This window comes from Giraffa tippelskirchi, chromosome 8, assembly GCF_054371585.1.
Source record: "Giraffa tippelskirchi isolate mGirTip1 chromosome 8, T2T-mGirTip1v1.2.pri, whole genome shotgun sequence".
Taxonomy (NCBI): Eukaryota; Metazoa; Chordata; class Mammalia; order Artiodactyla; family Giraffidae; genus Giraffa; species Giraffa tippelskirchi.
The window spans coordinates 32,880,859-33,025,037 of NC_137282.1; the positions used below are offsets into that span (position 1 = coordinate 32,880,859).

Here is a 144,179-nt window from a genome sequence, read left to right on the forward strand (position 1 = left end):
ATGAAGGTTAAATAAAAGTCACTCACTTGTGTCCGACTGTTTGTGACCCCATGGACTATACACTTCATGGAATTCTCCAGGCCAGAATCCTGGAGTTAGTAGCTTTTTCCTTTCCAGGGTACCTTCCCAACCCAGGGATTGAACCAGGATGTCCCACATTGCAGGGGGATTCTTTACCAGCTGAGCCACAAGGGAACCCCAAGAATACTGGAGGAGTGGGTAGCCTATCTCTTCTCCAGCCTATCTTCCTGACCCAGGAATTGAACTGGGGTCTGATGCATTGCAGGCAGATTCTTTATCAACTGAGCCCTCAGGGAAGCCCCACTAAGGATACTGTGAATTGTTTAGTTTTTAAATGGACTAGTGATTAAATAAAGAAATAGTCATATCAAATCATGTGTATAAAACAAAAACAAAACCTTTTATTGCATTGTGCCAAGACCTGTCAGAAAGATAAGAAGGCAATGAAAGTAAATATTCATTCCTGTACTAGGTTCTTTTACTCAAGAAGAAAGTGTGTCTCAAGGGAGCATGCATTGAGGAGGTTATTGGACCATTTCAGAAGGGTTCCTGAGAAACCATGCACAATTATCCCTTGTTCCTTTACCCCAAGTACGGTACCCTACTACCTCTATGTGAATGTTTTGGTAGCATGAAATTTTGTTCCTGAGAAATCTGAAAATAATTAGATTTAATAAGTTTCCCTTGGTGATTTTCTCTGGCATTAATTCTCAGACCCTAATTACACACAGCTGAATTCAATTTAAAACTAATTTTTTATAAAAAGAATATTCTATATACCAATGGGTGCCAATATCTCATTTAAAAATGCTCATTCATAAAAATAGAGTATTTTGACCTTTGAAACTAAGTCTTGACATTCAAACTTACTTTATAGGAAGAGACAGGGTTGTTCCTGAAGGAGAACATGTCCTGAGTGTCCTGTCACTTACTGTTAGCATTCTCAATAGTGCCTTGAGATCCTGTGTAGATCTCTCCCCTGAGTGCTTCCATGGGATTCTCCAGGCAAGAATACTGGAGATCCTTTCTCCATGGGATCTTCCCGACCCAGGGATTGAACCCAGGTCTGATGCATTGCAGGCAGATTCTTTACGGTCTGAACCAGCAGGGAAGCCCTAAATTGGGCAATGGTTTATTAATCCAGTTCTCAAAGTCTCTGAAATGTGGAATGGGATCACATCCACCCAAGTACAGGTATGCCTAGGTGGCTGAAGTGGTAAAAAATATCTGCCTGCCAATGCAGGAAAGGCAGGCAGGAGACATGGGTTCTATCTCTGGATTGGGAAGATCCCATGGAGAAGAGAATGGTAACCCACTCCAGTATTCTTGCCTGGGAAATCCCATGGACAGAGGAGTCTAGTGGACTATAGTCCATGGGGTCTCAAAGAGTTGGACACGACTTAGGGACTGAGCACAGCACACAGCATCCAGGTACAGGTGAGAGTAAGCCCAGGAGTTCACAAAAAACATCAGAGTCACACTCTTTCACAAGTTCTTTCCTCTATTCTGTATCCTTGGTACTTTGTGGCTCCCGGGGATCCCGCTAAGAGCCAGAAAACTGGAGCTTTAATTATCTCACTCTTCAATACATGCTACATCAACACCTGTGTCTGGAGTCAAGCAGGGGAGAACAGGAAGAAAACAAAAAAAAAAAAAAATGGGAGTTGGCTCCATCCCCTTGGGTCCACAACTTTACTAAATAGAAAAGTGTTCCCCTCCCTCAGTATTTTGGCTTCTGAAGGCTTCCAATGCCACTACTGCCTCCAAGAACACAGGATTGCTTTGTGTCTGGGTCAGGAGAGAATGGAGAACAAAAAGCAAAGAGCATATAGGAAGTGGGGTACTCTGTACTGTCTCAGAGCATGGAGAGTACCTTTTCCATTCCCTGAGCCAGAGCTGGAGGACTACTGAAGCTCTCCCCACACCACTGCAGTAACTTAATGGTGTTCTTTGATTTCAGTGCAGTGTTTGCCAGGAGAAACAGCAACAATAAACTCATTACTGGTTGAGGGAATCTTTGAACTCTCCCTGTCTCTCCCTATTTCATGTACTCTTTTCAGGCTTCACAGCTGCAAACAATGGAAGAGGCAGGGTGAGGTGTGTTTATATCAGCTCACCCAGAACCAGAATTGTCATTTCTAATGTTTCTTTATAATTTCATTGAACCTGTAAACTTTCTGGGACTGATATAAGCAAGTCATAACTTCAGTAGGCTGATATCGAAGGGAGGAAGACTGTTCCAGAGTTTTGAACCAAAGATTTATCTTGGACTAAATATCTGTCTGTAGGTAAACCAAAAGCACAGTTTTACTAGCATTGCCAGTCAATCGGAGCAACAGGGCAGGAGCAAGGCTCAATCCTCAAGCACAGGAAGTTGGAAATGATACCAGAAATCCAAAGATAGAGGAGGTAAGTCAGTTTCAAATGGTCTCTCTTTTGTCTTGGTCATATTGGCAGAGAACATAATCTAGGAAGCATCAATGTGTTTGTTTAATTATACATAGATTTCAGGAAGGAAATTTTATTTTGCCCTAATTTTCAAGGATAACATTTCTTCAGAAATAAGATTCCTTTTTGGATGATGATATGACACATGATTTCAAAGGTTCTGCCCACCTGAGAATGAATATCTTAGAAAATAAGTAAGATATATGATACAGACTTTGGAAAAGCTGGACTAGATTACAGTCTACAAGACTCTTAAGGATACTTTACCAGCTGAGCCACCAGGGAAGCCCAAGGATACTATAGAAAAATACATTCCAGTCCAGAGAGAAAAACTGACTTGTGGCTCAAACATATCACAAGAATGGGTGAATTAGAGACTGAGAGAGGCCCAGGAGTAAGAGATATATGTTATCTGTGTGTGAATCTATGAAAGAGACTGGAATGATAGTTTCTAACTAGTAACTAGGAAGCACAAAAACTGTCAAGGGAGCTGGTAAAGGGAAATTTCAAATTTTAATATTTTTACAATTGAATCTTTTCAATGAAAACATATTTATGTTTCATTGTAAAGTTATAAAAAGAAAACACAATTGAAAATCAGCTTCATTTTAATTGGATTTCTTTACAGGTATTCTTTTAATCTTACTCCATGCATACATTATCACAAAACATATTAATTTCAGATTTATTTTACAGTATTTCTTTTCCCACATAAAATGCCTTACTCTGCAACTGTATCTCAATGATATCTCTCCATATTGGTAGACATAGATATAATTCATTCAGAAGGTAGTCCCAAAATTTCTTAATTCATTCCGTATTTAATAAATGTCAATCATGTCTTATTTGTTAAATTTTTTTATCCATCTTTGATTTGTCACAGAAGAGATTTAATAAGTAAAATACATAAAAAGATATTTGGTGCTTAAAACTATTTAAAATTATGGGTTTTCCTGGTGACTCAGTGGTAAGGAATCTGCCTGCCAATGCAGCAGAAATAGATTTGATCCCAAATCCAGGAATATCCTACATGCTGAGGAGCAAATAGGCCTGTGTGCCACAACTATTGAATCTGTGCTCTAGAGTCCATGAGCTGCAACAGGAGAAGCCACTGCACTGAGAAGCTGGTGCACTGCAACTAGGGAGTAGCCCCTGCTCACTGCAACTAGAGAAAAGTCTACAATAATGAAGACTCAGCACAACCAAAAATAAATTTTAAAAAAAATTTTAAAAATTATTAAAATTAGAATAATAAATGCATTTAAGATGTCTTTATTTCATACATTATCACCTATATTATTATTATTCAGTTTCTTATTTTTTCTCATATTTTCTAGGTACAGGAATTGATCTTTACTTGAAATGATATCAACTATATTAGGCTGTCTGTAAGTTTAATAATATTCTGGAAATAGAATATTGGCAGTTGAAAATTAGAAAGGGGAAAGTCTAGCTTTAGAAACGTCTTTCCTCACAAATTAGCCAGAATATTATCTTCAGTTACACAGTATTTAGAAAATTATCTCTTTAGATGATAAGAAAGAGCAAATTGACTTACAAAAAATTCAAAAATAAGTAATTCTGTTGAAGTTTTTTCTGTCTTTTCTTAAGTTTCTTAAATTAATAACAGCCATCTTGGCAATCTAAATGCTTTATTTTCACATATTTTGGTGAGAAACATGTAAAACTATGAAGAAACTAGGAACCCATGTTAGAGTGGTCAGAGGAAGCTACCTAGACTTAGATTTAACATCACCTGACCTGACTGTTGCTCCAGCTTTGTAATGGTCTCTGATAAGCCAGTCCTTATCCCAAGTAATACTGAACCTCTGATCCTTTAACTGTTTTTTATCCCCACTTGAAATAATTTATCCAGCAGTCTTCGGAATTTCCGTTCTAAAGAGATGTTATGTTTTCTACTATATATACTGTATCTTTATAAAAATCTATCATAGTAAAAAATCTATTGTTCCAGACTTAGTTTAACATTCATTTTCTTATCTCTGAAGTAGAGAAAATCTAACTTACAAGCTTACTGTCAAAATGAGATGATTATGAAATAAATACAGTAAAGTGACATATCTTAATAAGATATTCAAGTTTAAGATAAATAATACATTTTTCTATGCCAGAAGTTCAGTTTTAAAGTTGAAGTTAAAATTCGCAAAACAGAAAGAAAAATTGGAAAATTGTGTGTATGGTCAAATATATGATTGATGTATATAAGGAAAAACCTGAGTTATTTCAAGTGTCCAGAGAAAATGCAGTAGTAAAGATTTCACAGCTTTTTAGCTGTAGAGAAATATAAACAAGAAGTCAAAATTTGAAGCTCTTTTGCACTTCATAAACTCAACAAAATGTTCAAAGGGATTTATAGAAAATATGTGAAGAAACATTATATTGAAAAAAGAAGCCAGTTTATGTCACTGAATATACTGTTTTTTGCAATGTCCTTCAAACTGTCTTTAGAAATAAAGCTTAAAGTATATCCCAGAGATTTTTTTTTTGCAATAAAATTTAAAATCTTCTTTAAAATAACAGTTCATTATCCTATAACTTATAGGAAGTTATCACTCCGTTTTGTGAACATAAGTAATGAACATAAAATTATCTTGAAATGCTTCTAAAAAGAAATACAGATTAAAATGAAGCAATGTATATAGCAAATGTTGTAGTCATATTTAATATAAGGCTCACGTATTGACACAAATAGAAGATTAAAGACAATCATAGCGTATCATTTCCATAAAAATTGCTGAGGCTTAGAGCAAGCCACCTCAATATTCACCACAATGTTATACTGATCATTTTGAATTAAAGATATTTGAGAAACAGCGGGCGAAAAAACATATTAAAAGAATCACTCTTACTATCATCTTTCCTCCTGAAAGAAGGAAATAAGTTTCTCATGTAAAAGTCTGCTCCCAGTAACAGGAGGATAGAAAGCATATTGTGAGTTAGGGAATCCAAAGTTAAAAGAAACAACAAAACTGCCTTTGCTACTTGCTCATTAGTTTGCTATCCCAAGTACAAGTGCTTTAATTTGTAAAATTTTTACAAACAATTGTTTCTTTGTCTAAAAATGATGTGTAAACAGCCTGCTTTGTTCACTTTGGGGGTCCCATTTCTGTGAGACCACTATGCATATGAATTAATTGATTTTTCTCCTGTTAATCTGTCTTATGTCCACTGAATTATTAGATCAGATAAAAGAAAAATACAATTCACTTAAAGTCAACACAAACTATTTCTGTCTTGATAGAAAGAGAATAAATTAAAACTTTACAATTATGACAGATTTTCCCTTTTCCTATTATAATACAACTGAATCTCTATCCTATTTCACTTAAAATACATTTAATAATAAAAAATGCTGAGTGCCAAAGAATTGATGCCTTCAAACTATGATGCTGCAGAGGACTCCTGAGAGTCTTTTGGATAGAAGGAGATCCAACCAGTCAGTCCTAAAGGAAATCAACCCTGAATATTCACTGGAAGGACTGATGCTGAAACTGAAGCTCCAGTAATTTGGCCACCTGATGCGAAGTGCTGACTCATTGGAAAAGACCCTGATGCTGGGAAAGATGGAAGGCGGGAGGAGAAAGGGATGGCAGAGGATGAGATGGTTGGGTGCCATCACTGATTCAATGGACATGAGTTTGAGCAAGCTCTGGGAGACAGTGATGGACAGGGAAGCCTGGTGTGCTTCAACCCATGGGATCACAAAGAGTCAGACACGACTAAGCAACTGAACAACGACAAAGTTATCACAACCTATCAAATATATAATTTTCTGTATCAGAGTGTCAGGAGTCTCCAGGCCGAATCTCAATTTTGTCAATTAGCTAGGAGGACCCACAAGATTTAGCATATAGTTCTACCCATGGCTATGATTTCTGGTAGCAAAAGAAATCAAAGCAAAGTCAACAAAGTGAACAGGTATATGGGGCAAAGTTCAGAGGAAACCAAGAGCAAGGTTCCTCTCCGCCTGGAGCTATATAGACAAGCTTAACTCCTTCAACAACAAAGTGTGACAACGCACATGAGATGTTGTCTGTGAGGGAAGCTCATGAGAGACTCAGTGCCCAAGGTTTTTCAGCCAGGGCTGTTATATGGGCACCCTCTGGGTAGCACTGTTCAAAGCTCCATACTTCCAGGAAGAAAATATATGTGCCTCATAAACCATCTTGTAGGAACAACTGAGCACATTGTGGCACTGTTACCCAGTTAGGGTGATGGAAACACTTTCAAAACCAAGTTTCTAAAAGCCATCCAAGAGCCAAACATGCAAGAGAGCCTTTCTAAGGATGATAGTCCCAGGGCTACCCTAATAACTCTTTTTTTGCATGATATGAGTTAGTAATTCAATTTACTGGGAATTAAGCTGGGAATATAATAACTCAAAATTGTGAAATTTTAATATTCTTGTTACTTTCATAATAATAGAATAATATTACCAAATAACTTGTCTCTAGACAGATTGAAGATGAACTTTCTCATTGGGAATGAATAGAGTTAAATGATAATATAAATAGAGTGTTAACATAAAAAAAGACATTTAAATTTTAGTATAAATAATTATATTTTATTATATTAGGCCACTTTACCCAATATATATTTTTTTTTTTTTTTTTTTTTTTTTTTTTACCCAATATATATTTAAGGCAGTGCACCAAGAGGTTAATAATTCTTTACTCAGTTTGAGAAATGTCAATATAGACAGTGACATTACATATTTTATTCATCTTATTTTTGCATAAATTATTTGGAAAAATGTGAGAAAAAGTATGAGATGTCTCATGTGTTTCAAAGTTTTGTGCATTTATTAAAAACCATCCACAATTTAAAAATTTACTGAGCATTTAATGGAGGATAATTGAAAGTCATTATCCATCTGGCTGTAGCTCATGTACTGTATCAAGTTGTTTGTGGCGTAAGTCTACTTTTGTAGTCTCTTCTAATTCCCAGTGAGGGTGGCTTATTCATTATTTCTCTGGTGTTATTGGATTATGAGTCATACTTGGTTCATGATATTATTTGAAACTCTGGGTGTTGGCTGGAAAGATGCTTCCCTGCAGAAAGTTATTGACTGATAGTCTCAGAGCCTAAAGGCTTCAGACATGGAACCACAACCCTCTCATTCCAAGTCTTCAGTTTTGCATGAGAGGCCCAGTTTCGGAGTGTCTCTTAGTAATCTGGAAAAAGTACAGTATCCCGGAAGCAATATTGATATTTATTTGTTCCTGTCTACAAATCCTGCACTTTATGTGTTTTCCCTACTCATCACTCAGTTTCAAGCTCATACTTCTCTCTATAGTTCTCTTAACTTATAGTATTTTCTGTTACCACATGCAGGAGTTAGCTATCAGGAAGGGAAACTCCCTTGGAGGTTTAATCCACAATATTGGTGGAAACAAAAGTCCTAAAAGGCCACTTTGATACTCTAATATTCAGTGAACTGTGCTTAATATTGTATCATGGAATTATAATGCAGAGAAAATTACTATGGAAAAATAACATTAATTTATCATTCTTTCATTCAGTAAATTCTACAAATTCAATAAGCATTTATAGTGTTTACTGAAATCCAAACATTATAGTCAGTACTGAGGCTTCAGAGGGGAAAAAATAATCCTTACTCTTGAACTACAATGCCTAGTGAAGACATTGGCCAACTTGTAAATTAATACATTATATAACACAGTGTGATATATAGACGATTAGGGGATGAAAGGATACATGAGACAGATACAATATTATGTATTCATCAAATTTGCCTCAAAATGCTTTTCCTTGAGTATTCCGAGGACTATCCTTCCCTGCCCAAGCAGTTATCCTAGGCTATATGACTAAGAACCTGGTCAATTAAATGAGAGCCAAACAGAAGTGTAGCATTCTGAGGTTAAAGCTACTGAGGAAATTTATAGTAAGATAAAAACTAACAGGAAAATTGCAGTTTTGAAGGAAAGTAATGGTTATTTTTTTCTCCATTAAAAAAAGCATTGCACATCATCACTCAAGTATATCTCACTATATGAAGTAGATTGAGCTTAATTTACCTTCTTCCACTCCTGATTTCACAGCTCTTTTCTCAAAAGTCTCAAATCCATTAATTATCTTTCCCGTAAATTTTAAGTTTTCTGAATTTTACTAAAATTTCTTATCCTAAAGCAGCATATGAGCTCTCTATAAAACCAAAAATAAAGCTTATTTTACTAACATAATTATATATTTATTGTTTATATGTCAGAATCAGGTAAATCTTATTAAGAATACAAATTTATTATATAATGATATTTAGCTTGTATTGTGATTTCCTCTCCATTTTATATTTTTGCATAATCAGTAATTTTCACATTATTTGTGAAAGATTTCTTCAAAAAATGATCATATCCCCCTCATTGAAATGCATCATACCATTTTAAAGTGTTTTAAAATTTAAATGGGAGCATTTGTTTTGTTTCAAGTGATGTAAAAGCAATTGATGTTTTCCAATTAATTTTACATTTGACTTGAATGCAAATTACAGAAAAACCTTATTACTTCCTTCTTCTTTATGAGAAGGTGTTATTTTAACTCTATGAAGCACAGAGAAGTTAAGTAGTTTCTCCAAAGAAAACAGTTAATAAATGGATTGCAATACAAGTATAATGTGTATGTGTGTGTGTGTGTGTGTGTTCATTGCTTGTCATGTCTGACTCTTCCAAACCCCATGGACTATAGCCTGCCTGGCTACTCTGGCCATGGAATTCTCCAGGCAAGAGTAGTGGAATGGGTTGCCATTCCCTTATCCAGAGGATCTATCCAACCCAGAGATCCACCCAGGTCACTGCATTGCAGGCAGATTCTTTACTATCTGAGCCATCAAGGAAGCCCAATAGTATAGTATAGCCATCCAATAGTGGTTTTCACTTTTAGCTAGACACCCCTGGGGGCTCAGTGGTAAAGAATTTGCCTGCAAATGCCTGAGACAGTGGTTTGATTCCTGGGTCAGGAAGATATCCTGGAGAAGGAAACAGCAACCCACTCCAGTATTCTTGCCAGGGAAATCCTATTGACAGAGAGAGGAGCCTGGCGGTCCACAGTCCATGGGACCCACAAGAGTCTGACATGACTTAGAGACTAAGTAACAACAAAATTCTACCATTAGTATTTATAAAATATTTTAATCTATTGCTTCCATTAGTCTCAGTACATATGCAATTATATGTTACTCTTACAAAATGACCTTGTTTTGTTTGGGGAGAACCATATACAAATAAACAATCTGACTATACATATAACAAGAGAACCTCATCTATAGTATGTAAAAGAAAGTATCATTTGAATAATTTATGTGTATGTTTATGCCTTTTTATCACTTGGCATTTATACCATCCAATTTATTTTACTTTTATCTTCAAAATACAGTGAAACAAGAAAATGTCTTTAACATTTTCATGATTTTATCTATAATCTTACAAGACTTTAATTTGATATGATGAAAGGGTAATAAACAGAACTAATTAAGATAACTATGTGATATCAGGAATAATAAAATTATTCATCTTAAGAGTTTAAATAGCTCTCTCCTGTCCACAAACATATGCAGCGTAAATAATACAGTATAGGCACAGATGTGACTATTTCATAAATAAAACCAGAAATCTAAAGACGTGTCTTGAAATGCTATACCTAGAAAACAAGAGTTACACTTGAGTAAGGAAACAACTCTTACAGCATATTATAAACCATGACTTAACAGGCAGTGTACACATGAGCAAATCAAGTAGAACTCTTCAGAGAGAGGGTTGGACTGGACCATAAATCACAACATACTGACTACTCTCCTTAAATAGAACCAGGATTAGAAAACTGAAAATGAAATTGAGAGAGAATAACTCACCCAAAGCAGGTTTTGGTATATGTGTGAAGGTGAAAATGGAAAAAAAAAAGTCCAGTATTGCTCATAGAAAGAAGATAACACAGATTTAACACATTGAAGTAGCTAAGTGGTTACAAATGACTTATTTTGACAATTATGTATGAAAATCGGTTCCTATTTCCTACATGCATAATGAGAACAGTGTTGTTATATTTGAAAAATTTAGCAAAAATTATTGAGAGGAAAACAGAGATCAAAAGTATAATTTTCTCTCAAGGTCATACAAAATGCCACTACTTTGGTATTGTCCATATTTATTTCATAAAAATATTTTATAGGCAAGAACAATCTCTAATTGTGTCATAGGAGTCTCTAAAACAGATGGGATTCATTTCCCATTGAAGATAGTTTCATTTTAATTTAAATGTTGGAATTCTCTTCATGGAATTTTGACTTGTAGACTTGGAAATTAAATATCCATCCAGTCTCATTGAAAGAAATGACACCTATTGTTCACCTTTGTGTGGTGTTGAAGAAGACTTTTGAGAGTCCCTGGACTGCAAGGAGATCAACCAGTCAATCCTAAAGAAATCAGTCCTAAATATTCATTGGAAGGACTGAAGCTGAACCTGAAGCTTCTAAGCTCCAATACTTAGGCCACTTCATGTGAAGAACCAATTCATTCAAAAATACCCTGATTCTGGGAAAGATTGAAGGCAGGAGGAGAAGGGGATGACAGAGGATGAGATGGTTGGATGCCATCACTGACTCAATGGACATGAGTTTGAGCAAGCTCCAGGAGATGGTGAAAGACAGGGAAGCCCAGCATGCTGCAGTCCATGGGGTCACAGAGAGTCAGACACGACTGAGTGACTGAACAACAGCAACTATGGCAACAAACAAAACCAAATTTATCCCACTCCTCAACATCTGAATCTATTTCTCATATAATGTCACATGTTTGAAATCTTTTGTCCACTAACTTGATTCACATTTAAAGGATTCAAATAGAAATGACAAAGCAGTAACTGAGTTTACTGATAATTTATTGCAGTGTGTCCATTTTTATTTGTGACACATGGATAAATGTATGTGCCCAGGTGCCAAAATGGACAGATTAAAAGAACTGAAAAAGAATGAGATGAGAACTTGGTACACTCTTCTCTTATTTCATGGGGTTTCCTATGCTAACCTGTACGAGATCACTAAACATCCATACTTTATAGATGTATATTACATTGTGAATATTAAGAAATACTTGTATATATTTTAATAGGTTTACAAAAGGAACAAGATCAGAATTATGGAAGATGGAAGCATGGATTATAGTGTAGAAGGAGCCACCATGTTCTTTAAGCATTTAATTCTGTAGTATTATTTCTGGATTTTCACTTGTGAAATTTTGGCATTGCACTAGATAGTGTTCATTGACTTGTGAAATTATATAGTGACGTAGGACAAAAAATGAGGTTGCACTAGATGATATTTTAAATCATTGATAAATTCACAATCTATGTATTGTCTTGTTTTACACACACATACACACAAACACACACACACAGCTTAATATACAGTCAGAAAAAACTCACTGACTGATAGGAAGATTCAGTAATGCCCCATAGGTAGAAAATATTATTAGTCTTTTCTCTTATACATATTACATATTTTATAAAATAGGTTACTCTGCAATAAGGTTGCTTTTTTAAAATTATGAGCAAGAGCAAGGGCTTTGGTAATGAAGTTTTCACTTGCTCTCCAACATCTATTGAATTATTTGTAGAGAATGAATACCAATTCTGATTCATCAGGAATGTCACACTTAATGACCAGTGGGGAATTTCATTTTATATAAACATGAGCATATTAAGATATTTGACTTTATGACTTAAAGTTTTAGATTTATATTTAATCATATTTCAAATGAGAATCTTCTTAGAAGATTTTGCAGAATTTCATACCTGTTACTTAGTGATATTTTAGGATTCTGAACTGAGCTGTACTAATTAGTGAGTGTGCTAATTGTGAAATAAATTTCTATATTTGTTAGGGTAAACCATTCATTACCTGTGGTAGCTGGTGTAAAAAAGATAACTAAAGTCTTTCCTGTAAGTCCCTACTCTCTGATATGTTAATTGTAGTATGATCCTTTGGCCTTAGCACAGAAAAATTTAAAAAGTAGAATGAAACTCAAGCATGTAGACACACACAGGCAAGCACACAGCCATATACCCCAAAAGACACCAATTTAGGAGTTGTCTTAATTCATTATATCTGAAAAGATTTTGCTTCTCTATGATATATATTTTGCTACTATTTGGATGATTACCAATAGGAAAATAACCAATTACAATCTGTGGTCAGCAGAATTCTAAGATGGCCCCTAAGATTTCTGCCCACTACCCACGCAATCTTCACAATCCCTGGAGAATGAATATGATTTACTTTATTCCCGTGATTAGGTTATGGTATATTGCAGAGTAGCAGTAGTAGTGTTAGTCGCTCAGTTGAGTCTGACTCTGCTATCCCATGGACTGTAGCCTGCCAGGCTCCTCTGCCCATGGGATTCTCCAGGCAAGAATACTGGAGTGGAATGCCTATCCTATCTCCAGAGGATTCTTCCTGACCCAGGGATCAAACCTGGATCTCCTGCATTTCAGGCAGATTCTTTACCATTTGAGCTACAGGGAAGACCTATTGCAGAGTAGACTTTAAGAAAAGGAGATATTCTAGAGCATTTCTAATCTAATCAGATGAGCCCTTTATGAGCAGAGAATTTTCTCTAGTTGGTCACTGAAGAAGAAGTTAGGGATTAAAAGCATGAGGAGGCTTTGCCAGAAGGAGAGTTTCCATTTTTGGCTTTGAAGATACAGGAGGCCATATGGCAAGGACTTGAAAGCATCCTCTAGTTACTGAGAATGACCTCAGCTAACAGCTAACAAAGAAACAGCTACCCCAGTCCTACAATCACCAGGAAATGAAGTCTGCCAATAACCTGAATAATCCTATAGGTAATTCTTTGCCATAGCCTCCAGAGAAACAGGAATGTGGTCCCCTGACACCTTCGGGTGTCACCGTTGAGGAGACCCTGAGCGGAGGATGCAGTTAACCTGTGCTAGACTTCTGAAACTCAGAACAATGAGCTCATAAATGGCTCTTGTTTTAAGCTTCTATTTTTGTGTTATGCAGCAAGAGGAAAATAATCAAAAAGAGAAAAACTTTGAACTACAAACTTTTGAAAATGTTATAAAATACTTGTATACTGCCAGATGATATGGTATATCAAGTTGGCCAATCTGAAAATGATCAATAAATTAAAACAATGATTTGTTGGAAAATCGTGAATCCCACTTAATGTATTTTTCTCAGGGCTGTTTTTGTACATTGCCAGTTTGTTTTGTGGTCTATCAACCTTTTCAGGGAATTATATGTCTTTTTTCCAAAACTTTAAATTTAATTTTTTGTATAACTATTTTAGGATATTTTCACTGTCCCAATTTTGGTTGGGAATCTGGGGACTTGATAAAACTATAAAGGAAATTAGGAACTGAATATTTAAGGATTGCTAATTCTGATTTTGACTCATCTGTTGCTGTGTTACTGATATTCTAACAGTATAATATTCAACTGGAATTTATTAGGTTCAGTAAAAGAAAAGAACTCTTACCACCTTTTAAATTTTAACACTGAATCAAAACTTATTAATTCTGTTTAATGAAATAACTCTCTGAACATTTTCTGACTTTGTGCAGTGATCTAATTTTCTCACGTCAATGGACTATGGTCATGGCTAATTTTATCCCATTTTCCCCATAAATATATAAATTTACTGTAAAATAAGGGGGAAAAAGAATTATACCTACATTTTTCCACAGGGTCAACCAAGAACAAGCCCTTGCTTCAACTAAAATCATTAGATGTTAATAAATAGTGAGCAAATGAAAGATTGGCATATGATATCAGTGGATGTTAAAATAATAAAGGAATTAAGAGACATTAGCCAATGATTTTTTTCGAGCCTTCTCCTATTATTCTCTATATTTTATTAGTTGCTTTTACCATTTATCAGTGGAATACTAGGGTCAATATGTAAAATCTTTATTGAACCAAAAGTACTTTGAAAGCTTTTCTATTGTTCAGTGCCTATTAACATGAAAGAATTAAAATAGATCTTGAAAAATCAAGTATATAAATAGGGCATAGCATATCTATTAAGTAGAAATTATCTTAGTTTAAGAGAAGTTTTAATCAAGGATATTTATTTCACTTAACATGAAATATGTTTAGATTAAAACAACAAAATGTACAAACTCTAAAAGCATTATAATTTAAACTAGATGTTATTTTGAAATATTTTTCTAGCTTTTTAAATATTTATTAATTAATAGAACATTTACTATAACATCTCAAGTGTTGACTAAGTCCATGAATACTGGAATGGGTAGCCATTCCCTTCTCCAGGGAATCTTCCTGGGTCAGGAATTAAACCAGGGTCTCCTGCATTGCAGGCAGATTCTTTATCAGCTGAGCTACCAGGGAAGCCCAGTCAGTACTCAAACAGTAGACCAAATTGAGTATTTAAGTACTGCCACACCTAGGTGCTATAAGTTTTGTTTGGTTTTTTTTTTAATGCAGCAAAAATTGAGTAAAACAAAGTGCCAAATTTTTATCTCCTTAGTTAGATAATAACAATAGGTTAACAACACAGTCTTTACTAAAATACACTTAAACAGTTCTAGGTTAGAGATTTAAATTCCATGAACATCTTAGCTTACTTATTCAGGGGCAAAGACTCATGCATTATTTTGTATGTCTGTAATATTTAATTTTCTATACCTTATTTGAGCTAAGTTACTATTCTAAAGCAAAATTTTAAAAATTAGCACTGGGATGCATTGAAAGTACTCTCTGACAAATGTGATTTGGCCCTGGCCATATTTAGGGCATTATCACTAGTGTTTTGCTGTAGTTTTATTTTAACTTTTTAATTTAAACTTTGTTATGACCTTGGGCACAGATAAAACTATTAAAAACTAAATTGCTTGTTATAGCCTGGCATCATTTTCTTCTTTGATCAGAAAGCACAATATGTACCTTGAGTGGATTTACCTATAAAATATTCTAGCAATGAGAAAAAAAAGTGAAGTTTAATATGCTTAACAATGAAACAAAAGCTACAGAAATGCCACCAGGTGGGTAGTAAGAAACGTTTTATAGTGAAAATAGAGTGCATATTTGTGATATTAAAATTTGGTCTTCTCTTTCATTAAGTTTGCCTTGGAAATGAACAGAGATCATTCTGTTGTTTTTGAGATTGCACCCAAGTACTATATTTCAGAATCTTTTGTTGACTATGAGGGCTACTCCATTTCTTCTAAGGGATTCTTGCCCACAGTAGTAGATATAATGGTCATCTGATTAAGTTCACCCATTCTGGTCCATTTTAGTTCCCTGATTCCTAAAATGTCAATGTTCACTATTGCTATCTCCTGTTTGACCACTTCCAATTTACCTTGATTCATGGACCTAACATTCCAGGTTCCTATGCAATATTGTTCTTTACTGCATTAGAGTTTACTTCCATCACCAGTCACATACTCAACTGGGTGCTGTTTTTGCTTTAGGTTAGCCTCTTCATTCTTTCTGGAGCTATTTCTCCACTCTTCTCCAGTAGCATATTGGGCACCTACCAACCTGGGGAGTTCATCTTTCAGTGCCATATCTTTGCCTTTTCATACTGTTCATGGGGCTCTCAGGGTAAGAATACTGAAGTGATTTGCCATTCCCTTCTCCAGTGGAACATGTTTTGTTGGAGTTTTGTAACACTGTATAGGAGGCAGTGATCAAAACCATCCTCAAGAGAAAGAAATGCAAAAAGGCAAAATGGTTGTCAGAAGAGACCTAGCAAATAACTGAGAAAAGAAGAAAAATGAAAGGCAAAGGAGAAAAGGAAAGATATGTCCATCTGAACGCAGAGTCCCAAAGAATAGCAAGGACAGATAAGAAAGCATTTCTAAGTGATCAATGCAAAGAAGTAGGAAAACAATAGAATGGGAAAGACTTGAGATCTCTTCAAGAAAATTAGAGATACCAAGGGAACACTCATGGACACGATAAAGGACAGAAATTGTATGGACCTAACAGAAGCAGAAGATATTAAGAAAAAGTAGCAAGAATACACAGAAGAACTGTACAAAGAGATCTTAATGACCCAGATAACCACCATGGGGTGATTATTCACCTAGATCCAGATATTCTGGAGTGAGAAGTCAAGTGGGCCTTAGGAAGCATCATAATGAACAAAGCTATTGGAGGTGACAGAATTCTAGCTGAGCTATTTCAAATCCTAAAAGATGATGCTATGAAAGTGTTGCATGCAATATGCCAGCAAATTTGGAAAACTCAGCAGTGGCCACAGGACTGGAAAAAGTCAGTTTTATTCCAATCCCAGAGAAGAGCAATGCCAAAGAATGTTCAATCTACTGCACAATTGCACTCATCTCACAGACTAGCAATGTACTGCTCAAAATTCTCCAAGCCAGGCTTCAACATTACTTTAACTGAGAACTCCAGATGTTCAAGTTGGATTTAGGAAAGGCAAAGAAACCAGACATCAAATTGCCAACATCCAGTGAATCATCAAAAAAGGAACAGAGTTCCAGAAAAACATCTACTTATGCTTCCTTGTCTATGCTAAATCCTCTGTGTGGATCACAACAAACTGTGGAAAACTCTTTAAGAGATGGGAATACAGACCACCTTACCTGCCCACTGCAAAACCTGTATACAGGTCAAGAAGCAATAATTAGAATTAGACATGGAACAATAGGGAAACTCAGCAGTGGCCACAGGACTGGAAAAGGTCAGTTTTTATACCAATTCCAAAGAAAGGCAATGCCAAACAATGCTCAAACTACTGCACAATTGCACTCATCTCAGACGCTAGTAAAGTAATGCTTAAAATTCTCCAAGCCAGGCTTCAGCAATATGTGAACTGTGAACTTTCAAATGTTCAAGCTGGTTTTAGAAAAGGCAGAGGAACCAGAGATCAAATTGCCAACATCCGATTGATCATCGAAAAAGCAAGAGAGTACAAGGAAAATATCTATTTCTGCTTTATTGACTACGCCAAAGCCTTTGACTGTGTGGATCACAATAAACTGTGGAAAATTCTGAAAGAGATGGGCATACCAGATCACCTGATCTGTCTCTTGAGAAACCTGCATGCAGGTCAGGGAGCAACAGTTAGAACTGGACATGGAACAACAGACTGGTTCCAAATAGGAAAAGGAGTATGTCAAGGCTGTATATTGTCACCCTACTTATTGAACTTATATGCAGAGTACATCATGAGAAACACTGGGCTGGAGGAAGCACAAGCTGGAATCAAGATTGCTGGGAGAAATATCAATAACCTCAGATATGCAGATGACACCAGCCTTATGGCAGAAAGTGAAGAAGAACTAAAGAGCCTCTTGATGAAAGCGGAAGAGGAGAGTGAAAAAGTTGGCTTAAAGCTCAACATTCAGAAAACTAAGATCATGGCATCCAGTCCCATCACTTCATGGCAAATAGATGGGGAAACAGTGGAAACAGTGGCTGACTTTATTTTTATGGGCTCCAAAATCACTGCAGATGGTGACTGCAGCCATGAAATTAAAAGATGCTTACTCCTTGGAAGGAAAGTTATGACCAACCTAGACAGCATATTAAAAAGCAGAGACATTACTTTGCCAACAAAGGTCCATCTAGTCAAGGCTATGGTTTTTCCAGTGGTCATGTATGGATGTGAGAGTTGGACTATAAAGAAAGCTGAGCGCCGCATAATTGATGCTTTTGAACTGTGGTATTGGAGAAGACTCTTGAGAGTCCCTTGAACTGCAAGGAGATCCAACCAGTCTATCCTAAAGGAGATCAGTCCTGGGTGTTCATTGGAAGAACTGATGTTGAAGCTGAAATTCCAACCCTTTGGCCACCTGATGTGAAGAGCTGACTCATTTGAAAAGACCCTGATGCTGGGGAAGATTGAGGGCAGGAGGAGAAGGGGACAACAGAGGATGAGATGGCTGGATAGCATCACCGACTCGATGGACATGGGTTTGGGTGGACTCAGGGAGTTGGTGATGGACAAGGAGGCCTGGCATGCTGCAATTCATGGGGTCACAAAGATTCAGACACGACTAAGTGACTGAACTGAACGGACTGGTTCCGAATTGGGAACAGAGTATTTCAAGGCTGTATATTGTCACCTTGCATATTTAACTTATATGCAGAGCACATCAGGTGAAATGCTGAGCTGGATGAAGCACAAGCTGGAATCAAGATTGCAGGCAGAAATATCAATAAATTCAGATATGCAAATGACACCATCCTTATGGCAGAAAGCGAAGAAGAACTTAACAGCCTCTTAAAGAAAGTGAAAGAGGAGAGTGAAAAGCTAGCTTAAAACTCAGCATTCAAAAATCCTAAGATCATGGCATCCAGTCTCATCACTACATGGCAAATAGATGGGTAAACAATGGAAACAGTGACAGACTTTATTTTCTTGGGTTCCAAAATCACTGCAGATGGTGAGTGCAGCCATGAACTTAAAAGACACCTGCTCCTTGGAAGAAAAGCTATGACCAAGCTAGACAGCATATTAAAAAGCAGAGACATTATTTTGCCAACAATTGTCTGTCTAGTCAAAGCTGTTGTTTTTCCAGTAGTTGTGTATGGATGTGAGAGTTGGACTATAAAGAAAGCTGAGTGTCAAAGAATTGATGCTTTTGAACTGTGGTGCTGGAGAAGACTCTTGAGAGTAACTGCAAGGAGATCCAACCAGTCCATCATAAAGGAAATCAGTCCTGAATATTCATTGGAAGGACTAATGCTGAAGCTGAAGCTCCAATACTTTGGCCATCTGATGCAAATAACTGACTCATAGGAAAAGACCCTGATGCTGGGAAAGATTGAAGGCAGGAGGATAAGGGGACGACAGAAGATGAGATGTTTGGATGGCATCACCGACTCTATGGACATTGATGGCATCACCACCTCCCGGAGTTTGAGCAAACTCCGGGAGGTGGTGATGGACAGGTAAGCCTGACATGCTGCAGTCCATGGGGTCACAAAGAGTCAGATATAACTGAGAAACTGAACTGAAGTGAGGAGGAGAAGGGGACGAATGAGGATGAAATGGTTGGATGGCATCACTGACTCAATGGACATGAGTTTGAGCAAGCTTTAGGAGTTCATGATGAACAGGGAAGTCTGGTGTGCTACAATCCATGGGGTCACAGATTTGCACATGACTTATCTACTGAACTGAACTGATCTCATTAAGTGAGCCTGTCTTAACAACTTGAAAATCTAGTTGTCGATTTCAGTTCTACAAGACTGTGTTCTGCCACTATACATATTTTATTGATAACATCAGTGTAAAATCCCCTCCTCCCCTCCTGAAACAGGGAAGGAATATGAGCAGCCCTTGAATAATTCCACTGAAAAGAAACAATTTAAATGGTTTAGTATTAAAATAGCTTCTAAATTAGGTCTCTCAATATACTGAAAGCTTTCTTCTTTTTTAAATTCTGAGACTGTGATGTCACAGTTTTGATTGTACTGTAATAATTTAGGTTGGTGTTGTTCTGTTCCTAGTGTTGGGATATAATTTATAGTTTTCCACCTTTCAATCATATGGGAAGAGTAATAAATTAAAAGCTAAATGGTTTATATCAAAGGTTTATAGAAATTACACATGAACCAAAATATTCTGAGGACCTTTGTTTGCCCTGAAATGCTCTCATAATTCACAGTATATAAACTCATTTGCATTTGAAATGTAAAGGCTCTGTACTTGGGTTCCATTATACAGATGACTATGTGAAGACTCAGCAATAAAACGTATTATGTTTATGTTGCTATCCTTGGACATAACTGTATCAAGATGGAGAAAAAGAAAATCTTTAAAGTTATTTATTTTTAGGTTTTGAAGTAAAACATATTCTAATAGTAATAGAAAATTTAATATCATTTAAATGAAAAAATTCCAATACTATTGAATTTAAATTGTCACAAAATTCTTGGCATCACCAATAACTACCATTAATCTTTCAACATTAAGTTGAAGCCAATCAAACAAGGAAGAGGTCCAAGATCAGGGTCTATCCTATACTCAGGAGTTCCACAGACAATAAAATAAATGTAAGCTATTGTAGAGCAATGATGCTTAACTCAAATTCTGGAGACAAAATCCACTTATATTATTGAAGATTAAATTAATTTTGATTTGTTACTGATTTATTACCTATATATTGTATCCTTTTAGGATCATAGCAGTTTTGTTCTAGTTAGTATGTATGTATAGTCCCGAGAAATGCTAACTAGAGTTATTTCTTTGCACTAAAATTTAGGTTTATTTTTACTTCTAGGTAATCATATTACCTGCTGTGCATAATTAAAAAAAATATTTACTATTATTTTTATTATGTGCAATAAGGAATTTGAAATTCTTATCAATTTTCATATGTTAGACAACTTTCTAAGTAGGGCTGCAGATGGAGACATTGGATCTATCTACACATAGGGTATCCATGATAATTAGTTTTTCATGCTGACATAGAGTTGCTACATTTTGGCATACTTATCTCTTCTCATATTGCAGTTTATTTGGCTATTACAACTTTTCACTTTTATAATTAATAGTGTTATATTTATAGTCTTACTTTATAGCTTTACCTATGCCTGTATTAGAGTTTCTTAGATGGCACAGTGGTAAAGAATCCATCTGTCACTGCAAGAGATGGAAGAGACGTGGGTTTGATCCCTACATAGGGAAGATCCCCTGGAGAAAGAAATGTCAACAATACTCCAGTATTCTTGCCTGGAAAATCCTATGGACAGAGAACCTGGAGGGCTACCATCCATGGACTTGTAAAGATGTGGACACAATGTGCATGCATGCACATGCCTATTTTGTTTCACTAGTAAATTAGCAATCATTACATCTGATCATCTAGAAGTACATATAGTTCTTTAACGTTCGTGTGTGTGTGTGCAAGCGTGTGTGCGCTCAGTTGCTCAGTCATATCCAACTGTTTGCGACCCCATGGACTGTAACATGCTGGTAAATTGATTTATAAAGTCCTTTTATTAATTTACCATGATATAAGCAAAGGAAAAATAATAAGTATCAATTTGTCAACATTTTATTGTTACTTCTGCTTTCATAATGTTAGTAAAGCAAAATATATGTTCTTTAAGTTGTTTTCTTTCATTACATTACAATTGTTATCAGTACCATTTGCCCATATACCTATTAGATTCTAGAACATTTTATTAAACTATATAAAATGTACTTACTAGTCTATTTTATACCATATTTTCTTACACATATGAAATTACTCCTTAGACTTTTATTTCTGATGTTCTGATTTTACCAAAGTTTTAAAGAGTTAAAGCAACTGGACCATGACCCATTTTTCTCTCCTTACCTGTGGGAAATTTTGAGAAGAAAGGCAGGTGACCGAGGCTAATTTTCCTGCAAACATGCTGATAATTGGACCTCTTAGTAAATAGACTAATTATATTGCTATCAGAAGAGTCTTTTATCTATGGAATGCCTTTAGCAGACTGCCAGCAGTTTAGGATTGCTTTTTCAAAAACAAACCTAGAATCTTTATATTTCCAGTTACTCTCCTTGGAAAATGTGCCCAAGTGACAACTGTACGATTCATAACCAAATGTTCTCTTTGTGTTTGAGGCATCTGATGACTCTCACTAGAAATCTCTTTTGTTATTCTGGGCCAGGGAGCTCATGCCCAGGGCAGAAAAAAAAAGACCAGAGAACATGCCCTCGATGTCTCAGTTGTCCTTCCCTGCTTCCACTGTGCATGATTACTTGTTACATTAAAATTATTAGAAAACAGTTCATAATGGGTAAGGACTCTTTCATGTGAATCTGACATGACAGTGCAAAGTTTTATTTCTTTTTTCTTATTCTATTATCTTTTTATTGGAGTGTAATTGCTTTACAAGGTTGTGTTAGCTTCTGCTGTACAACAACGTGGATCAGCTGTATGTATACATATATCCCTTACCTCTTAGACCTCCCTCACAGCCCTACCCCGTCTCACCCATTTCTGTCATTCCAGAGCACCACTGAGCTGAGATCCCTGCACTATACAACAGGTTCCCACTAGCTATCTAGTTTACACATAGTAGTGTATCTATGTCACTCCTATCTCCCAATTCTTCCCACTCCCCCTTCTCCCCCCACCATGTCCACATGTCCATTTTCTATGTTTGCGTTTCTATTCCTGCCTTGAAATTAGTTCATCTGTACCATTCACAACTATAAGTTATGGTTGTGTATGTGTTAGTCGCTCAGTCATGTCCAACTCTTTGTGAGAAACATTCTTAATATAACTCTCTTATATTAACTATAAGTTAGTATGTGATATTTGTTTTTCTCTTTCTGACTTACTTCACTCTTTATAATAGCCTCTAGGTCCACCCACATCTCTACAAATGATCCAGTTTTGCTCCTTTTTACTTTTTTGCTTGTGTTTTTAACATATATATATATACGTGCCTATATATCTATATATAGGCACACATATATTCAGATGTTCATATTATTTATTGTTTCCTTTTCCTCTGTGATTTTTTTCTAATAATAAAATCTCTTATATATGAAAAATATGAGTAATAATGGCCTACTATATGCTAAAACCTGTACTACATAACAAATGAGATCCTTGTAATTAAGTAATTTATAACTTAGTGAGTTCTATAATCTGGCTGTAGAATCAAGGAATATGGAATGGAAAAATTGACCCACAATGGACAAGTAAAATAAGCTAAGCATAAACGTAACATAGTTGTACGTTACTGAGATTTTGCTGTGGTGGTTTTGTTGTTATTCAGTCGCTAAGTCGTGTCCTACTCTTTGCAATCCCATGAACTGCAGCAAGCCAGGATTCTTGGTTTTCATGATCTCAAAAGAGTTTGCTCAAACTCATATCCATTAAGTCAGTGATCCCATCCAACCATCTCAACCTCTTCTCCTCTTGCCCTCAATTTTTCCCAGCATCAGGGACTTTTCTAATGAGTCATCACTTCACATCAGGTGGCCAAAGTATTGCAACTTCAGCTACAGCATCAGTCCTTCCAATGAACAATCAGGGTTGATTTCCTTTAGGATTGACTGGTTTGATATCCTTCTCTCCAAGGGACTCTCAAGAGGCTTCTCCAGCATCACAGTTTGAGAGGATCAATTCTTCCGCACTCAGCCTTCTTTACGGTCCAACTAGCACATGCATACATGCAAGTGAAAGGTGCTCAGTCATGGCTGACTCTTGCCACCCCATGGACTATAGAGTCCATGGAATTCCCCAGGCCAGAATACTGGAGTGGGTAGCCTTTCCCTTCTCCAGGAGATCTTCCCAATCCAGGGATTGAACCCAGGTCTCCCCCATTGCAAGCAGATTCTTACCAGCTGATCCACCAGAGAAGTCCAAGAATACTGGAGTGGGTAGCCTATCCCTTCTCCAGTGGAACTTTCTTATCCAGGGATCAAATCAGGGTTTCACACATTGCAGGTTGATTCTTTAGCAACTGAGCTATCAGGGAAGTTGATCAAACCATAGCTTTGACTATATGGACCTTTGTCAGCATTTGATGTCTCTGCTTTTTAATATGCTGTCTAGGCTATGGCAAAGAATGCTCAAACTATCGCACAAAGTAATGCTCAAAATTCTCCAAGCTAGGCTTCAACAGTACATGAACCATGAACTTCCAGATGCTCAAGCTGGATTTAGAAAAGGCAGAGGAACCAGAGATTAAATTGCCAACATCCATGGATCATCGAAAAAGCAACTGAGTTCTAGAAAAACATCTATTTCTGCTTTATTGACTATACCAAAGCCTTTGACTGTGTGGATCACAACAAACTGTGGAGAATTCTTAAAGAGATGGGAATACCAGACCACCTAACTTGCCTCCTGAGAAATCTGTATGCCGGTCAGGAAGCAACACTTAGAACTGGACATGGAACAACACACTGGTTCCAAATCGGGAAAGGAATATGTCAAGGCTGTATATTGTCACCCTGCTTATTTAACTTATATGCAGAGTACATCATGAGAAACGCTGGGCTGGATAAAGCACAAGCTAGAATCAAGATTGATGGGAAAAATATCAATAACCTCAGATATGTAGATGACACCACCCTTATGGCAGAAAGCGAAGAAGAACTAAAGAACCTCTTGATAAAAGTGAAAGAGAAGAGTGAAAAAGTTGGCTTAAAACTCAACATTCAGAAAACTAAGATCATGGCCTCTGGTCCTATCACTTCATGGCAGTAGGTGGGGAAGCAATGGAAGCAGTGACAAACTATTTTGGGGGGCTCCAAAATCACTGCAGATGGTGACTGCAGCCATGAAATTAAAAGACACTTGCTCCTTGAAAGAAAAGTTATGACCAACATAGACAGCATATTAAAAAGCAGAGATATTACATTGCCAACGAAGGTTCCTCTAGTCAAAGCTATGGTTTTTCCAGTAGTCATGTATGGATGTGAGAGTTGGACTATTAAGAAAGTTGAGCGCTGAAGAATTGATGTTTTTGAACTGTAGTGTTGGAGAAGACTCTTGAGAGTCCCTTGGACTGCAAGGAGATCCAAACAGTCAATCCAACAGGAAATCAGTCCTGAATATTCATTGGAAGGACTGATGCTGAAGCTGAAACTCCAATATTTTGGCCACCTGATGGGAGGAACTGACCCCTTTGAAAAGACTCTGATGCTGGTTTTTCGATTGAAGGCAGGAGGAGAAGGGGACGACAGAGGATGAGATGTTTGGATGGCAGTACCGACTCAATGGACATGAGTTTGAGTAAACTCTGGGAGCTGGTGATGGATAGGGAGACCTGGCATGCTATAGTCTATGGGATTGCAAAGAGTTGGACAGGACTGAGTGACTGAACTGAACTGAACTGCGCTAGGTTTGTCATAGCTTTTCTTCCAAGGAGCAAGTGTCTTGTCCTGCAGTGATTTTGGAGCCCAAGAAAATTAAATCTGTCTCTGTTTCTATTGTTTCCCCATCTGCTTGCCATGAAGTGATGGGACCAGGTGCCAGGATCTTAGTTTTCTGAAAGTTAAGTTTTCATCAGCTTTTTCATGCTCCTCTTTCACTTTCATCAAGAGGTTCTTTAATTCCTCTTCACTTTCTGCCATTAAAGTGGTATCATCTGCATATCTGAAGTTGTTGATATTTCTCCCCAAAATCTTGTTTCCAGCTTGTGAGTCATCCAGCCTAACAGTTTGCATGATGTAGTCTGCATATAAGTTAAATAAGCAAGATGACAGTATACAGCTTTGATGTACCCTCTCTCAATTTTGAACCAGTCCTTGTTCCATGTCTGATTCTAACTGTTGCATCTTGTCCTGCATACAGGTTTCTCAGGAGGCAGGTAAGGTGGTCTGTTATTCACAACTCTTGAAGAATTTTCCAGTTTGTTGTGATCCACACAGTCAAAGGCTTTAGCATAGTCAATGAAGCAGAAGTGGTTGTTTTTCTGGAATTCCCTTGCTTTTTCTGTGATCCAGTGGCTGTTGGCAATTTGATGTCTGATTCCTCTGCCTTTTCTAAGTCCAGCTTGTACATCTGGAAATCCTCAGTTCACAGACTGCTGACACCTAGCTTAATCACACTGTACTTATTAAGTGTGTCCTTTAAATTCTTTGATCTTTGCACCAAGAAAGACTATATACAAATCTGACATAGAAAATTTGTGATCCTGGACATGGGTTCTGATGCTAAGTTGGACCCTTCTATATACTTCTGGGGACAAGGGGGCCGAGCATATTCTGTGTAAATAGCAGAGATGTAAATTTTATAATCAAGAGGACAGCCCATATAAATTGCTTAATTTTCAATTATTTACCTCTTTTCTACTGTTATTGAGGGTGGAAATTAATCTCCCCAAAATGTCTATGTCCTAATGCCTAGGGACTGTGAATATGTTAATATACATGGCAAAAGTAACTCTGCAGATATGATTAGTTTTTGAATCTTGAGATGGTGAGATTATTTTAGATTTTCTATCGAGCCCAATGTAATCACAAAGGTACTTGTCAAAGAGAAACAGGAGAGTAGATGTGAAAGAGGAAAATGTGATGACAAAGGCAGAGGTGAGAGAGAGAAGGAGAAGGAGCAATTTGAAGAAACTGTGCTACTGGTTTTGAAATAGAGGAAGGGGCCACTAACCAAGAAACAGGTGGCCTCTAGAAGCTGGATAACCAAGGAAAAGTGTTCCACCCTACATCATCCATAGAGAATGCAGCCCTGTTGATACTTTGATTTTAAGACTTTTGACTTCTGCTAAGTCGCTTCAGTCATGTCCGACTCTGTGTGACCCCATAGATAGCAGCCCACCAGGCTCCTCTGTTCCTGGGATTCTCCAGGCAAGAACACTGGAGTGGGTTGTCATTTCCTTCTCCAACGCATGAGAGTGAAAAGTGAAAGTGAAGTCGTTCAGTCGTGTCTGACTCTTCGAGACCCCATGGACTATAGCCTACCAGGCTCCTCCATCCATGGGATTTTTCCAGGCAAGAGTACTGGAGTGGGTTGCCATTTCCTTCACTTTTTGACTTCTAGAACAAGATAATAAATCTATAAGATAACAAATTGTACTGATTTGTTACCATAGTAATAGAAAACTAATAAAAACACATTCAGTGGGAAATTATACTTTCCTACCACACTGACATCATTCTTGCCAATGTAACTTGCTTTAATTAATGAATCATGAGATGAAGTAAAATGCCACTTCCAAGGAGAAACAGCCATCATATTTCCACTATGCTTTTTATTTCCTCTGCCACAAAAATAGCAATGTCCAAGACAGAGACATCTTCATTCTCCTAGACTCCAGAGTGAAGATATATTTAGTACTGCAGCTGATCCACAATGAACCTAAAACATTAATATGAAATAAAACGTTGTTGTCATTCACTTGCTTTACAGCAACAGCTTAATTTGGAGAGAATGGATATCTTTCTCCAAAATATCTAAGTCTTCCCATGTAGGATAGGATGTATTATCTTTCACATTTTTTAACTCTCCCAATACAATTATTGAAACTTCATTACATATGTTATATACATTTCTCATGTTTTCTATCAATTTTCAATTATTATTCTTTATATTTTTAATTGGAAATCTTGGTATGTAAGAAAAAGGGAACATGAATATGTGTTTATATGGTTTGAAGCCTGTATGTATAAAAATAGGTTATTGGCCTTTGAATTTCTTTAAAACTCTTTTCTATTGGGCTTGATTATTTGTTTAGTATAGAAATTTCTGGGTTATATAAAATCCCATTGCATTGTGAAGGCTAATGTATTAAGAATACTGTTGCTGCTAAGTCACTTCAGTCGTGTCCGACTCTGTGCAACCCCACAGACGGCAGCCCACCAGGCTCCCCCGTCCCTGGGATTCTCCAGGCAAGAACACTGGAGTGGGTTGCCATTTCCTTCTCCAATGCATGAGAGTGAAAAGTGAAAGTGAAGTCACTCAGTCATGCCCGACTCTTAGCGACCTCATGGACTGCAGCCTACCGGGCTCCTCCGTTCATGGGAGTTTCCAGGCAAGAGTACTGGAGTGGGGTACCATTGCCTTCTCCGAATAATACTGTGGCCAGATGTAATTCTAATATGTATGAATATGTACATTTTGACCTTGAAGACATTATGCTAAATGAAATAAACCAGTAAGAAAAAGACAAATGTATGATCTTGCTTATAAGTAGAATCAAATTTAAAAAAAAAACAAACACAAAACTCATAGAAAAAGAGATAAGACTTGTGTTTATAGGAGGAAAGTGGGTGGGAGGAGGAATTGGAGGAAACAACTAAAAGGTACAAATAACCCACATATAAGATAAATAATTACTATGGATGTAAAGTGCATGATGACCATAGTTTACACTGCTCTATGATATACAGTAAAGTTGTAATAGAGTAGATCCTAAGATCTCCCATCAAGGAAAAATGTCTGTTCCCTTTCTTTTTACTGTATCTTTACTCAATCTATTGTAATCATTCCACAATATGTGTAAACAAGTCATGTTGTATAGCTTTAACTTTATAGTGATATATTTCAATTATTTTTCAATACAAATGGAAAAACATAAAGGTGAATAATCCCAAATTAATATTGGGTGTGGAAACAGTAAAGTTAATGTTTGATTTTGTGATTTAAAAGATGGAAGTTTACAAAAATTTCATACTAGAAGTGACATCAAATTTAAAGGGCTTTATAAAGAACCTAGCTTTGTTCAGAAAATGTAAAAAGCTTCTGTATAGCAAAATAAGCCACCAACAAAATGAAAAAGTCACCCATGGAATGGGAGAAAATATTTGCAAACCATGTATCTGATAAGGGGTTAATATCCAAAATACCTAAAGAGATCATATAACCCAAACCCAATTTAAAAGTGGGCAGAGGATCTAAATAAACATTTATCCAAAAAAGACATACAGATGGCCAACAGGGAAAGGAAGAGGTGTTTAATATTACTAATCATCAGGAAAATGCAAATCAAAGACACACTGAGATAGTGTGAGCCACGCTCACACTTGTTAGAATAGCTACCATCAAAAAGACAAGAGATAACAAGTGTTGGTGAGGATGTGGAAAAAAGGGGACCCTCATGCACTAATAGTTGGAATATATACTGGTAAGGTCACTATGGATAATAATATCAAAGTTCCTCAAAAAATTAAAAAATAGAAATACTACATGATCTAGTAATCTCATTTCTGAGTTATTATCCAAAGGAAATGAAAACAAGCACTAGCAAGGTCACAGGAGCATTATTCACAATAGCCAAGATATGGGAAAAACAAAACTGTCTACAAAGAAATGAATGGATAAAGAAGATGTGATATATAGATACAGATATATTTATATAGATATAAAGCTGAAATCAATGAAAAGAGTATCAATAAAGTCAAAGGTCTGAATGGACATCTTTAGAACTTTTCACCTTTTATCTTTATTCTCCTTCCAATTGCTTTCCATGACACTGAACTCAAGGATAGCCTTGCAGCTCATTTTGGCCAAGGAATTGTGCACAGCAGTGTCTTAGAATTTGAGCGTGCATTCAATTTATGCACTGGTGGCACTGGTGACTAGTGAGAAGTCCCTGATGGAGGGTGTTCTTTCAGCCTACAACCTGGTGAGAGGATCTATAATTTAAAAACAAACAAACACTAACCTTGGTAAATTCCAAAAAAATTGAAATCATTCCAATCATCTTCTCTGACCACAATGCAGTAAGATTAGATCTCAATTACAGGAAAAAAACTATTAAAAATTCCAACATATGTAGGCTAAACAACATGCTTCTGAATAACCAACAAATCACAGAAGAAATCAAAAAAGAAATCAAAATATGCATAGAAACGAATGAAAATGAAAACACAACAACCCAAAACCTATGGGACACTGTAAAAGCAGTGCTAGGGGAAGGTTCATAGCAATACAGGATTACCTCAAGAAACAAGAAAAAAGTCAAATAAATAACCTAACTCTACACCTAAAGCAACTAGAGAAGGAAGAAATGAAGAACCCCAGGGTTAGTAGAAGGAAAGAAATCTCAAAAATTAGGGCAGAAATAAATGCAAAAGAAACAAAAGGGACCATAGCAAAAATCAACAAAGCTAAAAGCTGGTTTTTTGAGAAGATAAATAAAATTGACAAACCATTAGCCAGACTCATCAAGAAACAAAGGGAGAAGAATCAAATCAACAAAATTAGAAATGAAAATGGAGAGATCACAACAGACTACACAGAAATACAAAGGATCATAAGAGACTACTACCAAAAGCTATAAGCCAATAAAATGGACAACTTGGAAGAAACGGACAAATTCTTAGAAAAGTATAACTTTCCAAAACTGGACCAGGAACAAATAGAAGATCTTAACAGACCCATCACAAGCACAGAAATGGAAACTGTAATCAGAAATCTTCCAGCAAGCAAAAGCCCAGGACCAGGTGGCTTCACAGCTGAATTCTACCAAAAATTTAGAGAAGATCTAACACCTGTCTTACTCAAACTCTTTGAGAAAATCACAGAAGAAGGTAAACTTTCAAACTCATTCTATGAGGCCACCATCACCTTAATTCCAAAACCAGACAAAGATGCCACAAAAAAAGAAAACTACAGGCCATTATCACTGATGAACATAGATGCAAAAATCCTTAACAAAATCCTAGCAAACAGAATCCAACAACATATTAAAAAGATCATATATCATGACCAAGTGAGCTTTATCTCAGGAATTCAAGGATTCTTTAATATCCGCAAATCAATCAATGTAATATACCACATTAACAAATTGAAAGATAAAAACCATATGATTATCTCAATAGACGCAGAAAAAGCCTTTGACAAAATTCAACATCCATTTATGATAAAAAAACCCCTCCAGAAAGCAGGAATAGAAGGAACATACCTCAACATAATAAAAGCTATATATGACAAACCCACAGCAAACATTATCCTCAATGGTGAAAAATTGAAAGCATGTCCCCTAATGTCAGGAACAAGGCAAGGGTGCCCACTCTCACCACTACTATTCAACATAGTTTTGGAAGTTTTGGCCACAGCAATCAGAGCAGAAAAAGAAATAAAAGGGATCCAGATAGGAAAAGAAGAAGTAAATCTCTCACTGTTTGCAGACGACATGATCCTCTACATAGAAAACCCTAAAGATTCTACCAGAAAATTACTAGAGCTAATCAATGAATATAGTAAAGTTGCAGGATATAAAATTAGCACACAGAAATCCCTTGCATTCCTATACACTAACAATGAGAAAACAGAAAGAGAAATTAAGGAAACAATACCATTCACCATTGCAACAAAAAGAATAAAATACTTAGGAATATATCTACCTAAAGAAACAAAAGACCTATACATAGAAAACTATAAAACACTGCTGAAAGAAATCAAAGAGGACACAAATAGATGGAGAAATATACCATGTTCATGGATTGGAAGAATCAATATAGTGAAAATGAGTATACTATCCAAAGCAATCTATAGATTCAATGCAATCCCTATCAAGCTAACAATGGTGTTTTTCATAAAACTAGAACAAATAATTTCACAGTTTGTATGGAAATATAAAAATCCTCGAATAGCCAAAGCAATCTTGAGAAAGAAGAATGGAACTGGAGGAATCAACCTGCCTGACTTCAGGCTCTACTACAAAGCCACAGTCATCAAGACAGTATGGTACTGGCACAAAGACAGAAATATAGATCAATGGAACAAAATAGAAAGCCCAGAGATAAATCCACGCACCTTATCTTCAACAAAGGAGGCAAGAATATACAATGGAGAAAAGACAATCTCTTTAACAAATGGTGCTGGGAAAACTGGTCAACCACTTGTAAAAGAATGAAACTAGAACACTTTCTAACACCATACACAAAAATAAACTCAAAATGGATTAAAGATCTAAACGTAAGACCAGAAACTATAAAACTCCTAGAGGAAAACATAGGCAAAACACTCTCCAACATAAACCACAGCAGGATCCTCTATGACCCACCTCCAAGAATATTGGAAATAAAAGCAAAAATAAACAAATGGGACCTAATTAAACTTAAAAGCTTTTGCACAACAAAGAAAACTATAAGCAAAGTGAAAAGACAGCCTTCAGAATGGGAGAAAATAATAGCAAATGAAGCAAAGGATGAGAATTAATCTCAAAAATACACAAGAAACTCCTGCAGCTCAATTCCAGAAAAATAAATGACCCAATCAAAAAACGGGCCAAAGAACTAAACAGACATTTCTCCAAAGAAGACATACAGATGGCTAGCAAACACATGAGAAGATGCTCAACATCACTCAGTATCAGAGAAATGCAAATCAAAACCACAACGAGGTACCATTTCACACCAGTCAGAATGGCTGCTATCCAAAAGTCTACAAGCAATAAATGCTGGAGAGCATGTGGAGAAAAGGGAACCCCCTTACACTGTTGGTGCGAATGCAAACTAGTACAGCCACTATGGAGAACAGTGTGGAGATTCCTTAAAAAACTGGGAATAGAACTGCCATATGACCCAGCAATCCCACTGCTGGGCATACACACTGAGGAAACCAGAATTGAAAGAGACACATGTACCCCAATGTTCATCACAGCACTGTTTATAATAGCCAGGACATGGAAACAACCTAGATGTCCATCGGCAGATGAGTGGATAAGGAAGCTGTGGTACATATACACAATGGAATATTACTCAGCCATTAAAAAGAATACATTTGAATCGGTTCTATTGAGATGGATGAAACTGGAGCCCATTATACAGAGTGAAGTAAGCCAGAAAGAAAAACACCAATACAGTATACTAACGCATACATATGGAATTTGAAAGATGGTAATGATAACCCTATATGCAAGACAGAAAAAGAGACACAGATGCATAGAACAGTCTTATGGACTCTGTGGGAGAAGGTGAGGGTGGGACGATCTGAGAGAATAGCATTGAAACATGTATATTATCATATGTGAAACAGAACGCCAGTCCATGTTCAGTGCATGAGACAAGTGCTCAGGGCTGGTGCAATGGGATGACCCAGAGGGATGGGATGGGGAGGGAGGTGGGAGGGGGGTTCAGGATGGGGAACACATGTAAGTGCATGGCTGATTCATGTCAATGTATGGCAAAAACTACTACAATATTGTTAAGTAATTAGCCTCCAACTAAAATAAATAAATAAATTAAAAACAAACAAACAAACAAAACAGATATAGCAGAGTGGGGAAGGGAGGAAGAAGGAGAGGAAAACTGAATAGGAGAATGGAGACAGGCAAGAAGACTTCCAAAGGCCTTCAAATTCTGAGCATCTATGAGTAGACACTAATCACAGCAACTGATGAAGCTGTTATACTTGGCCAGGAGTCAGGGAGGGAGCTTAAGACTGATTATAAATAATAATATAGAGTTGCATAGACACCCTAAAAAGATTCAAAGAAGTTGTCAAAAGTCATATGACTTAAACATGTATATCTCACTGCCAGACCATACTATCTGTAGTTAATCTGTCAGTTAATGTATTTATGTTACTATATTTTCTCCTTTTCTTTTTATAATTTTGAGAATAAACTTTACAAATGCTATAAACCTAAAAAACAAACAAACAAACAAAAGAAGGATGCTGAATTGTAATAGAAATTAAGTACAATGAATCAACTAAGTTTAAACCACTAAAAGTCTGGGATTGTTACACCCACAGCATAACCTAGCCTATACAGTTGGTTCTGTGAACGTAAGAATAAAATAGATTAAAAAAAACAAAACATGCATATGCTACTCATATGCATGCACATATGAATACACAAACACACATATACAAAGAATATATGCATATATTTCAAATGAAAAAGGAGAAATAATATAGATGTTCCAGAAATTAAATTAGCATTATAAGATATGACAACCATCATGCTAATACATTGTAAAATAAAAATAAATTTAGAAATGGCCTACCAAGATAGAGTCATGATTGACTTGAAAGCTGTAATAGTTTGCTATCAATTAAAGAATTCAGCCAGTACCTTAAGATCTTTACATGAATGAAATGCTAGACTCAAGTGGCCCTAGGAGCAAGTCTTACCAAATATTAAAAATATAAATGATCCCAATCTTACATAGACTTTTACAGAGAATAGAAAAGGAAGGAGTGTTTGTCATCTTGTTTTACTAGATTAACAAAACCTTAATACCAAGATCTAACAAGGAAAGTAATAGGAGAAAAGAAAATTATTTACCATCCTAGTTTTTAACACATAGTACTATATTAGCAAAATGAATCTAGTAATGAATTAAAAAAACGTAAGCCTGACATAGTTGGGTTGATTTCCGTTTAACAGATAAAAGGAAAAACAATAAAACATGTAATTATTTCAATAGACCAAAAAAAGCTTTTGATAAAAATCCATATCCAGTTGTGAGTAAAATAAGTTATTACAAATTTAAAATACGTGCCTTAATGAAGAGCATCACAAAATAAAGAAAATAAAATATTAAAAAAAATTTATAGCAGTTACTTTTGGACCATACACTATCACCACTTCTGTTCTACATTGTAGTAAACACTCTTAACATTAAGGCAAGAAAAGAAAAAAACTGAAAGTGAAAGCATCATTGTTTTCAGATCACATGATTATCCGTACAGATAACCCCAAGGAAGCCAACGGAAATTTTAGAATTAGTAAAGGTACCAAGCTTTTTGGATTAACAACATTAAGTCAATTGCAAAGTTATACACTAGCAATAGTATTTTTAATGTAATCTAAGAAATGCTTATCACTGCATACAAATTAAGATATACAAAATTTTATACGAGACTATTTCCTTATAGAGAATAAACCTTCATTAAGAGACACTGAATGTATATATAAATAAAGGGAGAATTTACCATGAGTTTGATTGCAAGGTTCGATAGTGTGAAAGTGTCAATTCTTCCCATGTTGATCATTAGAGAAGTTGAATGCAATCATTATCAAAATCTCAATATCATATTTTTTTAAAACTCAATAACCTGATTCTAAAATTTATATGAAAGGACAAAGGGCAAGAAATAGCCAAGACTTTCCTGAAAAATAGAATAAGAGTCACCAACAGTCTTAAGACTCCAGGGTATTGTGGCAAGAGAAGGCAGACAAAACATCTTTACAAGATACTACAGGCATGTACTTTCTCTTCCTCCAGTGGTTAAGGATTTCTTAAATCCAATAAATGGCACCGACCATAATGGAAAGTATTGATTACGCTATCTGTAGTAAAATTTACAACTTCTTTTTTTTTAAAAAATAAAACAAAGCAGAAAATGACCATATACAGAAGGAATGGGTTGTGATATAAGAGATATTCTCATTACACACCAGCGGTTTTAAAATGTAATCTTGTACAAGTGCATTGTAAAACAATTCAGCAATCTTAGTGAAGCTGAAACTCTGTGTGTTATCAAAAATCCAGAAACCATAAAAAATAACATCAGATCAGTAACATAGTATCAGTAAGAATTTATTGCATGGAATAATAGACTGAGAAGTGGAAGTCTTCAAATCTAAAGCTGATATGAAGCTCAGAGGCAAGCATTGCGGGTTGGCTTATAAGGTGGAAATGAGAAGGTAGTTTAATCTTGATAATGATTGATTATTACAATGGGAGTTGTCAGATATCAGGAGGTTGGTTTAAACTGTTATATACCACTTTAGGAAGATGATTTAAGTCTCTCCTATGATTCTCAGTTGTGTCTACAGGAAATTACCTAAGTTAACTTTCCCATATGTCCATGGAATAAGCAAGATTTAAGTTTTGCTGTGTGCTGTGCTTAGTTGTTCAATCATGTTGGACCCTTTGTGACTCCATGGACTGTAGCCCTCCAGGCTCCTCTGTCCATGGGGATTCTCCAGGCAAGAATACTGAGTGGGTTGCCATGCCCTCCTCCAGGGGATCTTCCCAACCCAGGGATCTAACCCAGGTCTTCAACCCAGGTCTTCCACATTGCAAGCAGATTCTTTACTATCTGAGCCACCAGGGAAGCCCAAGAATACTGGAGTGGGTAACCTGTCCCTTCTCCAGGGGATCTTCCTGACCCAGGAATCAAACCCTACCAAAAACCAAACAAACCAAAACCAAAAGAAAAAAAAAAAAACAGACCAAAATAAACCCCCAAACAAACAAACAAAGCCCTTGCACTAGAAGACTTTTCTCCATAGCTGCATTTATCAGAATAGGAAAACAAAAAAACAGTGGCCTAAATATCCATTAATAGAATAGTAGAATGGATGATTATGTTATAGTATAATCATACCACAGAATATTAGACTATAAAGCAATTTAAAAAGTGAACTAAATCTGGATGCATAAGTACGATTGAGTCTCAAAATGTACTATTAATATAAATGAAAAATAATTAAAATATATGATTCTATTTATATAAAAAAGCAGCAAAATTATAGATAGATAATAGATAGTGGGAGGCATATGTAGTAAAACCATAAAACCAAATCAAAAATATTAAGAATTCCTGGTTATGATTACTTCCAGAGAGAAGGAAAAAAGATGAATCAAAATCAAAGGTCCATTAACATTGTGTGTGCTGTGTACTTAGTTGTGTCGGACTCTTGGGACCCCATAAACTATAGCCCGCCAGGCTCCTCTGTCCATGGGGATTCTCCAGGCAAGGATACTGGAGTGGGTTGCCCTTTCCTTCTCCAGGGGATCTTCCCGATCCAGGAATCAAACTCAGGTCTCCTGCATTGCAGGCAGACTTTAACGACTGAGCTACAAAGGAAACCCCCATTAACATTCTATTGAGGTTCTATTCCTCAATCTGGGAGTGGAGAACAAGCGTGCTCATGTTTTTATTATTCTTTAAACTGTGTGCATATTTGTATTTGGATGCAATATATGTTCTTTCAAAAATGTGATGATTTTAGAATGTTAGCCATTTTTACATTTAGAGGTAAATTTATACTTGCTATAATTTTCTTCTAATTTTTTTGAGGCCCGTGTTTCTACTTTTCTCCTTATCGGTGTTAAAACTTAATCACTATGTTTACTCTCCCAGTAAGTTTAAAAACTTAGCATATCTTTTATGTTTTTCCTGTAATCTCAAACAGTCGTGTCTTGTGTTTATATTTGTGAATCACTGCCTATTTATAAAAGAAAGTTTTTCTTCTAGATATGTTCTTTATACAGTAAGTTTTCTAAGGACTTGAATGCTTGGCGTCTCTTTATTTAGCACTTATGCATTTAAATGACTGGGTAAAGTGCTTTCCTTAGAGCAATTCAGGGAAATTGCCTTGTATTATTCTTCCATTCAGTGCTGTACTTGACAAACATGATGTTGATCTCATATTCTTTCCTTTTATGTGATCTCTGTTTTCTTTCTGGGAGATTGTCACTGATATTCTTAAAATTCCCTAGCAAGTTATTTCTTGTTTTTCCTTTTTTGGAGCTTTATGAACCAGCCCTTTCAGGGTAAATATATTAAACTATGCTTTTCTATATCTCTGGAATCAGACACTTAATATTATTACTATAAATATATGTTCTTTCCTTCTCAGTATCCATTTCTTTAAAGTTTCCTCAGAGAGAAATCAGTTCTTTTAATTCTATACTTTATATTGATTTTTTTTTTCTCATATTTTGTCTCTAGTTTTCTTAAACATTTCTGGGAGAATTTCTCACCTCAATTTTCCAAGGCACTAATTTTCACTTTGCCTGTAGCTCATGAGAATTTTAATTAAAAACTGAGCTTTGAATACTGATGTAATGTCTGTTATAATGTAATTTATATTGTTAACATTATATGAAAAATAATCAATTGTCAAAAAGGAAAATAATGTGACTTTTTTTTCCAAATAGAAAATTATCCTGTCTCAATTTCTTAGGCTACTTAAAAATATTAGACATCCAAACCACTATGAATTTTTCCACATCGTTAGTTACTATGCAGATTTCACAATTTTTTTCACATATTCCATTATCTTCTTCAAATGTGTGTGTGAACATTTACATTTCAATGTTAGCATATCTAGTCTAAATAAATTGCATTTTTTACTGTTTTTTCCCTATTAAAAAATGTCATTCTAAAGCATTATGTTTGAGTCATTTTATTTCACTGAGATTTCAACTAAAAATATACTCAAGTGCAGATGCTCCAGCCACTTAATAAAGTATATTATATACTGTAGTTTTTACTTTTCCAAATTTTATTTATTTTTATATTGCTTATTTTAAAGAGCTATTTTGAGATATAATTATACAACTCTCCTTTAAAGCTTTGGAAAGAGCAGGAAGGAGTAGGAAAATACATGAGTAAGAAAAAAGATAGAGTATCACATACTTATGCCCTGTGGCTTTTGAATAAAGTTGCTTATGAATACGTATCTGTACTGTGAATCCACTGCTGATTATTTCAGTAGCCTCAGTCATAACCTCTGAACCTCTCTATTTGTCATCTGAATTATGAAAATAATAATACCTGCTTCACAGGTGGTGAGGAAAGGAATTATATACTTATTTTAAAAGTGAAGGAAAAAATACATACTAATAAAATCAAAACAACTTTGCTTTATATTTTTCCTTTAGATGTTCAAATTATTTCAAGAACATAAGAATATACAAACTGGAAATAGTATGTATATAATAACAAACTTTGTTATGTGTTCTGTACACATATTTTGGTTATAAATGTTTTCAAAATAAGTTCCTATATTTAATGTAGCATTCACCCAATTTTTAAAATTTGTACACTAAATTATTCATATGTTAACTCGAGTTTACTGGCCTTTGTGTGCCATAAAGCAAGCAAAACATTATTTTTATGTTTATAAATTTTAAATTTTGTAGTGAGTTATTATATAATGCAGTACATTTCAGGATTTATTTTTCCTATTCAAGAAACAATTTGTTTTGGAGTCATAATTGCTTAATTTTGAACATTTAAATAATTATTTGTTGGCTAAAAGTGGCAACGTTTGGGAACAATTAAACAAAAAATTGACTTTTATCTTATGGTGTCACATCAGCCTACTATGCTGAGTCAGTTCTCACACTTAATTCAATTTTGTAATAAATCATTTCACATTGCACATAATAGGAAATCAATGCATATAATTTGAATAAACAAATATATGGAAGCTGATAAGAAATGTCAGGTCTTTCATTGTTTTGTTAATGAAGAGCTCAAAAATAAATTCCTGTTTGACTGATGCAAACAGTTAATTGAAATAACTATTTGCATTTATATGATATTCATCTGAATATTTAGTGCTAGATCACTACCTCTTCAATTGCATTTTTCCTTGCTACCTTATTTACTGCATTTCTGAATCATAGGTCACATTATAATCTACTTGTATTCAATGTAGATTTTGATGAAACACCTCAGGATCATGAATCTGGATATCTCCTTTCTTTACTAAAATCTTTCAAGGGCATGTTTCAAACCTGACACAAATCCCTGGTGAAACTCTTACAACTCTACTATGCATAATGGCAATAAAAATGAAGATTTAAAAGAAATAGTGCATATTTACAGCTGTGTTTACAACATTCTATAAAGAGCATCTCGACATTGAACGTGTCTGAATGTGTTACCAGCAAACTGCGCATGAGATGAGCAAAGTACGTCACATGTAACTGTTTCTATTCCAAATCACTGCACTGTCCCCAACCATGAAAACTGCGGCCATAAGGGCATCTTTGCAATTCATATTCTTAAGAGTTTTAGTTTAGTATTTATTTTAAAAATGAGATTCTGCTTAGATTTGGGCCAGTTTTATACTTGGTCACACAAAGGCCAACTTTTGTACCACAGCAAAAGAAGAGATCAGGTGGGATTTGAATTAAGAAAATCCAGGAGGCCCTAGTTTTCAACCTTTTCTTTTATCCATACACATCTCACTATTCCATTAATTTAAATTCTCCATTCTGGTTGAAGTAAAGGTGAAAGTATAAGTTTAGCTAACGGGGAACTGTGTTTTGTTTGGTATAGATTCACTTACAAGGTATGTTAAATATGAAAAAAAAAAGAATACGATGATAATAATCACTTTGTTATTGCAAATTTTATATGCAACTCAGGGACAAGCTTCAAAGAGAAGGATTCTCAAGGCAATCTCTATTGAAAACCTGCAACAGTAATCTTTATCCTGTTGAAAACTGAGTTTCAACAAAAATATGCCCCACACAGGTATTTTTCCTTAGTTTGAAAAATGTACTTAATTATCTTTAGGATATTTCCTTTCAAATTTGCCCCCTGAGGTTCATCTACTTATTCTAAACTTGTCACAGAAAGATCGTGTCTCCCTAGTGTTTGTGGTTATTTGGTTCCACTTAAAGAGTTTAGAAATCGAAGAAGAGGCAGAAGATGGAAATATTAAGTCTTTCTTATAAGATGGCTCTTTTCTTTGTAACCTTTAAAAAATAAATTTGTCTCAAAGTACAGATGATTTTCGCTTATTGAATGCTCAAGATTGGAATAAATATTTCCAAGTCACAGAAGTGAAATTATGTGTTATTATGAAACAATTAACAAGATTAACCTATTGACTGAGAAAAAGCAATTTAGGATCAATCCCCCCAAAATCACTAAGTTAAAAAAACACAATATTAACTAATAAGATCTATTTTTCACTCATGTCATTCAATCACAACTCCACGTCCAATTCTTAAGGAAATACCATGTAAATGATCAAATTACCAGATATTTATTTGCATGAAAAGTGAAAGGCTATTAAAATTATCAAATTATAAGCAAAAGTTGTTGAAATCTAGGAAACATTTCTCAATGCTTGTCTCAGTCAGCATTATTGGCTGCTGGCTGCACACATTAGAAATGCAGTGCAGCCACACAGGGAGAATATGAATTTAGAAATATATCAACTGGCTCATTGAAAGAGAAACCCAGGGAAGCAGATTCTGAAATCTCCCTGGAATCAGAAGCATCAAGAGACCATAGGCTTGGCCACTTAGCACCAGTATGACTAGAATGCTCTTACTGCTGCTGGCACTACTGAACCTAGCCATTGATACTCCAGACCTCAGTTCCAACAGAGCTGCCAGAAGAACCCTGACGCTGCCTCGTGTGCCCTCTCTGGCTCATCCCTGTGGGTGACGGCATCTCACTAGCTCTGCCTCTGCCGTACGCTAGGGCCCCAGGTGAGAGGATGCACCTGGCTTTGAAGATTTCTATAATCTTGCCACCAACCAAATTTCATAGTGAGGCTTTCTCATAACAAAAATAGCCTTCACATGCTGGCAAATGATGTACTCTCCAGAACAACTTATTTTTTTTTTTCCCATAACACACAGACCAGAGGAATCAGCCACGGTAAACTTTTGGTTACGTTAGATGGCCAGAAATGACTGTGGGATCATTCCTTCACACCTTCATCCAATTTGTATTTGAGTTATTTAATGTTGGTAAATAAGGAAAAAGAAAGACAGGGCCGGGAATTGTTTTTGACCTTTAAATCCATTATGCTTGGTACGTCACAGCAGTTGCTTCATAACTTCCCTGTCTGAACAGAACCTCTCTATTATGTTCTATGTCTAAGCAGTGCTGTGAGTATGCAAGAGGAGGAGGGAGGGTCCCAGGTGGTCCCTTGTATCAGATGCTTTTCTTCCATCGGCATGTTTTCTAGCCATCTATTTAGCTACTTGTTTTTTAATAAGGATAATATCTTAATGACCAACCCTTTCAGAATTGCAAAGTCTTCCTTATTTCTCTAGATATTTCACTTCTGGAGTTCCTTAACTCTCTTTAATTTTCCAAACCTTTACATTCTAAATGTAAGACAAAGAAACTGGATAGGTAGGTAAATAGATAGATAGATAGATAGATAGGCAGGGAGCAGACTTAAAAACCATCTTATGTCACAAAATATTTGATATTTATTAGAATGATTTTAATTTTTTCAAGTCTTTCCTAATATATTCTAAAGAATTCTCTCCATGAATTCTTCATAAATATTCAAAATAAGAATATTCTTTCCTACTTTCTAATGCTTCATAAAACTGTCTACAATTTTATGCGTGTTTTTCACTTTATATAAAGTCATAAAAATAACAGATTCACACATTTCAACTTCTTGAACTGATTTTTAAACTTTGTCTATTGTAATTTTTACTTGTATCAAATAGAATCTTGAGAACAACATTAACTGTTCAAAGAACTGACCTCATCATTCAGAAGTTTCCAAATAACCTTTGGCAGAAAGTAAGGCACTCTATAATACTTGTTTTTTATTTTCTACCATATAGGGTAATATTTTTACAAGGACAATGTCTGATACCTCTGCAGAAATAAGCATCTGCTTCTGAAGCACTCAGAGCACTTGCAACTTCAGATAAAACTCTATTGACCTAGTACCCTTTCCAGGACAAAAACTTTTCTAATGACCTCTGCAAAAAAATTTAAACCAAATCTTTAGGAAAAGTATTAGTGTCTAGGAAAAACTTTTCTCCTCAGACTTTGGAGAAATATCTCATCTAGATTCAGAAGCAGAATAGAGTTTCTTTTATATGACAATAATAAATTCAGATGCCTTGAAGATTAGACCAAATTTTCCCCAGTTCAGTGTTCACTCTCTCATGGCCCATGACATCTCCACTTAGCTGTCAGACAGCAATACCATTTCAACTCTTAACCCCCTCCAGTCATCCTTTAGGTTGGAAAAATCATTTTATTACCAAGCAGGACTCTTAGTGAAACCATTTCATGTGTGGAATAGTGTTTTATGGGTTGATGAAGTTAGGGGCTTCATTTATTTTATAGATAGATGTTTCTATACACTATTTCCACTGATGAAGTGGAGTGAAAGTCCATTGTCTCCTTTCTACCAGCAGACCAAGGTAATAAACATGCCTGCTTCCTCCCCAAAGACACACACCACGACCGATACAGAGAAAAGATATTCTTAGACTCATTCTTAGGTTTGGACTCACATGCACCCTTCTGTGTTCCACTCTCAAGTGTGATCCCAGAGTAGTCCTTGAAAAATCATGTCAGATGATACCATTCCTCCAATTAAAACATGTGATGGCACCTCCTTTCACACAGAGTAAAAACCAGCCTACTCACAGTGGCCTTTCCCTGAGCTACCCACATCCTCCTCTGGTTACCTCTGAGACCTCATCTCTATCATTTCCTTCTCATTCACATCACTGAGGCACATGAACTTCTCTACTCTTTCTCAAACATTCAGGCATGACATAGCCTTAGTGTCTATAACCTCTTCCTCCAGATTCCTCATGGCTTCCCCCACCCTTTCTTCAAGTATAGGACCAAGTAGCATCTTACACTCTGATCTTCTCTTTGTAAATGCACTCTCTCCCCCATCTCCAGGACTCCAAGAACTCCTTGCTTGGCTTTATTACTGGCCATTATATGTATCATTTTCTAATACACTGACACATTTTACAAATTCTAATTAAATAAATTGAAATTTAATTCCATTTACTACATTAAAAAAATAAAGCTACTCACATTTCTAGCATTCAATATCCCATCTAGTTGCCAAGATCAAGAACTGGTGTCGCATTTCACATTTTACTTCAGCAATCCCAATCACAGATAGATACCCAGGAGAAAGCCTGCACATATAAAAAGGGGACATGTACAAGAATGATAACAGTAGCACTTCACAAAATAAAACATGCAAACGCTTCAAACAAGTGAGTGCATGAATAAATCAGATATAATGCAAGATTATATAGCAAAGCGAATGGACTAACATGGCATGTGGAAACAGGGACTGCTCTCCATTAATTTAACTTACAGTCATCTAAAAAATAGAAATTAGATTGCTCAATTTACTAAATTTTCCTCATCTGCCACTTTCAAAAGTGCAGAATATTTCAATAATTTGTGAATATACTCAAGGTCACAAATTGGAATACAAATATGGGTGAAAAATGAACTTTCAACAATTCTAAGAAAAATAATTTATTATGAAATATTTATTTCATTCATTCAAAGGAAAAGATGAGAATCCTATGCTTTTTAGTTGCTCAGTCCCTCTCTATACTCCAAATCATAGTTCATCTTCAACAAGTATAGAGGCACAAGCCACAGAAGACCATGGCATTTGGACAGAGTAAACTCTTGCTTTAAGCACAGAGGGCAAGGGATTTGGGAAGCATTTACCTGGGCCTGCAGGTATACAGATTATACTGAAGCATCTCTGAGTACTAAATCCCCAGAAACATAGATATCCATGTGATTTTTTGAACTACATTTTTGTGTGTGTGCACTTGATAGTTTGATATGTGGGGTTTTCTTGATCTTTGTTTAAAGGCAATACTTCCTGAGCATAAGTCACTGCAAATCTTAGCAGCTATACTCTGTAAAGATGATTATAGCAGAAAAGTAGTAGATGAATAAAGGACTCTTTTCCAAGGTGTTTTTTTTTTTTTTTTCTATTCCTTTCAAGAAAAAGGAGGATGTATGCCAAAGAGCAAAGGAACCATTCTATGGAGTCAGGATCTAGTTTTTGTCTTATTCCAACTTGACCTAAACACACATTGAACAAGCTAATTCAATTTCTGGTGTTTGTTTGGTGGTGTGATGATCCCAGAGAGATTCTCCAAGAGACTAAATGATAGGGAGCGAGCTAATCTTGCTGTCTTCCTTAGAAAGAGGAATTTTTCTAGTGAAATTTGATGGGATAGAGGAGGTTGGTTATAATTATTCAAGATAATAATAGTCTTAGGGCATGCATGAGTTATCTATTTAAATAGTACCCCCTAGCTGAGCTGCATATCAAAATATGGTTAACTTTGTGCTTGGGGTTGAGATTATGCTGTTGTTAAGGTTAAGTAATCCTGCTATTTTTCTTAACAACATATATCTTTCCACTTTTAATCTATCATTAAACAGGCCTGCCAAATTGAGACCATACATTCAATGAAGTAATTAAACTAATTTATCTTTTACTATCCTGCATTGTTAGCCAATACAAAACTACTTTACATGGAGACATTGGTGGAGTAAATCTTCAGGCAAATTACAAGGTATCTATGACAAATCAGATTTCTGAGAGCAATACTTTAATTTGTCCTAAAATTCCACTTTGAAATTTGCAATTAACTCTTCTGTTTGACCTCTACCTCAAGAGGTCCAAGTAGAAAAGCCTTCAAGGCAATGGTTAATTGGATACATGCTTTCTAAGTTAGAAGTTTGAAAAAGTATTTTTATAACTAATTCTTTGGAAGTAGGTATATTTGACTAAGGTATTTTAGTCTAATTTCTGTGTTTCATATTATAAATAGCTGACCTTCATGGCTTTTGCTCTGAAAAAAAATTGATTTTTAGAAATCATACCATTTCAATTAAGAACAATTACTAATGTTTGTCTCCTGGTTTACAAAATTAACATATCAAAAAGATATGAGAGGCTAGAAAATCATCTTTGTTGTGAATTTCTCTCAGGATTTTTTTTCCTGCTGTTTTTAGAAAAAATGTTAGAATGAATGAAAGTGTTGTTCATATAGCTCTTAATTGATATATTGGTTTCATGATGATAAATAATCTGATTAATGATTTTACCAAAATAGTGGCATAATAAATGTATGCTTTGGATCCTACTTTCAGCCATCAATTATAGTCAACATAATTAAAGATGTGTATATCTAGATTTAGAAATGGTATTTTTTTAGATTAGAAAAAGAAGGAATCAGTAAAGTGGTGACTAAGTGTTGAGCCTACTATGCTATAAATTAGGAAAGGATGATAGTGGTTTGACTCTAGATGCTTAAGAGGAATAGAAGGGGTTCGTGTTAAATTTGGAAGCAAAGGTAGTTTCAAGGTGGGAAGCTGGGAGGTAGTTGCATCAGTTCTCAATAAGTAGCCTGTAATAAACAATAATTATCAGCTGTCACAAACATTCTGTCTATAACCTACAGCTGAATCATGAGGCTGCCAAAGTGTAATTTACCAGAAGTTAGTACCCTTGGAGAAGAAAATGGCAACCTATTCCAGTGTTCTTGCCTGGAGAATCCCAGGGACAGCAGAGCCTGGTGGGCTGCCATCTATGGGGTCACACAGAGTTGGACACGACTGAAGTGACTTAGAAGCAGCAGCAGTTACCCTTGAGCAAGCAACCCCACAGTCCCTATTTAAGAAGGGGTGAGCACAGAGGAGAGAGTGAGAAAAATAAATTAAAAGTGAAACAAAAAATAAATGCCTCCCATTTGAAATGAGCATATAAAAACCAATAGAAAGCAAAAAAAAAAAACAACTCTGATTTATGAAAGATAAGTAATATAACTATGACAAAGCATTAACATATTTTTGTTCATGAATTATAAAGAAAATTTTAGGAAATATTTTAGATTTATCTTCAAAGAAATAAATTAAAAAATCACATCCATAAAAAATAAGTTATGAAATAAAACTCGATCAAATGAAATTAGTTAATTGGAATATGAAAGTGAATTCATTCAATTTCTTTGACATGAAAAATTCAACTTTTTAAAACTTAAAGATGGATAGAGTAATAGACTCTACACTATATAAAAATAGTAAATTATAATATAAAATTGAGAAAAATTACACAGAATTAAGCATCACAAGATAAAAATGATTAAAAATGTAGAAAAGCAGGTAAGCTAAAATTTTTCTGGTAAGTTTGAGGACAGAGAATGGAGGAAACAGCAAAGAAGTGACACTCAGAGTGAAAACAATAGTTTCAATGGGAATGTTTTTCTTTGAAAAGCATCATGTTAAAATAGCACTCAGTGTATTCATGGGGAAAAATTACGCATAGGCAGTTCCATGCTGAGACACTGAACACAGGAATAAAGAAGTCTTTTTAAACAAATATCAGGAAAAATGTTAACTAGTATAATATTAATAAGGCTTACAATAATGTTTTTCCTGCAGCAATTAATGGTGAAAGGTAATGGAGTTACATGTGAAAGTAATGAGGAAAACTGATTTCAGTGTAGAAGTAACTGATTTGCTAAACAGTCATTCAGAGGGTACAGCAGCTTCCATCCTTCCACAACAAAGTAACTGGAACAGAATTGGCACTGCATCCTCTCTGTTGAAAAATCCATAATTTCTATATAAATTAATGGGTGTCAAGGAATTCAGTATCAGACAATGGAGTATAATGATCCCTCAGAGATGGGAAATTATCAAATGAGTTGATTCACAATGCTGCTCTAGGTCTCTCGCTGGAGACACTGAGGTCATGGGGTAGACCCATGGAAACAGGGATTTGGCAGTGAGTGGGTAGGCAGGTCAAGGTATCAATAGTGTGCAGGCTCAAGCACAGGAAGAGGAGAGGTGGGCAAAGAACTCCAGAAATCTGCAGAGGGTCCACTTCAAGTATAGAATCATGTACTGATTAGCACAAATGGGTGAGGAAACTAAAAATGGTTGGCAAGTGAACCACGTGAGAAGATGAGGGAGAATAGTGCCTGACACTCAAATAAAGCTTGAATGAGTGACTTTTCCCACCAACCAGAGAGCAAAACCCCATATTAGTGGGTCACTGAAAACAGTGCTAAGACGATCTTGATTCAGTAAAGGGGGAAAACACTAAATATTGCTTGATCTAAGAATACTCATAGGCAAGACCAAAAGAGTGAAATTTTTTCCAAGTAAATTAATAAATAAAGCTCAGTAATCTTCACTGGATACAGAAATTTTGAGGATACACAACATAAAAGTTGTAGTGTCTGGCATCTAATCAAAAACTATGTATTAGGCAACAGAAACAGAAAACTATAACTCATAGCAGGGAGAGAAATCAAACAAAACTGACTCAAAAATGGTACAAATGATAGAATTATGAGACAATGACTTAAAAAAAAATAGATTATAACTCTTTTGCATACTCCATCAAGAAGCCAGATCAAATATTGAACATGTTAGGGAGAGAGATGAAGGAAATAGTAAAGGACCCAAGCTGAGATTCTAAGCATGAAAACTACATCTCATGATAAAAATATACTAAAGGTACTAAAGGTGATAAATGTTAGATGAGATACTTCAGAAGCAAAATTAGTAAACTTGAAGGCATAGCAAAGAAATTAAACCACAAGCGAACGAGAGAGAAAAAAGACTGAATGAAAGGAATGAACAGAGCATCAGTGGAGCGTGGAACAACTTCAAGCAGCCAAGCATGTGGCTGTTTGGAGCTGCACAGAGCGGAGACTGGGGTGGAAGAAAAGAATTCAAACTATGATGGAACAGAATTTCCAATGCAAGTAGAAAAAGAGTAGAGCAACATCTTTCAACTACTGGGAAAGAAAGGAAAAGTCACCTTATATATATCATTTACTAAGGGAAATTCTTAAAGAGATGGGAATACCAGACCACCTTATCTGGCTCCTGAGAAACCTGTATGCAGGTCAAGAAGCAACAGTTAGAACTGGAAATGGAACAACAGACTGATTACAAATTGGTAAAGGAGTATGTCAAGGCTGTATATTGTCACCTTACATATTTAACTTCTATGCAGAGTATATCATGAGAACTGCCAGGTTGGATGAAGCACAAGCTGGAATTGAGATTACCAGGAGAAATATTAGTAACCTCAGATATGCAGATGACACCACCCTTATGGCAGAAAGCAAAGGGAACTAAAGAGCCTGTTGCTGATGGTAGGTAAAAGAGGAGAGTAAAAAGGCTGGCTTAAAACTCAACATTCAAAAAAAACTAAGATCATGGCATCTGGTCCCATCTCTTCATGGCAAATAGATGGGGAAACATGGAAACAGTGACAGACTTTATTTTCTTGGGTTCCAAAATCACTGCAGATGGTGACTGCAGCCATGAAATTAAGAGATGCTTGCTCCTTTGAAGAAAAGCTATGACAAACCTAGACAGTATATTGAAAAGCAGAGACATCACTTTGTCAACAAAGATCTGTCTAGTCAAAGATATGGTTTTTCCGGTAGTCATGTATGGATGTGAGAGTTGGATCATAAAGAAAGCTGAGTGCCAAAGAATTGATGCTTTTGAACTGTGGTGTTGGAGAAGACTCTTGAGAGTCCCTTGGACTGCAAGGAGATCGAACCAGTTAATCCTAAAGGAAATCAACCCTAAATATTCATTGGAAGGACCGAGGCTGAAGCTCCAGTACTTTGGCTACCTGATGCAAAGAGCTGATTGATTAGAGAAGACCCTGATGCTGGGAAAGATTGAAGGCAGGAGGAGAAGGGGATGACACAGGACAAGATGGTTGGATGGCATCATCGACTCAACGGACATGCGTTTGAGTAAACTCCGGGAGATAGTGATAGACAGGGAAGCCTGGTGTGCTACAGTCCATGGGGTTGCAAGGAATCGAACATGACTGAGTGACTGAACAACTACTACCAAGGGAAAATATTTTTGAGAAATTGAAGGTGAAGTATAGATTTTATTCAGACATACAGAAGTAGCAATATATTAGAGGAAGAGCTGTAAGCAGAAGGAAAATGATACCATATGGAAACTAGAATCTATACAAGAGACAAAAAGCATCAGAAATAGTAAATCCATAAATAATTGTAAAGTATTATTATTATTTAAATAATTAAAAGCTAACTCACTATTTATGCATGTTGTAGCATTTACAGCAGCTGTTGAAGCTAAATATATGACAGAACATGAAGGCTAGGAAGAGATAAATAGAAGTACATTCTAAGGATATTTTATTATACATTAATTAGCATACTATCATTTGAAAGTAAACTAAAAAAATAAAGTAAGTATAAACTGTGAGCAGTTAAAGTATATACTATAAACATTACATCAACTATTAAAATAATGCCAAAAGAAAGTTATGGGTGATAAATCAATACAGGAAATAAAAGAAAATGATAAAAATACTAGTTAATTCAAAGGAAGGCAGAAAAAAAAAAAAAGAAAATGGAACAAAGACTAGATAAGACAAAGAGCAAACAAATAACAATATGGTAGTTTTAAACAGTGTGGAAGTTTTAAATATGGTAGTTTTAAATACAAATAACAATATGGTAGTTTTAAACACATATCAACAGTCACATTACATGTAAATGGTCTGACCATCTCAATTAATAGAGATTATTATACTGAAATAAAAAATTAGCACCAACTACATGCTGCCTACAAGAAATCTACTTTAACTGTAAAGACAAAAATAGGTTAAAAGCATATATATGTAAACACATGTAACATGCTAATATCAATGAAAATAAAATTTCAGTTGAATCTATTGGTAACAAGCAGATTTCAAATGAAGTAACAATAATGCATGCAAATATGGTCAATTCTAGGTACATGTAACAGTCCTAATTATTCATGCACCATGTAACAGATACTCAAAACATATGAAGCAAACATAGGAAAAACTGAAAGAAGAAATAAGTAATTTATGACACCACTCCCAAAACAATAGAACACACAGACATAAAATCAGTAAGGATATAAAATATTTGAAAAATACTATCAACTAATACTTCCTATTAATATTTTATACAATACTCCACTCAACAATCACAAAATACGCTTTTCTTGTACAGAAAATTTGCCAATATGGGCTGTACCCATAATGGGCCATAGAACCATTATTTTTAAGAGAATATATTTTTTTTACAAAATATATGCTCTGACTGCAACTGAGTTAAGTTACAATAACGTAAAGATATCTAGAAAATCAGCAAATATCTGGAAACATAACACTCAACCTGAGGTTGAGAGAGTGTCAACTTAAGGTTATTTGCCACAAATTAAAAATAAAGAATATTTAGCATGATTTTCCATTTTTCTCTAGCCACAGTGAGGTGGAGAATTGGATCTTAACCCTGATTGAATTTTACCCAAGACACTCACAGGAAGTGAGAAAGGAACATTGTTAAGGAGACATGCAGAGACTTATTATAAGGGAGGATTTTAGAAATTAATATAGAAAGGAAAAGACAACACATAAAGGAAAAGAAGTGGAGGTAAACTTCACCAAGAATAATGAATCCCTGAAATTGGGGATGGGACTGAAAACATGGATGGAGTGGTCAAAGTGTGATTCTTGAAATTTATATTATGGAGTGTCTGCAGTTACCACTAGTGTCAATTGTTCAAATTAAAAAAAAATTTAGAATGATAAATAAGTAAATTCAGAAAGAGGAAAGGTGGAAATCTAGAGAATAATATTTAAAATTCAAACACAATAAAAAAGAGAAAGATAAGAAGATATTGGAAGAATGTATTTACAACACATGTAACTGATAAAGAAGCAGGAACCTGAATAAGATGCCCAGAAAGGTAATAAGAGATGCAAACAAACCCATAGAAATACAGACAAATAATATGAAGCTGCTCAAAGTAATGAACTTGAATGGTCATAACACATAAATGATGCTTAACCTTGTTACTGATCAAAGAATGCACATTTAAGAAGATGAAATCCATCTCACACACAATAATTCAAAAAGGTGATTCATCCCGTTATGTAGAGACACGAGAATTTGCACAACAGTCGGAATATGAATTGGTCAACCAATAACTTTGGAAAGCAATCTGGCAAAATCTAAGGAAGTTGATGTGCATGGGATATAATCCAGCAATTCCAATTTTGGATAAACGCTCAGACATGTATGAGGAGCTATGACCAACATAGCATATTAAAAAGCAGAGACATTACTTTGTCAACAAAGGTCCATATAGTCAAAGCTATGGTTTTTTCAGTTGTCATGTATGGATGTGAGAATTGGACTACAAAGAATACTGAGTGCTAAAAAATTGATGCATTTGAACTGTGGTGTTGGAGAAGACTCTTGAGTGTCCCTTGAACTGCAAGGAGATCCAACCTGTCCATCCTAAAGGAAATCAGTCCTGAATATTCATTGGAAGGACTGATGCTGAAGCTGAAACTCAAATACTTTGGCCACCTGATGCAAAGAACTGACTCACTGGAAAAGACTCATGCTAGGAAAGATTGAAGGCAGAAGGAGAAGGGGATGACAGAGGATGAGATGGTTGGATGGCAGCACCGACTCAATGGACATGAGTTTGAGTGGACTCTGGGAGTTGGTGATGGACAGGGAAGCCTGGCGTGCAGCAGTCCATGGGGTCACAAAGAGTCGGACTTGACTGAGTGACTATAATAGTCATTGTAATATTAGGTATGATGTAGCAGAAACCATAATACCCATCAATAAGGGAATAATTAATAAAGTGAGGTTTTCTTATTACACGGATGGATTAGGATAAAATAAAGCAGTATAGTTAAAATAAACCTAAAAATATCGACAATAATAACTCTCTAATAAAGAAACATGAAAAGAATATAGGTTCAGTAGAATATCATTTACATAAAATTCCTTAGCATGATATGTGTTTTGGGGTATGTATGCACATTGATGTATTGTCTATACACTAATACAAAATGGAGGCTTCCTCTGAAAATGGATCCAATGGAATTACAGAGCACAGAGGGGGAAGGGATTGGTTTTATTTGTTCTGTCTTGTTTCTTTTTAAAAAATCTTAAAGAAATATTGAATATAATCAGATTTGTTATAGCTGGTTAATGGGTATAGAGTGAGAGTTGCTGCTCACATATTTTTTATTTTTAAAATATGTTTTGAAAAAGAGAATATAGGAAACACTGGTATATCTTATCATCTGAACATAGATGGATAGATAATAGATAGATAATAGATAATTTTGAAGAGCACTTAGTCATCTGGATGAGACATTTTAACTAAATTTATATATTAGCTCATTAAAGGGATTATTTATATTGGTTGGGGATTACATACTCTCACAAATGTGAAATTGAGCTATTCAAGGTTTATAAACATCCAATATATCATCTGGTCATAACTTTTTTCTCTATAATATTTATTGAAATTTAATTATGTTTATAAAACTGTTGATCCTCAATATTTATGGTGTGCTGTTCTTAGTCACTCTTCATGTCTGACTCTTTGGGACCTGTGAACGGTAGTCTTCCAGGCTGCCCTGTCCATGGGGATTCTCCAGGCAAGAATACTGGAGTGGGTTGCCAGGCTCTCCTCCAGGGATCAAACCCAGGTCTCCCACATTGCAGGCAGATTCTTTACTGTCTGATCCACCAGGGAAGTGCCTGCACTTTCCTAAATCATGACTATAATATTTCATATAAAGAATTCCATAGCAAAAGTTTCTATAAGTACTTTCTGCAGTTTATTCATAAAACTAAAGCATTCATATTTGATATTCTTCAAATTCTCAAAAACATGCATTTATCCTAAAGTTTGGATTTATGAAATATACAATGGAGCTATTCAAAAATATATAAATATTTAAAAGATTAAGTGACTAATATATTTGCAGAGATTTTGCCCATGTCATAGTTGTATTAAACCATTAATAATTGATTTATAAAAACATTTCAATAAATGAGAGGAAGAAATTATCTATCTTGCCCCATGAAATCTGTATACATTTTAAATAGTTGATAAAATCTCAATATTTAAAGGACAGTGTTAATCATAGGAAAAATTTTAAAGTTTTTAATGGGCTAAAATTCACTCATAATTTTTCCATGTTTTTGTTTCTTGAGATTTTCATTTTGGTTAATGTTTTAGAGATTCAAAGAGCTTTTTAAAAATCTTTTGTAGAAATACACCTTGCTTCAGTAATATACACTTTTTGTTACTAAAAGCTTTCCTGCACATATACAGGGCTGTTTCTCACTATGAAAAGTTAACAAGTGTTATCATCAATGGTAAAATATCTTTTACACATTATTCATTAGTAAAATTCTAAACTCTAACTTTCTTTTGTTAAATAATCAGAGTAGCATTCATGGATGGCTGGAAATATTTGAAAAGATATTTTCTATGTTTGAAAAACAAGTTTTTGTGTTAATAAAATAAGCTTAGTGATGCCAGACAGCTTTAATCATGAAGGCTTTTCAGCAATTAGATTATTCAATCTGGGCTCATGATTTCCCTCTGTCTCAAGCCATAATCATAAGCAGAGTTTTAGAAAGATTTTTGAATAGGAAAGGGAAGGTTAATAAGAATGATTACACATATTATAATGCCTAAAATAGTACTAGCACAGTAAGAAATAAATTCAATATTTTGTGGAAATCTTTGAAGTCTAATTTATTTTATAAATGGCTTTGTATTCACTGATATCATTCTAATTAAAGAGAAAAATATATGGAGGATCTTATAAAGATGTAGTTAGTAACAGTTATCTTTGTTTAAATATTGTGTCTTGAAGGAAAACAGAAATAAAGTGGTAGAACAAAGGAAAAAACCAAAAATTACCATCAACAAAGTGATTACATTTTCATCAATCCCATGACAAATGAGAGAGGGTTTCCCAGATTTGTCTTTGGTCAACTACTTATGTATTTCAGCTTGTTATTCAAAAAGACAAAGCCATTGCAAATACTATTAACTTTTCAAGAGTTAAGTATAATTCTCTTAACTCTGTCACCAATGGTGATATACCTAGGCTGGAGTTTCAGAAAGACTACAGCTTCTGTTTTTTGGGCACCTAGTTAAATGCCTTAGTGGCTGTTCATAGATCTTCCCCAATTTGTACCTGTGCTTGCGCAAGTGCTATCTGAACACAGCAACTTTCGTCAAATTGTATTGTTTGATTGACCAGCACTGTCCAGAATAGCTAATGGATTGGCCAGAAATTTGATTCTGTCCAGCTAAAGAATACAATGGTTTTTATGATCTTTTGTGTCAACTAATGAAATCTTATTCACTCAGTCGTGTCCGACTCTTTGCAACCCCATGGACTGCAGCCTACCCAGCTCCTCTGACCTTGGAGATTCTCCAGGCAGGGATACTGCCTGGAGTTGCCATGGGTTGCCATGCCCTCCTCCAGGGAGGCTTCCTAACCCAGAGATCGAACCCAGGTCTCCTGCATTGCAGGTGGATTCCTTACCATCTGAGCCACCAGGGAAGCCCAAGAATACTGGAGTGGGTAGTCTTCCCATCTCCAGGGGAACTTCCCGACCCAGGAATTGAACTAAGGTCTCCTGAATTGCGGGCAGATTCTTTACCAGCTGAGATTCAAGAGAAGCCCTATAGATTTTTTATTTCTAAATGAGAGTTATTTCCATTTTGTAATGCATAGTAGAAAGGGATTCAAAGTTAGAAAAAAAAAATTGTATTTGTTCAAGGTAAAGAATTCTATACGCCAGAGTGAAGTGATGAATAAGAGGTGATAAATCACACAGAGGAGTATGTACAATCAAGCTCTCAGAGGAGTGAAGACTGAAGTGAAAACGAGATGAGATTTCGAACCTGATGTAAAGAGCCTTTAGTTTGGAGAACAGTCATCTGCTCATTAATGCACATTTAGAAAAATTTTCATCTTTGTTAATGCTGTATCTCTTTGCTACTTACAAGCCAAAAGTTAGTTTTGTAACTTTTCGCTCATTCAAGCTATATGACTTTGGCAAGTTATTGTCCTTCTGAATGAGTTTTTCTTTAATACAGTGGGATTATAGTGCTAGTATTATACATTTATTATGAAGATCTTTAAGTCTAACATTCAAAGTGCTTTAAACAACTCCTAGTCTACAGTAAGTCCTTAATAAATGCTATTTATTATTATTATTATTATTATTGTGTTTGCTTCTATCCTATCTTTTGTCTTTTCTTGTTCACGTATATTAACTATGTATATACAATATTCATAGAAAGTATGCATATTTTAATAACAGCATTATAGATTTATGTACTTACACTAAATGCAAAAAGTATGATAGAGTCTGTATCTTTGAAAAGTTCACTGTACCCTCTGTGACTGCATTCTCTACTTCGTCCCAGCAACTGTTATTTATATTATTCATCCTATGCTTTCCTTTTTAGTTTTTCATTTGTATTCTATAAGAAAGTTGACTAAAATATACAAGAGGACTTCCTAGATGGTCCAGTGGTTGAGAATCTGTCTGCCAACACAAGTGACACAGGTTCGATCCCTGGTCCGGGAAGATCTCACATGATGCTGGGCAACCAAGGTGCATGCACCACAATTACTGAGCCTGTTCCCAAGAGTCCAGGAGCCACAGCTATGGAGCCGTGTGCCACAGCTACTAAGACCCACGAGCCTAGAGCTTGTGCTCTGCAACAAAGAAGCCACGGCAATGGAGTGACACAATGGAAGGATAAATAAAGCTACCCATCCAAGAGGAATATGTGCTTCGGGCAGTTTCATGAGAAAGAACTGAGTTCTGAAATTTTGGGTTTTAGACATTGAGGGCTGCTAAAAATAAGCTAACTAATAAAGGTCTATATTAGCAATCAAATGTCTACTTTTTAAATTTTTGCCTGTTTTTTTCACTTTACAAAAATAGTTGCAATATGTATCATTCTGGAACTTGCTTTTATTCTTCAAAAGTATATTTTTGCTATTTGATAATTTCATCTATGAAATGAAAAGACACTTGTTCCTTGGAAGAAAAGATAAGACAAACCTAGACAGTCTATTACACAGCAGAGACATCACTCTGCTAACAAAGGTCCATATAGTCAAAGCTGTTTATTCCAGTAGTCATGGATGGGTGTGAGAGCTGGACTATAAAAAAGACTGAGCACCGAAGTATTGATGCTTTCTAACTGTGGTGCTGGAGAAGACCTCAGAGTCCCAAGGGGATCAAACCAGTCAATCCTAAAAAAAAAAAAAAAAAAATCAACCTTGAATACTCATTGGAAGGACTGATGCTGAACCTGAAGCTCCAAAACTTTGGCCACCTGATGTGAAGAGCCAACTCACTGGAAAAGACTCTGATGCTGGGAAAGATTGAGGCCAGGAGGAAGGGGGGTGACAGAGTGTGAGATGGTTGAATGGCATCATCGACTCAATGGACATGAGTTTGAGCAAGCTCTGAGAGATTGTGAAAGACAGTGAAGCCAGGCATGCTGCAGAACATAGGGTCACAAAGAGTTGGACAAGACAGAGCGACTGAACAAGAACAACATGCAATCATCTATAGTTCTTTCGCTTTTATTACCATGTGCTAGTCCACTGTACAAATATGTTACATTAGTTATTCATTTTATCTTTTGATTCCATTGACAAAAGTTGTCATCTTTATTATGCTAAACGGTATCTCATCCATATTGTTCAATAAATAATTTTGTTCCTAAAGGGCTTCACTACATTTGTTTTGTTACATGTACTATTAGATATTTCTATCTTTATTTCTGTTGCAAAGAATATTGATATTGACAAGTTATGAAAACATGCTTTGAAAATGTTAGAAAATAAAAGAATGACTTCATATGTATTGATTTTTTGTAAATCAACCATGCTAAACTTTCTTATTAATGTAAATATTTTACCTGTAAATTCCTTGCATGTGCTATATTTACACAAGAATTTCACTTACAAGTAATTATAATTTTGTTTCACCTTTTTAAATCTTTTTTTTTGTAGGCTGCCTAAACTAAAAAAGATAGTTTGCATCTATATTTCATTCCTAATCTTCAAGTAATGTAATAAAAGCTAACTACTAAGGAAAATGTTTGTAGTAAATTCTGCAATACAGCCTTTAGTTTGTAAGTAACAAACTTTTATTCCTTGTTTGCTGATAGATTTTTATCAAGATGGGATATTAGATTTCATTATGCTCTTTTGGTATCTATTATCCCAGGTTGTACTGGTGGGAAAGAATCTACCTACTAATGTAGAAGACACAAGAGTCACAGGTTGAATCCCCGAGTCAATAAGATCTCCTGCAGTAGGAAATGGCATCCCACTCCAATATTCTTGCCTGGAAAATTCTATGGTTGGAGGAGCCTGGCAAGCTATAATCCATGGAGCCACAAAGAGCTGGACATGACTGAGCGACTAAACACACACACACACACACACACACACACATGATAATTATATTTTTCTCTTTAATTTTTAAATCTGCCTGCTTATATCATTTTTATTTTGAAACCAAACTTGCATTTTTGGTATGTCTCTATATTGCTCAGAAGGCAATATCTGAACATGTTGATGTATTCATTTGCTATTACCTACTTTAGTATTTTTGCTTCTATATCCATGGATGAGATTGGCCTTAATTTTTCTGTGTTCTAATGTTCTTATCTGGTTTATGTATCCAGGATGCATGTCTTCTTTAATCTTTGGATTATATAATATCAGAATCATATGTTACTTGGATAAGTGGTAGAACTTGTCCTTAAAATTGTTTGGTCTCTTGCCTTCTTTGTGAAGAGACTGTGATTAAAAGTTCAATTTTCTGAATGATTACAGAATTATTCTGCTTTTCTTCTTTGAGTCATACTGATTGACGTATTTTTTCCCATTTTAGCTTTTTAATTCTTTTCATCAATTATTTGGAACAATACTATTTCAGACTAGAATAATTTTAAATCTATAGTAAGGCCTCCCATATTATTTGAAAGAAATTTCTTATATCTTATTCTCCTTTTAATGTTTTAAACCTTGGAGGATTCTTTCAATATTTTCATAGTCTTTACAAAAAAGAAATCTGTACTTTTATTCTCCACTTGTTTTCATTAATTTGACTCACCATAATTATTTTCAAATGAGTCAGTTCTTTGCATCAAGTGGCCAGAGTATTGCAGAAGTGACTCATTTGAAAAGACCCTGATGCTGGGAAAGATTGAGGGTGGGAGGAGAAGGGGATGACAGAGGATGAGATGGTTGGATGGCATCACCGACTCTATGGACATGAGTTTGAGTAAACTGCAGGAGTTGGTGATGCACAAGGAGGCCTGGCGTGCTGCAGTCCATGGGGTTGCAAAGATTCGGACATGACTGAGCAACTGAAATGAAGTGAACTGATATTTTCTTTCAATTTCTTCAGTTTTCCCAGCTGTTCTCTTTTCTACTTTTTGTTAGAATACTTATGATTAGATTTGTTAGATACTTATAATTAATTATGTATTTAATTCTTGTCATATAAGTTTCTTGAATTTTTCTTTATGTTTTGCTTTAGATTTTTCTCATAACTTTTGTTTAAGCTCACTATATTTAACTGGTTTAATTTTTCCTTATTGAGGCATAATGTCATAAAGTAAAGGCATCATTTTGCCGACAAACATCCATATAGTCAAGGATATGATCTTTCCAGGAGTCATGTATGGATGTGAGAGCTGGACAATAAAGCGGGCAGAGGGCCAAAGAATTGATGCATTTGAACTGTGGCACTGGAGAAGACTCTTGAGAGTCCCTTGGAAAGCAAGAAGATCAAACCAGTCAATCTTAAAGGAAATCAACCCTGAATACTCTTTGGAGGGACTGATGCTGAAGCTGAAGCTCCAATATTTTGGCCACCTGATGTGAACAGTTAACTCACTGGAAAAGACCCTGATGCTGGGAAAGAATGAAGGCAAAAGGAGAAGAGAGCAACAGATGATGAGATGGTTGAATGGCTTTACCCATTCAACAGACATAACTTGGGCAACTCTGGGAAATGGTGAGGGACAGGGAAGCCTGGTGTGCTGCAGTCCATGGGGTTTTGAAGAGTTGAACATGACATGACTTGGCAACTGCACAACAACGTCATAAAGCAAAGTGTACAGTGTTAAGGTTCAGAGTTTGATGAATATTAGGAATGTCTACAGTTAGGTAACCACTACACAAATGAAGGTAAAACACACCTCCTTTACCCCACAGGCTCTCTCTGGGCTCGTCACAGCCATTCCCCACTGCCTGATAGACACCACTACTTACTTTGGGACTTACTAGCCAAGGAATTACAAAGGTTCTTCTGTGCTTGGCTTCTTTCACTACATGTTTTGTTAAGTTGTTTCTGGATTCTTACTATCACTAAATGTTGTCCTTAAAAAAAAAAAAAAAAACTGCCATTCAGATAAGACTTCTGTAAGATTTGATGGGTAGTACATTTCTTATTCAGCAATGACCCATGGGACACCATGGCGTTGTCCACTGCCACACGTTTTGTACTTCTCTGGTGGTTTATATGGTAAAGAACATGCCTTAATTTAAACTCTTTTGGAATAATTTGGAATAAAATAATAATTTTATTTTGATCCATGCACTAGAAGTATTTTTTGTATTTCATATGAATGTGATTTCTCTAGTTTTGTGTTTGTTAGGGGTTTATTTTCTGTATGATACTAACCACTTTAATTCATGTATCTTCCTTGATTTTTGAATTTTTTAAATCTTATAGTGGTGTTCTATATAATGCTAACACTTTTGCTCTACTTGTTCATTTATCTGATATTAATAATTATTTATCAGCATGAATTAACCTGTACTGAGTGTAGTATTATTTGGAATTAATTTCAAATATTTTCTTTCAGACAAGTTTCTTGAATTTAGCATTTTAATTTGTTTTCAATATTTCATTTGTGTTTTCTGTTTTTTCTCTTTTTCAGTCTGTCTAACCTTGAGTTTTATTATTCTCAACTCAATTTCATCTAATTAAGTAATCAATTCTTCTTGTTAATTTTGATTGGCTGTTTGAAAGGGAAAAATTTGCTTTTGCTTGTGAGATATGTCCTTAGTCTGTTCTGTCCTTGTTCTGTTCATGCTCTGAAAGATGGCTTCACTGATTATAACATTCTGGGTTGAAATGTGTTTTCTTTCAGCACATTAAAGATACAACAATTTCCTTCCCTTCCTTTCTTGCCCTTGAAAATTCATCTCTTAGATTAATTGAAGTTCCTTTGTCGGCAGTCTCCTTTCACCTCCATCTGCTTTTAAGGCTTTCTCTCCCTCTTCGGTTTAGCAGCTTTACCTTGTTTTGCCTAGGTGAGTAATTTCCTTCTTTCTCTTTCTCTCTCTTTATCAACATCAACTTGAATAAATGGTATTCTGGATTCTATTCCTTCTAATATTTTACTTTTAAATTCAAATTATTTATGTTTTCAGTTCAGTCATTCAGTCGTGTTCGACTCTTTGCGACCCCATGGATTGCAGCATGCCAGGCCTCACTGTCCATCACCAACTCCCGGAGTTTACTCAAACTCATGTCCATCAAGTCAGTGATGCCATCTAACCATCTCATCCTCTGTTGCCCCCTCTCCTCCTGCCTTCAATCTTTACCATTCATATATATATATATGTATATATATATATATATACACATATATATGTATATATATATATATACACACACATATATGATTTATGTATTAGCCCAGTTCATTTTTATTACTCATCTTTTTAAAATATACTTTCACTTGTTATTCATATTAAACATATTTTAAAATCAGATAATGCTAGCTTCTGATTATTATCATATTTTAGTGTCTGATAATTTTCATATGCGAATCATTGCTTGTTGGTAACAGTAATCTTTTGTCTGGAGTGTCCACTGTTTGTCACTGATGGTGTCTTAATTGCTTGTGAAATTTGTTAGTCTTTTTTTCTGTGAACAAGTGCTACTTAGAATTTTTTTGTAATAGCATGGAAATCTTATTGAAGTAGAATTATATCAAAGGTTATTTTCTTTTGCTTCTACTATAGGCTTAGGAGCAATATTATTCTAGTATCACTTTAAATTATAATGTTTGGTGTATAGTTGTGTGAAATAAGGTTTCATATACTTGTGAGTGATTTCTGAAGAACATGAACTCTCAAAGGAAACATTTGTGTGCCTTCTTACACTACCAATAGCAAGGCAGGGATGTTTCCAACAGGTGTCTAAGAAACACTATTTGATATTTTGAAACAATGTCTTTATGAGACACACGCAAAAAAGCATTTCCTTAATTATATATAAAAGGTAAAATAAAATTTACCAAAAACATTAATAAACACAAATATAGTCACCTTTTTAGTAGCAATAAAATGGAAATCAATTCATATTTAATAGCTTTGTAATACACAAATTATAAGAGGCTTCTTTGGGGGTATTTTTGTTTGTCCTTTTACTTTTTGTCTAAATGTTTACTTCTTTTAATGATTTTTTTATACTGTCATTAGCCCACAAACTGCAATTAGGCTACCAGAATTGAGCTACAACAGATATTAATAAAAGTTCCCTATACAACTAAAATCCCAATGTAAGTGTGTATAGAATGCAAAATAAAGCTAATGGAAATGGTGGAATTCCAGCTGAGATATATCAAGTCCTAAAAGATGATGCTGTTAAAGTGTTGCACTCAAAATGTCAGCAAATTTGGAAAACTCAGTGGCCACAGGACTGGAAAAGGTCAGTTTTCACTCTAATCCCTAAGAAGGGCAATGCCAAAGAATGCTCAAACTACCATACAATTGCACTCATTTGGCTTGCCAGTAAGATTATGCTCAAAATTCTTCAAGCTAAGCATTAGCAGTAGGTGAACCAAGAACTTCCAGATGTACAAGCTGCATTTAGAAAAGGCAGAGGAACTAGAGATCAAATTGCCGACATTTGTTGGATCATAGAAAAGGCAAGAGAATTCCATAAAAACATCTACTTCTGCTTCATGGACTCCACAAAAGCCTTTGACTGTGTGAATCACAACAAACTGTGAAAAATTCTTAAAGAGATGGGAATACCAGACCACCTTTCTTGTCTCCTGAGAAACTATGCAGGTCAAGAAGCAGCCGTTAGAACCAGACATAGAATAAAGAACTGGTTCAAAATTGGAAAAGGAGTATGACAAGTCTGTATATTGTCACCCTGATTATTTAACTTATGTGCAGAGTACACCATGAGAAACACTGGGCTGGATGAAGCACAAGCTGGAATCAAGATTGCTGGGAGAAACATCAACAATTTCAGATATGCAGATGGCAGAAAGTAAAGAGAAATTAAAGAGCTCTCGATGAGGGTCAAAGAGGAGAATGAAAAACTGACTTAAAACTCAACATTCAAAAATCTAAGATCACGACTTCTGGTCCCATCACTTCACGGCAAATAGAAGGGGGAATAATGGAAGCAGTGACAGCTTTTATTTTTTTGAGCTCTAAAATCACTGCAGTTGGTGACTGCAGTCATGAAACTAAAAGATGCTTTTCCTTGGAAGGAAAGCTATGACATACGTAGACAGCATATTTAAAAGCAGAGACATCACTTTGCCGATAAAGGTCCATATGGTCAAAGTTACAGTTTTTCCAGTAGTCATGTATGGATGAGACAGTTGGACCATAAGAAAGGTTGGGTGCCAAAGAATCTATGCTTTTGAATTGTGGTGCTGGAGAAGACTCTAGGGAGTCCCTTGCACTGCAAGGAGATCTAACCAGACAATCCTAAAGGAAATCAACCCTGGCTATTCATTGGAAAGACTGATGTTAAAGCAGAAGTTCCATTACTTTGACCACCTGATGGGAAGAACTAGCTCACTAGAGAAGACCCTGATGCTGGGAAAGATCGAAGGCAGAAGGAGAAGGGGGCAGCAGAGGATGAGATGGTGAAATAGCATCACCTATTCAATGGACATGAATTTGAGCAAGCTCCAGCAGATATTGAAGGACGGGGAGCCAGGCATGCTGCAGTCCATGGTGTCATAAAGAGTAGGACAAGACTGAGCAACCGAACAACAGCAACAACAAAGTGTGTACAAAAGAAAATAGCCCATTGGTAGGAATGTTGCTGCTGCTGCTACTGCTGCTAAGTTGCGTCAGTCGTGTCCGACTCTGTGCGACCCCATAGACAGCAGCCCATCAGGCTCCCCCGTCCCTGGGATTCTCCAGGCAAGAGTACTGGAGTGGGTTGCCATTTCCTTCTCCAGGGCATGAAAGTGAATGTAGGAATGTAGACTATGCTAAACCCAAATATTGGAATTCCATTTGCTCTGAATTTATAACATCTTTTACAATATTTTCTTTTTAAGCAATTTTCCTTTGCAGCATTTTGGTTAATATTGAATTAGGTCTTCTTATTTTCTATTGAATTTTTCATTAGGATTAAAAGTTACCCTGAGTGACCTGGAAATTATGACAGCTGGCATTCATGAGGGACTGATTCCAAGTGCCCTGGCAGCAGTCTGACTGGTCCGCTAGAGAGCTCAGGGGAACATCAGTGAGAGCAGCCTGACCCCTCCCTCTTAGTTCTCTCTACTCTGTTCCTTGCCTGTGCCACTCTCTGACACCCTGGGATACTTAACTTTCAGATTCCTGCACAGAACTCATTCCTTATCAGTTAACCAACCAGACTAGCAGGCTGCACTGGGGGGATGTGTAATGCCCTGGCAACTCATGGAGGCTTCCCTAAAGGGACAGGGACATAAATAGCTTTAGGGAAATTATTTATAAGACCTTCAAATTCCATATTTATTAATACTGTTTTCTGAAGCTCATTTGCTTTAGAAGGTACACATGGACAGAGGATCAGAGCGGTTCTCCTTTCTCATTTCACCTTCATCCTTTATTCACTGTTTAGAATACAGAGGTATTTTGAATCTTATTAAGATAACTTTCTTAGAAATGCAAATGTGAAACAAAGTGATAGTTGGAACTGTTGGTGTCAAGGAAGTCTCTTTTGTTTTTGTTTTGCTTTTTCTAGTTAGGGCATAATTAACTATTCCCTTTACCTTCTCACTATGAGCTCCACGTCCAAAAAGCAAAAGTTTTACCATCTTCTAATTTATTATAAAATGTAAAATAACTTATGCATACATTTTGTTGTGGAGAAGTAAAATTGGGTAATCAATAAAATACTTCAAGCTTAAAAATATGTTACAGTAAAGTAAAATTTTACAAAGATGTGTAATACCAATATATTATTAATATAAGTAACTTATAGCACAGAAATAAGGATTAATATCCTGAATTTAAGTGCCTAAGAATAGAGAAAAGGAGTGGAATCTAAAAGAAAACAAGGAAGATGAACACACTCGTTATAAACAAATAAATGAAAATAGAACGTATGTCTATCAAAATGACAACTAGAATCATAATGATATTGACAGTCAACAGCTAGCCAATGACAGTCACTAAGCCATGATGTTTCCTCTGGATCATAAGCAGTTTCTAAAAAATATCAAAAATAATTAGACAGATCCATTGTGACCACAGTAGAACAAGAAACAAGTAAGATGACTCTTAAATCATGTTTGAACACAGAACTAAGTACACTGTACTATCATAGAAATAATCAAACATATTCCTCTTCCAGCTAACATGTATGATGAACCTTTCACTTCAGATAACAACCTTAGTCATTGCGTAAAGAAAACTGGGTCATGGCCAGGTTGAATAAGTTCATAAGACACTGAAGAAAGATGATAAAGTACAGTCCATTCTTTTCTGATATTGTCAAGAAAGTCATACTTCAAATGTGGTAGGTGCGTTCACATCATAGCTACATTTTATTTTTATTTTATTTTTTTTTAATTTTACAATATTGTATTTGTTTTGCCATACATTGACATGAATCCACCATGGGTGTACATGTTTTCCCCTTCCAGAACCCCCCTTCCACCTCCCTCCCCATCCCATCCCTCCGGGTCATCCCAGTGCACCAGCCCCGAGCACTCTGTATCATGCATCGAAACTGCACTGGCGATTCGTTTCACATATGGTAATTTACATGCTTCAGTGCCATTCTCCCATATCATCCCGCCCTCGCCCTCTCCCACAGAGTCCCTAATACTGTTCTATTTATCTGTGTCTCTTTTGATGTCTCGAATACAGGGTTATCTTTACCGATTAACTAAACACCATATGTATGTGTTAGTATACTATAATGGTGCTTTTCTTTCTGGCTTACTTCACTCCATAGCCACATTTTAAATTAAAATGCAATCTATTTAAAAGTAAGAAAGAAAAAGGACTCATGAAGGGGTGATTACGTCCAAGAAAAAATTCAAGATGGATTTGAAATGTACATTCTGATCAAACTGTAATAAGATTGAAATAAGGTTAAACTGTAGTCAAAAACAATTAAGAGTTTACATATAAAATTTGCTCTTATTTTGACCTTGTTATGCTTGTATCATTTTGAAAACTATTTTTCAGGAACATACAAATGTAGGAAAAACATTATTATGATACAAAATTCAGATAATTACAATTTCAAAACATTTTTTTCATTGATCTGCCCTCTAATTGCATTGTGATGATTATAAAGCAATTGCTTTGCTAGTTGGTAAATAAATGCATTTCCAAAAATAAATTCTGGAAAAATTTTAAAATTATAGAAAAACTATAAACTGTTTATAATATTATTTGACAAGTTTAGTGATAATTTGAGACAAACTTTTTAATGTTATTTATTGTTAATGTTTTTATGTTTTTATTTAAGTTACTAATAAATGCTTTAAGCATGCTTATTTTCCTTTTCTTCTCATTTCCTATGTAATTGTAATGTTATAATAACTTATCTAATTCTCCAATTTTCAGGCTTATGTTTTAATGGAGTATTATTTACACTTTCTTAACTTGATAGACAGTAGAAGTTACTTAAGTTCAACAATTAAGACCCAAATCCTAATATTAACCTTTGTTCTATTGCCAGGATAATTAATACTTGCCTTGACTTGTCTGTGTCTACTGTTCTTCACAGTCAAACACTAGAGACAGCAATCGTCTGTCATTCATTAACACCTTTGAAAGCTACAGGGGCCCATGTGAGCAGGCATTCACTTCACCGTGTCTGCTAGCCTGACTGAATTACTAAGTTTGTCCATTGCTAGTATGGAATTAGTAATTTAATCTTTCATTTTAAAGCCAGTGAGCCTGGAAGCAGTGGTATCAGAATCTTCAGAACAAATCAATCCCCATTCTTTCTCCAGTATGATCCTTAGATGTCACAGGACTTCTAACGCGGTTAAGTTCTCTTCTCTGTGCATTCAGGGCACCTGCCCTGTAAACTTTACATGGTGGTTGCAAAGATCACAATATTCAAAACCTGAGAAAGTAACAGAGTTGTGCATATTCTCCTCTCATGGTATTTAATTTACTAATCAGTAATAAGTATTTCACACATTGAGAATGTGCATTCCATGACAATAAGGAAAAAAAAATTATCTTATACATAATTAATATGTAACAAGCCAATATATATGCTAATACAATATATGCATACACATATACACAAACATAAAGATATATATAGACATACACTCATATAGATAAAAATAAATAAATTGATAACCTATGCATATATACATCTATGTGGATAAAATAAATATTTTTAAATGACTGATAAAAAAGAATGAAATTCTACCATTTGCAACAATGTGGATGGACCAACAGACCAAGCATTTCACCAATGTTGGACCAAGCATTTCACTATCCTTTAGTGAAATGAATCAAACAGAGAAGAACAAATATTCCATCTATATGTGGAATCTAAAAAAATAAACAAATGAATACATATAATAAAATAGAAGCTGGCTCACAGATATAAAGCACAAACTAGCAGTTACCAGTAGGGAGAAGGAAAGATGGAGGGGCAAGATAAAGATATGAGATTAAGAGAAAGAAACTACTATGTATAAAATAGAGAAGCAACATGGATATGTTATACAGTTCTGGGAAATAACACCATTATCTTGTAACAACTTTAAATGTTGAATCACTATGCTGTATACCTGAAACTAATATTATAAACCAATTTACATAAAAATAAATAAGCAAAAATATATAAACGGCTGAATTAACTGGTTATCCATATGGAAAAAACGCATCTTGATCTCTATGTTGTATCAAAAACAAAAGCTAATTCAAACAGATTAAAGATCTAGGCATTACATATTTAAATGCAAAGGTTAATAAAGATCCTAGAAGAAAATATGGAAGACTATGTGTATGATCGCAGAGCAAAGAAAGACTGTAAAAAGAAATCCAAAAGCACTATTTATTTTTTAAAAAATGACAAGTTGGACTTTCTTAAATGAAGAAACATGTACCTCAAAAGACTTGATCTAGAGAGGAAACGCGCGAAACACATTCTGAGGGAAAAGGCATATGCCTTCCAGAAACTTCACGGCCACAAGACACCTTTGAATCAATAAGTAAACAGAAGAAACTCAATAGCTAAACGACTCAGAGCCTTGAAAAGGCACTTCATTGAAGATGATGTAAAAGTTGTTTAAAAAACATGAAAATTTGCTGAACCACTTTCATTATCAGATGAATACAAATTAAAACACAATAGGACACCACTACACACCCACCACGTGTGCTAAGTCACTCAGCTGTGTCCGACTCCTTGAGATCCCCTGGACCATAGCCCGCCAGGTTCCTCTGTCCCTGGGATTCTCCAGGCAAGAATACTCGAGTTTGTAGCCATCCCCTTCTCAAGGGGATCTTCCTGACCCAGGGATTGAATCCAGGTCTCCTGCATTGCAGGCAGATTCTTTACCATCAGAGCCACCAGGGAAGCTGATACACCCACCAGAAGGGTTAAAATAAAGAGAAAAACATATGGTCCTATTAACAGAAACTAAAACACTCTCATACATTGCTGATGAGAGCATAATTTTGCAGAAATATTTTAGGAAACTGATACTATCTACTAATACTGAAAATATATGTATAGCTAAACAGTTCCAATTCTAAGCATAAAATCAACATAAATGTGTATGTAACTTTACCAAAAGACATGTCAAAGGAGATCGATAGCAAAACAATTTGAAAAACTCATACACGAGAATCGTCTACAGAAGAACGGGTGAACAAATGTCCATATATTCACACTGGAAAAAAATGCCCACAATGCCAGTTAACAAACTCTTATTACAACAAATTGGAACGTTAACAACAAATGTTGAGTAAAATAAATGTGACAACCAAAAAAGACATCATCTATTATTCCATTTCCTAAAGCTCAAAATAAGAAAAAAAAAAACATAATTAATGATGATAGAAGTAAGCATACTGGATATGTTTGGTGGCATTTTTGTCTGAGACAGGACAGGGGCAGTCTCAGTGATGGTGGCAAAATTCTATTTCCGAAATATATATCATGGGTACAGATTTCTGATCACACCCTTCGCAATGGCCATCAACAAAAGACTGCAAAGAATAAATGCAGGAGAGAGTCTGTAGAAAAGGGAACCCTTGGGAATATAAATTGGAAACAGGCATGATGGAGAAGAGTATGAAAGTTCCTCTAAAATTGAAAACACAGGTACCACATGATCCCGCAATCTTACTCCTAGGCCTGTCGGTGAAGAATAATGATAATTTGAAAAGACAAATGCACCCAAACATTCAATGCAGCACGTTTTACAATAATCATCAGAGGGATGGATAAGGAAGATGTGTCATATACATATACATACGATAGAATATGACTCAGACATTAAAACAAAGAAATAACGTCTTTCCAGCAAAACACATGGACTTGTACAATATCATACTAAGTGAAGGAAGTCAGAGGACAAATAGCCTAGGATGTCACTTTTGGGTAGAACCAAAAATCAATAAAAATGATTCTCCAAACAAAAGCTAACTCAACAAAACAGCAAGAAAACTCGTGGTTAGTTACATCACAGAAAAGGTGGGGATAAGGAAGGAAAAAATGAGGATGCTGTGATTCATATATATATACATATATATATGGTAATAAATATACACAGACATATATATAGCAGGATATCAACAAGAACCTAGTATATAGCACACTGAACTTAATGAACACTGTGTAATAACTTAAAGTGGGAAAAGAATGTGAAAAAGAATAGATAAAAAATGCCTATAATTAAATCAGGTTATATTCCATATGAAATACAAATTAAATTTAAAAAGCAAAAGAAGAAAAAATGCCAGCGGCATCCCCCTGAGGCCTGGGTCACCAGGTCTGGGGTCACATTTCTGGGGTCCGAGCCGAGGCTGGCCTGGGGTAGACCTGAGCACGTTTGAGAGGAAGTGCAAGCTGTGGAGCCCGCCTTGGGCTTGTACTGCCTGGTCCCCCGTGGAGTGGACCCTAACCTCCGGACGCAGGCAGGCCCTCCAGGAGCTGAACCAAGCCCAGTGCACCTAAAGGGCCGTGTGCCCTGGGAGCTGGAAAGGGTTTCCGAAGTGGATTGATCTCTAGTGGTTGGTTTCTCACCTGCAGCTTCTTCAGATTTCTTCCTCTGCTTTCTTACCACAGCACCTTCAGTATCTCCCTGGGGCGGGGTTTGGAATTTGTCTGGGGGGGGAGCGGGTGAAGCCTAAGGGGATAAGGGGGTAAGGATAAGGCCTAAGGCTTAGGAAACACCAGTCCTGGCACATTCCACTCTCATCACAACCCAGGAAGAGGAATTCCTCTAGGGCTCTGTTTGCGCTGGGAAGACAAATGGGGCATGAAGACGTGCTGCCGCCTTGTGGACATTTCCTGTAGTAACACTCTTAAAATTCGCAACGTAAGGGAATTCAGCATTCACAAAGCGTGTGGGGACATCTGCCCTCACTCAAGAAATAGCCTGGGGTAGGTAATTAAAAAAGAATTCAAAACAGGGAGATGTTCAAGAAGTCAATCTCAAGAGGTGAACTGAACACACGTGCTTCTTTTGTTTCGTTTTTTAAACACAGGAAAAGAAGCTCCACATCACTACCACTGATTACTGGAGAACTGCAAATCAAAACTCTAGGGAGGAATGACCTCCCATTACTCAGAAAGGGCAGCACCAAAAAGAGCGGAAACAGTAAATGTGGGAGAGAACATGGGGAAAAGGGAACCCTCCTGCACTGATTTGGGGAATATGAATTAGAACGAGGCAGGATGGAGAGCAGCGTAAAGGTCCACTAAAAACTGAAACTGAGGTAACACGGGATCCTGCAGAGTCCCTCCTGGGCCTGTCCATGCAGAAAAACCATAATTTGAAGACTTGTGCACCCAAGGTTCACTGCAGCACTCTTTAGAGTAACCAGCACGTGGAAGAAGCCAAAATGTCCATCATCAGAGGGATGGATAAAGATGATGTGGTATTTATATAGACAGAATATGACTCAGACAATAAAAAAAATGAAATACTGCATTTTCCAGTGACACACGTAAACCAGGACATGATCACACTAAGTGAACAAAAGATAAAAAGGGAAGGACAAATATCTTAGGATATCACTTATGGGTAGAATCTACAAATCAAAAAAAAAAAAGAACCTATTTTCAAACAGAAGTAGATACAATAATGCAGCAAAACAAGTTATGGTTACCACAGGGAATAGGTGAGGATGGAGGGGGCATAACTTAGGAGGATGTGATTAAAATATGCAAAGTAAACATATGTGTATATGTATACACATCATATGTGTATGATAGGTAATCAACAAGGACTTGCCTTATAGCATAGGAAAATATGCTCAACACTGTGTAAACAAGTATATAGAAAAGAATTCTAAAGGAGAAAAAAAAATATGTATATGTGTATGTATAAGTGAATTAGGTTATATTCTGTATGAAATACCAATTAAATTAAAAAAAACAAACAAACAAGAAATGGCAACAGCATCCCACTCAGTCTGGGTGCCACGGGCTGATATTGCATATCTGGAGCTTGAGCAGCCTTGTGTCCGACGACTGGGCTGTGGTAGACCTGAGGGAGCTGGAGAGGATTGCCAGCACTTGACCTTCGCCAGGACTTGGAGTTTCTGGACGTTTGTGCGTGGGACCCCAGTCTGCGGATTCAGTTGGGCGCTCCTAGAGCTCAATCAAACTCCCGGGTTATTAGGTTATTAGGCAAAGAACAGTAAGCCCTTGGAGCTGGAAGTTTCCAAAGTTGGATTGGTCTTTAAGTCTCCCAGTGGCTGTGTCACACCAGCGCCCTCCTCTCTCAGGGTCCCCCACCCCACTAACACACACCCTCAAATTTAGTTTGCACAGGGGCTGGGATATGTCTGGGAGGTGAAGGTTAAGGGGGCAAAAGGAAGGAGACACGAGCCCTGGCACCTTCTACTCTAATCCACAGCCCAGAGAGAATTTCTCTAGGGCTCTGTTTGTCTGGTGGCTCAGGTGGTAAACAGTTTGCCTGCAATGCAGGAGTACCAGGTTTGATCTCTGGGTCGGTAAAATTCCCTGGAGAAGGCCATGGCCTACTCCAGCATTCCTGGACTTCACAGGTGGCACTAGTCCTAAGGAACCCGCCTGCCAATGCAGGAGACACAATCCCTGGGTCAGAAAGATCCCCTGGAGGAGGGCATGCCAACCCACTCCAATATTCTTGCCTGGAGAATCCCAAGGACAGAGGAGCCTGGAGGGCTGCAGTCCATAGGGTCGCACAGAGTCAGACAGGACTGAAGCAACCTAGCATGCACACAGTTTCCCTAGGCAGCCTAGTGGGGCATGTAGAAATGCTACTGCCTTGTGGACATTTCCTGTAACAACCCTGTTAAAATTTGCAGCTTCCTGGAACTTTGTATTCACAAAGCCTGTGGGGCTGTTGGGACACATGCCCTCAAGAAATGTCCTGGGGCAGGTAACTGAAAAAGAATTCAAAGCAGGGCAGTGTTCAAAAAGTCAATCTCAGAGGTCAGTTGAATGCCCCTTAAAAAAAAAAGCATAGGAAAGGAAGATCCACATCCCTATCGCTGATTGTTAAAGGACTGCAAATCAAAGCTCTAATGAGGTGTGATTTCCCAATGCTCAGAATGGGCATCATGAAAAAGAATGCAAACAGTAAATGCAGAAGAGAACATGGAGATGTTCTACATCATCCTACACTGATTTGGGGATTTCAAATTGGAATGAGGCACAATGGAGATCAGCATGAAGGTTTCTTTAAAACTGAAAATAGAGGTTCCACATAATCACGGAATGTCACTCCTGGGCCTGGCCATGCAAAAAAATCATCATTTGAAAAGATTCATACACCCCAAGCTTCACTGCAGCACTCTAGAATAAACGACACATGGAAGAAAACAAACATCCATCATCAGAGGGGTGGATAAAGAAGATATAGTGTTTTTATATACAGAATAGCATATGGCTCAGGCATTAAAAAGAATGAAATACTGCATTTCCTAGTAATATAAATAGACCTGGAAATGATCATACTTAATGAAGAAAGTCAGAGAGGTAAGGAAAATATCTCTTATGGGTAAAATCTACACAAAAAAACCCCCAAAAAACTCATTTTTAAACAGAAAAAAATGCAACAACAAATTAACAAACCAAGTTATGGTTACCAGAGAGAATAGGTGAGGATGTGGAAGCAATAAATTAGGAGGTTGTGATTAGAATATACAAAGTAATATACATATCTTTAAACATCCATATATATGTAATTAGTAATCCATAAGGACTTACTTTATAGCACAGGGAACTCTACTCAACACTGTGTAATAATCTGTATGGGAAAAGAATCTGAAGAATAGATATCTGAAAATGTATGACTGAATCAGGTTATATAACATGAAATACAAATTACATTTCAAAAAAAAAAGAAAAAAGTGACATCAGCATTTGGCTCAGCCTGGGTGACCTGCCCTGGAGTCACATTTCTGAAGCCTGAGCGGCCTTGGGTCTGAAGACTGGACTCTGGTGGGCCTGCGGAACCTGGGGAGGAGGTGCCGGCAGGTGACCGCCACTAGGACCTGGAGTTCCAGGGCTCCTGTGGATGGGACCCCAATCCAGATTCGGGAGGCCCTCCTATAACTCAACGGAGCCTAGTGCACCCAAAGAACGGTGCACCTTCCAAGCTGGGAAAGGTTTCCAAAGTAGGTAGGTCTTGAATTCTCCCAGTGGTTGGTTTCTCTCCAACAGCCTCCTTCCTCGGAGTGGCCCCACCTCAGTACCAGCGCACCCCAAGCATCCCAGTTTGGGCAGGGTTTGGGATTTGTCTGGGGATGAAAATACGGGGGAAGAAGTAAGGAGACACCAGCCCTGGTACATTCCACCCTTATCCACGTCCCAGGAAGATGCATTTCTCTAGGGCTCTAGGTGCCCTGGGAAGCTGAGTGGGGCATGGGGAAATACTGCCGCCCTGTGGACACGGCCTGTAACAACAACGCTAAATCCATGGCTTAAGGGCACTTCGTATCCACAAGGCCTGTGGGGCTGTAAATGACACCTGACTCGAGATGTCCTGGGGTAGGTAATGGAAAAAGAATTCAAAGCAGGACGGTGTTCAAGAAGCCAATCTCAAGAGGTCAAATGAATGCACTGTAACTTTTTTCCTTTAAACCACAGGAAACGATGCTCCACATTGCTAATTATTAAATAATTTCAAATCAAAACTCTAAAGAGGTATGACCCCCCTCCCCCACTGCCCAGAATGGGCATTATCAAAAATAATACAAACAATAAACGCTGGAGAGAAGATGAAGGAAAGGAAAACCTCCTATGGAGATATGGGGAATATAAATTGGAAGCAGGTACAATGGAGGGCATTATGAAGGTTTCTTTAAAATGAAAAACAGAGGAATCACATTATCCAGCAATCTCACTCCTGGGCCTCTTGACACAGAAAAAGTGTAATTCAAAAAGACTCATTCAAATACAGAAATTAAAAAAAAATGAATTCATATCCAAAGAGAAACAAACACAATGACTTAGCAAACCAAGTTATGGTTACCACAGGGAATAGGTGAAGATTGAGAGGCATAAATTAGAAGGATGTAATTACTGTATACAAAGTAAAACATAGATACAAACATATAAAACATATAACATGTATAAATATACTATATGTTATATAGTATATTTTACAATTATATATTATAACATCTATAAATATATTAAATATATAAATATATATATACATACATATAACAGGTAATCTACAGGGACAAATTTTATAGCACAGAAAACTCTACTCAACCCTGTGTAATAATCTTTTTGGGAAAAAGTTCTGAAGAATAGATAATATGAGTATGTGTTACTGAATAAGCTTACATTCTTCATGAAATACAAATTCAAATTATAAACAGAAAGGATGAAAAACAATGCCAATGGTATCCACTTAGCCTAGGTGACCTGGGCTGGCGTTTCATTTCTGGAGTCTAGGCAGCCTGGGGTTTGAAGGCTGGAATGTGGTGGATCGGAGGGAGCTGGGAAGGAAGTGCTAGCAGTTGAGCCCTCCTTGGACCTGGAGCTCCTGGTACTCTGTAAATGGGACCCTAATCTCTGGATTCAGCTGACCCTCCTAGAGCTCAAGGGCTTCCCTGGCTCAGCTCAGCTGGTAAAGAATTCGCCTGCAGTGCAGGAGACCTGGGTTGGGAAGATCCCCTGGAGAAGCGAAAGGCTATCCACTCCAATATTCTGGCCTAGAGAATTCCATGGACTGCATAGTCCATGGGGTCGCAAAGAGTCGGACATGACTGAGAGAGCTTCACTTTCACTTTGAAATTTTATCATTTATTTTAGAAATTTTTGAAAAGTATTATCCAAGATATAAATAAAATTTTAACTTAGAATTTATAAATTATTTAAATTCCAGAAATATTTTTAAATTTAAAAGCCTTCATTTATATCAATCATAGATGCATTTTCTCTTTTTTTATCTATAAAAGATAAGATTTACTCTTAAATGTTTGATTAAGCAAAATTATTGTTTCATCTTAACTGTGAATACATATCAATCTTTTCTAGTCTAACCCCCTTTAAAAATAAGACACGACTGAGCGACTTCTCTTTCACTTTTCACTTTCATGCACTGGAGAAGGAAATGGCAACCCACTCCAGTGTTCTTGCCTGGAGAATCCCAGGGAGGGGGGAGCCTGGTGGGCTGCCGTCTATGGGGTCGCACAGAGTCAGACACGACTGAAGCGACTTAGCAGCAGCAGCCTTAAAAATAAAGGTTAAAAAATATGAAAAAGTAAGAAAAGTAAATCCAAATAGAGCATCTGTGGAATTTTTCTCTTCATTAAGAATTGGCAGAGAGGAAAAGATTGAAATAATAAATGACATGGTGCCCAGCAAATATATAAATAAGAGTGTTTATGGAGGAAATTTATTCTAAGTGCCTGTTGAAGTCCCTATGTATTTTCAGTGTAGAGGGAGTTTAAAATACATTGATTTCTTCTTAAAAGATTCTTAATGAGTCATTGATTCAGATAGCTGCAGAGTAGACTTGTTTATATCTACAGACACTATAGGTTTATGGATAGATTCAGAGGCACTATTTTCTTTGCTGATTTCATCACACAACTTATTTTCTTTGTTTTAAATTAAATAGAAATTTATTTTTTCGACTCAATGGACATGAGTTTGAGTAAACTTCGGGAGTTGGTGACGGACAGGGAGGCCTGGCATGCTGCAGTCCATGGGGTCGCAAAGAGTCAGACATGACTGAGCAACTGAAGTGAATCGAAATGAACTGATTTAAATTTTTTTTTTCCTATTTTGCTATTTTATTTCCATAGTTGTAAGAACGCAACTTGCATGATGTTTCTCAAAAACTACCAAGTAAAATGGAAGCCAATTTTTCCATCTGAAAATCTATTTTTAAATATTCACTCTTTCTACTATTTAAAATTTCTCATCTTCAATCAGGACATTTTCTAACCACGTTTGCTTCATATTATTTCAAAAGAAAATTAATAAATTCAGCTTTCAAATACTTATGCTACAAAACTTCACATACGAGTTGGTTGTATGGAACTAGAACAATTCTTTCAAATGTTTAAAAAAAATGTTATTTAGAATTATAGTAGGTCCCTTGATTAGTTTCTTTAAAGTTTATTTAATTTATGTTATATGACACTAGATTCTTAAAATGGCTGTTGTTTTTTCAACACTGATAACAAAATAAAGAACTTCCTAGAGTGAAATTAAAAAAAAAAAAATTATGCTGGTTTTGTGTATTATTGTGAAAAAGGACTTAAAAAGAACAAAATTTTATCTACGATGAGAGACCTCCAGGAAGTTTTATACTTAACGATAAGAATAAAAGCAGTAACAATGGTAATGGTATTAGTTCTTGTACCTAATTTCTCTATATCTATGTATATATACATTTTTATCACAGAAAGATACATTTTGGTTTCTTTATTATTTTAGTATTTTCCATACAGATGAATAGACTATGAAAATAAAGATATTCCTTTTATATCTGGACAAGTTTTGGATGTCAGGAAGATGGGAAATAGAGTATACATTATAAAAGTATACTTTATATAAATGAAGTTTTGATTAAGAAATAAGGATTTTTGCTCACTTTTTTGTGCTCTCAGAAGCCATTACGTTTTATCCCTTTCCATTCCCTGTGCCTTCTAGTCAATTTTTTAATTCACATCGACATATTGGATTATTTGTTGTTGCCAGTGAACTGAGTTTGATGAGTTACTGCATCCATCATTGTTCTGGTTGCCAGCAACACAGAAAATCAATCTAATAAGTAATTACAGATAGCCCACGTCATCTCTGAGAAGGCTCACAATCTGATGATGAAGACTGCATCGCCAGTAATAATAGCCCAGAACACACCTGCAGGGCTGCAAACCTCACACTGAGTCACCACAGCACAATTCACTGAAGCTTGTGTCTCTATTGCTGCTGCTGAGTTGGCCATGGAATTCTGCTGCTAAAATGACTGCCACTCCATACCCATACCCAGGTGTCAACCAACCTTTGTGGTTGAAGCACAAAGTCCCTTGCCCCTATACTAGCAACAGGAGAGGCTGGAAATGTGGAATTTGGTATCTATTGGCCATGGTAGAGACTAGCAATATGGGAAATTCTCTGTAAGAAGAATTTATAAGGTAGAATGTCACTATGAAGAATAACAAATGTCCTCTTGAAGTAGCAAATTTCTTTGAATACATGTTAATTAAAGCTTTTTCTGTCAAGTAAAGAAGAAATTTTCTGTTTATTTAATTGCTTTTACTCTTACAAAAATAATGTTTTACACACACATGTAATTATATTCACTAATTTGTGGTGCTGGATAAGACTCTTGAGAGTCCAATGGACTGCAAGGAGATCAAACCAGTCAATCCTAAAGAAAATCAACACTGAATATTCATTAGAAGGACTGATGCTAAAGCTGAGCTCCAATACTTTGGCCACCTGATGCAAAGAGCCAACTCATTGGAAAAGACCCTGATGTTGAGAAAGATTGAAGCCAAGGAGAAGGGGGTGGCAGAGGATGGTATAGTTAGATAGCATCATTGACTCAATGGATAGGAATCTGAGCAAATTCCGGGAGATAGTAAAAGACAGGGGAGACTGCCATGCTGCATTCCATAGGGTTGCAAAGAAGTGGATGCAACTTAGTGTCTGAACAACAACAAATCTACTGTGCACTCATTGGAAACATCATAAATAAGAATATACTAATATACAGTTCAGTTCAGTTCAGTCCAGTCACTCAGTCGTGTCTGACTCTTTGCGATCCCATGGACTGCAGCATGCCAGGCCTCCCTGTCCATCGCCAACTCCCGGAGCTTACTCAAACTCATGTCCATTGAGTCAGTGATGCCATCCAACTGTCTCATCCTCTGTCGTCCCCTTCTCCTCCCACCTTCAATCTTTCCCAGAATCAGGGTCTTTTCAAATGAGTCAGTTCTTCGCATCAGGTGGCCAAAGTATTGGAATTTCAGCTTCAGCATCAGTCCTTCCAATGAATATTCAGGACTGATTTCCTTTAGGATTGACTTTTTTTATCTCCTTGCTGCCCAAGGGACTCTCAAGTTCTCCTCCAACACCACAGTTCAAAAGCATCAATTCTTCGGTGCTCAGCTTTCTTTATAGTCCAACTCTCACATCCATACATGACTACTGGAAAAACCAAAGCTTTGATTAGATGTACCTTTGTTGGCAAAGTAATGTCTCTGCTTTTTAATATGCTGTCTAGGTTGGTCATAACTTTTCTTCCAAGGAGCAAGCGTGTTTTAATTTCATGGCTGCAATCACCATCTGCAGTGATTTTGGAGCCCCCCAAAAATAAAGTCTGACACTGTTTCCACTGTTTCCCCATCTATTTGCCATAAAGAATGTTCAAGTTACATCCATTTTCTTGGTTGGTTCCTAGTTTGCATGGTGGACTAGGAGAGATCACAGATTGAAAAATCTTTATCTTGAGTAGGGATATAAAAAACTGGAGGGATTAGAACAAAACAAAGATATAATATGAGGAAAGTACCAGGAGGACATGAAAACTACACAATGGAATAAGAAACAAATTATGAGAGACTAATACATTCCCAACTTGGTAAAATGGAAGAATGACAAGGTGATTGGCATAAATGGTAATATTAAGAAACTGAGAAAGACTATTTAAACTCTTACTAAATGACTTTCTCTGACAGAACCTACCAGGAAACAGCAAAGCATTTAATAACTTAAATGTCTTTTCCCCTGACCTTTATGATAGCATTCCTAAAAGGAGTCAGTAATGCTATATCTCATTCAAAGTGATGATATAGGTGTCTGGGTGAGGTGGTGTATGAGGTATTCACAGTCAGCACCCCTGTCATCTCCTCCCCAAGAACACCTCTCTCCTTTTGTCTTAGGAGGTATACAGAATCTCTCACAGAGCAAGAAGTTGCCCCTTTTTATATGGAGTTTTAATATCAAAAGCCTATAACTGGTGAAGACTGGAAGATTTGAAAGTACATATTACGTGACAGAACAATTTTCTCCTTGCCTCCCACATAATATTTTTCACTACCAAGATAAAAATCCTTTAAGCTGTGATTTGAGAAGAGTAGTGTCTGGCAAGAAAGCAAGTGTTTCAGGACTGTGGGATGGGGTGGGGTTGTAGGATTTGAATGGCCAAGGGTGAGGATATTATTTTCAGAGTATTGTGAGAATATGAGAGCCAAGAATGCTTAGTCACAGCTCTTGTCTTGGTTGTGGGATGTAAGGCAAGAATAGCATGGCTGTTTGAGATGCCAAGGGAAATAGGAATATTAATGCACCAACCCCAAATATTCTGCAGCCTACCATCAGAGGAGAGAAAATCCTAGCTTCTTTACCCCTGGGGAGGCAGAAATCAGCCAAAAGTGTTAGAAATGGTTAACTATGTGAGTCTCAGAGTTGATGAATTCTTGCTAGTTTAAGACAGTTTTAATTTTCTTCCCTCTCAAAAATACTTACTTGACCATGGAGTTCTTTTAACTCTTATGGTATCATGTACATTACAGTATAGATACTATGCATTGTCTACCTTATTGAAATGAAAATCTCTGAGAAGTGTCAGTTCATCAGCAAAATAGTCCTAATATATGGAATTTGCCAGACAACCAATAGAAATTACAGCTTTCTAGTGCCCAAAGTAGTGAATATTCTTTTCTGAGGTAAACTAGTGATGTTTTCCTTTGGGGCTCAGTCCACCCATCCTACGATCTTTGGCAATTTCATATTTTCAACTACTCTTTCCATTCAGTTTTTTCACTGCTAGGTTTTTATTAACACAAATAGGATCTACTATAACATTCTTCTGTTTTCCTTATTTTTTATTTTCTGTTTCAATATTTGCTTACCTTTATGTAAATAAAATTTCCCCAATTCTACTAGTCTTAAATTTCTCCATGTTAACTACATAATTATTCTCTCAATCACAGTTTGTTTATTGAAGACCCGCTTACATTTAAACCAACAAAACTTGCTTTACTTCATTGCTCTATTGTTGCCTTTCAAATCCATTGTTGAAAACAAGCTTCCCTTTAGAAACTACAGTAGTTCCCCTATATCTGCTGAGGATACTTCCCAGGACCCCCAGTGGATGCTTTAAACCATGGGTATTGCCAAACTGGTTTTTATACTGTTTTTTCCCTATACCTATGATAAAGGTTCTCTGGCAGCACTAGTGGTAAAGAACCCACTCCTGCCAATGCAGGAGACATGAAAGACCGGGGTTGGATCCCTGGGTCGGGAAGATCCCCTGCAGGAGGACATGACAACCCACTCCAGTATTCTTGCCTGGAAAATTCCAGCAACAGAGGGGCCTGGTGGGCTACAGTCCAAAGGGCGGCAAAGAGACATGACTGAAGTGACTTGGCACACAGATGATAAAGTTTATATAGATACCTGCGATATATAACTATCATATATACCTGTGATAAAGTTTAATTTATAAATTTTTGTTATTGTTCAGTTGCTAAGCCATCTCCGACTCTTTGCAACCCCATGGACTGTAGCATTAGGTGCAATAAAAGACTAACAACCATAACTAATAAAAATAGAACAGTGATAGCAATATGCTGTAATGATAGTTATGTGAATGTTGTCTTTCTCTTCCAAATATCTTATTGTATAAATTTAATGCCTTTTCAATCTTGAAACACTTACAACACTGCAGCTAAAACTTTTGCAAATTTTTTTCCTTCATAATTTTATGTGAATGAAGAAGATCCATTATTATGTAGAGCCTAACAACCTCAGAATATAATTTTTTCTTTCCTTATTAAGAGGAAAACTTTTACCTTTGCACTTTACAGCCTGTCTCTGGCATCTCTGAATTGCCAGCATCATTTTTCTTGAGCTTTGGGGCCACTATGAAGTAAAATAAGGGTCTCTTGAACACAAGCACTGAGATACTGTGACAGGCAATCTGATAACCAAGGCAGCTACTAAGTGACTAATGGGAGTGATTTGGGGATAAAGGGCTGACTCACTTCCCGGGTGGAGCCAAATGAAGCTACAGGAGATTTCATCATGGTACGCAGAATGGTGTGCTGTTCAAAACTTACAAATTGTTTATTTCTGGAGTTTTCTATTTAATATTTTCAGAGTGTGATTGAACACAGGCAATGAAACCACAGAAAGTGAAACTATGGATAAGCGTGCACTAGTGTACATTGTCACCTGTTTTTTCTCTCCTCTAAGAACACCTCCACTCTATTCAGGTCCATTCTTTAAGATTTGTGCACTTATATATATCACCCATGAGTCACTTCCTAAAGGCTCTCAACCAAGGTTTCTCAGCCTTAATAGAAGAGCCAGTTTGGGGCTAGAGAATTCAATTCTGTGGGAAGGGGCTGTTCTTGTGCCTTGGATCCCCAGTCTCTACCCATGAGATACCAGTAGCTTCTCCTCTTCCAAGCTGTGAAGATGAAAATTACTTTCAGATGTTGCTAAGTGTTCTCTGGGGGATTAAGTTGTCCTTGGTGGGAATCACTGCTCAAAACAACAATAATCTTTTGAAATTGAAAAAACAAGTTCACTGCTTTTGTATGCTCTGAATATTTTCTGAGGCATTTTTTTTATTATACATACAAGTTATAATAATGTAAGGTATTTATTCACTAACATTATCCCCTAACTCTGTATTGTATATTATTAGGTCTTTATAGATGAGAGATTCAAGCACATAAAATTCAGTAGATGGCTAGTTTTATGCTCTTTGTATCATTCAATGGTGTATGCTGCTGCTGCTAACTCGTTTCAGTAGTGTTCAACTCTATGTGACGCTGTGGACTATAACCCACCAGGCTCCTCCATCCATGGACTTCTCCAAGCAAGAGTACTGGAGTGGGCTGCTATGTCCTCCTCCAGGGATCTTCCCGACCCAGGGTTTGAACCCAGGTCTCCTGCATTGCAGGCAGATTTTTTACAACTGAGCCACCAGGGAAGCCCTCAATAGTGTATGAATATGGGTTTCCTTAGTAGCTTAGTTGGTAAAGAATCTGCCTGCAATGCAGACAACCTGTGTTTGATCCCTGGGTGGGGAAGATCCCCTGGAGAAGGAAATGGCAACCCACTCCAGTACTGTTGCCTGGAGAATTCCATGGACAGAGGAGCCTGGCGGGCTACAGTCCATGGGATCACAGTGTCTATGTAAATCACTTCTGACTTAGTCACAATCTTCTTTATGAGATATTCTATTATTAAACTCTTGAATTACAATTGTGCTCTTGGTTACCGTTTCCTTCTTTAAATAGATTGTAAAAATTTGAAGGAACTATTCATTGCATAGAAACTATTGAATATCTCAGCAGAAACATTATATAGGCATTCAGTTAATGTTAAATGAAATGGTTTTATATAATATTTTAGCTTAGTCTGTTACATATACTAGCTGCTCAGTCACCACTTAATGAAATATTTAAAGGGTACTAATGAGCATCCTTAAGGACATGTGTGAATTAAACAACATTTTCCTTTGTCAGCAGTTGCTTTTCAGGCATTTTCCTCTGCTTCTTTGTTCTTATGTGGTCTAAATCATCCTCCAGATTAAAGGATGCATTCAGAACCCTCTGTTAAAACTTCTCATTCACTCCTGATCACACTGAGTTTCCATGTTCCACAAAAATTTATTTTTATCTGAAATTCATTAAATGTTAATTTCCCTTGAACAGCTAAGCTTAAAAAGTTGAAAGGAGTGAGTGATCAGATACTGTGATTAGGTTACTACTGAGTTAATCGTTTAATGGTTTTAGGATATTTGAGAGGCGAAAGAGAACCTATTTTCAACCAAAGTAAGAAATTGTTTTTCCTACATTTCTTCAAAGTAGCTTTAGGAAAGAAAAGGAAAATTAGATTACATCAAAAGGAAAAAAAAGTTACTCAACTAAATGGTTTAAAGTTAGAATCATTGAAAAAGAGCAGATAAAAAGAATGAGGTACCTGACTGTAAGAGAGAAATGAATTGGTGACAGAGATGATTTTGAATTTTAATACACTGATCATGAGAATGATAGCATTAGATAGAAGATGTTTGTAAAAATTACTTTGGAATGAACACTATCAAATTAATTTTTTAACAGCATCAAGATTACTTTATATCTAAAGGTGGATACATGTGAGTAGTAAAGAGACATTGAGAAGAACATCCCCAAATGCATGATTCTTTCAAAACCATTAGTACATGATATAAATATAATAAAATGTGTGAGCAGGGGGAAATAAAAATGGAAAAAAATAATTTCTTATTGCTCGAAGGGTTTCACATCTGTCAGAAAGAATAAAAAATTAGATGAGTTAAATCATAGTTATGGGAATTCATTAGGAACAATTGAAAATTAAAAGTTAAAAAGTCTATTTCTATCTAAAATGTTTCTGAATATATTCAGTTTCTGACAGGGGAGGACTTTAATTATTCTGCTGTGTCACTCATAGGGACCAGAGTATATTCCAACATGATTGATTGCAGCTGGATTTGAGAGTAATTCTCATTTTCCCTGTTTCGGACACCATGCTAAATCTAGGAAACAGACACAATTGTTTGTAACAGAATATTCATCAACATAGACTGACTTAGAGTTTGATGAGGGATCAAGGGATTTATTCAACTTCCGTCTTACTGAAGAAGATGTTCTTGAATATGTCATCTGCAGAAAATTAACCTATGGTGATTGTGCTGAAATATTTTGAACATTCTGTGGCCTTAAAAAATATCCAAAGATAGACATGAAGAATTGACTGAATGAATAAGTGAAATGATGGATTATGGGGCTTGTTAGTTAACTGAAAGTGAGGAAACAGTCATGGAAAGATCTCGAGTTAGGTCAGGTATTTCAAAAAGTCATGGTGGACTAAGAAAATTTAAGTTCTCCCACAATAGGTTTCTTGATATTATATTCTACATTCTGAACACTGAATCATTTTTTTTTTCCTGGAAGTAAGTTAAAATGCACATAGTCCTGGCCACTCCAGTAATGTTTCTTAACCTGTCTGAAGCATTTAGTACTAAATATCTATAGCATGGGACATCTCCAGTGGTTCAGCAGTAAAGAATTTGCCTGTAATGTAAGAGACACGGAGAGGATCACTGGGTCTGGAAGACCCCTTGGAGGACGGCAGGGCAAGCCACTCCAGTCTTCTTGCCAGGAGAATCCCATGGACACAGGAGCCTGGCAGGCTACAGTTCAGAGTTGCAAAGAGTCGGACACAACTGAAGTGACTTAGCACACATGCATACAGCATTGCCATGGTTTAGGGGGGAATTTCAAATACTTGAAAAAATGGACTCACTTTTTTGATGCTAAAATGGCTAGGATATGGCTAAACACTTTTTTTTTTAAGTGATAATGATGAAAAATGCATGTCCCAAGCTTTCTTATCATTGAGGTCATTTCCCAAAAACACTATTGCTGAACTCATTTAAAATTTGACTAAACACTAAGAATAAGTCACATCAAATAATCCTTCACTAATTGAGTAAGATGGGTTGATGGGCTTTTAACAGTTTTAATTTCTATAATTCTATTACTTCAACTAGTGTACCAAAACCCTCAAAGGCAATGCAGTGATGAATCAACACAAATTAACAATAATGAAAACAGAACATTTTCTTTATTATGCATTTTAGAAGGAGACTTTCTAAGGTGATTGTACTAAGGACATAAGATTATTCAGTGTAGCCAATGTCTCCCATCCTTATGGCCAAGGTTTAACAGCATTTTATTTCCCTACCCCTGCATATGACATTTTTAGTTGGTTTTCTGGATAATGCCCAGAAATGCTGAGGACTTTAAAGAGGTTATTCAAGAGTCTTATAAAGAGGTTATAATTATAGCTCATGAAGCTAACAGTCTGTAATTTTAAGGTCAAAATTGTATGCATTTTAAAGCATACAGTCCTCATTTGCAAAGCAGGGCTCATGATGAGCACAGGAAGCCAATTTTGTTCTCTCTGCATATGTCAAGAGCGAATATTGCCTTGATCTAAATATTTGGAGATTCAAACAGATGACTTTAATTTATAATGCATATCTTATAAGCCTGCTCTAGTTTGCTTAGATGGTTACTTATAAATGAAAACAAACAAGGAGTAGCAAAAAATAAACAAACGGCCTGATAGTATGTGTAGTGAAACTTTGGTGAATACTTTTCCCCACAAAACTTACGTGCTTAGACAGCCTTGTAACAACAACCACCCAAATAGTTTAATGATGTTTCAGTGTATTTGCTAAAAAAATGTTTCACAAGTTTAATCAAGTAAATGTTTAAAAAAGTATCTTCTGAATTTATAGAATATATTTATACTCAAAAAGTATGAGAATAAGAACAAGCAGAGTGGCTGGAAATTTGGATGTGCTTAGCACATACATATAGTAAATGAAATTACTAAGAAGGATCAAGTATGTAAATATGAATAAAAATAATATAAATATTTATATATAATTTGGCCACCTGATGCAAAGAACTGATGCTGGGAAAGATTGAAGGCAGGAGGAGAAGTGGATGACAGAGGATGAAATGGTTGGATAGCATCACTGACACGATAGACATGAGTTTGAGTAGGCTCCAGGAGTTGGTGATGGATAGGGAAGCCTGGCATGCTACAGTCCATGGGGTCACGAAGAGTCAGACACGACTGAGCGACTGAACTGAACTGATATGCATATATCATAGCACAAATATATTTACTACACATTATATCTAGAGATAAGAATATAGTTTATAAAAATTCCTCAGTGCTATAGTATCTTAATAAATGGTGTTTTCATAATAAATTTACAATATGGCATAGCAAGGGAAGGGTAGAGTAGGACCACTGGTGTCAGTTTTCTCTTAATTTGTTTTCCCTAGAAATTCCCTTTTGGTCCTAAACTTGCATATTCCCTTCAACTGCAACAAAACCTGGCAATTTGCTGGATGCTTTATTCAGAAGGCTCTTCGACAGGCATCACATGGCTAAGCAAAGTGTATATCACGTTTGTATTCTTTATGCAGAGGAATTTAAGCAACAAGTACGGATAAAAAGAAAAAAAAAATTTAACATTTCCTGGCACAGAGGACTCAGACTTGAGATGTATTCTGATAAAATCAGTTTTCTACATTATCACTAGTATTTGGAAACCCAGAGAAACAGTACCATTTGTAGGCTGGCATTCTAGGAACTTGACTAACTGACTCATAATCTATTCCTTCTCTACCTGGGTCTTTACAAAAAAGTAAAAGTTTAGACGTATTCTATATGCAGGGGAAAATAGTTATGGTTAGAAATTGGATGTGATGATGAAAATGATGTAAGCAATCTTACCTTATTTCACAGAAATTGAAAGAAAGTGTTAGTCGTTCAGTCCTGTCTGATTCTATGTGACCCCATAGACTGTAGCCCATCAGGCTCCTCTGTCCATGGGATTTCCTAGAAAAGAATACTGGAATAGTTAGCTATTCCCTTCTCTAGGGGCTCTTCCTAACCCAGGGATCCAACCCAGGTCTCCTGCATTGCAGGCAGATTCTTTACTGTCTGAGCCACCATGGAAGCCCATTTATTAGTATAGAAATGAGATTAAACCCTAGTATGTCTGAATCTACAGCCAATGCTCTTAAAAGGGATATTCTATGGATTCCAATCCCAAAGAAAGGCAACGCCAAAGAATGCTCAAACTACTGCACAATTGCAAACATCTCACACACTAGTAAAGTAATGCTTAAAATTCTCCAAGCCAGGCTTCAGCAATACGTGAACGGTGAACTTCCAGAGGTTCAAACTGGATTCAGAAAAGGCAGAGGAACCAGAGATCAAATTGCCAGCATCTGCTGGATCATCAAAAAAGCAAGAGAGTTCCAGATATACATCTACTTCTGCTTTATTGACTATGCCAAAGCCTTTGACTGTGTGGATCACAGTAAACTGTGGAAGATTCTGAAGGAGATGGAAATACCAGACCATCTGACCTGCCTCTTGAGAAACCTGCATGCAGGTCAGGAAGAAACAGTTAGAACTGGACATGGAACAACAGACTGGTTCCAAATAGGAAAAGGAGAATGTCAAGGCTGTATATTGTCACCCTGCTTATTTAACTTATATGCAGAGTACCTCATGAGAAACGCTGGGTGGGATGAAGCAGAAGCTGGAATCAAGATTGCCAGGAGAAATATCAATAACCTTAGATATGCAGATGACACCACCCTGATGGCAGAAAGCGAAGAAGAACTAAAGAGCCTCTTGATGAAAGTGAAAGAGGAGAGTGAAAAAGTTGGCTTAAAGCTCAACATTCAGAAAACTAAGATCATGGCATCCGGTCCCATCACTTCATGGAAGATAGATGGGCAAACAGTGGAAAGAGTGGCTGACTTTATTTTTATGGGCTCCAAGATCACTGCAGATGGTGATTGCAGCTATGAAATTAAAAGATGCTTACTCCTTGGAAGGAAAGTTATGACCAACCTAGACAGCACATTAAAAAGCAGAAACATGACTTTGCCAACAAAGGTCCGTCTAGTCAAGGCTATGGTTTTTCCAGTGGTCATGTATGGATGTGAGAGTTGGACTATAAAGAAAGCTGAGTGCCGCAGAATTGATGCTTTTGAACTGTGGTGTTGGAGAAGACTCTTGAGAGTCCCTTGAACTGCAAGGAGATCTAACCAGTCCATCCTAAAGGAGATCAGTCCTGGGTGTTCATTGGAAGGACTGATGTTGAAGCTGAAACTCCAATACTCTGGCCAACTGATGCAAAGAACTGACTCATTTGAAAAGACCCTGATGCTGGGAAATATTGAGGGCAGGAGGAGAAAAGGATGACAGAGGATGAGATGGTTGGATGGCATCATCAACTCGATGGACATGGGTTTGGGTGGACTCCAGGAGTTGGTGATGGACAGGGAAGCCTGGTGTGCTGCGGTTCACAGGGTCGCAAAGATTCAGACACGACTGAACTGAACTGAACTGATGGATTCCAAATGGCATTAAGAAATAGCAAGTATTGTCATCTATATCTGCTAGAAAGAAAGGCCTCAGATAAACTATTCAGAATAAATACTGTTTCTCAAAATACAGAACTGGTTTATAGCTAAAAACCCTATACAGCTAGCTTTCATATTCAGCTAACTAAATATGCACTTCTCCCCCCAATCAACTTGTGTTGAAAAGTTCAACAGAATTTATTTGCCTTAATGCTGGATGTACTTTTTTACATAGCTAACGTATTTGCTGTAACTTGTTTGAAAATTATTTGGGTTTAAATATTTCAACTGTGACCTGTTATCTAGATTTGACCAATCAAACTCGAGATAATGTACATCCTATATTATTTGCTGAGGAAAATCCTGAACCTAACTATATGTGTTCTTACATGATTATGATTTGTTATTTCTTTTTTGTTGTTATTTAGTTCCTCAGTCATGTCTGACTCTATAATGACCCCATGGACTATAGCCCACCAGGCTCCTCTGTCCATGGGATTTTCCAGTTAAGAATACTGGAGTGGGTTGCCATTTTCTTCTCTCATGGTTCTTCCTGACCCAGGGATTAAACCCAGGTCTCCTGTATTGCAGGCAGGTGCTTTACTGCAGAAACCTCCTGGTTAGAGTATTTATTAAATTCTTTTGTGCTTGGGACTCTGCTAGATTCTGAATATATGTTGGCAAATAAAATATTTTATTGGGGGGAATGATACATGTATAACAGAAAAATATGAATTATTGTTATGAAAAAGATTTAAAAATTTATCAATAAGTTAGAATCATAAAGCAGATTTACTAAATCACAAAGGAGGTCAGATGATAGAAATCTGAGAAAGTTACATTTCACCTTCTATTGAAAGATGAGGAGAAACTATTTTATCAGGAACCAACCGTAGGTAGGGGATTGGAATATATACACTACTATGCATAAAATAGATAACTAATGAGAACCAACGGTATAACACAGGGAACTCTACTCAAACCTCTGTGGTGACCTAAATGAGAAGGAAATCCAAGGAAGAGCAGATACATGTATATGTGGGCCTGATTCACTTTGCTGGATAGCAGAAACTAACACAACATTGTAAACCAACTATACTTCAATTAAAAATTAAAAAAGAACTATAGAGAGAGGATTTCAAGTAGAAGTTAACATGCTTTGGAATATCTTGAGGTGGTAAAACCTTCCAGGCAAATGAAAGGAGCTCAGTGTGACAATAGTAGGATGGATCTAGAGACATGCACTGATATTAGATAATGGTCAGACCTGTGGGGCCTTATATTAGATATAGGATATAACATTAAACATTAATCACTAATGTTTAATTAAACATTAATCATTTAACACATTGTTAGAACAACTATTGAGAACCAGGCGTTCTTAGAACTGAGATAAAATATGTAAAACAGACAAGGCCTTGCTTTGTGGGCTTGATGTAATGGGAAAGTTAAATATCAATTAAGTAATTATGCAGTCAAAATACAATAGCCACGTAAGAATTTGTCTGAAAGACTGATGATTGGTGCTGTAAGAGCTGAGAAAGAGATTTGCCGGGTGGGAGAGATCATGAAGGCTCCTTGAAGGTGATAAGAAAGTACATGATGAGTTCAGTTCAGCTCAGTTCAGTCACTCAGTCGTGTCCAAGTCTTTGTGACATCATGGACTGCAGCACACCAGGATTCCTTGTCCATCACCAACTCCAGGAGCCTACTCAAACTCATGTCCGTCGAGTCAGTGATGCCATCCAACCATCTCATTCTCTGTTGTCCCCTTCTCCTCCCACCTTCAATCTTTCCCAGCATCAGGGTCTTTTCAAATGAGTCAGTTCTTGGCCTTAATTGGCCAAACTATTGGGGTTACAGCTTCAGCATCAGTCCTTCCAATGAATATTCAGCACTGACTTCCTTTGGATGGACTGGTTGGATCTCCTTGCAGTTCAAGGGACTCTCAAGAGTCTTCTCCAACACTACAGTTCAAAAGCCTCAATTCTTCAGTGCTCAGCTTTCTTTATAGTCCAGCTCTCAAATCCATACGTGACTCCTGGAAAAACCACAGCTTTGACTAGATGGACCTTTGTTGGCAAACTAATGTCTCTGTTTTTTAATATACTGTCTAGTTTGGTCATAGCTTTTCTAAGGTACAAGCATCTTTTAATTTCATGGTTGCAGTCACTATCTGCAGTGATTTTGGAGCCCCCCAAAATAAAGTCTGTCATTGTTTCCATTGTTTCCCCATCTAGTTGCCATGAAGTGATGGGACTGGATGCCATGAACTTAGTTTTCTGAATGTTGAGGTTTAAGCCAGCTTTTTCACTCTCCTGTTTCACTTTCATCAAGAACTCTTTAGTTCTTCACCTTCTGCCATAAGGGTAGTGTCATCTGCGTAGTATCTGAGGTTATTGGTATTTCTCCCTGCAATCTTGATTCCAGCTTGTGCTTCATTCAGCCCAGCATTCTGAATGATGTACTCTGCATATGTTAAATAAGCAGTGTGAAAAAATACATTCTTGACGTACTCCTTCCCCAATTTGGAACCAGTCTGCCGTTTCATGTCCAGTTCCAACTGTTGCTTCTTGACCTGCATATATGATGAGTAGTCCACAGGAAAAGGGAATGCTTGGAATCACAAGCTCTAGTATAAGTTACATGGTGAATAAATTCCTGCGGGGAAATTACTTCAATGTATGTGGAGAATGATTAGAGTAGAACCAAGAGGAGACGTGAGTGATAAATTACCAAACTATAACATAGCCCAGGTGAATAGCAACAATGACTATAATGAGGAGGCTGGCAATGCAACATGGAGAAATGGATAATTTTCATATATATATACTGAGGAGGTAAAGGGGGTTCCCCAGTGGCTCAGTGTTAAAGAATCTGCCTGCAATGCAGAAGATGCAGGAGACATGAGCTTGATCCCTGGGTCAGGAAGATACCCTGGAGGAGAACATGGCAACTCAATCCAGTATTCTTGCCTGGAGAATCCCACACACAGAGGTGCCTAGCAGGCTACAGTCCATAGAACTGCAAAGAGTTGGACGCAACTGAAACGACTGAGCACACACACAGGAGGAAGTAAAAAGTCTGACTTACTGATTCATGTTGAATGTAACCAAGAGAGGACAGCTATATAGAAATGGTCTCATGAAAAGAATAATAAATCTGTTGCTACTGAGACTGTCAGAAATCAAAGCCTCAAAATTGATGAACATGGCTGGTTCAAGCACTTAAAAGCTTCTAGAGTTCTTCCCCTAACTCTTAAGACTCCCATGCTGCAATGAGTCCACCATGAAGTGTGTTGGATTGACACTAAGTTGCCTGCCAACTTCAAGAAAATTTCTGTGTAAGAGGTACACTGTAAAGCAACACAAAATCCACAGCCAAGAAGCACAGCCCTCAAGTATTAGTTTGGTTCTAAGAAATCTAAGTTTTATCTAAATTAGTAGAATCCTCAAGTTTCAAAGAATTGAGCACACCATCTTCCAGAATAATCACTTACTTTATATTTAAGAACTGTGGTCCAGGAAGCTGTGTAGGTATCTATAAAAATGGTCAAAATCTTACTCAAATCTTACTAGAATTCCAGTGGTCATTATGGGGAATGTTCTAACTAGACAAGATGCAGAAGCATCTAAAACCTCAAAATTCTGAAATATCTTTATTGAAGATTCATGAACAGGTAATGAAAAATTAAAGACACAGGAGGAACCCAGTAGACATGACTTAACCACTGAACAACAACAGCTTTAAAAGACATCATATGGCATACACTCAGCCTCAGGGGCTTTCTTCAGTTCATCAAGCATGCTGAGGCCCTTCCTACCTTGCCATTCCTTCTGCCAGAGATGATCCTCTTGCTTCAAATACTGACATGGCTCCTCTGACTCCCCTCTGTCCTCCTTTACCTGAGCGCTTAGAGTACTAATCATCTCTCTAAATTGCTTTTCTACTCTAAACAGACCACAAAACCATCAACAAAAGTCCACCAAGTTAGTGGCCTTACTGACACCCCCAGGTCCAACCTTCCAAGAAGGGTGCCCCTGTGGGCTCTTTCCAGGGTCTACAGGACACCAAGGGATTCTCCAACTCAAGTGCCACCAGCTATTCCCTTCAAGGGCCAAGAGAAAATTAAAATGAAGGGGAAACCTTTCCAGATTCTGATCGATACTGGAGCTCTCTACTTTAAACCCCACTTACTCAGGATTCTGGGGAAATGGACAGGAGCCAGTGAAGAGTGAAATTCTTATCAGAGAAGTTCCGGGTCTCTGTCTGCAGTGCTCAATCAAGCGCATAAAATGAAATTGTCTATTGTCTGTTTCTTTACAAATTCTGGCCCAGTAGTTATTGATCCTTTCTCTCCCAGGATAGACAGCTATTGCCTTCTCGTCTGTTTTGTTTTGTATCCTGAAAACCCGGCTTGGCAATCATGAGGTTGGGGGCCTCAAAATGATAGGCAGACAGAAGTGAGGCTCCCACTTCATTTTCTGCAGCTCAGGTCCTGTCAGGGTTGCCAGCTCTCAGAGGAATTGTCTGAGTCTTTCTTTCCTTTGCTTGCCTTTGGGAGAGGCTGTGGATCTTGTGGGGGTGGGGGTGGGGGCGCTTTTTACACCTTCTCTGGGGACTCCTATTGTATCCAAGTGTTACTGAAATGCAAGTCCATGTGCCTGAAGCACAGTCGGGCCAAACAATACCAAAATGTCAGAGTGTGGAGCAAAGAAATGTTTACTGAGAGCCAACCAAAGAGATGGGTAGCAGATGTCTTAAAAACCCCAGGCTCCCCAAAAGCTCTCAGCAATGCCCTTTTCTAGGAATGGTGAGGGAGGGGTGTGGTGAGTTGTTGCAAACTTCTTAGTTTCACAGCCTTTGTTCTTCAGTCAGGTCATGGTCAGGTAACCATGTTCCTATAAATCTCTATCAAATAAGTGTTTTTCTCCATCTGATAAGAAAGAGAAAGCTCCCAAGGCTCAACCAAACCCTCCGAGGTCCAAGTCCTGCTGAGAGGAGGCAAAGCTCAGTTGGCAGCTCCCTCAGGGCCGGGTCCCCAGAAATCCTGTCCAGCTGTCTTCCCTGAGGCAGCCAGGCACCCTGGAGCCAACTGGCCCTCAGGTTTCTCAGGCTGCCCTGACAACCGTATCCCAGGCCCCAAAGACTGCATCTGCTGCCATTAAGTCACAGAGCTGGGGGGAAGCGGGAGAGGGTTATTGCTGCCACAAGGCCTGAGCTCGGTCAGCGAGCCACCTTGGGGAAGGCGCTGGAGCCCTGTAGAACACAGCCCTCAGCCTGTTCCCTGGGTCTGTGAGCTCACCGGCTGGCCCAAGGCTGGAGGGCCAGGGGACGAAGGCCGGCATCCACCTCTTACCTCATTCTCTGCCTGAGAACCACCTTTCCACTGACAGTTGGCTGTATAGTCCACTAACGGTGGCTCAGTGAAAGTTGCTCGCTTGGGGAAGGGCCTACTGCAGCGCCGGCCAATGGCTGAGCAGGACAACTAACGGTCGCTTTTTGACGTTGCTCACTTAGGGGTGGAGCCTACACTGGCACCAACCAATGACTGAGCAGGACCACTAACTAGCCACCGGTAACCGTTGCCTAGTAACGGGTTCGGGCTAACAGCTGCAGCACAGCCGCTCTGTGTTATGCAAGGGTTTTTTTGTTTTTTTTTTTAATTAATAAGTATGACCAGGAATGCTTACCGGTTGTCCTTAAGCTGAAACCTAGTGGGATATTGAACAGGATTATTCTTTTTTTTTTTTTAAAGCAGCCGCCCTGTGGCCAGAAGTTGGCCAAATTAAAAGCAGATACTCAGAGCCAGTTAGGACCTGTCTTAGGCCTTCTTCCCTATAAACTCAGAGGGAAAGCAAAACATTCCGTAGACAGACAATCCTAAATTTAGAACATGGTAATTTTTCAATTTCATCTTAACTAAAGATCGTTTCCCTGTTACAAAGAAGCAACTGAAGATAATATGATCGGATGGGCGTGTCAGTGCCTTGAATAGCATTCAGGTTGCAGCCCAATTCTTTGAGGAATTAAAAACAACTGTTCTGTAAATTGAGGCCAACTCTTAGAAGGAAATACTGCTGCTGCTGCTGCTAAGTCGCTTCAGTCGTGTCCGATTCTGCGCGACCCCATAGACGGCAACCCACCAGGCTCCGCCATCCCTGGGATTCTCCAGGCAAGGACACTGGAGTGGGTTGCCATTTCCTTCTCCAATGCATGAAAGTGAAAAGTGAAAGTGAAGTCGCTCGGTCGTGTCCGACTCTCAGCAACCCCATGGACTGCAGTCCACCAGGCTCCTCTGTCCATGGGATTTTCCAGGCAAGAGTACTGGAGTGGGGTGCCATTGCCTTCTCCGAGGAAATACTGAGAGAAAGGTTATTTGGAAAATAGACCAAAAAAAAATAAATAAATAAGGTTGCTTCATCACCTATACTGGGCTTCCCAGGTGGCTCAGGGTAAAGAATCTGCCTGCTAAGGCAGGAGCCACAAGAGATGTGGGTTCAATCTCCGGGTTGGGAAGATCCCCTGGAGGAGGAAACGGCAACCCACTCCAGTATTCTTGCCTGCGAAATCCCATGGACAGAGGAGCCTGGGGGGCTACAGTCTATGGGGTGGCAAAGTGTCAGACACGACTGAGCGACTAAGGACACATCACCTATCTTGTCTTCTTTCATTATTTTTAAATAGTGGTGAGGGTAAACATTTGAATAAATAGCCACTGGACATCTTAAATTGCAAAACTGAGGGTGAAGTGATTTAAATATTCATTTTTTTAATTTATTTATTTTAATTGGAGGCTAATTACTTTACAATATTGTAGTGGGTTTTGCCATACATTGACATGAATCAGCCAGGGGTGTACATGTGTTCCCATACTGAACCCCCCTCCCACCTCCCTCCCCATCCCATCCCTTAGGGTCACCCCAGTGCACCAGCCCTGAGCACCCTGTCTCATGCATTGAACCTGGACTGGTGATCTATTTCACATATGATAATTATACATGTTTCAATGCTAAGTGCAGAAATTCATGTATGTGCTCAAATTTAGAAAGAGTGGACTGTGCACAATCAGCTTAACTGCTGGTTGCACTGCTGTGCTGTTCTCAGTCACTCAGCTGTGTCCGACTCTTTGTGACCCCATGGACTGTACCCCGCCAGACTCCTCTGTCCATGGGGATTCTCCAGGCAAGAATACTGGAGTGGGTTGCCATGCTCTCTTCAAAACCCAGGTATCAAACCCAGGTCTCCTGCACTGCAGGCAGACTCTTTACCATCTGAGCCACCAGGCAAGCCCAAGAATACTGAAGTGGGTAGTCTTTCCCTTCTCCAGGGGATCTTTCCAACCCAGGAATCGAACTGGGGTCTCCTTCATTGCAGACAGATTCTTTACCAGCTGAGCTACCAGGGAAGCCCTAACTGTTGGTTACCCACCATCAATTCCAAATTCCGAGTCATGTCCTGGCATTCTGGAATCCACTCTCTAAACAAGTCTTTTTCCCCTCATCTGTAATCCCAGAGGAACGTTGTACTGCACCATCCAGGGACTGGCTCCATTGATCTGAGGCTCATTTAGAATACAAAGTGACTTTATATTGCTTTGTTCTAGCTCCTAGTCTCTAAATCCAGAGGAATTAAAAATGTCACTCAATATTCAAATATAATATCTTCATGTAACTTCATTAATGACTATCTGATAATTCATTCAGCAAACACACCAAAAATTAACATCTGCTTTTGAACTTTCAATCTGTTTCCAGGTTGTAATTTTTAATTATATAGACATCTTTTAACCTTTATTCTGAAACAATGTTTATATTCATATTATATCCATATGTTATGATACAATAACATATTCTAATATTATAGTCACTTCCATTCTTATTTTTTTCTTAAATTTAATATTATAAATCCTAATCCCTCTTCAAGCAGAATGAGTTATATTTTTATTTAAAGGTGAAAAGTTCTTGTACTTAAATGAGGGCTTAGTAGACTCAAAAGGACTTTTGATTGCTGCCCATCATCTAATTAGATATTTTTAATCTTTGAATCTCACAGTTTCAGGAAAACAAAATTACTTTGATTAGGTATTCAATTTCAAAGACTTCAAGAAAATAAGAGCCAATAAAGATTTATCAGTGGATCAAAAGGAAGCTTATCATGATTAAAATATCATTTTAAGTTACTATCAGTTCAGTTCAGTTTAGTCGCTCAGTTGTGTCCGACTCTGCGACCCCATGGACTGCAGCACGTCAGGCCTCCCTGTCCATTACCAACTCCCGCAGTTTACTCAAACTCATGTCCATTGAGTTGGTGATGCCATCCAACCATCTCATCCTCTGTTGTCCCCTTTTCCTCCCACCTTCAATCTTTCCCAGAATCAGGGTCTTTTCAAATGAGTCAGTTCTTCGCATCAGGTGGCCAAAGTTTTGGAGTTTCAGCTTCATTACCAGTCCTTCCAATGAATATTCAGGATTGATTTCCTTTAGGATGTACTGGTTACTATATGGGAGATTAAACCACATTTATGATTATAGTATTAGAACCTTTAAAAGATAATGAACAGGAAAAAAATCCATTTTTTAAGGTTAATATATTATTAAAGAATTGGAATCATTTCACTTGAATAGAACATTTAAATTCTCTTGTAAAATAGCATTATATAAACCAAGAAAGTAAATGATCAGCAGAAGAATACCAGAATACAGTTGCACTAATAATAATAAAACTGAAGTAACAAATTAAAATACAGTGTAACTTAAAGTAACTTGTTTGTGTCTGCCATCTTAGCAGTTAATGCCTACTGTCTATGTTGTGATCTGTTAATTATTCTATAATTTATTCTTTTCTTAACTGAGCTGTGTTGTGGAATCCAGAGGGAGCAAAAGCCACAACACATATGAATTGCCATATCCTGAAAATCAAGCTGTATGGATAAGAATTCCCATAATTATTTATGTTTTATGGACAAAATATAAATTTGAATATTTAAGATATAGTTTTGTTTCTATTTAAGTCTTTTAATAATTTCTGCTTTGGTAAACTTTTATATATACAAGACCAAGATATGGGCAATAAAGACAATGTTTAAAAAATTGTTATTTTTTGGTAACAATTCTTTGATCCTTGATGTCTTCCATCAAATTTCTAGGCTCTCAGCCCACACATCTCTATTTTTTTCTTAATAAAATCTCTCACAGATCTTAAACTAGCTTATATCTTGTGTTGGAGGCATTTTGACTTTCCAAATATATTACAAATTCCTAACAAACTCTTGAACTTAACCTCAGGTCAAAGTGGTACTCTTCAAAGCTGTTGATTTTGACATCATTTCCTTCTAACTATTGTGGCCAATTATTATTATAATTTTTAAGTTAATGTTTGGAATCTTGAACAGAGTGGACATTTTTTTTTCTCTCAAGATCTTTAGGGTTACAATTATATTTGACTTGTATTCATAAGCTTTAAAATTGTGCTTTATCTCAAGAAATTCATGTTAAAATTTTCTCAAATGTTTAGATGAGTGGAAGTTATATCATAGAATATAGAGCCCAAGAGATTCTTTCTCTACTAAGCTTATGCCCTGGATGATGCTCAAATACTTTGACTTTTTACTGTTGAGAACCAAGTGCATGATCCCTAGGGTATGCCAAAAGGATTTGCTATTTTAATCTTTGGATCAAATCTCAACCTATGTCAACTTGATTCTGTAATTTTTATCTTGGGACATAACACAAAATAGGATGAACAATTATTATATGCCATATGTTCATTCCAGGGGTTCCCAGAGGGCAATAGTGGTAAAAAAAACATGCCTGCCAATTCAGAAGACATAAGAGATGTGGGTTCAATCCCTGGGTTGGGAAGATCCCCTGGAGGAAGGCATGGCAATCCACTCCAGTATTCTTGCCTAGAGAATCCCATGGATAGAGGAGCCTGGTGGGCCATAGGTCATAGGGTGGCAAAAAGTCAGACATGACTGACGTGACTTGACATGCACATACATCATCTCAAAGGAGCTCTGGATCTATTCAATAGTTTAAGGAGGTTTTGTTAACTTTTTATGTTATCTTTTTTTTTTTTTTATCAATTTAACCTATCTTTTCCATTTGAGAATTAGTACCAACTATTATTTTACTGAACTAATCAATGAGAATTTCTTGTCACTGAGGCAAACTATCTCTTTATATTAGATTTTATCCCTGACGTAAAAGTCAATATTCCACATATTTCTTTTTAATCCCATCAACTATCCCTAATATATTAACATAATCTTTAAAAATTACATATTATGTGAATCAACTCAGAAATCTGGATATCTTCCTCTGTTATTCTGTTATTGAAATAAACTCTAAAGTACTTGAACTGATTCTATAAAATATTTCAGCTTAATCTTATAATTGTTTACCCAATTCTCATTATATCTCATGACAACTAGAGTGTTCTTCACTAGTTAGCATCTAACTTAGTGGGACATCCCTCAAAAGAAAGAACTCAGAATTTTGTTAAATATGTTATTTGTCTTGTTAAACAGCAATACGTTTATATAGTTTATGAAGTTTATGTGGTTTCCTTTACATTGTTGTTAAAATAGCTTGCCTGAGATCCTCATTTACATATTTAGTGTTTAATTATGTCAAGAATTTATTTTTAAATGACATAGTAAAATGGAGCAAATATTTTCAGATGAATATAAGAAGTGACATTGAGTACTTTCTACCACCTTCCAGTAATTCAGATACCCATGGATCCAATTATTTAAGCTGCCCCGAGGAGAAGAAAACCTTTGAATAACTCAGAGTGGTTTCTTTGCTTTAGAAATCACTCCCTTACCCTTCTAAATACTTCTTAAATCATTCTATGCTTTTAGCCTTTTAAACTTGCATAAAGCTGAATTATTTCAGGTCTAAGATTCTCTGATTTTATAAATTCACAGGAAAGATGTGTCAATGCCCAGTACTACAAAAAATATTGATATTTATTTAGACGGTTAAATAACTTTATCTCTGAGAGGTTAGAGGTGCAGTATTTTAACACTTACGGCCTTTACAAAGTACGATTTTCAAGTGACTATAATGTTTCCACAACATTCTGTGTTAAAGGGAAAGATTAATTGGAGCACACTTCAATTTCTTGAGAAAGGCATGGAAACCCACTCCAGTATTCTTGCCTGGAGAATTCCATGGACAGAGGAGCCCGAAAAGCTACAGTCCATGGGGTCACAAAATGTTGGACATGACTGAATGACTAATACTTTCAGTTTCATTATATTTGATTTATTTTTAATATACTATGATTTTTGCAATTAAAAATGTTTGCTCAAGATCCAAAGATTGACTTTGTCAAGATTCTATTTATTTATTTTACTCTAGGTAAATTAATTCTAATGTTTCAGTTCAGTTCAGTCTCTCAAACTTGTCCGACTCTTTGAGACCCCATGGACTGCAGCACACCAGGCTTCCCTGTCCATCACCAACTCTAGGAGCCTACTCAAACTCATGCCCATTGAGTCGGTGATGCCATCCAACCATCTCATCCTTTGTTGTCCCCTTCTCCTCCCGCCTTCAGCTTTCCCAGCATCAGGGTCTTTTCCAATGAGTTGGTTCTTCACATCAGGTGGCCAAAGTATTGGAATTTCAGCTTCAGCATCAGTCCTTCCAATGAATATTCAGGACTGATTTCCTTTAGGATGGACTGGTTGAATCTCCTTGCAGTTCAAGGGACTCTCAAGAGTCTTCTCCAGCACCACAGTTCAAAAGCGTAAATTCTTCAGCTCTCAGCTTTCTTTATAGTCCTACTCTCAAATCCATACATGACTACTGGAAAAACCATAGCTTTGACTAGACAGACCTTCATAGGCAAAGTAATGTCTCTGCTTTTTAATGTGCTGTCTAGGTTGGTCATAGCTTTCCTTCCAAGGAGTAAACATCTTTTAATCTCATGGCTGCAGTCACCATCTGCAGTGATTTTGGAGCTCAAAAAAATAAATTCTGTCACCATTACCATTGTTTCCCCATCTATCTGCCATGAAGTGATAGGACCAGATGCCATGATCTTAGTTTTCTGAATGTTGAGTTTTAGGCCAACCTTTTAGCGCTCCTCTTTCACTTTTATCAAGAGGCTCTTTGGTTCCTCTTCACTTTCTGCCATATGGGTGGTATCATCTGCGTATCTGAGGTTATTGATATTTCTCAATGTTGAAATGCCAGGCTGGATGAAGCACAATTCTAATGTTTATATAGATAGAATTTGTAATGCAGTTTTTGCCCATGTAAAATGAAGCTAGTAGTAGTATACTTAACTCATGATACTGTGACATTTAAATAGATTAATAAAATTAAAGCACTTAGAACAATGCCTGTCATGCAGTAAGTACTATGTAGGGTTAACTTTTATCATCACCATCATTGTCATTTTCATTATATTGTTATGTTTTACTTACATTTTTTGAAAATAGTCCCACAAAATGAAAATTGTGCTTGTCTAATTTCATAGTTATGGTATTCAAACCATATCTTTCCCTTCTTTGTCCCATCACTTCCTCCCTTTCATGTATCTCTTTCCAATTTGTCATTGTCTAGTGAGATTTAAAAAACAGGAACAAAGTTCAGGTAAACTTAAGATTCTTGTTTATGTGTGTTCATTGTATTTATCTTTTTCCTCAAACTCCCTTTGCTTTTTACTTATGTCTGGAAGGACCTGATATGTCTGGATTTTAAGAGAATCCAATCCATCATAGTCCTCTAGATGGACTCTAGGTGTCTATGCTTCAGAGATATATTTGGAGAATGGCTTTGATGAGATCAATACTTCCTCCCTTTTGATAATCACAAATTCCAAAAAAGCCTGAAGATGCATGGGAATAAGTATATACTGAGTTGTCAAACATACCAACACATCTATCAAATTTATAGTGACATCTCTTTGTAAGATGTACCAATGAGATTTCTTTTTTTTTTGCTTTTGATGCGTTTCTTGTTCTAGTCTCCATTTATTGTTCCCAAATTATATATATAGTACATATAGTATACTACACATACACACACACACATATATAGTTTTTATCACTCATTTGACTTTATTCACTGAATCATTTATTCATTTATTAAATATATCTCAATATTTCAGTACTGTTAGAACTCCCAAAAAGAAACCGCCTAGAATTTTTAGTTATAATTAATACAACTTCTGTAAGATCTCTATCCAAACAGGCATTTTCATTGACAAACAAGAAATAGACCTTTAATGTATTGAGGCACTAAAATTTGAGTGCTGTTTATTATAGCAGCTAGTGTTGGTCCCTTGAAAATGTAGTTTATTGTACTTACTTTAGTACAGTAAATACAGCAAAACTACTTATATGACATTGACTTTGCTGTGTGGTAGATGGCAAGGAAGCTGCTAATATCAAAACCTGAAAAGATGACCATTAGGTCAACAGCAGTGTTTTATAAAACTGTCACTTCTGGACATATGCCTACTGCTAGCATCTATAAAGCAAAAGTAGGAAGACTTTAAAAGTATGCATATTGTTTGGTTATTATTGGTCTATTTCAACAGAAAGAGATGAGCTTAGAGAAGAATTGGTCAGCTTGCAGGCAGAAATGTAAAGGAATTGTAAGTGGACCCAGAAATTCAGAGACTTGCAGAGTAGGATAAGGTGACAGGTGGTAAATTCTAAAAAATAGGGATTGTGATTTTAGTGACTAGGGCCCAGGAAAACATTTCAGTAAAATAAAGTGACTCAAGCAATAGGTCAGGTTCAGAATAAGGTATTTCTTCCTATTCCTTCATATAGTCTCAGGATAGTCACCACTAACTAGAGAGAGAAATAGAAAAGTAAAATAAAGCAGGAAGTACAATAAAGGAGGTTTGAGAAAAATATCTGGGAATGAGCCTTGGGCTGATTACTAACATAGAACTAACCAAAGTGGAGTAAATCAGATGTCTATTCTGTTTCTGAATAAATTAAACTGACATGGTCCTGAACTCAGAAACCTTTTGACTCTTCAAGGCCAAAAACTATCATTATTACCTACCCTTCTGCCTTATCCAAGCAGGAATTAGGTTCTGAAAGCTATAAAACCCTTAAAGAGGGCATATTCTCCAATACACATTTTAGGTGTGGCCACAAAAGATAGTGGAAATCAAAGAAATTTTTAGATTCTGGAGAAAGGGGCTCTGAGAAAATGATCAAAGGAGTTTTCCCCAAGTATGAAGATTCAGGACACCTTCAGGCTCCCCTCCTGTATCCACTAATGAAAACACATCTCTCAGAGGTGACCCATGTAGAAGCATTGGCTAGAACATACACTTAAGAATTTTTCTGAAAAGATAGACCTTGCTTGTATTAGCCACAGGTGTTTTTGTTTTGTTTTTGTTACAGATATATAGTAGATGATGTGATGGATTATCCTGATCCCCTTTTCTAAACCCTTTTGAGTCACTTGTTCCCCTAACTTCTATTTGCAGTATTTGTTGCTGACAGCTACAGACAGCTACAGATGCATCTCTTTCTGTGAACTGACTTCCACCCAAGGGAGCTGCTTCACCCAAGGTGAAACCCTGTCCACGGAGCAGCCGGTATCAAATGACCAGTCAATCAGAGATATGCATGTCAGTTCTAACCATCTCCATTTGGACAATTCCAAAGGATTATCCAGCTTGGGGGCACCCATGAAATCTGCTGAGGTCTCTGTGGCAACTGATGGAGAAGACTCTTGAGAGTCCCTTGGACTGCAAGGAGATCAAACCAGTCAATCCTAAAGGAAATCAATCCTGAATGTTCATTGGAAGGAATGATGCTGAAGCTGTAGCTCCAATACTTTGGTCACCAGATGAGAAGAACCAACTCATTGGAAAAGACCATGATGCTGGGAAAGATTGAAGGCAGGAAGCAGATGGGACAACAGAGGACGAGATGGTTGGATGGCATCCTTGACTCAAAGGACATGAGTTTGAGCAAACTCCGGGAGATAGTGAAGGACAGGGAGGCCTGGCGTGCTGCAGTCCATGGGATTGCAAAGAGTTGGACATGACTTAGAGACTGAACAACATCAATGGTGCCAACTGCATTAAAATTCAACTTCTCTCTTTGCCCATCCTGATTCCTTTACTTTCTCAGAGTTGTTTTTCCCAAGTGCGCATTCCAAGAAAATTGCCTGAATACAAATTTCTATATCAGACTTTCTTTCTAAGGAAACTTGCTTAAGACAATAGCTCATGATTTTTACTCAAATTTACTCTTAGATCTTTGTTTATTATGTATTTTAAGTCTACCATCCATCTTGACATTTTCATTGCCACCATCTTAATCTAAACTATCATTCTCTTAGAGTATTGTATAGCCTTTGACTTGCTTCTTTTCTTCACCCCTTTTCAAACTTGTTTTTACCTTTAGAAGAAAAGCAGTAACAGTGTAAGTCTTATCTTGTGATAGCCTCCACTTAAAACACATCAAAATTTTACATTTCATTTGGAAGGAGATTCACTCTTTTTCATGGTCTAAGAAACTTGGCATGATATGGTCCAAGCCTATCACCTTAATCTTATCTTTTCTACTCTCTTTTTCATCATGCTGCAACCACAGGACACTGTGAAGTATTGATTGTTTTCCCCTGTCATCATAGGGCTGACCAGGAGCTATGGTTTGCATTAGCATCATGAGAAATTATCTTACTATATATCATCAGCCCAGGAAAAGATCAAGATTCAAACTTTTAGGTAAGGTTTCTAGTGAATGAGTACCACTTTCACACTATCATAAAGTCATAAAAATTATAAATCAAACAGTTTTAAGTTGAGGACCTTCTGTAATTTCTTAATGCAAACATTCATGAAATTTACATTGTTGTTGAATAGGAGTAGTAATGAAACAATGGGCTTCTTACAACAGAGAGCATAGGGCTTCAGGATAGGCTGATTTCATTATTAATCTAAATAAACTGTTTAAAGAATAAAGTCTAGATTATCAGACCAGTAGTAGATGCCTGGTAAATGGTTGTCAAAGGAAAGAGTCATTAATTGATCCCTGAGAGAATGCTTAATCTATCCTTTCCTAATTTCACCCAGAGAGCAGAGAAATCAGATTGGGGTAAAAAGTAAATGATCAAAATAAATGAAAGAAAATTACTGGAGAAGTAAAAACTTTTAAATCCAGACAATTTCAGGTGTGTTTGAAATAATTTGATAAAAGTGGCAGAAAAGCTCCTTCAGAGTCACCCAATGTAGTTTCAATTTACTTATAAAATCAGTTAATGGCATCTTCCACTACAATTATTTTTAGTTTTGTACATTACTTGCTTTTATAGTTCATGTACTTGATTTTATCTACTCAAATAAATAAGAGTTAATAGCAAGAGCATGAATTTGGCCCCAGTAGATAATTAGTATAATCTGTTAAGTATGAAAGCTGGGTTGGCAAGATTTGGAGTTTAAAAATGCCCATGGTATGAAATCAACAATTTGTCATTTATGGCTACAAAATGCACAGATGGACAAACACTTATTCCTCATTTTGGAATTTGTTTTTCCAAAAGAATCCTCTGTGATTATCATTCTTTTATTTGCATATTCAGAATAATAATAAAAACTAGTAACTGAAATGTTGCATGTCAACATGGTATACCATTTTCTTGTTTATTATTATAATCAATTATTTAACTAATGTGTAATTTTTATATTTCTGTCTTTAATCTCACATTTGAAGTGGGTATAGAAACATGAAGGAAGGACTAACAGTATAACCAATTATAAGATTACCTTAATGTATATGTTCTTTATATGCATATATAATCCTATTCTGATGTAAGAATGTTGAAGCATATTAACATATCTTTAGAACATCATTTATTGGATATTTTTGGATACTTGTGCACTCAGTTGCATCTGACTCTTTACAACTCCACGGACTGTAGCCTGCCAGGCTCATCTGTCCATGGAATTTTCCAGGCAAGAATATCAGAGCAGGTTGCCATTTCCTACTCCAGGGGATCTTCCCAATCCAGGGATTGAACCCGCATCTCTTCTGTCTCCTGCATTGGCAGTAGGATTCTTTACTCTAATCAGTACCTATAATAGTAGCATAAATATAGATACAACTTTGCAGATGTAGCATACATTAAAAATTATCTTTACAATATGTTTGAGGTGTTTTTGTTCAGAGGCTCCATATTGCTGTTTCTTAAAAAAAAAGACAGAAACTGCATAATAAATGGTATCTTTAGTATAAGCTATCTCTAATATATAGATACTCAAGGGTATTATCAGGTATATGAATGAAGCGGAAACTTTTGCTTTATAAACCTGGTCTGAGACGTTCTCACTGAAAAGAGACACTAAGAAAGGAAGGCTGTATAAACATAACTACCTATATGTACTTGTCCAAGAGTCAGACACAACTGAGCGACTAACACTGAACACTAATATAAAATCAGTGTTGCAAACCAGTGTGTGTGTGTGTGTGTGTGTGTTGGCAAATGGAAATGTTGAGAGGCACAGGTTATGGCTATCCTTAAAGATCTAGGATGCATTATATGGGTGGGTGATCCTTATATATCTGTGCAATTCACCTGTTTGACACCAGAAGAGAAGTCTAGATGGATCACGGAGAAAGATTATAGATTACTGCAAGCTCAACCAAATAGGATTCCTGATAATAGCTACCACACTATATATGGTACCATTGCTGGAGCAAATTCACAAGGCTTCAGATACTTGGTATTATGATCATCAACTGAATGAACATATACTTTTCTATGGGCTTCTCTGGGGACTCAGATGGTAAAGAATTAGCCTGCAATGTGGGAGATCCAGTTTTGGTCCCTGGGTCAGAAAGACCCCCAGAGAAGGGAATGGCTACCCACTCCAGTACTGTTGCCTGGAGAATTCCATGGACAGAGGAGTCTGGTAGGCTAGAGTTCAAGGAGTCTCAAAGAGACAGACATGACTGAAAGACTAACATTTTAACTTTTTAAAATTCTTTTCTATTCCAATCAAAAGACAGGAATGTGTCCTGGAATATAGGCAAAGATATTTACTCAGAGTTTTATCCAGAACTTTATCAACTCTCCTGTGTTCTAATAAAAGTGAAGTGTCAAGGCCATCTGGACACCATGTAGAATTTCATATTGATTCATTGCATTGATGACATCATGCTGATTATGTAGGATAAGCAAGAGGAGGCCTGTTTGCTGCAAGCTTCCTAAGACACCAGGAAAAGGAACAGGAATTCAGGGGACAGGAGTGATCAAGAAGATTCAGAATAAGTCACTTCAGTAAAGTCATTTTCATTCCAGTGGTTGGGAGTATACCAAGACCTACCCTTCAAAGAAAATCAAATCGCCAACTCCTGTATCTACTACAAAGAAGAAAGAACAATGTCTGATGGCCTTCTTGGGTCTTGAAGGTACTAAAGGAGAACGAGAGACATTTTTATAAAGCCAGGGTGCTTTTCCTTCTTATCCAATTTATATATGATGTACATCAAGATATACCATAGGTCATGTAGTAAAAAACAATAAAAAATCATTATGCTTTTGCCTATACATCAGTTACATTGTAAGAAATAAATAATTGGGAGGGAACTTACTAAAGTAGTAAGGATGTAGTGGTGCAAAAATATTTATAATTGAGGATATGCCTTTTCTGCAGGAAGAAAAGTACGAAATATCAGGTTCCTGTTTTTTCAGTATTCAAAACTGTCTGTTACTATAACATGGACTTCCCTAGTTGCTTAGTTGGTAAAGAATCTGCCTGCAATGCAGGTGACCCAGGTTAGATCCCTGGGTAGAAAAGATCCCCTGGAGAAGGAAATGGCAGCCCGCTCCAGTATGCCATTTTAATTTTTTTGTTCATCCTCCATTTCCAGCTGTGCTGATGTGTCTGTGTCATTGATTTACTGCCCATCAAGTCTGAATCTGATCTGTCTCATTGGCAAACTATCATTCACAATTGAGTCCCATTAGTTTACTAAGAGGTGTATGGCTCTTAGTCTAAAGCTGCACCATGGAACCATTCTACCCTGACACCTGTAAATTAATATGATGGTTTCCTATGTCTTGAACCCTCCCTTGTTTTCCATCGGCTATGGTAAGCATCACAGTCTTTTCAGCTTCAAGTGCCCAAACAAGGACCAGTTTCCCAGTGGATTGGGCCCCCAGCAGCACTGGGAGAAGCAGAACACAGAGAAGCAGTGATGCAGCCTGTTTATTTTACCTGTATAAGTGGTTTAAACAGTTTCCTGTAGTTCCTGAGGATATTATCTGTCATTCAATTTGATAATTTTGCTAAGATATATCTCATATTTAATCATTCCTGGTCAATTTTAATTTGCTCTTTGTCTGAGATAATTTTGTCTTTATCTTTAATTTCTTTCCTGACTTTGATCAGCTTTCATTGATTTATTTTTCTTTTTGGTCCATTTCTGATCTTGGTTTTTTGCATATCTGATTTTATTTGTGTTGGCTTCTTTATCTCTGTATGTTTGTTTGGAGGTTTTGATTCAGTTCGTGATCTTACAATTTTCTTTTACTCCCGTTGTATTTCTTTGGAAGGTTATATGGGGTGATATCTATCAATTAAAATGTTATGACTTATATTTCCTATTTCTTCTGTCTACAGTAGCACTGTACAGTTTTTCTTTTTTATGAAATATTTCTTCCATTTCTACACATGTGGTAGAGAGAAGGCCCTTTATTGGATGTAGTGATGTTCAGTCTTAATGGACACAGTTGATGGTGATGATAAGAGAAATAAGAGGAGTTTGGGAGGTTCTTGTTTTTCTTTGATTTCTGCAGATTTCTTAATTTCCTCATTTCTTCCTTCTTTCCTTTCACTGTCACATCTTCAAGGATCAATCTTCTCTATCTTTCTGTTGTGTCTCAGAAGCTGTGTGTCATTGAAGCTGTCATTTTAACCCCTCTTTTTGACAAGTCCCTTCCCCCAGTAAGTCCCACACCCATTCTCCTGCTCAGCATTGAACTCTTGGGGAATTACTTAGTCTGTTCTTGTCTGTATCATTTATTTGCCCTTCTCCTTTATGTGGGCTTCCCAGGTGGCTCAGATTCCTGGGTCAGGAAGATCCCCTGGAGAAGGAAATGGCCACCCACTCCAGTATTCTTGCCTGGGAAAACCCATTGACAGAAGAGTCTGGTGGGTTACAGTGTATGGGGTCACAAGAGAGTTGGACAGGATTTAGTGACGAAATAGCAACTCATTTACATGGCTTCTCTTCAAACTTCCTTGCCCTGCTCTACACATCAACAGATTTGCAGTTTCTCAACTACCAATTTCTTATGTACTTGAGCAGAAGATCCAAACACTGTCCAAGTGCTAATAAAAATATTGTTTATAAATATCAAATATGAAAATAAATAGATAAGCAAAATCTAAAAAGCCAGGTGGCAGTGTGGCAGGGAGATGGCTTCATAGCAGAGGTCAAGGAGAAATACAAGCTTATACTAAATGAAGTGGCTGGAGACATAAGAAAAGTGGGAAAGGAAAAATTGTTTAGGAATTAAATATCATACATTTCAATGGATTGGATATTGGAGGATGAAAATTGTAGTGTTATATAATGCAAGGTGATAAAGTCATAGATGTGCGTGAGATCACAGACCAGATGAGAAAAAAATCTCGAGGGAAGTATACTAAGGGATCTTACATGTAATGTCCTGAAAGGACTCAGGGACAAACTCTGGCCTGAGAGACCTTGGGAATATCAGGGGAAACTTGAGTCCTGAAAGTTTTGAGAAGAAAGTATTTCTAGAGAAAAAGCTTAATCATAAAGAATATTTTAGGATCAATTGTAGAGATTTGATTATGGACCAGGTATTAAATGATTTATGGCATTATTACTAATTGTATGGAGTGTCGCAATCCTGTTTTAGCTTTGTAAGGACTTGTATCAGTTTCTATGTATAAAGAATCATGCTGTCTAGGTCATTATAGAGCAGACAGTATGGTTTTTTTACACATACATATCCCCACAAATCCTTACAAAACTAAAACAGGATTGTAACACTCCAAATAATTAGTAATATTGCTCTGTGATTACCTGCATGGGTAGAATGGGGGTTGGAGTGGGAGGAAGGCTCAGGAGGGAGAGGGTATATGTATATATACAGGTGATTCCTGGTGGCCCAGACAGTAAAGAATCTGCCTGCAATGTGGGAGATCCAGGTTCAGTTCCTGGATTGGGAAGATCCCCTGGAGAAGGAAATGGCAACCCACTTCAGTATTCTTGCCTAGAGAATTCCATGGGCAGAGGAGCCTGGGGGGCTACAGTGGATGGGGTCACAAAGAGTCAGACACGACTGAGCAACGTACACTTTGTGAATATAACTTTGTGAATAGCTCATTCACAATGTTTTCCAGCAGAAACTAACACAATATTGTAAAGCAATTCTATTCCAATAGAAAAGAATGGATAAAAACAAGGTCCTCTTATAAAGAACAAGGGATTTTATTCACTATCCGGTAATAAAGCATAATGGAAAAGAATATGAAAAATAATATGTATAAATAATTGAGTCATTTTGCTGTACAGCAGAAACTAACAGAACATTATAAATCAACTATACTTCAATTAAAAAAATTCTCCCTCCCCCCAAAAAAAGAATCATGCTTAAGGATTCGACTATGGCATATCTTGGTATGAGTACTTTAAGATATTTTAGAACATTATATTATAAAATAAACAAGTTAAATTAAGAGGATGCACAGTTATATCATACTCTCCTGTGAGTCTGAGTTAGGTGATTGTTGAATAGTGTCTTTTGCGTTCAACAACAGAGAGCTCAAGATCTGATCTGGTGGAACGATGAGAAAGATATTGGAGTAGGAGGGAAAAAATGAAAAGAAAAAATAACTAAAAATGGCAAGTAGACATAAACTCTCAATGAAACTCTCAGCACCAAAGAAGAAAAAATAAAGGTTTTATTCATTTTGTTGTGTTCTTAGTGAAAAAAGAAAAAAGAATCAAGTATCTTTAAGGGCTGATGGAAAGGATCCATCAGGGAAGGAGAATAATAACAGATAATATGGCCAGTTTATTGAAGAACTCACTGGGATATAAACAGGAATTCATTTTATTTTGCCCAGGAAGTGCCTTTTTTTACTAAACTATGAGGAATCCAGATGTGCCACTGGGTCATAGGTTACTTAACTTAGGTAGTTTTCTCAGGTCCTATACATTTCCTGCCACTTTCAGTTACTATTAAACCTCAGTCCTATTCATTTCCCAAACTTCAGTTACAAACTTGACAAATGCTGGCGTTTGCTTTACTCCTGGCCAAGCTCATCTGTGGGCTGGTTATTGCTGCCGTCGTCTCCTCCTTCATCTAGTTCTGTTATTGCTAGGGGGCAGGAAGGCAGGAGGTACAGAAGAGACAACGTCTCCTTACAGGACTCTTATATGCTATTACAACAGCGGGGAGGCATCCTTCTAGTTGATGCTAGAGGACTGTGCTTGTATGGATGTCTCCATTCAGGTCATGTCCGTGTGGTCTTGGAGTGGTATTCAACTTTCTTCATCCTAAATATTGAGGATCCCTGTGGAGGACCAGTCACAACTCCCCTTATCTGCTAAAGATATGCCCTCAACACCTCCTTGGTTGGGCATCCCATCATGTGGGGCCATGGCCACCTGTTGCTCATTGTTCTAGTCCAGGAAATGAGAAGCAACTCTGAGGTCTTCTTCTGCACTCTTAGACAGTTACATAGGAGGGAGATGGCACAGCGATTGTCCTAAGTTCTATCCAGGCACTTAGTCCTGAAGCCTTAAAGGTCTGCTGGCACTTATGATAGCACGAGGCTTATTGAATTCAGAAATCTCCACCAAAATAGGCTTCCACTGTTATGCTCAAGTCTTCACCCAAAACTTAGGAGATCCAGGGACAAACACCTCGCATCTGTCTTATATTCAGGGAATGTCTGAAAGGAAGCTGTGCCGGACTCAGAGCCTTCCAGAACACCTTCCTGAGATCCTCCGAGCACACTCTGCTCCTGTGATGGCACCAAGGTGGGCATGAGCACCCCGTGGTCCTGCCAGCTCTCACCGTAGAGCAAGACTGGTATCTCCTCTTTTAGCAGAGACACAGCCAGTGTTCCAGTGGTTCTCTAGGGACTTCCTTCAGTTGGTTTCTGAGAAGAGTGAGGCCCTCTGCATTGTCCTGAAATACTGCAGTTGTCTCCTTCCACTGGAAGGAAGTGGTGGAGTGAGAGTTGGAGAAATGAGTGAGTTCAGCAAACCCATGCAGGGGAGTGTACGTGCAACTGGTTTCTTCATGGCCCTCAATGACTTTTCTTTCTTAACCCTGGTTCTCTTTACTTATACCCAGTGCTGTGCTGAGAAACAAGTATGGGAGGTGGGAGAAAGACTTATAGTATTTGTGGATTTGTGTGGTATATATATATATATATATACATATGCTACAATAGCTTATTTCAAGCTATCAAGTTGATGTCAGCAAATAGAGTTGGGGAAAGAGATGCACAGTTGGCTTTAGAAGCCAAAAATTGCCAACACAATCTTACAATTGCCTGCAGCCATGGGACAGCAAAAATGTGCAGTTATATTACATGTCCACTAAACAATGATACCAAAGAACAAACCAAGATGTTCCTATACATTCAATGACACTAATATTGTGTTTGCTCATGGGTTAAGATCTTAAAGTTTTTGATTAGCATTTCTTTACATAAAACTAAAAACCATTTGAAAATTGAACAGCAAGAGAAATATTGACCAATTTTTTTATTTTCTTGCAAGTAAAACAAAAAATTCTACAGTTAGTTGGTAGCAGTTTAACATAATCTGTGACTATGTTTGGCCTAACAAAGATTTATACATGCTATGTGTGTAACGGAATAGCTTTTATTGAGTTAGAATTCATGTACCATACAATTTATCCATTTAAAATGCACAGTTCAATGGCTTTTAGTATATTTAAACTTGTGCATCCATCACCACAATCAATTTTAGCATATTTTCATTATACTCAAAGCAAACTCTGTTCCCCTTAGTGATAACCCCAATCTCCCCATCTCCCCTAACCTTTGGCAGTCACTAATCCACTTACCGTCTCTCTATATTTTCCTATTGTGGACATTAAAAATATAAGTGAAATTATACAAGATGTTCCTTTGTGACTGACCTCTCCACTCAGCTTTCAAAGCTTATACATGTTGCAGCATGTGTCAGTTCCCTGTTCCTTTTTCAAGCTGAATAATATTCCATTGTGTGGCTATACCGCATTTTATTTATCCATTCATCAGTTGATGTGCATTCATTTTGTTTCAACTTTTGGCTACTATGAATAATGCACTATGAACTTTTTTTAGGGGGGCATGTTTTCATTTTTTTATGGGTATGTACTCGGGAGTAAAATTGGACCATATAGTAACTATATGTTTAACTATTAGAGAAACTGTTGAGATGTTTTTCAAAGCAGCTGTACTATTTTACATTCCTATCAGCAGTATGTGAGGGTTCTAATTTCTCCACGCCCTTGACAATGCATTTTGTTGTCAGTCTTTCTGAATATAGCCATCCTTCCCAGCTGGCTCAGTGGTAAAGAATCTGCTTGTCAATGCAGGAGATGCAAGAGATGCAGGTTCAATCCCTGGGTGGGGAAGATCCCCTGGAGGAGGAAATGGCAACCCACTCTAGTATTCTTGCCTGGAAAATCCCATGGACAGAGGAGTCTGGTGGGTTACATTCCATGGGGTTGCAAAGAGTTGGACATGACTGAGCAACTGTGGACACACACAGAGGGTACAAAGTGTTATTTCATTATGGTTTTGATTTGCATTTCCCTAATAGCTAATGAGTGTGTGTGGAATTTTATATGAACATGTGACAGCATTCATATTATAGATGTTTCACTTTTAATACCATCTTTCTTTTTCCTTTACATCATTCCACTATTCCCCTATTTCTGCCCCCAAATCCACGCCTACTCATCCTGCCCAGTATCAGATAGCTCAGCTTTGCCTATTAGAATATATCCTTCCATATTTATTACTTGTTCATATGTCCGCATAAAAGTATATATACACATATATACATATATATATACATAAAATACATATATACGTATATATACATAAAAGTATATATACATATTTGTTTATATGATTATATACAAACATATGTGTATATATGCTTTTCTGCATATTACTTTCTTTACTAAATGATTCCTAACATAAACCTCTCCAAGTCAATTTATATAGAATAAACTCATTATTTTTAGTCTCTTCATGATGTTTCATAGTTTGAATTTACCATAATTTTTCCACACTTTGCCTTATCTATAGATGTGAGAAAGAGTATTAGTTATTTTTCTTTTACATGATACTATAATAACTATCCTTGTACATATATTCCATATACCAAAGCCCTTATACAGGCTGAGTTCCAGGAAAGTATAGTTGAATCAAAGGGCGTATGTTTTTAATTTTAACAGATACTGTCTATTCTCTTCCCAAAACTATAGCACTGTATATTTCAGATAATAATATACGAAGACATCGTTCCCTCAACAGCAAAATCAGAGGAAATTCTTTCTCACTGTTCTTCATTTATATATTTCCCTGACAATTTTAGGCATTAATTTTTTTATACAACTTTTCAGATTACTTTATCCAATTAAAAACTATTGGGATGCTAATTAAACTTGGATCACATTCCTATATTAATTTTGAGAGAACTGACATTTTTATTATTTTAAGTCTTTCCATTAAAAAAGACACATGATACTTTTCCATTTGTTCAGATATTTTGAGATATTCAATATACTTTTATACTATAGTTCCTGGTCTTTCATATTAAGTGTATCCTGAAGTGTTTTATATTTTTAAAGCATTTTATTGTAATGCTTTTTCTCATTTTTAGGTTATATTAAGTTATTAAGTTACACATAATATGTAACAGAACAGATAGACAGATACAGATAGATATACTGTCAACACCCTCTGTGCTTAAAGATGAGATACATACATTATAGGCAGTGCAAAGATTGAGATAGAGTAAGGTAATGTTGGTAGAATGACTTATACTAATAAAATATTTTTCTCCTTTCTCTCCACACTATTAGACAAAGCTGATTTTTATATAACTTATGTGGACCTCCGATACAATACCAGCATATCTGAGTGGTGGTCTGTAGTATCATTTTCAAGCTCTAAATGCTAAAGAAAGCTTCAGAAAAATCTGAACCAGCCAAGAGAAGAAAACAGCATATGAACTTGTAGCAGAAGAAATGTCTATTTCTTAATTGCATGTCTCCACAAATCCTAAATTTCTATTAAATTTTGGTGAAGAGAAATGGAAAGGTTTCGGTTCTGTGTGAAAAAGAGTTACTTATTTATGCATTCATTCTCTCGATCATTTATTTATTTACTGAATAATTATTGCACATCTGCTATGTGTAAGATGGAAGTCCTTGCTTTCCTGCAGGGTTGTGGGAGAAACCATATACTAAACAAAGTAAAGCCTGATGATGATAAATGCTAATAAGACAAATAAGGCCGAGGAATTGAGTGTGGAGGAAAGGAGGGAGGAGGATTTCAGCTCAGGAGTGTATAGAGGAGGTCTCACCAGGGAGTCATTTGAGAAAAGACCTGGAGGATGTGAGAGAGTGAACCCTGCAGATATCATGGGATGGAGAGAATTTCAAGCAGAGGGAACAGCAAGGGTAAACATAGGAGATTTTGTTTGAAAAGGTGTTTAAACTATTTATTAGTTCCATTTGGCTTTCTGTAAAGCATTTTCATCTTTTAAAGGAATTACTACAGTGATTGCTTCCAGATGCTTCGATTCTAGCTTCCCTTGAAAGCTTTCTGCTTGTCGTTGGAGATTACATTAGGAAATCTGCTGTCAATACTTGTTTATTCTAATTGTATTGGAACTGGGTGCCTGGTAAATACTGAGTCTTAATCTTTATGGAGCTAAACCACATGTATTTAAAAGTTGCCACAGTTTCTGTCTCTAGAGGCAGTGAGAGATTCAATGTATCTTTGGCAGATTTCCTTTTGTTTGAGGAAAATCTCAAATTAGGGTCCCTTTAGTTGCATAGATAGAAAAATCAGTAACTTCATTGTTCTTACATGAAAGTGTAAGGTCACCATTAAACTGAATTTAGTAACTCAAATCTGGTTTATTAATAGACCCATGTATCTGAAATGTTGGAGATCTATTTTTCTCTTTTAAATATGATTTTAGCCAGTAAAGTGCTTTAAATACCCTGTCTGTTACTGATAAATGTCCATGCTTTTTATTTAAGTATTTGTCCATGACTTTGGAAGGAATGCTAGACTAAGGCAAGCAGACTTATTGGCCTGTATATCCTAATAACCTCTTCTCACAATGGGGGATAAATAAGTCAAGGAATTGATTGAGTTTGGTACAGTCACTTTCATTTATGTTTTGTTTATCACTGTTTCATGCTCTAAGGGCAGAACTGAGGATTTGCTAAAGAGACCTGTATGTTTAGCAAATCTTAAAAATACACAATCTGGCCACAAAGGGGAAACATTTTCTTGATCTCTGTTCTAGATAACCTCATCATATTTTCTTCCCTACATTAAAATTCTATCTCTGGAGCATTGTTAACAAAAACTGTGTGTTGACATACATATATTAGGGAGGACCTGTATCTTTTACATGTTCAAGATCTGACACAAAATGAGCCCTAAATAAATGTTAAAACATCATTAGACCAAACACTTCAATTATTTCCTGTCTAGAACGAGAGGACCGGGGAGGTGGTGACAGCTGGGGCCTCCTTGAGACTTGAGTCTCTCTCTATATATATATGTTTATAGTAGGCTATAGGAACTATTTTCATTCCTCCTCTTTTGTTTTTTTTAACCCCAAGAATTACATTTTCTTTGTCACTATGCATTTTTTTTTCATACTCTCTTCTTATGGTTTTTATCATGATTTTTTTTTTCCTGTACTTCATGTTTTCTTTTCTAGCTCTCTTTACAAATAGTAGATTTTTCTGGCAACTATTCTTCCCTGATGTAAGGGGAAATTCTTGTATATTACCTATAAATCTATTATCATAAATCATGAGCCCTAAACACAACAGAGGCTGTTCTTCAATGCTATCTTAAGAGCCAAAGCTCTTTATACCACCTTCTGTTCTATAGTCTGAATACAAGCTAAGGAAGAGTTAAAATCCACCCCTGTTTTGCTTCCCAGACTTCAAAGCCACCAAAGATCCCAGTATTTATCTTTTTTAAGATTCATTCCCAAGTGAAACAACATTGAAATCTTCCCAACTACTCAAAACACAAATTGTTTCCAACCTAGATTTGTCCTGAAATAAGCCATCATATGTTATCTCCAAATCGATATTTACATTGAGAATTATAGAAAAATAAGAATACAAACTTGAAGTAGAGTTTTATTTTAACCAGTTGGATTCACTAACATAAATTTATTTCTGTTGTTTAAGGCTATGTGTCATTAAAATTAAAATGGCAACAGAGAGAGAGTAATCTTTTCTGCTTCTGTCAAAAATTCTCCTTTAATGTTTCCCTAATTTTTTTTTTTCATTTATGTTCTCTTGCACTTGGGAAAAATACATTTCACAAAGAACTCCTTTTCATATTCCTCTTCTTTGAATGCCTTGGAATGTAAGCTCCTTGGAGGGAGGACCTGTATCTTTTACATGTTAAAGACCTGACACAAAATGAGCCCTAAATAAATGTTAAAACATCATTAGACCAAACACTTCAATCATTTCCTGTTTAGAACAAGAGGACTGGGGAGGTGATGACAGCTGGAGCCTCCTTGAGACTTCAATACCTTTGGGTGCCTTTGCCAAGCTATACAGCCTGAGGCCCTTTTGTTGAAGAGATAATAGAAAATGTTAAATGAACTGACAGGTGACTTAAGCAAGAATAGAAATAGAAATGAAGGAAAGTGCTTATGGGGTAGAACATTTGAAAAACAGTTTGTTAGGAAGAGGAAAAAAAGTCATACAATGGAAAATTTTTTATTTTTTATTTTCAAATTTCTGTGAAAGGTAAACAAAATAGTTATAATTAAGTTTGAAGAGAGAATGAATGCACATAATTTTGAACAAAGAGCAGTACTGCTGGCAAAATGATGCTTTATGGATGAAAACTGCTGCCTTTGGACATGAAGTAGTCAAGACTGCTAGATATCAGGACAAAAAGCCTTCCTTAGATACTGAAAGCATTAATTCTGTTAGCTGTATGGGATGTGTAAGAAATGCATGCCTATCTGAAATAGAAATGTGAGCAATATGAGGAAATTTGTATTAAGGGAGAAAAATTATTATTCCTGCAATTGGTTAATTAGTTACAGAGCTAATCTAACAGAGTTTGAGTATTGGAAGGAGTTAGAAATGGGAAAGAGTTGGCATTTTTATATGGGAGAGGGAAATTATATTTTTGCCAGCATATATATCTTCTTTTTTTGTTTACTTTTTCTCTTGATATTTTCCACAATGTTGCAAATTAAATATACTAGATTTTCTCATAAAAACCCAATATACAATGATAATATGAGAACGAAATTTAAGAATAATAATAATCTTTAGTTCAATAGCTTTTAAATCAGAACAATACATTAACTTATGATGAGTCTGTATGTGTCTAAGGTAAAGCCCAGTTCGGTCTCATATTATTTCCCGAGACATGTATATCCACTCTCAATATAACGGATCTTCATCACTTCACTCTTTCAAAATAAAATACCCTATGTCATTGTTAGTGAAGAGAAAAGCTCAGAGTCACTAGCTAGCTGAGGTTGAATATCTATTGATGGATCAATCAAAATATTGATCTATCTCTATCAAAAAGTGTAATATTTGCTTGTGCTATTCAGAGTTTTATTTTAAGAAAACAGTACACAATTTGAATTAGAAACATGTTTGGTTCCTTTAGAATTTGCTGTTTCTTACTACTTAAGAGCATTCTTATTGCTTAAGGAAAAAAAAGAGTGATCCCATGTTGAGTAAGAATATTTAAATTTTCATGCACACTTTTAGCTTCAAGAAAATCATATCTGATCACAGTCTGCAAATTTTTATATCCTGGCTTCAATTTTGCACCAAATATGTGTCAGGTAATTGTGAAAATGCAGTTTTTACTTATGTATTCCCTGTAGAGTAACAACCAATCTGGCATCAACAGGAAAAGTTAATGAGAAGCATAATTACCTAATATAAATGAATTCAGTGGTGGCTGTTTTCCGTTTGAAAATACCACCTGTTTCTGTTGGCATTTCCAGATTTCCCAGTTATGATACACAATTCAGAAATGAGGGTTTAGATGGCACCTAACTCTAGCCTTAGGAACTACACTTGTTTTCAGTAACTTATAAGTACAATAAGAATAATACAAATTAAAGCTAAATACTGAAAATGAATTTTAACTAGTAAATTAAAAGTGTATAATTTTATTGTATCAAGATATTTTCTTAAATAAAAAGACAAATTTATAATGTAACTTAAAAGAGATAAAGTCTCGTACTATGAAGTCACATGGGTAATAAGCATAATAGAGAGTTTGACAAATTTCCCTTGTCAAACGAAGCTAGAATGCATATGCTTCAAGTTCCATACATTTTGTGGCATTTAAATTTTCCCCTTTGCACTTGCTAAAAGCCAGACTCTTTCATCGTAACTTGCAATATATAATAGTGGCTTCTGTGAATATCGACTCGATTTTCTACTGACAGATAAGTCTAAGTGCTCTTGAAATTAAAAAAAAAATATATCTAAACTTTATAATTACTTGGAGGGTTTTTCTTGGGGGGGGTAATAAATTGAGCAATAATGTCATTTTAATCCTTTAGTAAGATACGAAGATATTGTATTAAAATTTGGGGTCCGAGTAAATATCCATAGTGCTTTAATACATTTTTATAGAAAACAGTTATGAAGATAAAAAAAGTCAAATATTTCACTGAATAGGAAATTTGGTGTGAACAAAATAATGAACATTCATGGAATTCCATATACACATTTATAATGCAGGGCATTTTCCTGTGGCTATGCTTTGATAGTCTTCTAACATTAAATTCAGCAAAGTAAATTGAGCACAACAGCAATAGTAAAATTTCACAGTTCAATTAGGTGTCTGTTTATACATTTAGCTCGTCTGCCTTTTTGAAGAAAAACTTTAGCAGAGGCTATATCACATAGGGTTTTATGTTTTAAATGAATCTGATTATAAATGAAAGATGAGTTAACTCTAGTACATAGCTTTAGAACAATAAACATGCAACTTCTAAAAGTTGAATGTGAAAAGGTTATAAAGCTTTTTCTCAGATGACATATTTTTCTGTGGCCTCAGTCATGCTTGCTATCAGTAGAAATGTCCACCAATACCTGGGGTCCCATTTCTCAGAGGTGCTCATTAAGTAGGTGCTCATTTAATGTCTGAGAAAACGATTATGTGGCTCATTCCTCTTTGGATTGTACTTTTCTCTCTCTTTATCTCAATAGTCAACAGCTAGATTGTGAAATCAATCTTTCTCTTCAACACTGAATCAAATGTATGTTCCTGTTTGTGAAGTTAATCCACACTACATCTTCGACAACAAAAATAATAAAGCAACTACTCCAACTCACTCTGCCTTGCCCTCTAGCTATCACCCCACCATCACTCTCCTCCAACTTTTAGCCAATCTTTTTTTAAAGAGTTGTCTGTACTCACTGTATATGAGTTTTTACCTCCTGCTCACGCCTCACTTCTTCACCCTATCAGTCCTCTATATCCTCTAGAATTTCTCCAAGAGTAATTTTTGCTAAGAATTCCTATGACTTTCATGCCATTACATTCAATGAAGATTTTTCACTTCTCATCTTTTAAATCTAAAATCATTCAAATATATCGACCATGACCCTTTTGAAGCACTTTCCATCCACGTGCCCCTTATTGTCTTCCTGCATTTTTTTCTGCTGAGTTCTTCTTTCCCCTTTGCATTCCATCATCTCCTGACCACTAAATCTTAGAAGTACTCAGTTTTTAACTGGAAGGTATTTCTGTAAGAAAACTCATATGTACATTCATATTTATTTCTATTGTTATATGATAACTCAGTTTTATATGCAAACTCCTATATTCTCCTATGAGCTTTGGCTCTCTATAAGATTCGATCTTACATATCATAGATACAATTAAATCTAAATTACTCAAAACCATATTGACATCATCTCCTCTAACTCATGTCTATAGCTAAGATCCTGAATTAAGAATAGTTAAAATCATTAGCTAAATTGCCCAAGTCAGATGCATGGCTATTCTGCATGGTATAGCTGTCTCCCAGACTTGAAGCTCTTTAAGTTCTAAATATCTCTCTAAAATATATGCTATAATCTTAGTTTATTATATATGCTATAATCTTAGTTATTATGTGGACTATACCCTAATCTCTTAGTGTCTAATCAACTCTGACTCTTCACCTCCCATATTTGTGTCCACACTGCAATTAGAATGAATTTTCAGAACACATTTCTGATAATAAAATTCTTCAAATACCTCCAACTGTTCACATAATTAAAAAAAAAAAAAAAAAACATATTTCTCACCAAGACATTTCTCATCTCTGCTGTTTCTAACTCTCATGTCTCTTTCCCACTTTCTTGCTAAGTCTCTGGTTTTCAACCATATCAGCCATCTCTGTGTTCCTTGAGAATCCTGTTGTTTCCAAATCATATTCAGGGCCACAGAATACAGCTTTGGGTTCCATTGAAAACCAATATTTTCAAGGCCTCTAGTAAACACAAACTGCCTAAAGTCTGTACACAGGAGCTATTTCCAGGACCTAACTCTTGCTGATCTTTTTAAATAGAATTCTCTCCCTCCAGTCTTACTTTGTTTCCTACCCATCTTGAAATTTTCCTCAAGGCTCATTTTCTTTTTTGACTGTGCCCCTCAGTTTGTGGGATCTTATTTTCTGGATCCGGGATCATACCTGTGCCCCATGCAGTGTAAGCCTATAGTCCTAACCACCAGACCACCAGGGAATACCCTCAAGAATCATTTTTTATAAAAAAAATCTTCCCTGAAATTACACTCTTCTCCCTTAAGAATCAATCAAGGTCAATTTCCTTCATAATGTGCTGACAATACATGATCTCAATTTGAAACTCATATGTTATTGTGGCAATTTTACTAATATCAATCCTCTCTACTAAGCCATAGACGGGATGAGATTGAAAATCATGTAAGTTTTTGTTTATTATTTTATCTCCAGGATCTATTAAGTGCTTAATAAAAATTTGTTGAGTGAATCAATGAATGAATCAATAACTAATCCATTACTAAGTTTTGGTGTTTAAGGCTGATAACCACTTCTTGCTTCGACCCTAGATTCCTAGATTATGAAACAAGAAAAAAAATATATGCCAGGAGTGGAATAAGACCAGCAAATTGTGGGAAAACAGATTATCAAGTAAGACTTTTTGTCCAAGGGCCAAATTTTTGACTCTTTAAGCTCTTTAGTTGAAGTTCCCTTGACTCATGGACAGAAGAGCTGGCAAACAGATTCTTCTATGAGGCAGAGCCTTCTTCTCTGGTATATTTCATAAAGAAAATCAAGTGAAGAGAAAAGCAATACAATCTGGAGCAAGCCTGTTGCACAAGAGACAGCCAAGATGTTTAGACTGGACCCACACAAACACTCTCTTCCCAGTCTTATAGGTGATTGACATCCCTCAGCCTTGCATAGGAAATGAGAATAAGGTTCACGGAAACAGGTAAATTATGCACAGCCCTGTCTGACACCTTGTACAGGGTTCAGGAAATTTCCCAGCTAGATCAGCCTACCTCTGCCCTTGCTGGTGCCGCGGACTCCTCAAGAACCCCTGCCTGATCCTAGCCTTGGTAGATTACTTCCAACTATAGGTCACAAAGTATATTTGCCCCTCTCTGGCATAATCACTAGGCAAAAATCTCAGCTAACCTGCACCTTTCCTTCGGAGGGAAATAGAAAGGTCCAAGTGACATTCATGTCATATGACAACCAGTATCAGCTCAAAAGAATATATACTCACTTCCTCACTCACTTCCTCTCGACAGTCATTCTGTACCACTAAGGTTTTATTGACGGGACTACTATATTATTGACACCCAGGATTTAGGTGTCATTGTGCATAGAAGGAGACTAGGAAACTGCCCTCCTAAATTGATTCACTGAAAAATTTCATTTACTCAAATAACTAACGTGCTTTTTTGCACAATGCTCAAATTGTGAAAGTAAGTTGAAAGAATAGGTGCTAAAAATAAAAGTTGTATCATCAACTTTTTAATTCAATTTTTAACAAGCAAGCTTGGGGTTAGAAATATTGAACTCTATGACAGAAATGATATTCCCTCTACAAGCCAAGATGTTCTCACATGTGATCAATACTGAAACTGCTCTGGTTACAGAAGATTAATTTTCTTTATGCACAGAAACATTTAATCAGAGACATAAGCCAATTATGGTCTAAATAAGTCAAACTCTGCTTTCCACCACCCACTAATTTGTAGAAACATTCATGTGCCTTATTATTGTCTTCCCTGATACCAGATTTAAATTCAAACTCCTATGAGCAATACCAATTCAAAAACCAGGAGAAATGTTTTATTTTGGCCGAATGATAGATTCAAATTAAGAAAACATTTTCAGCATTTTGTTCAAATAATTACATGCTGTATGACCAACACACACACGGACACACCCACTAACTCATTCAGTATTATCCATAATCTGTGTTTTTCACTGACCTTTTAAATTAAAGAAAATGATATTCAGAAAATCAATAGGAAAGTAAAGTGACAAGACCACTAATGATAGTATCGCATCCAAGAGGGACTTTTAAGAGAAATCATTAGGTAAGGAGTCAGCACGTCTCCTTTCTTAGTCACATTTGCCTAGCTGGTATTTTAACATTCTGGTTATCTAGGTAGCTGACTGCAAGGACACATCTTGTTAAATCAGACTGACTTTATTTTCAGGGTAAGAATTTGACCAGGGAATATTGTAATCACTTGTAGTTACTCACTCCTAATTTATATATAAATCTGTAATTTTACTGTAGTAAACCACAAATATACAGAAGTATGCATATTACTGGATTTAGTAAGAAGTAGTTACTTTCCTCTAAGTAAAATGCCTTTATATTCTTAGGAAATAAAAAAAGTATTTACTCTAAATTTATGCAAATTGAACTTATACTTTTGAAAAGTAAAGACTTTTCTATTAAGCAAAACCAAGTCCTTCTTTAGTTTCCTTTGGTAAATATATGTACATTTTAAATTATGTCAAAATAAGAGAATGGCTACTTGAAATTGTAGGATCATACTATTCTTCATATTTTGGGAAGTGTTCTTGAGTTTTGATAATGAAAGAATAACTTTAGAATTCCTAAGATCCTCTGGTAAGACTTTGCTAAATCAATTACTATGGAGAAAACAAGACTTTCAGCCATTAGCTGCAAGAAATTGAATTTTGCCAACCATCTGAATGAGGACCAGTTGAGAACTGTAGTCTGAATATCATCATGATTGCACTTGGTGAGACCCAAGGACTTCTGATCCATGGAAATTCAGATAATACACTTGAATTGTTTTAACTGCCAGGTTTGTGCTAATTTGTTGTGGCAGCAAAGAAAAGCAAAATATTTCTTAAACTTTGGTTGCTTTTTTCTAACATATACTAAAATCAGCAAGTACAGACTACACTCAAGAGAAGAAAGTACAAGGTGTGACTACAAGGAGATATGAATTGTAGAGAGTAATCTTCAAGTCTGCATACCATATTAGATGAAAATTCAAACTAATTCATAGTAAGGAATTTCAAGAAATAAATTTTACCAACTCCTTTTATCAGGAAAAATAGTTGCCTAAGTCATTTTTAAACATTCTTAAGCAATGGAGTACTAAGTTTAATTCCCTTGAATATATACTATTACACTTTTGATTTTCATGGCTCTTGTTAAAACGTAGTGCTTTTATGCAATCCTAACACTTCTACAGATCATCTGACACTAACAGAAACTTAATAGGACAAACTGAAGTACAGTTTATATCACATTAATCAAATATATATATTTAAATCTAGGAAACATAGCTGCCCAGATACCCCAAATTTCTTAAAACTAAAGAACTGATATTATTTGCTGGAAAGATGTTTTATGTACAGAAATTCTCTGTTTAGCTCTAGGAGTTTTAACTTAGCCTCCATCTGAGACAAAGGTTTTGGCATGTATGTTTTCTATGACAATTAAAAGTCTATTTTTAGTAGCTATTTGTTCCACTAGGAACACACTGAGATTTATTACACATTTGCTCTTTTGGGGTTTCTAAAAATCAATCTTAAAAAGATAAAATCCTCCAAAATTTAATTTCATCTTGTATGCTCAGAGTATTAGCTATTGAATAACCAAAACTTAATTCTCTATTCCTGATCACACCTCTAAAAACATATTGGCAATATAACTGCCTCCTCTGGTCAACAAAAGGGAAGTAAACATTAATTTCAATCAAGTTTCAATTTTATAAAATCAAAATTGGCTAGAAGATAATATGCCTCCTGAGAAGACTATTTGAAAGCAGAAAAGTTACTGATGCGATTCTTCATTTCATTAGGGGAATTTTTCCAAATATGTTTTTCTGGCTTTATTTTTACAGTTTTTCTATCCAACACAGATTGGAAAAGAGGGATGAAATAGATCTACAATTCTAATAATGAATTCATATCTTCCAACTTAGAACTTGATTATATTCCATATTTGCTGTATTTCTTTGCATTTGTTAATATCTCTTCCCTTCTTCCTTATCTCTTTTTGTTTCTCTCACTTCTGTAATATACTTCTGTTTGAAACCCCTCTAGGGTTCTTTATCATTTACCTAATGATTTTTGATCATCAGTGACCATAAAATCTCTCGTTGGGACAATTTGCATTCTTAAAGAATATCCCAATATGATTCTGATGCCACCTTGAAGAAATATTAATAAACTGACAAATCTTCTCAGAAGGCATGTACAACTTTTATAATGTGTCACTTCTGTGCCTCATCTCCTCTCAGGACGTCCCTATGTTCCCTATTGCAGTCATATTAAACTATTTCTCTTTTCCTAAGGAGATCTGTTCTCTCATACATCCTTATTGTTGCACATAACATTCCCTTTCAGATTTAGTTAATGATTAATCTGACTGTGAGTCATTTCTCAAGCCTCTCAGAAGAACTCAGACTAAAATTTATGATACTTGAACACTTGAGGCAATAAGCTTCACGTCCATAAAATACAAGTCACTTTATCAATCTGCAACTAGAATAATTCAGAAATTTACTAAAAGGTCATCTTTTATATGCTTTCTTTCTCTCTTCTTAGAACTCAATATTTTTTGATTGGTTGATTGATTTGTATAATAAACTCTGTGACCTTATAGCTTGCAACACAACCTCCATTTTTTTTTTTTACCCACATCAATGCACCCAAATATAAATATGCACAGTATTATCACCTTGATGCTAAAAATGTCTGAAACTCCTTACAAATAAAATTTCCAGCTATCTACTCAATTTATAATTTTTCATTTGGCATTTTTATCTTTTGAAAATTATATGACTGTTTTAATTCATAAATTTTCATGTAAACATTGCAGTCTTCTAGAGTTACTTCTTAAATTTACTCTCTAATATGTCTATAATAGACCTTGCTTGCTATTTTCACTTTCATCATCAGCTGAGGTGGCTAGTGTTGAATAAGAGCTCTAAAATTAGTCCCGATTTAACATTTTTGATGAAACGTAATATAACATTTTTTAGCATGGCAATGGCCTATCACTGGTACTCCAATATATCATGGATCCTTGGGTCTTTGTTCTACTGAATGTGCTATGGTGGTGTGCCTTCCTCATGTGTTAATTATAGCCATATGTTACAAATCATGAACTAGATACATGGATAATTGTGCATCCACATTGTGATCCCTTCTCTTTGAAATTCAGTGATCAAAATACATAAGACGGAAAAGAGAGAAACTGGTGAAGGGCAGATCACTGAGGTAACAAGACATGACCACACATAAAGGGGACATTTGGATGGGGGCCAAGCCTCCACTCCAAAGTTTAGATCTTTGCAGAGGAGTGTTGATTATGTCCCTGGTGCCCTGGTCACATGTGAATATTTAAGGGAAAGCACAGTATGTGAATAAGTTGTATATGTAGTAATTAAAGCTGTAGCTATTGAGATCTAGACATTTCTCCATTACAAGTCCTTGATGAAAAATCACCATGAGGGATACTCTCCTCCCTCATATTTGAAGTGTCCCTAAGAACACTGTTCCCTAAGAACAGGAACCATCTCTAGTGGACACCCAGGCCTTCAGAATATGTATCCTGGCACTTGTCCATCAGTATGGAAAATTCTCCTCAAGAAGGGGCATCTTAGGTTATGACTCTTATAAGTAGAACTGAAATGCAAATTTTTATTAAAATGACTTATTGAGGGAGTACTTTGGGAGAAAGGGAAGTGGGAGACACAAGATAAGGAAGTGGAAGAACATCAAACAAACGTGTCTGAAAGCTCCAGCCTCCTCTCACAGTGAGTCCTGCAGCGTGACCTGCATCCAAAACACTGATTCCATCAAGTAAAGGGGGCTGTACTTTTGTGTTCTTGCATCATGATTTTTCAGCTATTGTTGACTTCCAAAGAGTGTATCCTGGATGGAAGGTGATTTCCTTTAGGCTTGCTTGGAGGGTAATGCTTGGAAATATGTTTGCAGCAGGGTGAAGGTGATCTGGGTATGATTCCAACAGCCCTCTCCACCAGAGAGTGTGTTCTTGCTTTCCCAGAAGAAGATAATGTGTGAATATGAAGAACTAAACCTGGGAATTCACAATGATATTTGTGGAAAATAAGGACTGATCTACTTGAAGTCAGGAGAATTGGGAGCCTATATTACACTTAGTTTTGGTTTCTTTTTTTTTGATAATGACTAGTTTGTGAAATGCTGACTAACCACCATATTTAAACTCCATAAGGGTGAAGTCAGTGTTAGCTTTCTCTTCTTATTGTATTTTCAAGATTAAGTACAGAGCAAAGTATACGGTAGAAGGTCAATAAACATCTGTCAAATAGACTTAATAATAAACAAGGATTTTATAGGAGAGACTGTATTAGCCAGTGCTCTCCAAAAAAACTAGAACCAACACAAACAGAGAGAGAAAGAGAGACAGACAGACAGAGTCAGAGATTTAAAGAACTGGCTCACACATTTGAGGGAAGGTAAGTCCAAAATCTGCAGTGCAAGCTGTCAGGCTAGAGACCCCAGAGAAGTGTTGATGTTGCAGTCTTGAGTCCAGAGGCAGTCTGGAGACAGAATTCCTTCTTTTTCAGTCTTTTAAATTCAGGGCCTCAACCGATTAGGTAAAGCCCATTAACATTATGACAGATAATCTGCTCTACACTTAAAAAAATACCTTCACAACAACACTCATCCTAGTGTTTGACAAAACAACTGGGCACCATAAGCCCAGCCAAGTAGACACATAAATAAGTGTCACCAAGACCATCCATTAGGTCTTTACAGTACTTATTATATCTTTCCAAGCAGAGAATTTTCATCAAACTCTCATAAATACATAAAAATCCCATAATAATATTCTATAATGAAACAATAATGTTATTTTTCTGAGCAATGTATCAGAATTTTCAATAATCCAAAAGTTAGAAATGATTATCAACTGTATATTAGGATAATGACGCTTTCTCTTCTGTTCAAAATGTTTCTGTATATCAGTTAACTCAGAGTAAATCTCCTAATGCAGCATGAAAGACTGTAAATTTTTTTTATTTTTCAGATAGAGTACTGAAATATGGCAGAATCTTCAGAATGTTATCCTTAATAAATTAACTTATTTGGTGTGTATACAGTAAAACAATGCTTTTGGAGATCATTTTTTTAAAATCAAGTATAAAATACATGATATTTAAAAATAGCACCATAGTTTTGAGCTACAGTATCTTATAGTTTGTCTTGAAAAGCAATTGGCTCAAAATCCTCTTTATCTAAGAAAAATAGCATCCCCAACCTATTTGAAGGAAGTGAAATTGATGATATATCATGTCTTCCATTTTCAAAGATGGTAATAGTGAGAGTAGTTATGCCTTTGATTATAATTGAAATGTCCAATACATAGTCATTCATCTAGTCCATATTCTCTTTGCTAAAATATGTACCCTAGTGCCATGGCTTGCTTTTGCTACTTTTGGGCAGGTTTATTGTCATTTCCTATCCCTGCACTTTTCTCCTTACAATATATGCTAGATTATCTGTCAGGACCGGCCTCTCTCCTTGTCTATTCCCTATTTCCCAACTTGAAACATCTCTTACTTCCCATTTCTCTTTGGTGCTAACTTTGCTTTTACTTACTGCTCGCTTTTCTCATGACACCTTTCTTGTTTTACTTAAATTGGTTCGGGTGTCCCTCCAGAATGCTCCCAAAGATCCTTGAACCAGCCATGTGACTTGTCATACTGATTTTGCTCTCAGAACCAATTTTGCTCTCAGAAAATACAATTATTTTCTTCAGGAAATGCATAATTGCTCAAAGGTGTGACTAGGCATGGATCTTTCAAACAATAGCAACAAATTTACTCACTAAATGTAGGTAAGCACTTTCAGTGTGCATGCACAGTGATAAGACAGAGAGATAGCTCCTGCGTTCATATTTATACATGAAAATGAAAGAAATTGTTGACCATGTTAAGTGTCCTAAAACAACAATGGATGGGATAGGAAATGGCAAACCACTCCAGTATTCTCACCTGGAGAATCCTATGAACAGAGGAGCTTGGCTAAGGTCTACAGTTCAGGGGATTGCAAAGTAGTTGGACACGACTCAAGAGACTAAACAATACTACATCTATATGTCATATATGTGGTTTAAATATTAATTTGGAGAAAATTTATTATTCTAATAAAATTATGCTCAAGGATATTATTTACTTGGAGAAAATGTATTCTTTTAATAAAATTATGTTCAAGGATATTATTTAATAACATATTATTAGAGAATATAAATATATTTAAAAATATGTAATACTATTTGAATATAATATTACTAATTTTAGTAATGAGACTATTTTACTCATTACAGTCATCCATATTTGAATCATTATAGCCTATAAAGGTGAAGGAGGAAAGTAATCAGGGGTTCAGCAATTATTATTTAATCACTTTAAAGTTTCCTTAGGACAAAAATCACACTGTAAAGGATCTATATGAAAGCAACATATATAATGTAGTATTCTTTCACTTTTATAATTAAGCATTCTGACATTGAGTTATTTTAATAAGTTATAAAATGTTATACCTGCCTTAAATAAACTCAATAGCTTATAAAAACAAAAATGTACCTTGGATTTTATCTTATATAAATTCATGAATATTTTGTATTTTTATGACTTTCCTTTCACCATATCCTTTTTCATGGTCCTCATGTGAAATTTATGTGTTAACACTATGAAACATGACATTAATGCTATCTTCATTTTTGTTGGTAATTTGTTATAACTAATGGGATTCTATGATTGACGTTTGCAAGTATTTTGTTGTTTTCATTGAATAAGAGAAAACTAGAGTAGTGTAGGGGCTCTACTTCATCTTTATCTATATTCCTTATAGTGATTAACATATTTCCTTACATGTAATAGATAGGGAGAATATGTTAAATGGAAATGAATAGTTTTAAAACCAATGGAATTCCTTTGCTTTAAATCAGATATTCTCTATTATTCAAATTGATTCTGATTTGTCCTTTACCAAAAATATTATCTTTTTTGAGAATTTTTTCCTATGTTTATTAATTTTAACTAATTAAAAAATCAAAATAGTGTACATTTAAGATGAAAAATAACAAATTTTACTCACTTTATTTTTTATAATTTGATTTTCCTATTATTTTAATTTGTGAATGCAAGGTGAATAGCTCTTATAGTGAATTTCCAAGTTGCTTAATTGTGCTGAAATAATACAGATACTAGTAGGATCACACGATTTTTAAAATATCTAAATATTTTGATAAAAGAAATAAGTTTGTCATAATAAATCTTTACTGGGTTAGAGACTTTTTCAGTAAGCAAATACAAAAGCTTAAATGTATTTACAATATTTGAGTATATTTATAAAGATAATTTACTCTTTTTTCAGTATAAATCATATTAAGAATTTTGGATATAAAAACATTTAGTTTCCCTTTACATTTCCTGAAATCCCTATGAAACTACTCTTGCCTTTGAGATAATTAATGGCATGATTATTTCCCTGCATGTTTACCTAAGAAACAAGTCATCTCAGTTCAAACCCAGTTTTTGTTTTGTTTTATATTTTAAAGATAGATGTTTTAAATTCACTGAAAATAAACAGGCTTTATTAATATTCACTTGCTCTTCAAAAGAAAAAAAATCTGTTAAGCCTCTTTCTCCAGATGCAGTTTCCAGATGGTCTATGAATTGTCCAATGAAAGTCAGAGGGGTATTTTTAATCAGAATGAAGAGAAACTACCATATTTCACTTAAAAAAAACACTGGTCTTGAATCATGTAAATATATACTTGGTAGAGGGTAATTATTCTGTCTTTTAGAACATACTGATTTTTAGCCATGGAACAACTGACATAATCCTATGTAATTTAGATAATTTTATATCAATGGTACACAAAGGAATCATGAAGGCAAAGACATGGAACAACGTCTCAATTAATTCATGACATTGTGGAAAAAGGTCGTGCATATATAGTTGCTCAGTCGTCTCCGACTCTGTGCGACCCTATGGACTGTAGCCCACCAGGGTCCTCTGTCCATGGGATTTCCCAGGCAAGAGCACTGGAGTGGGCTACCATTTTCTCTTCCAGAAGATCTTCCCAACCTAGGGATTAAACCCAGGTCTCCTGCCTCTCCTACATTGGCAGGAGGATTCTTTACCACGGAGCCATCCACCTGGGAAGCCCTGTGGAAAAAGGTAAAAGATCCTAAACATAACAAGTCCATTTCTTATTAAAACTTCAAGAGGTTCATTAGGTTTCAAAATTCGCTGATTTGTCCTTTATATTCTTTTCCTTTCCTGAATTTGTATAAAGAAAGTGTACACGCTCCAGTTTGAAAAATTCATTTAAATAGTAAATAGTGCTCACATTAATGATGTTATTCTCTATCTAAAATATATTGTTATCATGAATTCCTTTCATAACTAGTTTAAATAATTATTACATTTTATCCCATAATGTTATGCATTTCTGAATCTATTTTCCTGGCTATATTTTACATCCTAGTCTTGTCTAATTTCTTTAAGATACTAGGACCTTCCTTTATTTACTCTTTACTATGTTTTTTTTTTTTTAAGTCATATAAAACCATGCCATTACATGAGTTGTTTCTTTACAGGAATGGGGACACATTTATGAGCTCACTGTTATCCCTTTTCCAGTCATTTAACTCCATTATCTCTGTCTTCATATTTGCATAACAAATTATATCAGTTTCAATACCTGTGCCATTTGTTTTCATTATCTATGTCAATCCTAAAAGTTTTCCATCAACAAGACTATATCTGGTGTATAAACTGCTTTGTATTTTTATTGTCTTAAAATTGTATCATTTTCATTTCTTAATTATTTCAGTCAGTAAAATAGCACACTGCTTGTATGCATTTCGTGTACACATTTTTACTTAGTGAACACGGACACTAATCAGCTTTCTCTCTTAAAATAGGTTATGATAGATTTCTCTTTCTGTTCTCACACATTTTAACATTTTGAAACTGCTTGTGCTTTATTTCCTTATGGCAAACACACCGGAGATATGTATGCACTCAGATACATTTTAAACCAAATTTTCAGATTTATGATTGTAATCAAGTTTTAAACCTGTTTTTTCTTATTAAATGATTTTTTAAAAATTACTAATCTCAATAAAACCAGGTAAACCGAAATGCCAATAACAAGAAAATAGTAATATATTACCAAAACCTAAAGAATTAGTATTTTTTATCAGAATATCTCAAAAGCATACAGCTGGAAGTTTGGAACAAAGTAATAGCTATAGTCTGGGGGCGGAGGGGACGATGGCAGAGACCCTGCAGCTGGTGCTGGCTGGCCGGTGCTGGCCTCGGGGCTCTGCGGCGCCGCTCTGGGCGGTGGCAGTCTTGGGGCCAGGGGTGTGGAGGGGGCGCGGGTCAGAGGAGCCGCAGGTTTGACTCGCCGCAGTCAAGTGGCTGACGGCCGGGCACACAGGCCCTGGGGCAGTAGCCCCAACCGTCTTCTCCCGGATCTTGGATCGAAGCCTGCCAGCTGGCGTTTTATATGAGGACCAGCTGTATCTCACGTTCTGTCATGTGGCCCCTTAGGCTCTCGCACTCTTCCTGGTAATTCCTAAGAAGTCCATTTCTCAGGTTAGCCAGGTTGAAGACGACCAACAGCCACCTGTCTCTCTCCCCTTTCCCTGTAGCTTCTGGGACACCTTCTCTTTGTGGCCAAGAAGACAGCAAAGGCTGAGTGGCTGGGAGATGGATCAATCTTGTGATCAACGATGGGCAGTTGGGGGTACAATCTGTATATCACCTGCACATTCAGGTACCCGGGGCCAACAGCTCCAGTGACCTCCAGGTTGAACTTACCAAAAGACCTAGCACCCCAGAACTAGATGCTTGGATGGGGTAGGGAAAAGGGAATCCTTTGTGATGCTAATAAGCTTGCTCTCCCTAAAAAAAAAAAAAAAAAGATATATTCTTCCAGTAGCCTTGTTTCATCCTTAAAAATGCAATATGCAGGAAAATCAGAATGTTTCTCTCAAGTCTTCCAGTTTGAGAAAACTGTTTTTTTGTTTTTTGTTTTTTTTTGTCTGTCGATCTTGAAATTATTGCTCTAAATAGAATGACTTGAGTTTTAAAAATCCTGTCTCTTTGCTCTGTTATAATTTCTTTTATCTGTGCTGTCATTTTGCTCTTTCAGTAAATGTCATTTTTAGACTTATGATCCACACTCACATCAGCAGACTTTTCCTAGATTCTGGGTCATATTCACACTATATGCAAAATATTTAATTTAGACTTGAGGTTCTGACCCTAATCTAAAACATCTTACATGGTCAGTCACCTGAATATGCTTATGATTTGGTTTCCTTCTGGGTCTCCAATGACTCTTCCTCACATATAGATCAACTTTACACTTGATCAAACATTAAGTGAGATTTGAGAGGACAATTTTCTCTCTATGATTGCTTCATCTGAGTGTTGTGTTTTGCAACCTAAAAAGTTAGATATGTATACATGTATATAAAATATTCAGAGGTTTATATTTAGTTCTTCTGTTCTTGTCTGCTTAATCATTGTGCTTGCTGTTTTCCTGCATTCTTGTGGCAAATATGTGGATACAACTGTGATCATTTTAATTGCTAAATCTTTCTAAAATTAATGGAAGAGAGTTTATTAGAAGTTCCCATTTACTTAAGCAACATGAATTTTGAATTATTGTAGAGCTCGCTCAAATGTAATTATGATCTTTTAATAACTTCCAATTGATTTTTGTTATGGCTACCTCAATTAGAGAGCACCTAATTAATTTATTTTACTAAATAAGTAAAAATGAGCATGACCAGTGTCAGAACACCAGGGTGTTCTGAGCAAGTGAGTTGAAAAGTATTTATAGGAGCAAAAGCAAAGAATCAGTGTATTACAGAAATACAAGAGATGTTAGTGCTCAACCACAGAATCTTTTCATCTCACAAATAGAAGATTTAGGCATAGAGAGGTCACATAATTTGTCTCCATGCATAGTAATAAAACCTTTAGAAACAGAATCCAGTGCTTCTGAACCTTTCCACTGTAATTTGTTCTTCCTGATCATATACCAAGAAAGATTTGATTTGAGAAGTTTGTCTATATGGTTAATAACTTACTGCTTTCTAGTAAGCCTCAGATGTTATACAGTAATTTTATATTTTGAATCATACAGCAGAACAATATTTGATTGTGAGTTGGAAGTCTTAGGCTCGGTTATGGCTTTTAGTAACTTTGCAAAACACTGACCTCCCCCATCTTCAGCCTCTTTATGCAGAAAGTGTGGGGGTCCATAAACGGATTTTGGTTCCTTCTGGCTTTAAGTTTCAGATTTGCTGCTCCATGGTTTTAAGATTTATTATATATGTCATATAAGAATACCGGGCCACCTTACCTGCCTCCTGAGAAATCTATATGCAGATCAAGAAGCAACAGTTAGATCTGGACATGAAACAACAGACTGGTTCCAAATTGGGAAAAGTGTATGTAAAGGCTGTATATTTTCACCTTGCTTATTTAACTTATATGCAGACATATCATGTGAAATGCTAGGCTGGACGAAGCACAAGCTGGAATCAAGATTGCCAGGAGAAATATCAATAACCTCAGATATGCAGGGGATACCACCCTTAAGGCAGAAAGTGAAGAGGAACTAAACAGCCCCTTGATGAAAGTGAAAAAGGAGGATGAAAAAACTGGCTTAGAACTCATTCAAAAAACGAAGATCATGGCATCTGCTACCATTACTTGATGGCAAATAGATGGGGAAAGAATGGAAACAGTGAGAGACTTTATTTTCTTGGGCTCCAAAATCACTGCGGATGGTGATTGCAGCCATGAAATTAAAAGATGTTTGCTCTGTGGAAGAAAAGCTGTGACACACATAGACAACATATTAAAAAGCAGAGACATTACTTTGCCAACAAATGTTCATATAGTCAAAGCTATGGTTTTCCCAGTAGTCATGTGTGGATGTGAGAGTTGGACCATAAATAAAACTGAGTGCCAAAGAACTGATCTTTTGAACTGTGGTGTTGGAGAAGACTCTTGAGACTCCCTTGGACTGCAACGAGATTAAACCAGTCAATCCTAGAGGAAATCAGTCTTGAATATTCATTGGAAGGGCTGATGCTGAAGCTGAAGTTCCAATAGTTCGGCCTACCTGATGCGAAGAACTGACTCTTTAGAAAAGACCCTGATGCTGGGAAAGATTGAAGGCAAGAGGAGAAGGGGATGACAGAAGATGAGATGGTTGGATGGTATCACTGACTCGATGGACATGGGTTTGAGCAAGCTCCGGAGGATGGTGAAGGACAGGGAAGCCTGTCCTTCAACACACAGGACAGGTGTGCTGCAGTCCATGGGGTCACAAAGAGTCGGATGCAACTGAGCAACTGAACTGAGCTGAACTGATGTATGTCATGTATGGGAGAAGCATTAATATTTCTTGAGTTGTCCTATGGTCACTGAGAACACTGAGAATGTGCCTTATGAGTAACATTAGCTACCCATAAAAATCATATTTTAGACATAGGGTAAATGATCATTTTAGTCATTTATACTCTGAACATGATTATTGACAAACCTCGCATGTGTGCTAAGTCACTTAAGTCGTGTCCAACTCTTTGCAGCCCTATGAACTATAGCCCTCCAGCCTCCTCTGTCCATGGGATTTTCCAGGCAAGAATCCTGGAGTGGGTTGCCATTTTGTACTCCAATCAACAAGTCTTAGTGTTTCTGTATTTTGTAAAGCATCAGTCATCATGTCATGAATTCTGTAAGTATTTTGATTGATTAGTTAGGCTTTGGAGTCCATAAAGACTGCTTCTACATCTCTGGGCGAGGCTACAAATGACAGATCGAGTGACGGCTTTAGATAATATGTACTTTGGTTTAGGATAACATGATATGAGAGGAGAGAATGGTCCTATTCATTGGTAAGATGCTTGTAACATGGAATGCCACTGTGAAAAGCTATCAGAACTTACAGGGAAATTGAATACTCTGGCTTTTTGTTGTTTTCTTGCTTCTATTTCCTTCATGTTAAGTATATATCCTGCATAGAACACTTCCTCAACCATGATCTCTAAATGTGGAATAAGAGTGTTGAATTACATGCAACAAAACTCTTGCTTAATAATCCTTCATGAGAACTAATCAGACTATTATTAATAATGAAATATTGATTTACATATGTAATTAAGAGTATATGGCCTTAGGATACATAATAAAGAGCTATTCTGTTAAATGACTTATGTCATTTTATCCATAGAAAAAATTCTTTATTTTCTGTTACATTGAGAAGAACTATTCTTTTCATAATTCACGTATGTCTGAGAGAGGAAACTAATAAACATCTGTTTTAATTTTAACATGTGATATAGTTAAACAATTATGATGATCCTCATGTAACCTGGAGCATTGCTATTCATGTTTCTAGCATATAAAGAACCAGGAAAATTTAACTTGTAATATGGAGTTAGGGCTTCCCAGGTGGTTCAAGGGTAAAGAATCCACCTGCCAATGCAGGAGACGCAGGGGACTTGGGTTCGAGCCCTGGGTAGGGAAGATCCCCAGGAGAAGGGAATGACAACCCACTCCATGGACAGAGGAGCCTGCAGGCTATGGTCCAGGAGGTCACAGTGAGTCAGACACAACTGAGCGTGCATACCCACACTGATATGAAGAGTTTAACTTTTGCATACTTACTATCTTTTAAATAACAAGCAAGCCAATAAAAGAAAAAAAAGAAAACAAAATAGTCCATAAAGATTGCCTAAGTTATTCATAGGTAATTCTATTATTTTAATGATTTAGTAACTAGTAAACCTTATTTTCCACTCTGTGACGATGGTACTCCCCTCACCATTCCTTTCACAGGACACTAAACTGAAAATTTTCAATCACTTGCCAACGTTGCAGAATAATCCACATGCTGATCTCCCAGAAGGAATATCATCATGCAGATGTACTATATTTTGCAAGTACAAATGATATGTTAAAGATCAGGTTGTCTTTCTTCTCGGAAATCGACACTACCTCTTAGATGTGAAAGACAGCATTTCTCTTGCTGGAGGCTTTCAGGGGTGCAGCTGCTGGTTGGCAAGCCATTAAGTAGGTTCAAGTTGGGAATGGAAGGTTAACAACAGTCTGTGTAACAGAAATGTAGACAAAAGATAATCCAAGTTCCCAGCTTTCAAGGGATTCACTGGCAGTGGCTGACTGTGAGTTCTCAGTATTAAATCTAATAAAGTCCTCAGGCAGAGCAGTGGTGGGGTTGTTACCTTTGAGAAATGACACTGTGGTTCTCTGCATTTGGATCAGAAATAGGCAGAATGAAAGTTGTGGTTTTTTTTTTAAAGGAATCTGAACTGAAATCAAGCTGTGTAAGGATTTTATGGCTCTAGTTTTTATAAGTGAATGAACATTTCCAGTATGAAAACCTTGAATGAAAATACTGTGATGATACTCTTTTCTGCCAGTCATTTTCAAAATAATAAACTGATACAGACACTGACATATAATTTTGCAACTGTGCTTCATCAAACCAAGCTTATTTTTCTTAACCTAATTTTCTCTCAAGCTCACAGTGTCATCACAGGAAGACTCTCTCATTTAAGTGCCACTAATCACTTTAGATTTAATTTGAATATAAAGCAGAATATTAGCCAGAGAAGAACCTTGTAATGTGCAAAGGTTTGAAGAGTTCTAGTTTCAGTTCACTTTTTCAAGCTGCCTCTCACGTGTTTTTTTTTTTTCAGTCATTTCTACTTACTCCAGAATAACATAGGGTTCATTGAAGATGCACTACAGCCCACTTTATCTAGGAAGAGCAAAGTAGAAAGTATATATTCCTTGACAAGGACTTAGCATGCTCACTACACTCCTGCATTTGAAATCTTTTCTTTTCATAAATAATTTGTCTTAGTTGACCTTTTCTTCTTATCTAATGATTTTTTTAAACAGCAATGTGAGATCGATGAGAAACTTCACTTCTGTGTAAGTGTAACAAAATTTGTTCGTTAGGACTAAATATATACCTAAACACAAGTATAACAGTCAAAAGCAGTAAAAACACAACTTATAAAAACAAAACAAAACAAAAAAAACTAACACTGCTAAACCATTAAACAGAAGGAAAACTCCCACTACCGTTGCCACCTCTGTGTCACTCAGGTAGATGCTGCATTTATTTGAATTCTCCAAATTCCTTTTTGCTTAAAAGTCTCTGTGAAATATATTTTATGGTTTCGGGCACTTTCAGCAATTTTTAGAACTAGACTCAAGGTTTATTTTCTAATTTTATTTAATCACTCAGTCCAAGACTGGAGTGAAGTGAATCTATGGCTATCTTTCTAAAAGAAAGGAGGGTGAAAATTTGATTTCTCATTAGCTATGACATAATCACAGGGCAAAGAAAGGAAGAAAAGCAAAGTTCACAAGAAAATGGAAGTGCTAAACAGGATACACTGGCTTATTTCTGGATCAGAGTAACTCAGCTTTGTTTTCTTAAACCTGGCATTCATTTTGTGATCTGAGTGCACACGCCACCTGGTTTAACCCTTGTGCACACACAGTCCTCTCTAGTCTCTTTTGCCTTCACAGTAAATCCATCTGGTGTGAGTAGTCCGTGATCACTTCAACTTGGCTTCAGTATTGAACCAGTCAGCATTCTCCAGAGAACCAGAGTGAACAGAATACATATACAGGGAGATTTATTATAGAAATTGGTTCATGTCATTATGGAGACCAGGAAGTCCCACTGTCTGCCATCTGCAAGCTGAAGAACCAAAAAAGCTGCTGGTGTAACTCAGTTCAAGTTCAAAAGCCTAAGAAACAAGGACATAGATGCCCAAGGGCAGGAGTAGATGGATGTCCCATCTCAAGAAGAGAGAGGGAATTTTCCCTTCTTTTCTCTTTTTGTTTTATTCAGGCCATCCATGGATTGGAGGATACCACTGCCCATTCAAACACATGTGAGGGGTTTATCTTTACTCAGTTTTCTGAATCAAATGGTAATCTTTGCAGCAACACCACCACAAATACACCCAGAAGTAAAGTTTTACCAGATATTTGGGCATTCCTTATCCCAGTCAATTTGGCACATGAAAATAAACATCACAGATAGGAATTGAATATTTTGCAATAGAGATATTTGGATTTCCTAATAGGGACTATGCACTGTAGGGAGAAGTTATTAAGAGTTACGGAAGCACAATAAATCATTTTAAAGGATGAATGAATTTACTTGCCAAACATATTTATACTTCTCACAAAAAATGCATTGAGACTTCCCTGGTGGAAAATGGATAAGAATCCGCCAGCCAATGCAGGGGACACGGGGTCGATCCCTGGTCCGGGAAAATTCCACATGCCCCAGAGCAACTAAGCCCCTACACCACAGCTACTGAACCAGTGTGCCCTAAAGCCCACCAGCCCACCAACCACTGAGGCCCTGTGCCACAACTACTGAAACCCACACACCTGGAGCCCATGTTCCAAAACACAAGAAGCCACCGTAAGGAGAAGCCCATGCACCACAAAGGAGAGCAGCTCACCACAACTTGAGAAAGCCCCACGCAAAAGCAGCAAAGATCCAGTGCAGCCATAAATAAATAAACAGATAGTACAGAGCACACGAAGGATGCTAGGACACAATTAAGGGAGCACAATGGAAGGTATTCAAATTCCTTCTCTGCTTACATCCTAACACCATACAACGCGTGAAGCAGGTTTGCATTCTTCCTTCATGTGGATGGTGATGTCAGACCATGCACACAGTAATTTTGAGTTAGAAAATTGCTGATTCACAGCTCTGGTTTCACATCTGGCAAGTAGATCACACAAACATTCCCCAGAGATAGCATATGGTCTTTGAAGACCTAGCTACTGCTGAAATTAATTGAATTTATGTGACATCTGGATAAGCAGAAATGTCATGATGGCATTAAATGGCCTTGTTACGGTTGCTACATATGAAGTTAGCACAAAAAGATAAACACCAAGTGCACTTGAAATGCTTAATCAGTACCATTGCCACATCAGCTCTTCAGCCACGCTGTGTTTTCATTGCCCTTTGCAGTGACCTGACACATTTTCTTTTGGACCGTGTTCTAACAGGGTCAGGCCTTCTTCTAATGGAAGCCCAGAAAGATGTTTATGGCCCTACACAATAGTGCAATTAAGACTTCTTAGCCAAAATTGCTTTCATGCTTAGTTTATAGTTTAATTACAAAAAAAAAAAAATTAGAAATTTCCCCAACAGAAACAAATGAAGAGACAAGAAAAAGAAGTAATTTGGTCCTTCTAATTTGTTTTTCATTTACTTCATGAAGATTTAAACTGCTTTAAATGAAATAACTCCCTCTAAACAGAGGTCTTCCCTGTAGCTCAAATGGTAAGGAATCTACCTGCAGTACAGGAGACCCAGGTTCAATCCCTGGGTTGGGAAAATCCTCAGGAGAAGGGAATGACAATCCACTCCAGTATCCTTGCCTGGAGAATCCCATAGACAAAGGAGCCTGGCGGGCTACAGTCTGTGGGATCACAGAGTTGGACTCGACTGAGTGACCTCTAAACACTTCTAAAGACCTCTAAATACCTGGTCTTTAGCAAGTATAAGAAGTTCTATTTCACTTTCTGGTTTACGATGGATAGGAAGGTCTGTGGATAAAAATATTTTGGGGAGTATAAGAGATTTTTGATAAATTATAACATCTCCTGGTGAAATTGCAGAGCCTACAGCTTGAACTTTGCTTTCTAGACTTTCTGAGACATATCTCCTAGTTAATAATAATATTTAATAGTCTATCTTGTATTTGGAATTAAAAAAATCACTTATATAACTCTGCAGATGATTAGTTTGACGCTCATTTGGAAAATGCTAGACTAAGAAAACCTGATTTTTCTGTTCCAATAGCTAACAAAAGACTTAGTAGAAAGAAAATGGAAAGACTAAATAGTTTAGTAAATTGCAAAACATAAAAACTTTAATCCTTTTAAATGTTTTGCGTTTAATAAGAAGTTTTTCAGATTTCAGAATTCATTGAATTTATAGAGTTTAAAAACTCATTAATATTTAAGAAAACTAGATATACGTTTCTATTTAAAATTTAAACAGATTTGAAGTCTCAACATGTTTAACAAATTCACTTTTGATTTCTGAACGCTGATCTATTTTTATATTGAGTACACAACAAAATTAATTTTAAAAATGACAGTCCTATTTGTCACCACTTGAAGGAAAAACTAAACACTGAAATCCAGAAAGCTATGTCAAGCTTTCTGCTTGCTATAGGGAATTTAAGGATGAAAAATGTGAAATTTGCCTTAAGCAGTTCCATCCTTAGTGATGTCTGAGAAGCATATAGTTATCATGTAAAGGATACAAAAAGTGTTTACATCATCACAGGTAGGTTCAAAGCATCACTGAAATGAGAAAGGGCGGAAATGACTCATTCCCAGACTGTTCAGAAAGGGGGATGGGCAGGGGGCTCCTCTAAGCCTCTGAATGTGGCCCCTGAGAGTGCCAGTCACACAAAGAGGACAACTCCCACAGGAGACATTTTAGAACAAATATCCAAAATTTTGATTTTACTTTGAACAGAAGGTCATCAATAAGCTAAATCTAAAATGTTTTCTTTGAGATGAATTAATGATTGGAAGTTATGGACAATTGATTAGTGTTTCCCCAAAATGTTTTCTGAAGTATTATTTGAACTTCCACCTGAAAACTTAACTCTCAGAGTAAGCCCATGAAGGAACAGAAGTTGGAGGGCAAGAGAGTGGCAAATATGTTCCCTAGCAGTAACCCTGCCTCTTCAGGGTAAACTTCACAGACCTGTAACAGAGAAATCCTTCTCCACCCTTAGGCACAAGTTGGGTTCTGAAAGGAACTAAGGGTGAGCCTGTTCACCAAACAAAAGCTACTCTTTCTGTCCTAGTATTGCTGTATACTTTGAAGTTATGGGTAAATGTAGGACACTATGGATGCTCGAGGATGATAAAATCCCCATTCGCCAGATACTTGGTTTTCTGGATTCAGGGACAGTCAAACTAACCTTGTTCTGCCTGTCTTCTCCCCACCGTCAAGGGACACGTCCCCACCCCAGTGCACATCCATTGACCCATATCCCTTAAGCTCCCAGGGAAGTAGAACCCACGAGGAGACTTTGATACATCTCCCTTATTCTCTGTCTGTTGGAAGACGTCTGCCATCAATGTCTATGGTTATCATAGTTGTTAGAGCCTTTAATTCCGTCCAAACTGCTAGTAGCATCTCCATTTTCCTTTCTTGACTTTTTTTTTCCCTTTCTCTTCTGTTATTTTATCTGCATTTGTGCGAAAATGCTCTTTTTTATAAACTTCATAGATCCATCATAGACTTCTTTTTTCTTCTCAGAAATATACCAACAAATAGTGCATTAGGTATAGTCTTTAAAATTGGGATTAAATTCTTCCTCTCTCCTTCCTTCCCTCTCTCTTTTGTCTTATGCTTTACATTCTTAAGCAGATCCATTGACTCTAAAACCACTCAGGGTGTTTAAGGTGAGACGTGTGTGTGCATACGTGTATTAATGGCAGTGTATATTTATGGTTTCTGAGGTATTCTAGAAAGCTGATCTGAAGCTGAGGTTTTACTATATTTACATAGCAGCTAGTAAACCTAAGATGTTTATTATTTTAAGAGGTGATAATACTGAAACACTGGGCTTCCCTGGTGGCTCAGATGGTAGAAAATCTGCTTCCAATGTAGGAGACACAAGTTTGATCCCTGGGTTGGGAAGAACTTCTGGAGAAGGGAACGGTATCCCACTCCAGCATTCTTGCCTGGAGAATTCCATGGACAGAGGAGCCTGATGGGTCACAGTCCATGGGGTCGTAAAAGAGTTGGACATGACTGAGCAGCTAACACTAATACTGCAAATATAAACTGGTACACAAAAACTTAGAAAAAAATTGTGGATAAAGGGTTTATTATATTGAAACTGTATGTGACAACCATGTATTATCATATTAACATTCAGTTTCTTTGTCAGAATGATATCCTAGGTATATAATAGGCCTGACATAGAATTTAGTCTTATATTCATTATATCTACCCTAGTCATCACTAACATTATGCCCTACAGAAATTTGTAATCATTTACACCCATGTAAATAATTTAAGAATACAAGCACAGTATGCACTTCACAAGTTTTACTAAATAGAACACATGGGAGTAAATTTAGGTCTCTGTAAATAATTCAGCATTTCTATTCAAATACATTTTTTCTTTGAGTATCATGGGCAAGTATTTTTTTTTAAGACAAGTTTGATGTGCTTTATCTGTGAATATATTGGGAGCGGAATGAACCTTTAGTAATAGAGGTTTTAATTGGTAGTGCTAATTATGTTTTTATTTTTTTAATATGAAGACCTTAATTTCCAGAAACAAGGGGTTAATTACATACTAAACTTCCTTGGGGGAAAAAAATGCAGCTCTGAAGTTCTTTTTAAATCGATACATATTGCACTTAGATTGCAAATAAGCTCTGAGGTGAGGAAAAAAAATCCCTAGATGATCAGGTAAAGCATGACAAGGGCCAAGAAGCAAGGTGTGACAAGCACTCTGTGAATAAATGCACTCTACTCTTAACTAAAATGTTTTAACCCACTACAGCTTCCAGAATGCATTCCTCATCTACACTGCCTGAAAATGTTTCCTTCTGGGTTTGGCTATGAAGGGTTTTTCTTGTTTTCTGTTTGTTACTGTTATGTTTAGTCTAAAATAACATCACAGAATTGAGGCACTAAGATTTTATAGTCTTTTTTTCTCTTTATATAAAAGGAAGGAAATTTTACATGAAAGATTCGCAGATGAGAATTTGATAGTTCTTTTTTTTTCTTTTTCAAGTAGAAAAACATTTTTAAGAGCAACTTCAAATATTTTAAAATACTAAAAGAATTGTCTTTTATCAGCATACAACCCATTATCTAAAATTAAACATGATATTTGTGGAAGAGTGATTAATGTTTCTTTATGTTACAACTTTGGATCAAGAGCAAGCTTTACAGAAGGAGTAGATAAAATATGCTTAATAGATAAAATGTATAAAAAATATTTTCCCCTGATCTTTATTACCTTAAAATTATGTTTAGGTCTTAATATTATTACGATGGAACACCGTTTCTACAATGAAACATTT

General features: G+C 36.4%; 2 long non-coding RNA genes and 1 pseudogene across 2 annotated transcripts; 1 reads left to right on the forward strand and 2 right to left on the reverse strand.

Annotated features, from left to right (window-relative positions):
- Positions 1-38,128: 38,128 nt before the first annotated feature.
- Positions 38,129-93,653, reverse strand: LOC145518166 (uncharacterized). The gene is made up of 3 exons (XR_014062668.1): positions 93,540-93,653; positions 86,532-86,636; positions 38,129-43,514 (listed from the first exon to the last, which is right to left on the reverse strand). It is a non-coding gene; the product is annotated as an uncharacterized LOC145518166 (long non-coding RNA).
- Positions 75,989-79,055, reverse strand: LOC145518169 (uncharacterized). The gene is made up of 2 exons (XR_014062673.1): positions 78,287-79,055; positions 75,989-77,572 (listed from the first exon to the last, which is right to left on the reverse strand). It is a non-coding gene; the product is annotated as an uncharacterized LOC145518169 (long non-coding RNA).
- Positions 93,654-111,105: 17,452 nt separating the features above from the next.
- On the forward strand, positions 111,106-132,824 carry LOC145518943 (adenosine 5'-monophosphoramidase HINT2 pseudogene; annotated as a pseudogene).
- Positions 132,825-144,179: the final 11,355 nt, after the last annotated feature.